The following is a 144,179-nucleotide window of genomic DNA, read 5'->3' on the forward strand; positions in this document are numbered from 1 at the left end:
TTGGTTCAGTTGCTAAGTCGTGTCTGACTCTTGCAACCCCATGGACTGTGTCCCACCAGGCTCCTCTGTCCCTGAGATTTCCCAGGCAAGAATACTGGAGTGGGTTGTCATTTCCTTCTCCAGGGCATCTTCCCAACCCAGGGATCGAACCCACAAGCTCCTGCTTGGCAGGTGAATTCCTTACCACTGAGCCACCTGGGAAGCCCCGTGTATTAAATACACACGTACACATCATGTTGAGACACACGTAGCAGACCTACATGACATCCTCCTAAATGAGTACACGTGATCGGATGAAAAGGTCACTGTTTCACACAGCCCATTTCCTTTGCCTGTTTCCATCAGTGAGACACAGACGTCAGCTTCAGATTCCTACAGCAGAGAAAGGCTTGGGCTCTCCAAAGTCCATAGAAAGAGAAACCTGGAGAACGAGTCTTCCCTTCAGCTCATCGCTCCCCCAAAGATCCACAGGTTAGGGAGTCAGCCAAAGAAAGAGAACTGGAGAGGAGGGTAGGGGAGGTTAGCTAAACTCTAGAGTGATCTGAGAGGAGGTAACCAGGGGTTGCCCTCTCCTCCAGATGGGGGCCTTGGGCAAAAGGTGATGAAAAGGGTGAAAGAAACCCAGATGAGATCATAGGCTCTGAGGATGGTGAGCACCTATGCTCTCTTGCCCCTCCAATCCACTGGAAAACTGGGGAGGCAGCCAGAACCAGGGTCTCCCAGAACGCCTTGTGTGTGCTGGAGTGCTGGGCTCATGGCCCCAGGCGGCCACGCAGAGCTGTGCCCTGACCTCTGACACAGCCAAACCCTGGGGGCCTTGCAGTCTCCCTGTGTGAAAAATGGAAAATCAGACAGGAATGAGGACATTTCATCCACTGGATGGATGTCCATCCCTGGATGGACAATAACCCTGACCAGATGTACCCTCCCACCCCATGCCAGGGCCCACAGCAACTTAGACGGGAGGGAGAGAGAAACTTCCCTCAATGAGATTATTTCCACAGAAGACATACCAAGTTTGGTTTTAAAGAGATTAAACAAAGTTATATATTTTATGCCAGTAAGTTTGTGGCCAGCAATACATTTCCATTATAGAGAGATGTTGAATGTAATATTTTATATATTTAAATCATATGCATTCTCTGTTTTGGGTTTCTAAGTTTGGAAATTTGCTAAGGAAACAATTAAGAGAGTGGAGTTTTCTGTTTATGATGGAGACTTGAGAGACTTAGCAGAAAATTATCATAGTGGTCACAATTAGGAAAATAAAAAAGGGGTGTGTGTGTGTGTGTTGTAGATAAATAAACAAACAGACAGAAATACTGAGCTACCACCTCTCTGCCTAGAGCAGTTATTTTAATGGTGAGGAAAAGCCAGATCACTGCTAAACCTTTCGTATGAACCTGGACAACATGTCTCCTGGGTTTTCCAATCCACTTTGCCAGCCTCAGCTCTGCACTTAATCTTGTGGCCTGTTGTGCTTTCCCAGAAGACAGGCAGAATTCCGGCTGTAACTCCAGTGTTGAATCACACTTTCTGAAACAATCAGATAGTGGGAAATGCATGGGCTTAGTCTGGCCCAGCAAGGCTTTTCATCTATTAACAACAAAGCACAAATAAATCAAAAAACAGCTTTTGTGAAAGTTTTGAGACAAAACACACATCTTAGGCTTCTGTTTTCAGGAAGAAGGAAATGATTACATTTATTTATTGAAGAATGAGAGAAAAAAGAATGTTTCTTGTTTCTCTTCATCAATCATTTCAACCAAAAAAGACAGATTGGTGAATATCGACTCAGCAGAGATTTTAAATATGAGGGGGCAAAATGGCAGAGTGGCTGCAAGCAAGGACCCTGGAGTCAGATGCCATGGACTCAAATCTTAGTCTGGCTTCTGTACCCATGTCCCTCCTTGTAAAGTGGGGTTCATAAGGGTACTTCCCTCATGGGGTTGTTGTGAGGATTAAATGAGCCCTCTGTCTAGAACCTAGATTAGTAAACAATATGTGTGTTGCTTGTTATTATTTATTTTTAAAAGTTGACATGCCAGGTTCACCAGCTTATTCTTCATCATGTAGGCAGGAATGGAGGGAACAATCTGGAAATCAATATAAGGGGTTCAGGTTAGGCATAAGAAAGAACATGGAAAGCTTTTGTTGTCTTAAAAAGTTCTGGAGTAGTACACCATAGAAGTTACAAGGGTTTGAAAAACAGACGCCTTTTAAGCAGGTAGTCGATCACTCACCTGATCAGGATAAATCTGGTATAAATCTGTTATCCTAGAGGCCCCTCAGATGAGCAGCAACCATCTTGACCTTAGCAGCTTAGAATTTCATTTAATTGTCTCTTCTGACTTTATGTATTTATTTTTGGCTGTACAGTACAGCTTGAGGAATCTTAGTCCCCTGGCCAGGGATTCAACCCCAGCAGTGAAATTGCCGAGTCCTAACCAGTGGATGCCAGGGAATTCCCTTTATTTAAATTAGCAATGTTACTGGTAATAAAGGTGAATGGTTTGCCATTTCCTAAAGGTACATTTGCCCTGGTAGTGGACTAACTGCATATTAAGTCCCTAGAGAAGAGACTGCTACTAGAACACTGTTAAAGTCTTCCTTATTCCAGATGATGAAGAGTTACAAAGAGCATGGCAACACTCATGTGACCATTCAGGATGATTTTCCATGTGAGGTAATGCTATTGAACAAAACAGAACGTGTCTTAGAATTTTCCTAAGCCCAGTTGTGTGTCTTCATACATGCTCCCCAGTTGTTTGAAAAAATGTCAAGAAGACACAGCACAGAACAAGTCAAATAAAAACAATTAAAAACTAGCTTCCTGGGACTGTCTGTGAGCTGCTAGTAGTGTGCCAAAAACAAAACCAGGAACCGAAAACAATCTGTGGACAGTTAATCTTTTGGCCACAGCTAACTCAAAGGATGCTTTGAGATCTGGGGATAAAGCATTCTGCACCTTGGGGCCTGGCTGGTTTTGTGGTGACTCTTTCCTCAAGGTCAACGTACTGACAAACAAACGGAACCAGGCAGTGTGCAAGAGTTACAATGGATCCCAGTGTTGTCATCATAGAAAAAGTAACACAACATTCGATCTATACTGTATGCAGATCGCAGAGTTGAAAGGACAGTATCAAGGTCCACCCCTTAACCCCATTTTATAGACGGCAAAACTGAGACGCTGAGAGTTCCAGCGCATATACAAGACGTAACTGCTTGCTGGGGGCAGAGCTGAGACAGAAAATCAGAAGCCCTGCCTAGTCCTCCAACTTCATTTCACACCACTCTCCTCCTCCCTCCTCACGCTCTAGGAAAATTCGTCTCCATCCTCTTCTGCCAGGTCAGGGTTGATCCCACTTCTGGCCTGGTACTTGCCCCCTCCTCTGTCTTTTTCCCGACACATTCCTGTGGCTTCTCTTTCTGCTAGGTGTCACCTCAATTACAATTCCCTAATTTTCCCCTGGTAACCCACCAGTCACTGTCTGTTTTTTGTGACCCTGTTTAATATCTGGAATTATCTTCTTTATCCACTATTTCTTTTTCTGTCATTCAGGAGAATGCCCTCCTGCCACTCTCGGGTAACCCCCAGGAGATGGGACTTTACCTGTCTTATTCCTCGCTGCACTTCCTGCTTCTAGAATGGTGTCTGGTATAGTGTTGGTGCCCAGGGAACACAGTGTTTCTGCCACGAAGGAAGAGAAAACTTTTTCAGAGTCACTCTGGGACTTCCCTGGTGGGTTCAGTGAATAAGAATCCACTTGTCAATGCAGGGGACATGGGTTCACTCCCTGGTCTGGGAAGATTCCATATGCCATGGGGCGACTAAATCCACGCGCTAGAACTGCTGAGCTTGAGCTCCGAGAGCCCTGGTCCACAGTGAGAGAAGCCCCCACAGTGAGAGAAGCCCCCACAATGAGAGAAGCCCCCACAGTGAGAGAAGCCCCCACAGTGAGAGAAGCCCCCACAATGAGAAAGAGTAGCCCCCAATCGCCACGACTAGAGAAACCGGAGCTCAGCAGTGAAGACCCAGCACAGCCAAAGATAAATAAATAGAGGTGAATTTTTTTTAAAAAGTTAGTTTATGTGAATCTTTTGATTACATTACACTGCAACTTCTATTCCTGTAGCATTAATAATAGCTATTCTTTACTAAGGTTAGATGGCATCACCAACTCAATGGACATGAATTTGAGCCAACTCCAGGAGATAGTGATGGGCAGGAAAGCCTGGCGTGCTGCAGTCTGTGGGGTCATAAAGAGTTGAACACGACTTAGTGGTTGGACATTTACGAATGATGTGGTATGTTTTCAAATGTTCTGGCAGGCCTTTTTCAAATCTTATTTCATTCAATCTTTGCAGCAACCCTAGGTAGTAATGGTTTAACTATCCTGCTTTACTGATGCAAAAGCTGAGAATTTAAGGGGCTCAAACAAGTGGCAAAGTAGCATTCAAATCCACGCTTGTCTGACCAAAAAGTAATCAAGCCTAGAGTAAGCATACCTGTAACATGCTTTACTTATCATATCTGTTTCCAAGTGTTCAATATCAGAACCATATCACTAAATACGATTACAGAACACTTAGCAGATTGTGAAAGCTGAGAACAGGTTTTAACTCCACATTAACAATGAGTCAGTCAGCTGAAAGTACAGAGATGTTTTTAACTGCTTGATCTTTGAAAGCTCAGGTGAGCTTTGCCTTTCTCGTCTGTTTAGGTTCCGGTGTGTTTGTTGTGTCTGCCAGGACTCGTGAGAGGAAAGAAGTCACTGCTGTGGGGAGAGCTGCTGACTCAGGGCTGATGGACCAGGAGGGGCTGATGCCAAGTTCGGGTTCAGCCCGGCAATCGTGCAGGCGGCCTCGACTTGTGGGAAATGGACTTGAGACCGATTCAATCGGGCTATGAATCAGAATCTCAAGAAGAACTGAAAACAGGAGCTATAACCTTAGTCTTGTTCTGTGTTCTACCTGCTAACCACGGCCTGCCCTCAGCTCCCCAAGCTGTGACTATGGAGAGCTGTGTAAATGGTGACTGAGGGATAATCAGGTTGAGGGATAATCTGGTGTCATTTTGGGTTGGCAGACTTTGGGGGACTCTTTTCAAGGCCAGTAGAGCTTTCCTGCCTTGATTTATACCCTGGCCATCCTTGGAGAAGGGAGATGGGACTCGGAGGAGGGTCAGTTGTTCATTCGAAGATCAGGGCCGTTGACTGGCAGCACCGGCTGTCAGCTGCCTCTGATCCTGGCCGTGGTCATGGGCATCAGGCACATTCACGAGCACCCTCAGTGGGCAGGGGCATCCCCCACAGGCTCTCTGCCTCATGCCCACTCTTTCTCCTCTCCCTTCACAGTGGTTCCACCTTCCCCTTCTGCCAGTTTGTCTCCTGAAGTACACTGAGCTAAGTGTCTCTGTCCTAGCCTACTGTTCTATTGCTAGAGCCACTTCCAGGACTGGAGCTTCAAAGAGGGTAGTTTTGTTCTTTTTTTTAATTGTTTATTCTTATAGAGTTTTAAAGGTAACTTTCCATTGATAGTGTTTTCAAAATGCTGGCTATGTCCCCCATGTTGCACTATCCATCCTTGACTCTTTCTTATACCCAGGAGTTTCCACCTCCCACTCTCTCACCCTTACATTCCCCCTACCACCACCACTGGTTCCCGCTAGCTTGTTCTCTGTATCTGTGAGTCCACTTCTTTTGTACTGTATTCACTAGCTGGTTGTATTTTTTAGATGCCACATACAAGTGCTATCATACAGTCTTTATCTTTCTCTGACTTATCTCACATTGCATAATGTCCTCCAAGTCTATCCACGTTGCTGCAAATGGCAAAATTTCGTTCTCTGTTATATTTGAGTAGTATCCCAGTGTATGTACATCTTTTTTTTATCATTCATCTGTTGATGGACATGTAGATTGTTTCTATGTCTTGGCAATTGCAAACGGTGCTGCTATGAACACTGGGGTGCATGTATCACTTGAACTAATGGTTTTGGGTTTTTTTCCCAGTCAAGTTGTAGTTCTATTTTCGTTTCTTTGAGAAACTTCCACACTGTTTTACACAATAGCTGCATCAATTTACATTTTTATCAACAGTGTACAAGGATTCCCTTATCTCCTTAAAAAAAAAAAAACAACCAAGAGGCTGCTTGCAATATTTTGTCTCTTTTCCCATATTTTATTCACTTATGTATTTATTTATTTTTGGCCTCACCATGCAGTTTGTGGGATCTTAGCTCCCAGACCAGGGACTGAACTCACACTTTTAGCTATGAAAGCACAGAGTCCTAACCACTGGACAACCAGAGAATTACTCTCCTTTTCTCACTATATTTGTTTTTATCCAAATATTCCTTTCAGAAAATCCCTGCACTGCTGCTCACCTATGCTAACTCCCTTCTCCAGAGGATCTTCCCAACCCAGGGATCAAACACAGGTCTCTCACATTGCTGGTGAATTCTTTACCAGCTGAGCCACAAGGGAGGCCCTATAGTCCATGGAATTCTCCAGGCCAGAATACTGGAGTGGGGAGCCATTTCCTTCTCCAGGGGAATCTTCCCAACCCAAGGATCAAACCCAGGTCTCCTGCATTGCAGGTGGATTCTTTACCAGCTGAGCCACAAGGGAGGCCCTATACTAACACAGGTGTGTACAAAACATATCCAAGGACTCAATGCAAAGGAAGAAAAATTAATTTTTATGCTCTTCTGAAGTCTCGAACATCTTTTGTGCGGAGCAGAACTGTGGAGCAGATCACAAGCCAGCCTTATACTCCATGGTGCTGGGCACCCCAGAGCAATGAGATGCAGTGAAAAGCATAAAACTGGATTTTTAAATATGTTAATGATAGGAGGAAAGAATGCTACTTGTACATTAAACATTAAAACGGAAGGGTGAAATATTTTTCTTTAGCAGTTTTAGGATGAGAACATGGGAGAAGAGAGTAGTGTGTGAAATTTTGATGAAATGTGGCTTTTAGGAGGAAGAACAGATGAAGACAGCTGGGAGAAAAGCAGGATGTTCTGAATGAGGATGGAGGTTTGTCTAAAAGGAGCGGTTTCAGGAGGCCGATTTAGGGAATTTCACCCACCAGAATCCTGGGGTATCGCTAGGCCTGGGGAGGCTGCCTGTGCTTCAAAGTCAAGGAGTGGACGTGGGGCTCCAGTAGGAAAGGACTCATCTGTGCTGACAGGACCTTCCGGGGACAGAGCCGGGGAGGACAGGCGGATTTGCAGGCAGATACACGGCGCACCTGCACCTTGGGTGGCGGATCAGTCACGCGACTCACGGAAGCAGCACAAACACCGGAGTTGTCCTCAAGGTTCAGGTGAGCTGTTTCCCGAGGATCAGAGGAAGGCTCGGCTGCGGGCTTGTCAGGCTGAGCTCTGGTGTGGCTTGGCGTGAAGTCTGGGTGAGGTTGCACCACACGGGATGGGCAGTGGGCCCCAAGGGGACACGCAGAGGTTCACAAATCCAGACGCCTGCAAAGAGGGAAGGGAGCTCCCATGAGCCTCTGAGAAATGTGAACAGGAAAACAGGTCTCTGCCCTGCTTTCAGGGGCTTATTCTCATCCTCTCCTGGTTAGAGCTCATATCTGCACGGGCTGCCTCAGTTCAGTCAGTTCAGTCGCTCAGTCGTGTCCGACTCTTTGCGACCCGTGGACTGCAGGACGCCAGGCCTCCCTGTCCATCACCAACTCTCCAAGTTTACTCAAACTCATGTCTACTGAGTCAGTGATGACATCCAACCATCTCATCCTCTCATCCCTTCTCCTCCTGCCCTCAGTCTTTCCCAGCATCAGGGTCTTTTCCAATGAGTCAGCTCTTCGCATCAGGTGGCCAAAGTATTGGAGTTTCAGCTTCAACATCAGTCCTTCCAATGAATATTCAGGACTGATTTCCTTTAGGATGGACTGGTTGGATCTCCTGTAGTCCAAGGGACTCTCAAGCGTCTTCTCCTAACACCACAGTGCAAAAGCATCAATTCCTCAGCACTCAGCTTTCTTTATCGTCCAACTCTTACATCCATACATGACTACGGGAAAAACCGTGGCTGAGAAATGAAAACAGCTGACTTGCTGGAGAAGCCCTCAGTAGAAGAGCAAATGTCATGCTTGTCACCAGTGTTTCTTTTCATCAAGGGGCTGGAGTTGGAAGCGAGGCAGCTAACTGGAAGGGACCCAAAAGGGGATGGTCTGGAACAGACTGGGATGGTGTATGTTTATGTTAAGCTATTAGAGTAACTGAGGATGTGGGCCCATCCCTCACCTTACCACCCCCTCTCACCATACTGCAGATGGATGCATCTGAAGTTAGGTTATAGGGGAAAGCTCTTTAGAAGTAATAGGAGGGAGCTAGGCAGATGGGCACCTCAAAATTAAGCTTCAGTCCAATGGGGCAGGCAACTGCAGAACTAGTCTGGGATCAGTGACCCACGTTGTGTTCAGAAGAGGTATTTAGAAGCCTGGAGTGTCTCCCAGGAGGGGCTCCACCTAGAAGGTCATAGCAAAGCAAAGGATAAGAGTTTAGAACTTTGGTCAGAATAACACTTATGACTATGTTTGTCATATTTAGCAAGCAGACGGTCTCACTCTGGGGAAAGAACTGGGTCTACCTATGGTTTGGGTGGCATTATTTCTGGGGCACAGAGCTCAATCTGAGACAGTACAAAGTAAGATGCTTGCCAGGGCTTCTCAGAAAGAAACACTGTCTTTCCTATTTGTAAGATATTTTATTCCTGGGCAGTGGAGTGTGAATCTGAGTCCTACGGTTGCTGGGGCCTTGGGATGAAGGGTATAGGACCAGCTGGGCTGCAGCTCACGTCATGTGCAGCCCATGCTGTGACAGGGCAGAAGTTGACTTTAGTGGCATGGTCTGAGCTGCTGGATCAAACCTGACCTGAAACAGCATTACTGCTGAACAAATAATTTATATTATTATTACTTTAGATAATTTGAATGGGGTTTTCTGTTTTTATTTTTCTTTTTTTTTATTTTTTTAATTTTTTTTTTGTTTTTATTTTTCAACATAGTTTTAATTCATGCATTGCATGCTTGCGTAAGTCACTTCAGTTGTGTCCAACTCTTTGCAACCCTCGGGACTGTAGCCCTCCAGGCTGCTCTGTCCATGGGATTCTCCAGGAATACTGGAATGGGTTGCCATTTCCTCCTCCAATCTTACCAACCCAGGGATTGAACCTGCGTCTCTTACGCCTCCTGCATTGGCAGGTGGGTTCTTTACCAGTAGCACCACCTGGGAATTCATGCCTTAGGGAGGGGCAAAAGGAACAAACCTGACAGGAGGAGTTCTGATCAGCTACAAAGGCCTCTCATTTCAGGAATCAGGTCTTTTAGAAAAGAAATCCTAATGGTTTCTCTAAGGATGGTGAAAAAGGGAAAGTGTTAGTTGCTCCGTGGTGTCCAACTCTTTGTGACCCCATGGGCTGCAGCCCACCAGGCTCCTCTGTCCATGGGATTCTCGAGGCAAGAGTACTGGAGACGGCTGCCATGCCCTCCTCCAAGGGATCTTCCTGACCCAGGGATCAGACCCAGGACTCCTGCATTGCAGGCAGATTCTTAACCATCTGAGCCACCAGGGTTTTGAATATGACTTGAGAGCAGTCTCCAGGGGCGAGGACTTCTCTTTGGAAGCAGCCGCTCATCCTAAAAGCGGAACACAAACTGCGCGAGGCCAGAAACGCCGTCCAGAAGGTGAATGGCGGCAGTGCCATCGCCGTGAGCTTGATTTGTCTTTGAGCTTTCCCAAAAGGCTGGGAGCTGGGTCAGAATTTCTTGCACTCTGCTGAACATTGTGTTGAACTCATCTGTGCAGAAAACTCACAAAACTGGCCCTTCCAGATTGTTCCCTAACTTCTGAGAAAGTAAGACAGCCCCCAAATACCACAGGCTGGCAGTGTGTGGGCGGTGCCAGAGGGAGGTGCAGCAGTGTTCCCGAGAGAAGGTCCCCAGTGCGATCTTTCCAGAAGAAACGTGCTCCTGGGATGAGGAGCCAACCTGCAGCCTAGCCTCCAAGTCCTGGGGGAGGGGGAGGCCGGGACCACACCCCGAGGCTGTTCTTCCAAAGCACACTTTGGTTGGGGGTTCAAAAAAAAGCACTCACTCATCCCAGGGAAAAGCCACCGGCAGAGGAAGGCAGCACAGATAGGCAGTCTCCTCCAGTGGTCGCAAGTCACCAGGAGAGGGGAGCTCCCCAGCACCACTAATGCTCTTCCATTGCCTGTATTTCCCCCCATGGTAAATGGCTCATGCTGCCCAGGTAAAGGTATTTACCTGGGAAAAGAACGTCTCTGTGACCTGCCCTGATGTGAAGCCCCACCCCCTTGTAGGACTGACCTGGGCAAGAGCCTACGACAGTTCATTCTGGGACAGAATCAAATGATGGTCATTATTTCTGACGCAGAAATGGCTCTGTGGAAATGGAAGTCATCTGGGGGCAGCTGCAAAATGCTGAAGAGTGTTCAGTACCTCCTAATCCTGGGGCCCCTTTACAAAAGGCCTTCATTACAATTGCTCACCACCGCATCAATGAATGGAAAGAGCTATTTTCATTTTTCCAGGAATGGGAAGCAGGGGTCACATCATAAAAGCCTGGAGATGTCACGCTAAGGGAGTCAGATTGGATACTGCAGAGAACTGTTCCAGAAGGGGAGTGACTGGCTCACATATACATTAAGAGTCCCTTCAGGCATCAGGATGAATGGGAGGAAGGTGGGAGGCTCTGACAATAGAGAGCGCTTAGGGGGACTGGGTGTTGGGCTGTGACTGCAGGGGATGGAGAAGAGATGGTGGGTTCAAAAGAGAGGAGTAAAGGCTAACTCGTGCTGCTACTTAAATTGAAATGAACATATTGAAAACCAAGGAAGTTGATTTGAGACTAAAACGCTAAAACCCAACAAGATTTTGCCTGGGAGGGGTGGGAAAAGATTGCAAATCAGGATGAAATGAAGGCTTAAGCTAAGCAGGAGGGCTGGGGGTGGGGGGTGGGGATCCTAGTTAGGACTAAAGTCCCCACTCTCTTTGATGTGGAGAACTGAGGTCTGCTCAACACTGAAAAGAGCCAAGCAGATGCAGTTTCCAGCCTTCTCCTCCATCCCCAAACTCACTGGCACCCTGGGCCGAAATAGTGCAGCTGCCTTAGCACTGAACATTCTGTAAACTGCTGCATAGTTTTTGCAAGCATTGTACTCTTCAAAATGAAGATTAGTGACCCTGGCTTCTTGCTTACCTATGCATTAAATATGTATACTCTACTTTGTAATCATGTCCACGAACATGGAGTAATATTAATAGCTAGACAGGTCACTTCTTGAAGCCAAGAACAGAAAAGTGTCTTTTACAAGGTAGGGTATCAACCACAAAAGAACACCGTCATAAAGGAGCGCTCATAGCTAAGTTGTGACAGACTGTTTCCAAAAATAGCAGCTGAGACAACCATCATAACTATGGAAATCACCGTGAGAAGGCAAATGTCTCTTCTGCCCTCTCAAAGCCTGCCAGGACAGAGAGGCGGGGTCATAGATCAGTGCCACCCAGGGCCCAGGGGCCGAGGGCTAATTGCTGAGACTTCACTCACTGTTTCCCAGGCATGTCAGTCCCTGGCAGGGCTTGGCAGGCGCCACTCTCTGCCGTCTCTGAACCCTCTCTGGTCTCACTCCGGCGGGTTGATTAGCTGCCAGCGGGCTGCAGTCCTGTGTCCCTGCTCAGCCACCTGACACTGCTCTGGGCTTTGTTCCCGCCTTACTGGAACTCCGGGACAAAATCAGATCTGCGTCAGCATTATCACGGGCGCTGCAGAAGCAGCCTGTGCTCAGCTTTTAAATGTCCCTCCGCGTTTGGCTTTTCTCTGTTCTCATCCTAGCGATCTCCCCGACCTGCTCTCTCTCTAGGGCTCTGACTTCTAACCTGTCCACTGGAGGCCTCCCATAAACCGGACTCTCTGGGGGGGCTTTACGAGGCTCAGGGCCTGGTCCCCTGGCCTCAGGGACGAGGCAAATCGAATGGAGAGAGCAAGGTGCACTTACAGCCCCCTCTTAGGCCCACAATTCTCTGTCCTCTGGTCTCAGAGAAGCCTTCTCTCTGTGCCTGGATGATGTAAGTGCCAATTCAAGAGTATGATTCAGGAAAAGAAAATATTGCTTCGTGGGGGTCACAGAGAGCCTTCAGTTAAGAGTTTTTGGGAAAAGTGTAGACCAGTGTGGGTAATGTACACATGGCCTGGGTGTATAGTGTATAGAAAAGGGACAGAATACCTTTCATGATGGTTGGTCAGATTCATTTTTATGTCATATATGTGCTAGCTGTGTGTTTCTTTTTAATTTTCTTATTTCGGGGTAGCTACAGCCTAGCATTATAAACGGAACCTCCGGGAAACTAGGTAAATGTAGGTGAGGGATGGAACAGATGTCTAATTTCAATGTAAAGCTCAACAATATGTTGCCAACAAATCCTATTGATTTTTAGTTTCTCGTACCTTCCCTGCAACACAGGACAGAGATCAGCAGAAAAGATGAGGAGAACTCCCAAGGGAGCTTCTAGTTTTTTTCTTTTTCTTCATCCACTCAGCTGAACACCTTGAAGAAATTATATTTAAGACCCTGGTGAAAGTCGGCCACGAAGGATTCCACCCAGACCTTTTGTCCTGTGAGAGAGAAGGAAAAAACCCCGCCGTTCCAACGAGTTGATCCTATTTTGTTGGAGCCTTCTGAGTTCTGTCTGCCTAAAGAACATTCTGCTAATTAATCAGACAGCCGGTGAGCTAGGTCTGCTTAGTTTTTAAGGAATAAGCAGCGTACAAAGTGTAAGCATCTCTGACAGTTGGGATTTCTGCTTTCAGTTTGCTGATGCAAATGTTCCTCTTTGGTGTGATCAAAAAGTTCCAGCCCTTCTGTGGTTCTGAGAAGCACCAAGGATTTGAACACAGGCCTGTTGGGGGGGATGGAAGAGGAAACTTGCTAAGAGAGACAGATCTGGGCCAAACCATAGGCCTGAGTAGTGAAATATAGACACCGCACAGTGAGTCAGAATTTCTTGGCTCATTCACTCCCATCATTTGGGCTACACTGGCCCTTGGTCACCTTTAACTTTTCCCCTCTGTTCTCATGTGACCTCTCATATACCAGGAAATCACAGCATAGGGCTTTAAAATCAAATAGATGTGAGTTCCAAACCCGAGTCTCACTGCGTACTTTGGGTGAGATTTCTAATCTTTTATAAGCCTCAGTTTCTTCATTTGTAAAATGGGGGTAATAATAGCATACAGGGTTACTGTGAGAATTACCAAAATAAAATATAATGAGGCCTATTGCCTCATCCACTGTCGGTGCTCAAGAGGTTATTTCCCACCCTGGTCCAGGCTTTGCCACTTAATAGCTGGGAGACTTTTAGCAAGTAATTTAAATGTTTCTGGCCTCAGTCTTCCTTATCTTTAAATTGTGCAGAAGGCAAACACAACAATCACCACTGTGAGACCTGACCAGTGGCTCAGGGGACGACTTCACAGCCATTGCCCTTGTGGGATGGAAGAGGGTCTGGCTTCTGTTTGAGAGGCCAGGGCGTGTGTCTCCTCGGGGTGAAAGCAGCCTGCAGCAGAGTCCTTGTAGAGGGACCTCCTAAACGCAAACACTACGCTGCTTTTCCTTTGGGAAGTGTGAAGGCCAACTGTTACGTGCCAACTTGCCTGGGCCACAGGATGCCCAGGTTACTCTAAGGTGTCTGTGAGCGTGTTCTGGATGAGATTAAACATTTGAATGGGTAGACTGATAAAACAGATCACCCTGCCCAGCTGTGAGGGGCTGCATCCCTTCAGTGAAAGGTCTGAACAGAACTAAAACACCAGCCCTCATGGGAGTGAGTGGAAATTCCTCTGCCCAACTGTCTCTGAGCTGGGACACTGCTCTGTTCCTGCCTTTGACCCTGAGCTGAGACATCGGCTCTGCCTGCGTCCTGATTCCTATGGCCTTCAGACTGGGACTCACTCCATCTGCTCTCCTGGGTCTCCAGCTTGCCAATCTTGGGACTTCTCAGCCTCCATATGAGCCAATGCTTTACAATAAATCTATCACCTACCTATCTATCCATCCACCCATCTATCCACCCCCCTACCCTCTACTGGTTATGTTCTGGAGAATGCTGACCAACACAGAAAGTCTCTCATTTGTCACTCTTTCCTCTCTCGTTACTTTCTGTCTTAATCCAGAGGCTTTTCATCCCAGAATGTGAACAGCAGCAAAATCCATCACTTTGCTTTCAGCCCTCAGATGAGTCTTTCTAAAATTCCAATTACTTCTCATCTTTTTGCTGCTCAGAAACTTAACGGTGTCATCACCTGGATAATCTGAAGACCCCCGCAGTCTGACATACAAGACCCTCCTATCTGACCACTTTATCTTACTTCCCACCATTCCCCTCACCAACTCTCCACGCATTCACTAACTTTGTAACACTATTTTCCAAAGATCATGTGCATATCTCACTCAGCCTCGGTCCACGCCCTTCCTCCTGCCCAACACGCCTTCCCCTCTGTTTGTGTTGTTCAGTCGCTGAATTACGTCTGACTCTTGCCACCCCATTGACTCCAGCCTGCCAGGCTTCTCTGTCCACGAGATTTCCCAGACAACCATACTGCAGTGAGTTTGCCTCTCCAGGGGACCTTCCTGACTCAGGGACCAGACCCGTGTCTCCTGGGCTTCCCGCAGCGGCAGGCCGATTCCTTCCCACTGAGCCGCCTGGGAAGCACAAGCTTCCCCTTTAGCCCCTAAACCTGCCCTTCTCCGCTGGTGGCTCCGCTGGTGCCTCCGATGGCAGAGAATCCATAGACAACAGTCCGTGAGGGTCACAAGGGGTCAAACGTGACTGATGGACTAGCTAACACTTATTGCCATGAGTCTGCTGTAGCCATTGCGTCCCACTGGTTTGGGGAGCAAGCAACTAAATTTCTGAGCTCAAGAATAGTTACAATACTTCCCTAGCGATCCAGTGGCTAAGACTCAGCGGTCCCAGGACAGAGGGCCCAGGTTTGATCCCTGGTCAGGGAACTAGATCACACATGCCACAACTAAGACCCGGTGCATCCAAGTAAATAAATAAATAAGTTAAAAAAAAAAAAAAGAATGGTTACAATCAATGAAGCAGGGAGGGGAAGCAGGTTCAATGGAGAAATGGTTTGCTAAACCTTGGAGATGTCAAATCCGTGGAAGTAGCTTTTTTTTTTTTTTTTTTGCAAGGGGGGGTTCTCCTTTCAAAAATCACACTGGATTTCAATGAGAGAAGTATTGTTTCGGGAGAATGTTTCTTAAAACTTTTTGTCTGATGCACATCTGATTATCTTCTTGTACTCTAATTTTAAAAGTAGAAATAGTAGATTTTTTTTCTAGTTAGAAAAGAGCGAAGAATAAAATAATTAAGTTTAAAAGCCCAGAGTCTGTCATCCAGGGTGAAGTAAGTCAGAAAGAGAAAAATAAGTACATATTAACACATATATGTGGAATCTAGAAAAATGGTACTGATGAACCTCTCTGCAGGGCAGGAGCAGAGACATAGACGCAGAGGATGGCCGTGGACGGGGTTTGGTGGGGACGGAGCAGGTGAGACGCCGTCAGAGAGTGACAGTGACCTGTGTATACCACCACAGGACAGCCAGCGGGAAGCCCTGTGGACACAGCGCGTCAGCTCAGCGCTCTGGGGTGACCTGGAGCGGCGGGATGCTGGAGGGGACAGGGGGTCAGAGGGAAGGGGTATGTGTGTACAGACGGCTGATTCGTGTTGTCGTGCAGCAGAAACTAATGCAGCATTGTAAGGCAGTTATACACTCGTAAAGAAGATATAGAGAGGAAATAATTATCTGCATTTCTAATACTCCAACTACTGCTGATATTTTAATGTATATTCCTACTCGCCTTTAAAAGAGCATTTTGAATTTTTTTGAAAAAGGAAATTATGTCACACTTACTCCTTTCATACATTTTTATACATTATTTTAAACAATGTATTGTGAATATCTGCCACATCAATAAATATAGATCTCAGTAATAATTTTTAGTGATCATTTGAGGATAGACTAAAATATAATATTTAATCAATCCTGTATTGATGAATAGTTAGCTTATTTCAATTTTTCAGTCTCGTAAACAATCTCATCATGTATTTTCTATTCTCTTAAAAGAATTCCTCAATGTGTGATATTATAATTTGTATAGCTGGGTTTGAAAAATTGTATTGATTTTTAGAGACAAAATTTGCAGGTGTTCATTGTGAGAACAGAAGGAAATAGAGAGGCAAGCAAAACAAAGATAAATAACTTATAATTCCATCCCCTAGAGATAAGCTATAGCTAGCACTCCATCCTGGAGTTGACAGAACACTTATAGAAGTGTTCTGATCATTTCTTTCTATTTTCCTGTTTGCCCGAGCGGTTGAAATTTTATCTGGATACTCACTGATGACTTTACATTTTACATGTTGTTACTGCTTCTCTTTTGAGCTTATATATTAGGCGTCTCAGCAAAATCAAGATTAACTCTGACACGATACAAAAGCTTCAAGAGGGAAAGTCATACCTTTACTGCTTTATGTCTTATCAACGGAATATTTAATTTTTTTTTTTTTTAGCTTCAGGCTCCTGCCTTGGAAATTGGATCTGGTGCCACAATGCTGTGTCACTTTCCTGCAGACACGCAGAGCTCAGCATGCTGGGGTCACGTGCTAGGAACTTCCCACTCACCCACTCAGCACCTTTTTGAGGAAACAGTACTTCTCTCTGATTATTCCATCTCTTTACTCTTTTTCTTCCATGCTTCTCCATTTCCCCCCTTAGTTCAAAGAGCCTCTCTCCCTCTTCTTTAGATTTCAATCTGCATAGCACTGTATCTGTCTTATAATAGCTGCTTAAGCGAGTTTTGAAACACATTTTCCACCTAGAATAATAAGAGTAGGATGATGAGATAAATAGGGACAGATGATTTTCCTGGCCATTAGGCATTTTTGCCTTCCTGGGACCTTCTTCCCTCCACCTAAAAAAAAAAAAGATTTAAAACCCTATTTTGCAATTGCAGGTGACAAACAGGTAGGGCCCAGATCCTTGCAGGAGGGCTGGGGTCCCTGCCCAGGAATTTGCATTTAACCTAAAGGCTATGGGGAGAGTTGTTGGCAGGGATATGAGAATGATTGCAAAGCTGACATAGTAATGGAGACAAGAAATCAGGAAAGTGGTGGAGATGGAGACAAGTGGGCAGGTTGGAGAGATGAGGAACTCGGGCGTGGTGTCCCAGTAGATGCTGGGGTGAAGGAAAAAGAGAATGCAGTCATCATTCCCTGGCTTCTGGAACACTTCAATTTCACTTTGGTCCATGTCTTTGCACTGGTTGCTTGTTGCTTCTGACTGGACCTTTCTCCCCTCTTCATCCCAATTGTTCTACTTCCCATTGCCACTCAACTCACACATCACCTCTCCCTCCAAACCTGCCACAACTGTCAGCATCCAGTAGGAAGGAGACAGCATGTTATCACTGAGCAATTATGAAGAATTTAGGCTAATACAGTTTTGCCAAGAGAACTCACTGGCCATAGCAAACACCCTCTTTCAACAACACAAGAGAAGACTCTACACATGGACATCACCAGATGGTCAACACCAAAATCAGACTGATTATATTCTTTGTAGCCAAAGATGGAGAAGGCCTATACAGTCAGCAAAAACAAGACCGGGAGCTGACTGTGGCTCAGATCATAAACTTCTTATTGGCAAATTCAGACTTAAACTGAAGAAAGTAGGGAAAACCACTACACCATTTAGGTATGACCTAAATCAAATCCCTTATGACTATACAGTGGAAGTGAGAAATAGATTTAAGGGACTAGATCTGACAGAGAGCCTGATGAACTATGGACAGAGGTTCGTGACACTGTAGAGGAGACACGGATCAAGACCATCCCCATGGAAAAGAAATGCAAAAAGGCAAAATGGTTGTCTGAGGAGGCCTTACAAATAGCTGTGAAAAGATGAGAAGTGAAAAGCAAAGGAGAAAAAGAAAGATATTCCCATCTGAATGCAGAGTTCCAAAGAATAGCAAGGAGAGATAAGCCTTCCTCAGTGATCAATGCAAAGAAATAGAGGAAAACAACAGAATGGGAAAGACTAGAGATCTCTTCAAGAAAATTAGAGATACCAAGAGAACATTTCATGCAAAGATGGGCTTGATAAAGGACAGAAATGGTATGGACCTAACAGAAGCAGAAGATATTAAGAAGAGGTGGCAAGAATACACAGAAGAACTTACAAAAAAGATCTTCACGAACCAGATAGTCACGATGGTGTGGTCACTCACCTAGAGCCAGACATCCTGGAATGTGAAGTCAGGTGGGCCTTAGAAAGCATCACTATGAACAAAGCTAGTAGAAGTGATGGAATTCCAGTTGAGCTATTTCAAATCCTCAAAGATGATGCCGTGAAAGTGCTACACGCAATATGCCAGCAAATTTGAAAAACTCAGCAGTGGCCACAGGACTGGAGAACGTCAGTTTTCATTCCAATCCCAAAGAATGCTCAAACTACCACACAATTGCACTCATCTCACACGCTAGTAAAGTAATGCTCAAAATTCTCCAAGCCAGGCTTCAGCAATACGCGAACTGTGAACTTCTAGATGTTACACGAACTGTGAACTTCTAGACGTTCAAGTTGGTTTTGGAAAAGGCAGAGGAACCAGAGATCAAATTGCCAACATCCGCTGGATCATCGAAACAGCAAGAGAGTTCCAGAAAAACATCTGTTTCTGCTTTATTGACTATGCCAAAACCTTTGACTGTGTGGATCACAATACACTGTGGAAAATTCTGGAGGAGATGGTAATAGCAGACCACCTGACCTGCCTCTTGAGAAACCTGTATGCAGGTCAGGAAGCAACAGTTAGAACTGGACATGGAACAACAGACTGGTTCCAAATAGGAAAAGGAGTATGTCAAGGCTGTATAGTGTCACCCTGCTTATTTAACTTATATGCAGAGTACATCATGAGAAACGCTGGGCTGGAGGAAGCACAAGCTGGAATCAAGATTGCCAGGAGAAATATCAATAACCTCAGATATGCAGATGACACGACCCTTATGGCAGAAACTGAAGAAGAACTAAAGAGCCTCTTGATGAAAGTGAAAGAGGAGAGTGAAAAAGTTGGCTTAAAGCTCAACATTCAGAAAACTAAGATCATGGCATCCGGTCCCATCACTTCATGGGAAATAGATGGAGAAACAGTGGAAACAGGGTCAGACTTTATTTTTTTGGGCTCCAAAATCATTGCAGATGGTGATTGCAGCCATGAAATTAAGACGCTTACTCCTTGGAAGGAAAGTTATGACCAACCTAGACAGCATATTAAAAAGCAGAGACATTACTTTGTCAACAAAGGTCCATCTAGTCAAGGCTACGGTTTTTCCAGTGGTCATGTATGCATGTGAGAGCTGGACTGTGAAGAAAGCTGAGCGCCAAAAATTGATGCTTTTGAACTGTGGTGTTGGAGAAGACTCTTGAGAGTCCCTTGGACTGCAAGGAGATCCAACCAGTCCATCCTAAAGAAGATCAGTCCTGGGTGTTCACTGGAAGGGCTGATGCTGAAGCTGAAACTCCAGTACTTTGGCCACCTGATGTGAAGAGCTGACTCATTGGAAAAGACCCTGATGCTGGGAGGGATTGGGGGCGGGAGGAGAAGGGGACGACAGAGGATGAGATGGCTGGATGGCATCACCGACTCGATGGACATGAGTTTGAGTAAACTCCGGGAGTTGGTGATGGACAGGGAGGCCTGGCGTGCTGCGGTTCATGGGGTTGCAAAGAGTCGGACACGACTGAGCGACTGAACTGAACTGAACTGAGTAAAGGGACTAGTTATAAAGGTGTGATCAGGGTGTAAGGAAACCAAAAGGCGATGGAACAGTACCCCGTGACTAGTAGTATGTCACCATCCCAGAAGCTAGAAAGGGCCAGAGAAGGAAAGGTTTCTAGAACCCCAAGGGAAGAGTGTGTGGCAAGGGCTACCTGTCAGGAGTAGATACAGACTCAGCCTGCACTGATCCTAAGAGGAGAAATCCTGGAGAGAACTAGCACCCCAGACTCACTCTCCCCCTTTCTGCTCATCTTTTGCTTTGGGTCCTCATTGACCAAATCTAATGAACACAGCAGGCTTGGGGGGCCTCTTGATGCCGTCCCTACCAGCCAGCAGCAGGGCACAGAGCAGCGTGGACAGTGGACCTGGAAGACACCCTGACCACCCTCAGCCCGTTTTGGTCAGCAGCCTCTCCCATCAGATCTACAACACCCTGTGTCCTCACCACTGCAGCAGTGCTCAGGTGCCCACATCCTGCACCCCTCTGGCCCCCCACCCCGGCTAGACTGTAAGCTCCTCGGCAGGGGTATCTGCTATGTCTTAACCATCTTGGTATACTGCCCACGCCCAGAACAGAGTCTAGCACATGGTAAGGGCTCCATAATATTGAATAAATAAGGATCCACCAGATCAAATGCTAATTTCATAATAGCAAGTAAATTTCTTAATCTATTATCAGCTGATGCCTCAGTATGACTTAGGGCAAGAAAGAACAAGTTCCAGCATTGTAAGTTTGAAGTCACTGTCCCCAGAGGACATGAACTCCCTTGTTTTGTTCTTTTTTTTTTCCAGTGGATCAGTGTGTTATCAGTCAACAAGCCTGCAGCAGCTTCCCCATGGGGGAGGCAGAATTCCTACCTGAAATTAACATGCATCTGTGATTCTTTTTTTGTTGTTTGTTTTTTTGTAACAAAGTTAAGGCAAAACAACTGAAAGCAATGGCAACATTATTTCATGCAAACAACAGGATGGGTCAAACAAAGATGCCTGGGGAACTGGATGTACCAGGTAGAGGCACCCTCGGGAGGCTCACAGCTGTTGGCCACTTCGCTGTGTTTACGGAAGGGCACAGACGCAGGCGTGAGGGGGTGAGGGCGTCGCAGACCCTGGCGGTCTGTCCTGCTGCCCCTGCGTCTCTATTTGCAGAGCCATCCCAGGTCGCCTCCTCTTTCGATCTGTCCTACGCTGCGGAAATGGGGAAATCTACCTTGGCAGCAATTTTCAACCCATCATTAGCTTAGTGTTCAAACCCTTTTGACAAGCATCTCCCACTCCACCCTTAATGATGGAACGTGTCTCTTGTAACTAGTTCTCCATCGTGTACCTACAGTTCCTTTGGCTGCATGCTATGTTAAAGGTAAACGCTGTCTTCACTTTGTTGTGAATTCTTGCCACATTCCAACTAGTAGGCACTCGAGGGGGATTTCTGATTAAAAACCCACTTAGAGATACCTGCTCCCTACGTGTCACAATAGCAGCTCTTCACCTTGCTAAAGGCTGATGGCAGCAGTGTGCAATGACTCGGCTTCATCCCCATTCAGCCGCTAATCCGGTAGATGGATGATTCTGTTCCTCCCCCCACCGTGCCCAGAGAGCTCTACACTCCATGAAAATTCAGGAACGCTGCCAGCTTGCTACCTGACTCCTCTCTGCCTCCCAACACAATGCAAAACAAGCTCCCGTTTCTCCATGCTGCACATAAATAGAGATTGTTCTTCAACTTCAGAAATGTCCTTGGCACAGAACGTAGGAGCCTACCAGTCACAGGAATTCTCTCCATCTTACAGAGCCACGGCCAAGATGTTGGTCATAGTATTCAGGAAGCCCATGGTGCAGTGACTCTTTCCCTGTGACGGAGGGGGTAAATGTTCCCTCATCAGTCCCCAGAACCTGGAGCCAAACCCGTGGGGGAATCATGGACTCATTCCGTGTCTCCTTCTCAGAGATCCTGCTGCCAGGCAGGGTTGCCATGTTGCTCAACTCTAAGTAGGTGGCACTCACTGGGCCCTGGTGAACGTGAAATGTGGCAGGCCCTGGTGCCAAGCGCCGTCTTGAACAGAGCGAGGCCCCTGACTGTGTTACAGTTACTGTACTCCACCTCTTTGCTTCTTCAGAGGCCCTCTCTCATCTTCCCCGCCCTGCTCTGTGACCCTGGAAACAGACCTTGTGCGTGGCATCAACACCCTTGCCCTCCAGCTCCCTACTGGCAGGAGGCTGGAAGGAGGGGAATGCCGCGCTGCCCTGGGGCTCCACCCTCACCACTCCGCTACCTTCTCAGAGTTCTGGCGCGCACCCTGCCTGTCCTGCCGTCAGGAGCCCGAGAAGACTGCCCTCCCCCTCATCGCCTTCGTCTTTCTAAATGGTTCCTTTAAGAAACTGTTTTCACGCGTCGCAGTGGGCCACCACTGATGTCTCGCTGGGATTCTGACGGAGAGAGCGGTAAAAAGTCAGACGTGACTCAGCGACTGAACATCACCAGGCAGAGCTGACAGCAGCACGGAGAAAAGACCAGAAGCAAACAGGCGTGCAGGCATAATTTATGCAATTTCAGAGAGTGAAAAAGCTGAGAAAAGTAAAACAGGGTCATGGGATGGGGTCACCAGCTGATGCTGCTCACTGCCACTTAACAGCCTAATTCAGCCGGGCACCTCCTTCCTTCTGCCTTTTTTTTTTTTTTTTTTTTAAATCATGTAGTCATATTGTTACGTGCATGTCAATTCCCTGACTTAAATTGAATAAATTATTTTCTTCAGAAAAAAAAAGGAGGACCATCTGATTGACACCTAGGGAGAAGGGCTGTGTCCTAGAGTGGCCTGGAAAGGGCTTTCTGAAGAGCGAATGTATGATGAACACCATAATGATGAGAATGAGGCAACTGCTCCAGCACAGGGAGAAAGAACATTCCAGAACAGCAGATGCATAGGGCCCCAAATGACAAAGAGTTCGCACAGCACGGTCCTAGCAGACTAGAAGAGAATGACAGGAGATGGGGTCAGGGAGGGAGGGCACAAAAGAGCTTGGGTTTTATCCTAAAGGCACGGAGAAGTCATCACAGAATTTGGGGCAAGAGAGCTGGAACGGCCAAGGTCCTAAGAGAAATCAAATTAAACCATGAAATTGTTTAGCCGGAGAGAATGTGATAAAAGGATTATTCACACAGGTGTAGGCAGGGCTAGGAACCAATAAAGGGGTGAAGTGTATGGGAACCAGCAACAGAGGGAAGGAAGCTGTTAGCAGCCCTCCATTTGGACGGGACAAGGAGGGAAAGTCGTCCCTGGCCGCTGGGAGGAGGAGTTGGGAAAGAAGGGCCATGCATGGGAGCTGCGTCAGCTGGTGACTTCCCCAGGGTGTTAGGAAGGTCTGGAGAGTGGAGATGGAGGCAGATCAGGGCACATCCTGAGCCACGGGGGATGAGCCCCAGGGAGGGCGGATGACACAGGAGGATGATCGGACACCCAATCAGCTGCACATGTGACGGGAAGTAGAGAGATGGGGAGGAAGGAATTTCATCATCCGACGGTTACCCTTAGTCCCAATTTGTTGTTCAGTCACTCAATCGTGTCTGCTTCTTTGTGACCTCATGGACTGCAGCACGCCAGGCTTCCCTGTCCTTCACCATCTCCTGGAGCTTGCTCAAACTCACATCCATCAAGTTGGTGATGCCATCCAACCATCTCATTCTCTGTCGTCCCCTTCTCCTCCTGCCCTCAATCTTTCCCAGCATCAGGGTCTTTTCAATGGTTCTTCACCTCAGGGGTCAAAGTATTAGGACTTCAGCATCAGTCCTTCCAGTGGATATTCAGGGTTGATTTCGTTTAGTCCCAATGTGACTCAGCAAATCCTAATGGTTTTCATGAACAGAGACACCTTCAGGACTGGGGCCCAAAACTGGGAGGTTGGAGGGAAGGCAAGAACAAGCTGTGGGGACTGCAGCAAAGGGGGCTGCCAGCCCACGGAAGGGCCTGCACGCTGAGTGTGACGCAGGTGAGCGCAGGAGAGCCGTCTGGTCCCTGGAGCCAAGCCACAGCTTCAAGGATGGTTTATGCGGCCAGCTTCACAGGCATGCCAAACTTTTCAGAGTCCTTTTATTGCTAAGCTCCCACGGCTATGTGGGCCAGGAAAGCCCATCGGGTGCGGGTTTGAGCTGAACAAAGGCCTCGCTGCCTTGCACCTGCTCACACCAAGGGGCCCTTGTCAACTGGCCGGTACAGGCTGGCAAAGATAGATGGCTTCCAGCCCTCTGCTCCTAAGTGTGGAGGAGAACAGAGCTCTTAGTGAGACTCAGATCCAGGGAGAGAAAACACTCTGGGGGTTTTCTCAGAGAAGGTACACATATATAGCCTTCTTTTCCCCCTTCTGGTTTCTGCCTTGTAGTAAGATACAGGAGAAAAATCCAACAGAGCATTGCTCTCTTAAGAAGCCTCAGCTGCCCCCAGCTGACATTATCCAGGCTTTCCAAATGTTTTGAGCAGCATGAATCTTTTTACAAACAAGTTTGCCACAGAATCTTCATGTGTAACACAGGTGATGTCCCAGTGGCCATTCCCTAGACTTTCCCACAGCCTTGATTCCAGGCAGCTGAGCGGCATCCTCCTGAATGTGTGTACGCGTGAGGTCCATTGAGGTGTGGTTTACGTACAGTAAAATTCACCCTCTTTAGACATACAGTTAGATGAGCTTTGACATGGTCTTGTAATAATACCACAATCCAGACACAGAACGGCTCCATCATCCCCCAAACTCCCTCCTGCCCCTTGCCCCCACCTCCACTCCCCACAACCACTGGTCTGATTTCTGGCCCCGAATTTTTGGTGATTCCAGAACATCATATAAGTGGAGTCAAGCAGTATGTAACCTTTTGTGTCTGGCTTCTCCCATTCCAGCCTAATGCTTTTGAGAATCATCCACGGGCTTGTACATTATCAGTAATTTGTTCCTTTTTACTGCTGAGTAGAAGTCTGTTGTTCTTGTGTGGTTTCCAAAGTTGTCCTTCAGATTCTGATTCTTTTCTACGTAGGACAGGAAGCTCCCATTCAAATAATTTTCTTTCTGCCTGAGAACACTGAGATGGAAACCGTGGACGCCACTGCCGGAGCACAGGTGGGCTGAGGCTGTTGGCCCCAGCAGGGTCGCTGGCGTGCCTGCACTCACCAGGGTCCCCTCGCCTCCAAGGCACCTCCGACTTGCCCCAGGACTAGGGTTCCTTGGAATCTTTAAATCAAAGCAAGGGAATATTGCTTGCTATTTCTTTCAAATTGTAATTAGCAGACCAATTCTTGAGCTGGGGAAAGAATAAAAGGGAACGTACGTGATGGAAAAGAAACCCTGGCCACTAAAGGTCTTCAAAGGACAGAGCTGTGTGACCCAAACACAAATCTGGGCAACTAACTGTAACCAAAACCTTCAGCCTTGGCTGCGGCTCATCTGACTGTACAGTGACGAGGAGCTTTTGGATTCTCAGTCCTGCTGCCTGACCAAGAGCTTTCGTTTCTCTCTCAAAAGCCATGCTGCTTGACGACCAGCTCACTGAGAGGGGACCTGTGTGCGGAAAACGAGGCGGGGGAGGCAGGCCAGCAGGGTGCGCCCACAGAGCCGGGTCTCAGGGCCTTGGGTGCCCTGCTCCGGAGTCTGGAACTTACACTACAGGCAATGGGAAGGAGCTGAGGGCTTTAGGTAGGGGCGGGTCAGTGTGCATGCTGGAGACCCCTCCACTGTCCAGGGTAGGGAAACCTGTTGGGGGACCCTGCCATGGTTCAGGAGAAAGATGATGCATCAGCAAGATGATGGAGAAGAAGGAAACCATCTCAGAGACACATGGGATGCAGAGTTAGCAGAGTCTGAAAGAAGGTGAGAGAAAGGAAAGTGCAAACAACAGCTCTTAGCTACCCCAAATAACACTGCGAGGTAGGTGTCCTGTCCATTTCACAGATGACAAAACTGGGCTTAGGGAGGCTGCATTAATGTGCCTGAGTTTACGAGCTAATGGGGCGGAAATCATACCACGTAACTGAGGCACCGCACCCGGGATCACTCAGCTGTGGGACAGTGAGAAGCACACTTAAGGGAGTGTTGGAAATTACCTTTAAAAAGCCAAAAGCTTGCTTTGGGAAGAGAGTATCCTTGAGTCCTCACAGAGTAGCGTTTGGGCAGTTACCATCAGTGAGCTAAGTGGAACGAGCAGAGTGTAAGAGGGCTCGCCCGGTTCTCATCTTCCTCACTTATCCTCTTTCGTCCTTCCTCTCGCATCTGGGGAAGAGAGATTTGTGTAATAACGAGTTAGTGTTTGAGAGCATTTTCAGCAAAGCCTGCTGCCAGCTGCCTCTTCTGACCCAGACACCTCCCCCAACATCATTTTATTCCTTTCGGGTAAGTGGCCTCCTCCCCACTTCCCAACTGCTCTGGAGATGAAAGAAGGCAGTGAGGGATTTATCCTTTTTCCCATAATATTGTGGCTGTAATTTAAAGCTGCCATAACTCATGTGTAGAACTGTGACCATAAAACCATGGAAAAAGCCATCATTCAAACCCCAGAGGAAGAAATGTGGAGTTCTGTTTCTTCCAGCTGTGAACTGCCTCAAAACCAACAGACAGCTAAGGGCACAACCAGACAATGGAAACTAAGGTTTGAAAAGTTACCCGTGATGAATTGGTTTTTTTTCTTTTCTCCATTTTCCCCCATTTCACTAGAATCAAAAATAATTTTCTGTATTAGAAGGTGACCAGGACCAGATGATTGATCTGTATTCAGGAGTAAATGACTCTCTAAATTTGGGGGATGCCCTAAAAGACTCTTAGAACTGTATTAAATTTGCAGATAATAGAACCTGGTCAAGTTGAGTTGGATCAGTTAGACTAGTTCTGTGAGGATACCAGCCATGAGTCCTCCGGGCACCATGGTGCCTGTTTTTCCTTTGTTTCTGGGATGGTCTGTTCCAGACCTGTAATTTCTCTCGCTCTATTCTTGTCCATGCTTCCCAGCTGTGGGTGAATATAATGGCCTGTGCTATGGTTAAAACTCACTGCCCTAATTACTCTCCAGTGAGCTCATGCAGGAGATCCTGAATCCCTAAAATCTGCTCCCTGTATGTCCTGCCACACTCAGCTCTGTCCAGGATGCATACTGAGACACAGGCATGAACACCTTCCACGCATCAAGAACATTCTCCATACTTTGTGCTCACTATATGTCTCTCACCACAACTCTGCAAGTTACAGATTATCATTCCCAACTTACAGCTGAGGAAATGAAGTTACCAAGTGTCTCTATGAGTAAGGAGAAGAAAAATTCTAACCCCGGTCAATGGAACGCAACAACTCAGTGCTCCTGCCTCTCCTGGTTCACCATTCTCTCAGGAGGTGAGATGTATATGCCCTCTTAGAAGGAGGAGGACAGAACTCTCAGAAGTGTTACTGAATGTGTCAGCGTCTTTAAACTTCTCTCTGTTTGGCTGTGCTGGCCCACTGCTGCGCGGGCGTCTCTATGCAGGAGCGTGAGGCCCCTCACGAGCTGCGGCGCTCGGGCTGCTCGCTGCAGGCGCTCCTCCTGCTGCCGCGCTCGGGCTCCCGTGCGCGCAGGGCTCAGCGGCTGGCATGCAAGGCCTCAGCAGTTGGGCTCCCGATTCTAGAACGCAGGCCCAGCACTTGTGGTTCATGGGCTTAGCTGCTCCACGGTGTGTGAGATCTTCCCAGACCTGGGATTGAACCCATCTCTCTTGAATTAACAGGTGGATTCTTTACCCCTGAGCCACCAGGGAAGCCCCGAACTTCTAAAGCAAATATTACCTAAATGTTTCTGAGATATTATTTACTTTTGAAGTTAGTAAGTCTCGAGTCTTGTGGTTGTGCCTTCAGGTTACGAGTTCAGATTCTAGGGTTAGATGGCTTAAATTCAACTCCAATCCTGTCAGTTCTTACCAGTTTTGGCTTTGGGTAATAGTCAGTAACCTCTCTGTGTCTTGGTTTTTTCCTCTTAGAATGAAGAGTCTAAGTAGTACACACTTTACAGTACTGTAAATTTTAAAAGGATACATTGACGTAAAATGTCCAACACAGGTGTGGCAAGTGGGTTTGTGTGGTTGACTTACACTGGGGGCCTCAAATGAACCATGCCTTCCAATACTAGCCCTTGAGTAATGTCCTCCCTCCAAGTCCTCTGGACTTGGCTGGATAACTTGCATTGGCCAATGGGATACTAGCAAGTGGTATGGAAGCAGAGTCTTAATAAATCCCTGCATATAGGGGTTTGTCTTGGGACATTTGCTCTCGAAGCCCTGAGCTACCATGTAAAGAAGTTAGGTGATCCTGTTGGAGAAACTCCCTGGAGAGAAAGAGAAATACCAACTCAAACCCTAGCTGTTCTGTTCCAGGCATCTCATCCAGCAAGATATCCATCTTGGACATTCCAGCCCTAGAAGACACCATGTGGAGCAGAAGCACCACCCAGCTGAGCCCAGTCAACCCGCAGACTCCTGCCCGCTCAGTCGCGTCAGTCATGTCTGACTCTTCGCAACCCTATGGAGTGTAGCCCTACATGCTCTGCTGTTCATGGGATTCTCCAGGTAAGAGCACTGGAGTGAGTTGCCATTTCCTCCTCCAGGGGATTTTCCAGACCTGGGAACTGAACCCGTGTCTCTTACATTTCCTGCATTGGCAGGCAGGTTCTTTACCACTAGTTCCACCTGGAATACTAAGAAATAATAAAATATTCTTTTAAGCTACTACATGTTGTAGTGATTTGTTACACAGCAGCAGGTAACTGAGATTAAAAAGTCCTTTCAATAAATGTCAGCTATTTTTTTAATTGTCATCATTATCCATTGACTTTATTTTCTCCAAAATAATAAACATTAAGACATAAAAAACTGTGTTCCTCAATATCTCCTTCATGCAACAAAAATGTGGTGTGTTTCTACTACGGGCTGATCAACAAGGATTTGTCTCCCATTTTTTAAAAAACATGGTGCTTCCCCCCAAAGGACTCTTGCATAGGAATTCTGAACTCTTAGATTTGCAAAATAGACAAATTTAAATTTCTCATCTTGTTGGAATACTATTTATTGAGTGACTACAATGTTTATCCATTTTAAAAACCTTTTAAAAATGCATGAAGCAACGAGTGCAGAACCCGACCTTATTTTTCATATCTCCCTGACTCTTGATAGGAAGTTGAAAAATACTCAACATTACATCAAAACCAGGCGCTCAAGGATAAAAGGGCCTTTGAAAGGTCAGCCAGTCTGCTCCAGTCTAGGTAGGCTTTCATCTCAGCTTCCCAGAGAGCAGCCAAGGCTCCTGTTTTTAAAGATCTGCAAGTAACATTCCTACAGAAGCAACCGCAAAGCCCTTCATGCACTGATGTTTCCAGAGGAAACCAGGGAGTGGGGCTCACTCAGCCTTCCCTCTCTGTCTCCTACGCACAGGCGCTAAGTCACGTCAGCTGCAATCCCATGGACAGGAGCCCACCAGCCTCCTCCGTCCGTGGGATTCACAAGGCGGGAATACTGAAGTGGGCTGCCACGCCCTCCACTTCCTCCTAATTCATGGACTGCTGTAATTTAGGGTCATGTTTGTGGCCCTAAAGTGCCATTTGGTTGAAAATCACCCACAGACATGATGAGTTAAAACCATCGGGTGGTAGCGAGAGCGTGAGTGTGAGCAAACTCTGGGGGACGGTGACGGGCGGGGAAGCCTGGCACGCTGCAGTCTCCCTGGGGTCACCAACAGTCGGACACGACTTAGTGGCTGAAAAGACAGAGTTTGTCTCCTTCCACAGCTCTCCTGTGGCCAGGACCTGCGGTCCTTCATCTCCTCAAAGACTGCCTGACTTCAGTTGTTTATAGGACACAGGAGTTTTAGCCGTGCATCAGTCCTCCCTATCTCATACCCTGTTAATCCCATTTTAAAATCCGAGAGCTAGGAGACGGGGTCTAATCCAGCTCCCAAACTTATGTGCTGTCATCATTTTAAGATATGAATGAGAGTGGGAGTGGGAGGTCAGAGAGGGACCAGGAAAAGCACTTGGCCTGGAGACAAACATTCACAAAGCATCTCAAACTTGAATCGTGGACGTTATTTCCTAAAAAGGCATTGTATATAGATGCTTCTTGTTCAACTCTAAACTGTGTCCTGTGACGGACCCACACCTCATCTCAGGTACTGCAAATGAATTAAAGGAAAACAAACATGCAATCACCCGAGAACAGCACACTTACACGGGCCCCCCGGTGGCTCACCAGTAAAGCATCAGCCTACAGTGGGGGCGCTGCGGGAGACGGGGGCTCAACCCCTGGGTCAGGATGGTTCCCTGGAGGAGGCGCACTGGTAACCCACTCAGTATTCTCGCCTGGAGAATTCCATGGACAGAGGGGTCTGGTGAGCTACAGTCTATAGGGCTGCAAAGAGTTAGACATGTCTGAAGCGACTTAGCATGGGACGGCATAGCAGTTACATACTACTGTGTTTTCTGAGTTAAAATTATAACTTGTTAAGGTAAACTTTAAAATATGCCACAGTTTTGTGATCTTGTTTTGATAAACCTTTAAAACAATAATAGTGAAGCATTTGTGAATCCTTATATGCTAGGAGGGCTTCCCTGGTAGCTCAGCTGGTAAATAATACCTGCAATGCATGAGACCCTGGGTTGGGAGGATACACTGGAGGAGGAAGTGGCTACCCACTCCAGTATTCTTGTCTGGAGAATCTCCATGGACAGCGGAGCCCGGCAGGCTACAGTCCATGGGGACACAAAGAGTCAGACACGACTGGGCGACTTTCACTTTCAGTATATGCTAGGAATTTAGCAGTTGACATCACAAGGTGGTGAAATGGGAACTATTTCCAGCCCATTTACAACTGAGGAAACTGAGGCACAGACATGATAAGAAGTAGGCCCAGGGCCCAGGTAACCGAGCAGAATCTTATGAATCCTTCCCAGGATAGGCCCCCACCCATGCCTTCTGCCTGCCTTTTGTCTGTAGAAAAACTTTAGTCAAAGAATAAGTTTAATCACAGAAGTGAGAAAATGCAGAAAGAAAGGAAAAAAAAGACGAAATAATAATACTTTAGCCATTAAACAAAGTCAGGTCTATGGATTCTACCTCAAGGTCTATAGATTGATATTGTCACGTCCTGTGAGCTGTTTTGCAGATACTGAAACCCCCACCAGGTGGGAGAAGTCAACTGTGTGCTGCCCACAAGCATGGAGACCTCAGACTGGACGGAACCAGAACGTTGAAGATGTTGACTCCCGATTACCCCGCCGCCAACCAATCAGAAGAATGTCCATGAGCTGATAACACCTGCTCCCGGAACACTACAACTCTCCTCACTACACCTCATGGTTGGGACAGATGGAGGGCATTGGCCTGCTGTGGCCCCCTGTGCCTGACACACCCATAGGAGCTACTCTTTTCTATGTCACCCAAATCGCTGTCTCCATGTTCCTATTTGGCATCAGTGAACAGAGGCTGAGTTTTAGCCACACCCCCAGGTGACGGAGCACAGAGCTCAGATGTAAGCCGTGGTAACCTGGCTCTAGGGGTCATGTGTTCAACCCCTAAATCTGCTGTGACCTTGATGTCTGAGGCTCCACACACAGGGAGGATCCCTTCTATCTCTAAGAAGTGCTGGAAAAAGAAGGTGGGGAGGAGGGGCATGAGAACTGTGCAGGGAAGGGTGCGCCCAGGTGAGCTGTGTGGTTGTTGAAACACAAACTGCAGGGCCTGCTGGAGCCAAGGAGGTGAGGCTGCCTTAGAGGAACCCACCAGGAGCAGGCCTGTCCTCCCAGCAGCTGCCAGACCTTGGCCGGTACCATGCTTCTGTACCCCTACCCCGCCACACACACCTTCTCCCTTTCCTCCAGGCTTCGTATCCATCTCTTTGCCTCAAGATTCCTGCATGTGAGGGTCCTGAGTCCCTTCTTCCAGCTGTTCCTCTCTCTGCCCAGTCTGTGCCCCACCCTCAGGGGCTTCTGAGTGGAAGCCATGCTCTCACCCTAGATCGGCCATGGAGAACCCAGGATCCAGAATTTCTACTGCCTCAGGCTCCGGGTTGACCTTTCTGGGCCCAAGGTCCTGGGAGCAGAGGAGTGTGAGTCAGAGGAAGGCGGACGGCCCGGGAAGCCCATTGCAACAGGGGAGGGTGGGGAGACGCACGTTTGCGTCGTGAGCAGTGTCCTGGAAGCCTGCTGACACTGCGATTCATCCTTCAGGGTACACGTGTAGTCACATGCAGGTGACGTCACTCACCACGGTGCCAGCGAGCCTGGCCCCTCAGCCACGGTTGCTGGAATCACGAAGAGTCATGGGCACAGAGGATGTGAGTTTTGTAATGTCCCACAAAATGTTTGGGGCCTGAAAAATAAAAATGGATTACTGTAACAGAAAAATAAACCATAAAATAAAAGTCTAATGAAATGCTTAACAAACCGTAACAGTGTACCACCTAGTCAGTAACAAGTCAGTTCACATGTAACTAACATGTAATGAGGACGGTGGGTGGATTTCATCTGATTTAATACATTTGCAATGATCTTCGACTGGCACTGAGGTAAAAGGCTTGCTCCCTCTGAGGCAGGGCGCAGTGAGGACAGGATTATAAGTGCTGGGGGATTTGCATAGAGAGGAGGGTTCGTGGGTGGGCATGACAGACCCGTAAAAGAGGGTGGAGTGAGACAAACGGGGCCCTGTCAAAGATGCTCACAGGTTCCCCAAAGTAAGCCCTTCCCTCTCGCTCCTCAAACTTAAGTAAACTTCCAAAAATTATAGTTTTGCCTCTGTCTCAGCATCTCTAAAAGTGAACCTACCGCTGTCTGCAGTTGACAGCAGCCGGGTTTGGGACATCCACCCTCTATGCGGTAGAAAATTCACATATAATTTAAAGTCAGTCATTGGCATGGGGGCTCTTGCAATTGTCTGGGGGACAGATAGTGGCCCTGGAACTACAAGGTGTTGGGCACCCAGGGAGAAATACAGGATGAGGTTCTTCCACATCCGTGATTCTGCATCCACGTATTTAACTAACGGCAGATCGTGTAGTAGGGTAGTATCTCCTACTGAAAATAATCCATGTGTATAAGTGGACTCACACAGTTCAAACCCATGCCGTTCAGGGATCCACTGTATTTCTCCCTGGATGCCCAATACCTGTAGTTCCAGGGCCACTATCTGACCCCAGACAATTGCAAGAGCCCCCCACAATGGGTCTCCTACTTTTCTGCAATCTTCCTTCCACAAAATAGAAACTGCGGTCTTTGAAAACCATAAGGCAGAAGCCTTCAGACCCCAAATAAGAATGAACTCCCATCTCCCCTGGCCTTTCACAAAGCCTTTTGTGACCTGGCCCACCTTGGCCACTCATCTTCTTTTCCAGCCCCCTCTCCTAAGTGCATCTAACCCCTGCCATTCATTCTCCCCATCCAGCCTAACCTCAAAGCCTTGATCCTGATGGTTGTCTTTGCCTGCAGTTCCTCCCCCAGACCTGCAGGCCATCAGGCTGGTCATTCAGGTCCCAATCAGAGGTAACCTTTCAGGGAAAACTTCCCTGAGCCCACAGGGGAAATTCACCCCCCACCCCACATCTCCTTGTCTCCTTTTCTTCATCAAACTTTTCACTCCCTGGAACTAGCTTTTAACGTACATAATTCTTTTGCTCTTGTCTGCTTCTTTGCCTGCCTCTCACCTACTAGGATGGAAGATCCTCCAGGACAGGGACTTGCCATCAATGCAATGGTGCCTGGGATGTAGAGGTGGTCAATAAATGCTTGTTGAAAGAACGAGAAGAAAAATGAATTAGTGGGTTTGAATCGACATGGCCCACAGGAGTGTGGAAATCATGGGAATTCTTTGAGTTCCTCTGATCAGGGGTAAACTAATTTTAACTAACCCTCCAAGGGGTCTTCAAGTAACATCTGGTTTATGTATGTATTTAATTACACCTTTACCTCATTGCAAAAGAATTCGTGGGCATTTTCAAAGATTACATAGAGTGCAGTAAAAATTGTTTTAAAGGAAATAGTAAATATGGAGAGGAAATAAGCACTGAAAAAATAAGATAAAATGATGGCAAGATTAGTAATTAGAATACCTATCACAGAGTTCTTTCTTCCTTGACAGAAGAGGACTGTAAATTTGACTTTGAACTTCTTATTAGCTAGTGACAGCTTATCTACATTAACGTCCTTAAAAATGAGGAAAAGGGTAAAACTTTACTTATTCAATTTTCACCTGTTAGCCATGAGTCATAACAACTAAGGTAACATTCAACGTGTTTCCAATTAATTTTACTAACCTTAGTTATAGCACTATGATTTGTTATCAATCAATATTTATTAAACATCTGCACCCAAAGGGCTCATGCATTCCAACAAATCCATGCTTTCCTCCTGTGCTGCCCTAATAACATGGCAGGATTCTGACTATTCGAAACATTTACGGGGAGCAGAGCCTGCAGGAAGGCTCCTTGACAAGCCCTCTAGGGGACATAGGTCTGACACAGCTTACTCCTACCCAGGAGAAAAAATTCTTATTTGAGTTTAATGTACAGGCTCCTTAATAGTACTGAGGTTCAATTTCTTCCTCTGCCTTCTCACCCCACTCTTCCAGAATAAAGTCCCTCCACTGGTTTAATTTTTTCCTAAAGTGCACAGATTTTCCAAAATTCTGCTCATCTCTGTTTCTCTGGAAGCTTCCCCTGTTCTCCCTCTCCCTCTCTCTGCTACGCACACATTTCTGGAAGGCAGGATGGCATAGTGTTGAGAGCATGGGCCATGGACTATTGGCCAGACTGCTTAATATCTGTGTGTCTCAGTTGCCTGCTTGCAAAACTGTGGATGATAAATCGTACACGTAAAGTGCTTAGAACAGAGCCTGGCACAAGGCAAGCAGTATGTGAACTCAACTGTCTTTATGGTTACATGCTACTCCCCTTTAAAGTGCCCCTCCTTCCCTGTGTCCCTCAGCAGAAACTGTCTTTATTCCTGTTGTCGTCTGTCTCCATGTCTCTGAGCATTCCTGGTATTTCTTTCCCCTCTTCCTTGCTTGGAAAACTCCTACTCATCCTCCAAAACCGATCTGAGATACTTCCTCCTGCAGAAAATCTTCCTCAGTTGACACACCCAGCCTCCCCAGGGCTCCCCTTGGCAGCCTGTGTGCGCCTCTCTGTCACAGCCTTAGGATACTGTGAGGTGCTGTTTGCCTGTCTGCCTCCGAAAAGGACTTCTGAGCCAAAGGCCGAAACTTGACCCTTGGTGCCCGTGGTGTCTGGCAGATTGCTTGCTACGCAGCGGCTGCCCAGGTCTGGGCTGGTTGAAGTAAAATGGGCACAGGACTGATCCCATGGACAGAAAATCAGCCAAGAGAATGACCGCACCCCATTTCTCCTGCGTTCCATACTCAAGCATTGCAGTGTCAGGCTTGCTTTTCTGAGGGTAAAAGGCTTATTGCTCCGTCGTCTTGGACTCTCTGCGACCCCAAGGATTGTACCCCGCCAGGCTCCTCTGTCCCTGGAACTCTCCAGGGAAGAATACTGGAGGGGCTGGCCATTTCCTTTTCCAGGGGATCTTCGCAATTCAGGGACTGGACCCAAGTCTCTTAGACTGCAGGCAGATTCGTTACTGTCTGAGCACCAGGGATGCCTGCTTTTCCGCCTGGGACTAAAACAAACTGTATTTGTATTCTTTATCATTTAAATAAACATTTAATTCATCATTAAATTATTAATAGGAATAATTCATCATTAAATAGGAAACAAAGTCCTACTTCCCTTCCAAAACACATTTCAGGAAAGTGGCATAAATGTTGGACCCTTCACCGGGCCCTGGATTCAAACCCCAATTCTGCCTCTCCTAGTGGTGAAGTCTGGGGCAGAGCAGTTCACTTCCTTGGATTTCGATGTCTGCACCTGTAAAACGGGCGTTGTGATGCTTGTGATGGTAGATGCGAATGTGCTTTTAGAACAGCATAGCATTCCTCTGTGGATGTAAGAGAGTGTTACTTGAGGAGACATCTTGCTGTCTAGACTTACACACTTGTCTAATTAAGGGGCAGGGAAACTATTTCAGTTCAAAGGTTAACCGGAGATAATATTCCCTTTCAATCAAGATTCAGCTCTGCAGCGTTTTGCAAATTTATATCTTCAGTTACATTGTTTCATTAGATGTTAAAAGATGTTTCAGTGTAGCTTACATAAACGGCACTGCTGAGGAAGGCTGTCCCAAACCCTCAGCTCTGCAGGGCATGCTGAGTGATCCAGGGCAGAGGACGACTCTATAATTTTACCAAAGGAAGGTGGGGGCTGGGCCGACAATCAGGGCAAAGTCCAGTTTGCATACCCCAAACACAGGGCTGTGTGAATTATGACTATTTTTACATGGCGGCTGAACCATGAAAACTTACACGTAATGATTTGTCAGCTAGAATATGTCTACATGCCAGTCCTTTAATTTTTCTTTGCTGCTTTCTAATTTTACTGTGATGATAACAAACAAAACCACAGCACTTCCATCAGAAACCAGAGCATGTCCATGAATAACTAACAGACTGCATACAGTTTTCCCAGTGAATTTTCAAAGCCAAGCGTGGGTTGGCTTTTGTACATAAATTGCCAATGCGCCTTTTCCATTCTGGTGGGAGCTCTCTGAAGGGAACATTACAGCTGTGATGAATAACAGTCCCTCTAAAGAAGCTGGCGTGAGGCTCGCATTTCATCCCACTGACTGGAACACTGTGCCCATCGCCAAATGTGCTGGGTCTCCCACCATTAAATAAATATATACATATGTCACTTGGCTTTGTTTCCAAGTCCTGGTTCTATAGAAACCAAGCACTTTATTACTATTAATACTACAGTTATAATAGATTCAAAACCAAGGAATGGTGCTTTGTCCTTAAATGGTGACTTTGATTACATTTCCCATTGTTCATTACTTAATTATTACTTACAGCATCTTAACTCTTCCCTTACCACTGCAATAAATGGCGGTATTCTTTCTAATATAAACTAGCTCTAAGCAGCCAATATTCTAATCAATGAATCTATAAACATAACATTGACCTCACAGCATAGTAAGTTAACATTTATTATGTGACAGGTATTTTCCTAATTATCACTATTCCCATTTTACAGATAAGGAAACTGAGGTTAAAAGGTTAGGTTAAGGTTAAATGACTTCTCTAACATGGCTTATCTTGAATTTGAACCTAGACCACTACGTTCTAATGCTTCTCTATGTAAGTAAAGCATAAACGCACTGTTTGATTTTTTTCCCCAAGCAGTGGCAGAATTATAACCATCCCCGTGGTGTACAAAGAGCCTTTTTGAGAGATAATACTCATCAGTGATCTTGCAATAATTATTGCCATGATGCTTTTTTTGGAAATGCTGTTTAACAAAATAACTCGGGGTCTTAGTTATAATCAATGAAGAAAATTTGGAGGCAAATAATGCTTTCTGTTTCTTTTAAAAATTGTAATAGATGTAATTTTTATTTTACAATAACATCACTTAGCTTTTGGGTGTTTCCTATAAGCTTTAATCTGTCTTCTGACTTGTGTCTCTCCACCCCACCACTACCCTGAAGAAGCTTATGGCAACTGCAATTCAGTGGCCCAGCCCCCAGGCTCACATGCACCCCCAACTACAGTGTGTATCTATTGCTTATGGAACTAAATCCAAAATCCTACTGTCAAAGCCCTCATCAGCATGGCTTCATCTTACTTGTCCATTCTCACTCCCCACAACTGCTCAGCATGTATCCTTACTCTCAGGGTAATCTCAGTCCCAGCGACTGCTCTGTCTTTGAGACACACACTGCTTTATTCCTGATTCCACACCTTCGATTATACAGCTCCTGCATTATGGAATGCTCACTCTCAAAGGGTGATGAAACTTGAGACTCACTTCTTCCTTGACGCCAACCATTCTAACCCACGTTGCTTTCCCCTGGTCTTCTTCCTTTTTCCTCAAGTTTGATTCATTTTTTTAAAATGGGTACAGTAATTCCTTGTGTCTCCCGGATGACGTGAATTCTAATTGTTTCAGCATTTTCTTCTGCTCTCTTCATCTCCTCTCATCAATCTGCATTCCTTTAGCCTGTATATTTGTTTTAGGGTCACCTTCCTTCATATTGGAGGATTTTACAGTATTGGTGATCCTTGGTCTCTGTTTATATTTCATAGGGCAGAATTACGGTATGTGAAAGCTCTGGACGTATGAGCAGTGTGAACTTCTCCATAAAAGGAAGATGGCAAATTTTAATAAAAACAATACCCTGAAAAGATATCCAAGGGAAAGCAACCCATTCTAAAGATTCATGAACAATGGAAATTTTGCTCATGAAAACAATAACTGTGTAGATGCAGAAGGAACTTATTTAATTCTAGAGCCTAGTTCAACTGTACACTGAAGAGACAAAGTTGAAATGATAGATCTTCAGTAAAGCAGCTCCACAGTTTATAACAAAGCATAATAGCTCTTTTAATTCTGAATAGATAAACAAAATTGTTTTTAAAGCAACTGTTTAGAAAATTAATCTGACAGAATATCTAAAAGTACATTGATGCCCAATGGAAATTTTTGAAAAACATAATTTAGAGAAGTGTAGAATAGTGTACACTTCCTCACAGTTTCCTTGTTTTAACCATCTTACAAAAATATTCATTTAAAATCACTTTGACTCTTTAAGAATTCTGTGGGTTACTGGGTTTTTTTTTTTTATCCTTTTCACCTCATGATTTCCTTTCCTCAGTAATTAAAACTGCAGTTTTAATTGGGGAAAATGGGGAAATGGGGAAAATACTCCTCAAGACTGTTTTTCCTGTCTTGTTAGCAGAACGTCTTCAAAATAAAATACTCTTAAAAGTTTTTCAGGAGATACTGAATTCACTGTGATTCTCAAGTGAAATGAAACTTGTAAATGCTATCAAAACCTCCTTAATTCACTTTCACATATTAAATCATTTTGTCATAATAACCTCATTGATTCATCATTCCTGTTTTTTCCCTCTTTACCTATTCTTTTCTCATTACCTGTTGGTGACCCTGAGGTAACCGTACCTTTGTTGTTCGCTAGTTCTGCCTGATTTATGTGGGTGAAGGAAACAGAGTGTCACAAATGGCAACTGCCTGGCTTTACACAGGTGCCCGGAGGATGGCTCACTGATTAATGAGTCTCAATTTGAAGGAATCACTCGTATGGTTTTTTACAGCTTGACTCTCTGCCCAATGAGATAATGGCAAAAGTTTCCACTGGCTTAAAGATGATTCCTTGTGTATTATATCAAAAAGGAGCTGAGGGTTGCAATTTAACTTGTAAGATATCATTTGAAATATTAAAGTGGAGAAAGTGCAGCCAGCAGACAAACTGAAGTGACAGGGGAATTAAGTACAGCTGACGACAAAGTGATCCTGGTTCACAGCGTGCTCGGAGCTGCACCTTAAACTCATGTGGCGGAGCTTTTAAATAAACATCCCTAACCGGGCTCCGTTCTAGATCTAGTGAAACAGGCCTGAGAACCTGCACATTTTAAGTTCCCCAGGTAATTCTAGTGCAGTGTGAGGACTGAGGACTGCTGAAACAACAGGACAAGATGGATTACACATGGATAAGAGTCATGAGGCTGCCCGTGTCTTCCAGGGCTCCCCAAGTAGCACCAGTGGTGAAGAACCCACCCAGCAATGTAGGAGACAGAAGACGTGGGTTTGATCCCGGGGTCTAAGAAGATCCCCTGGAGGAGGGCACGGCAACCCACCCCAGTATTCTTGCCTGGAGAATCCCATGGACAGAGGAGCCTGGCGGGCTACAGTCCCTGGGGTCGCAATGACCCTGACATGACTGAAGTGACTTAGCATACACGTCTTTCCAGTTCTGGGTCAGGCACACTATGGGAGAGGGTGCAAAGACACAGAAGGCGTGGCTCTCCCTGGCGAGTTTTCCATCCTACCTGAGAGACAAGCCCAAGCGAAGATAACTGAATGCAGCATGAAGCAAAGTGCAGGCAGGTGGATGCCACGCCTGCAGGGGTTCTGGGAAGGAAGACCCCCATGGTGTGAAGGGTAAGGGGGCTTCGCAGGGGAAGCATTGAGTTGGGGATTTGTGGGGAGCAAGGGGACGTTGTTCCCTGCAGGTGAGACAGAGAGCAAGGGAAGGAGTGTGCGTGGGGCATAAAAGTAGTATGCAGGCTGCCCTGGGGCTGCTCTGCCCCCATCACCACTTCCCACTGACACTTTACATCAGCCCTTACTGAAACTCCTTAATGAAGTATCTTGATGGGTGAAGAACTGTGCCTTAGAGATTTGAGGGAGCTGCTCATCCCCTCTCCTAGCAGAGCATTCAGGCAAGGCAACCAAGGGACCTGGTCCTCGGGGACCGAGGAGGAAGGAGGGAACCTCTGTCACCTGCAGCTGTGACACCAGACAGGAAGAGTTTGCAGCATCAAGGTGGAGACACAGGAGCAAACTGGCCTTGGATGCAAGAGCACCTGAGGCCCTTGACAGAAATCCACATCGCAGTGAAGAGGCTCCCGAGCCAAGCTCACCAGAATCAGGGCAGAAGGTCAAGAGTGGCCCAACGCAGCATTGGAGACAGGCAGCCCTACCTAGGGCCAGGCACCTCCACGCTCCTGGAGGCAGGCGTGTGTGAAGCAGGAAGTTCTGGATGCCACAAATATTTGTAACAAATTAACTAGCATTCAAGTATTTTAACATTGTTATACAAAACACTATATAATGTTATTTTTAAGCAACATGCACCTCATCCTACCTCATTCCATACCTGACCCCCAGAGCACGAGGAGACATTCTGGCACCTGTGACAAACAGCAGGAGATGTTCTCCTCCAAATCAATTTTATAATTCATGACATGGCTCACAGATGGGCATTATTAACGTGCACACCATCTGGCGACTTCCCACTTTAAACCATCACTCTTGCTAAATAGATGTTAAGCTTTCAAAATCATTACTTACAATTTTTGTGTCCTCTAAATCTCAGTGCCTTAGGTTCAAGCCTTCTCTTATGCCTGACCCCTGGACCACCCCTCCTCCAGCTAGTAGACGTGTGACTCAGACCGGGGGTGAGGGTATGTTGTGTTCATATACTGGAATTCATGGAAGAATGTAAATGCTATGGCATCTAAGAGGCCATGTCCAAACAGTACAGATCCTTCATGTGATGGAATGAGTCCCCTTTGGGGACCCAGGAGGGACAAGAGACTCATGGAATCAAAGCAAGCTAAAGGTAAAGGAGAAAAGGAAAGATATACCCATCTGAATGCAGCATTCCAAAGAATAGCAAGGAGAGATAAGAAAGCCTTCCTCAGTGATCAATGGAAAAAAATAGAGGAAAACAACAGAATGGGAAAGACTAGAGATCTCTTCAAGAAAATTAGAGATGCCAAGGGATCATTTCATGCAAAGAGGGACACAATAAAGGACAGAAATGGTAGGGACCTAACAGAAGCAGAAGTTAAGAAGAGGTGGCAAGAATACACAGAAGAACTGTACAAAAAAGATCTTCATGACCCAGATAATCACGATGGTGTGATCACTCACCTAGAGCCAGACATCCTGGAATGTGAAGTCAAGTGGGCCTTAGGAAGCATCACTACAAAGCTAGTGGAGGTGATGGAATTCCAGTTGAGCTATTTCAAATCCTGAAAGATGATGCTGTGAAAGTGCTGCACTCAACATGCCAGCAAATTTGGAAAACTCAGCAGTGGCCACAGGACTGGAGAAGGTCAGTTTTCATTCCAATCCCAAAGAAAGGCAATGCCAAAGAACGCTCAAACTACTGCACAATTGCACTCATCTCACACGCTAGCAAAGTAACGCTCAAAATTCTCCAAGCCTGGCTTCAACAGTACGTGAACCGTGAACTTCCAGATATTCAAGCTGGTTTTAGAAAAGGCAGAGTAACCAGAGATTGAATTGCCAACATCCACTGGATCATAGAGAAAGCAAGAGAGTTCCAGAAAAATCTCTATTTCTGCTTTATTGACTATGCCAAAGCCTCTGACTGTGTGGATCACAACAAACTGGAAAATTCTGAAAGAGATGGGAATACCAGACCACCTTACCTGCCTCCTGAGAAAACTGTATGCAGCTCAAGAAGCAACAGTTAGAACTGGACATGGAACAGCGGACTTGTTTGAATTGGGAAAGGAGCACGTCAAGGCTGTATATTGTCACTCTGCTTATTTGACTTATCTGCAGAGTACATCACGAGAAATGCTGGGCTGGATGAAGCACAAGCTGGAATCAAGATTGCCAGGAGAAATATCAGTAACCTCAGATATGCAGATGACATCACCCTTATGGCAAAAAGCAAAGAGGAACTAAAGGGCCTCTTGATGAAAGTGAAAGAGGAGAGTGAAAAAGCTGGCTTAAAACTCAACATTCAAAAAACTAAGATCATGGCATCCGGTCCCATCACTTCATGGCAAATAGATGGGGAAACAGTGGAAACAGTGACAGACTTTATTTTCTTGGACTCCAAAATCATTGCAGATGTTGACTGCAGCCATGAAATTAAAAGATGCTTACTCCTTGGACAAAAAGCTATGGCCAACCTAGACAGCATATTAAAAAGCAGAGACATTACTTTACTGACCAAGGCCTATCTAGTCAAAGTTATAGTTTTTCCAGTAGTCTTGTATGGATGTGAGAGTTGGACTATAAAGAAAGCTGAGCACTGAAGAATTGATGCTTTTGAACTGTGGTGTTGGAGAAGACTCTTGAGAGTCCCTTGGACTGCAAGGAGATCCAACCAGTCCATCCTAAAGGAAATCAGTCCTGAATATTCATTGGAAGGACTGATTCCAATATTCATTGGAATACTTTGTCCACCTGATGCGAAGAACTGACTCACTGGAAAAGACCTTGATGCTGGGAAAGATTGAAGGCAGGAGGAGAAGGGGATGACAAGAGGATGAGATGTTTGGATGGCATCACTGACTCGATGGACAGGAATTGAGCAAGCTCTGGGAGTTGGTGATGGACAGGGAGGCCTGGTGTGCTGTGGTCCACGGGGTCGCAAAGAGATGCACATGACTGAACTGAAGTGGAGAGATGCGAGCTGAATTTAGCCCAAGTGATTCCCAAGCTTCTTTCCACCATATTATACCCTGGTACCTGGATGCTGTGTGCACTCTGCAAAGAGACACCAGTGATAACCCTCGTTCAGGAACATTCACCTTAGCTGTACTGACAAGGCTGGAATGTACAAGAGTATATATCATGATTCCTCTCTGGCATCTGATGAAAGCCAAACAAAATGAGAGTATATTAGGTGCTGAAGTAGACTAATTCTCCAGTGAGCCTCTTCAGAATTTACTGATCTAGGTTATTTAAGATTGGATTTTCATTTTGATGATTTATCTTTTAATATTTGCATTCTTTGAATATCCATGATAGACACATTGCAAAACAGAAAAAGATAAACACTAACTAGTAAGTTCCCCATCATTTTCAGTTAGAAAACAAAATTCACGTTCAGAAAGTTCAAATTCAGAGATGTTAATAAAGGGACCATTCGCAGCTGGGTGGGTAGGGTTAAGGGGATTAAAAAGGGGGATGTGGAAGCCCCAGAGACTAGCAACAGCTGAAGAAGGAAAGGATCTTACTGGAGCCCAGTGAGAGCTGGGGCTAAGTGTGTTCTAGACACTGCACCAAAGTGGGGAGACCTTATAGAAGAAATCTCTCCATCTTTCTCTCTTACCACCCTCAGATCCCTGCTGGTGCCTCTCATTGGCCAAATCCAAGAGGAAGTCAACCATCAAGGGGAACCAGATGATGGAGGCTGCGGAGGACAGACTCTGAAAGGAACATGGTAGAGAAAGGAAAATGAGCTCAAGTTTGTTTGGGCTGGAGTCAGACCCAGAAAACAATCAACACAGCACCACCCGAGACCCCTAAGCAACCCTCTCCCCAATAACTACCATTCATGGTTTTTCATAACCATCTAGAAATAGTCTATGTACATACAAGCTGCAAATGCAATATATGTCAACTCATACATAAATAGTAGTGAACCCTTCCTTTGCGTCCCCTTGCTTTTTAGTCTTAGATTGGGACTGTTCTAGCATCCATGGGACTGCCTTGTTCTTGGAGACCAGAAGTCTTAAAAGTGTGGTCCTGAGACAGGCAGCAACAGCATCACTTGGGAACTTGTCAGAAATGCAAGTAAGTCAGAAACTCTGGGAATGAGACTCAGCAATGTGTCTTAACAAGCCCTGTGGAGCATTCTGATGCACCTTATAGTTCAAGAACCAGAGTTCTAGACTTTCTGAACGAGGCCAGCCTCATCTGATCAAGGCTTCCGGCTGCTCCCAGGTCATGTACCGGAGTAATTGGAGGACAGAGAACCACATTCTCAGGCTCTCAGGGCCATGTCTTCCCACTCTATCTGAGAGTAAGAAAGGCAAAAGCACCAAGTGTTGGTTCAGTGTCTGAGACCAGCTCTCTGTACAAACCCTAACCCCAAACAGCATGGAAAGGAGGGCCTCACTGCCTTCCTCCCGACACAGCCGCCTCGCTCTCCTTTTGTATATCTGGTTCCTTGGATGCAGGCACTGGGTTTTAACATGTTTGGTGGAATATGTGATGCAATACAAGCTAAATATAATCATGGAGCAGCACAATCACATGCTTAGGGTTGGCATTTGCTTGGAATCCACAACAGTGAGACTCACGATTCATCCCAGTCCCTCAGGGCCCTGACTCCCTCAGGAGGGTCTTGCCAGGTGTTTATCAGCTGTTGGTTAATGTGGCTCAAACACAGCATGTAAGGCAATGAACGGTGCACACAGGAGGAGGACACCTTGTCCTTTGGAAGCCTGCAAACCAGCCTGAGGTGTGGAGGCTCTGTTTAGCATTGTGAATCCAAGACCCTCAGGGTGCCCTGGTTCCCCCGTCTATAGAATGGCAGTGATAGAAATGGCAGCCACTATGGAGAACAGTATGGAGGTTCCTTAAAAAACTAAAAACGGAGCTACCATAGATCCAGCAGTCCCATTCCTAGGCAAAGGATGCAGGCACTCCAATGTTCATTGCGGCTCTATTTACTACAGCCAGGACATGGAAGCAACCTAATGTTCATCAACAGAGGCGTGGATAAAAAAGATGTGGTACGTATATACAATAGGATATTACCCAGCCATAAAAAAGAATGAAATGACAGACCTAGAGATTATCATACTATGTGAAATAAGTCAGCAGAGACAGATATTGTACAATACTGCTAATATGTGGAATCCAGAAAAATGATACAGATGAACTTATCTGCAAAGCAGAAATAGAGTCACAGATGTAGAGAACAAACTTACAGTTACCAAGAAGGGAAGGAAGAGGACGGATTGGGAGATTGGGATTGACATATATACACTACTATGTATAAAATAAATAACTCTTATGTATAAAATAAAGAGCCTACTATAGCACAGGGACCTCTGCTCAATGGTCTGCGGTGACCTAAACGGGAAGGAACTCTTAAAAGTGTGGATAAATATATACATGTAACTGAATTCACTTTGCTATAAAGCAGAAGCTAACAGCATTATAAAGCAACTACACTCCAATAAAAATTAATTTTTTAAAAAAGGAAAGAAATGGCAGGGCCACTGGCTTGCGCAATTCCATGGAGCATCGTTCAGGCACAGTATGATGTGAGTAGTGCTCCCTGGAGGGTGAGAGTTGAATGAATGAATAAACAAGAGCCTCTTCTGGTGCCTGCTTCTGGGCTGAGCAATTCCACTGTGTGGCAAAAAGCTATGACGGAAAGCGTACTTTGAGTCAGGCAGTCTGGAATTGAGTCCAGCCTCTCTCTCTCTCTTAAATGAGGCAAACTCATTCAACTAGAGGTATTCCTTTGATGTATCACCTAGAGGCATGCATGCAATAAATATTTGTTGAAAAACTCAATATACCTTTATGACTACTAGTTTCTCACTCAGTATAATGGGGTCAATAATATCATTTCTCTCATCAGATTAGTTGAGATTTAAATATCTGAACAATGTTTTGAAAGGCCTGGCGCAATGGAAGGAATTCAGTGTGTGCCGTTATAGTGACCATGTGCCAGGGAGTGATTTAAACACATTGCAACGATTCCGAACTTGGGATAGCATGTCCTGAGTCAGTCTCCAGAAATAGAGCTATTCTAGATTATTCACGATTAAATTTTCATTTCTATAAGGAACTGGAGAATCAGAGAGAAACATTTATAACAGTGGGAGCATGATCCTGGCTGTATATTAGATTCACATGTGCTCATGCTAAGCTGCTTCTGTCGTGTCCGACTCTGCGACCCCATGGACTGTAGCCCACCAGACTCCTCTGTCCATGGGATTCTCCAGGCAAGAACACTGGAGTGGGTGTTACTTCCCTCTCCAGGGGATCTTCCAGACCCAGGGACCAAACCCATATCTCTTACATCGCCTGCACTGGCAACTGAGTTCTTTACCACTAGCACCACCTGGGAAGCCCAGATTCACACAGGGAGCTTCTAAAAATTGACAATTAAGTCAAATCCTGGGTCATGGGTCTTGAGTATGGCTATTTTTAAAAACTGCCCCCTGTGAATCTAGGCGTAACCACAAGGGAGAACTCTGACTTATGGACACCTATTACGTGCCAAGTGTGTTAGATGTTAGACAAATAGCATCTCCTTCAGCCCTCACAACAACTTTCCATACTAGGCATTGTATGCCTATTTCACAGATGAGGAAATCAAGGACCAGAGGCTCAAGAAAAATCACCAGGGTCATAACCAGTGTGACAGATCCCAGCATGGAAACCTAACTAACCTGGAACCATCTGACTCTGAGGCCAGTGCTCTGAATTTCACTGCTTTGCACGCCATCTGGAAGGATCCTGTAAGAAGGGCATCACAAGAGGGCACTGGGCCAAGAAAAAGGAGACAAGGGAAGGATCCAGCGACCAACTGAAGTTTGGTTGCTAGGACAAGTCAGAGCAGTATCACCAGAACAGAAAGGTGAAGTCCAGATGCCCCACGTTATTTCTGACCAGTCCCCCTTTGGGCTGAGGCTGGGCTTGTGGCGGGCTCCCCAGCCTCTGTTGTATAGTCAGAGCCCAACATACAGGACGGTATATGCCTGTGCTCTCCCACGTGGCAAAAAGGTCACTTACAGCAGAAAATATGGGAGTTGTTTTCCTTTCCAAATAAGTGATGTTTCTTGGTAAAATGCCAAGGAAATTCCTAAAAGTGTCAGAAATGGAGTTTCTAAGTGTATTTTTAGCAAAGAATGATTGGTTTTGTGGCAGTAATTGACAGCTTCCTATGTGAACCAAATCCAAAATGTTACAAAATATCAGAGTTTGCATCCAAGACAAACTAGCTCTCTTGTACATTTGTAATTGTGACATGGGCTCAATTCTCTTTGGGTCTAGATGTTGAGTTTTTACTGTGAATACCAACATCCTGTAACTGACTATAAGATGTGAAACTCTGAGCTTGAATGGAGACAAACAAAATGTTTCTGTTCTTCTATGAAAGAAATATATTTCACTTCCATAAAACTATCTTCCAAAGCAATTGGGTGGGACAGGGGAAGGGAAATAGCATATTTTTTGGTTATGAATTCAGTTTGTTTGGTTCTCTTGGGCACAAGCCAACAATTGGATGGTCAAATAAGAGACCTCAGGGAATAAAATCTCGGATGGCCAAATAAGAGATCTCAGGGAATGAAATCTCTGCAAGCTAACTGCATAATCTTATTAGCAGTTTGGACTATCCATAGTTCTTACAAGTTACCATTAAATTATTGGGACGTGATCTAAACTTTCTGAGTTGCCTCATTTGTAAATTAAGGGGGATGAGGTTGGACTTGATATTCAGAGAACTTTCGAGGCCAGAAATTCCATGCTTCTCTGTAATTCTACTGACTGAACTGACTCTTTAGGTCAGAATTTAAAATTCCATGCTTCTCTGAAACCCACCACAAGCCCAGCCTCAGCCCAAAGGGGAACTAGTCAAAATAATGTTTCCCTTTTTTTTGAGAAAATAAGTTATTTTTATTTATCAAAAGACTAGTTCAATAGAACCATTTCCCCCAATTTTTTTTAACTCTTTACATGACAGTGATTTTATAATGTAACTTTCTATATGGGGAACATAAAGGTAATGAAGCCTCCACTCTACCAAGGGTGATGGAGATGGAAATGGCAACTCCAATATCCTTGCCTGAGAAACCCCACAGGCAGAAGGAGACTGGTGGGCTAGCCTATGGGATCACAGAGAGTTGGACATGACTGACTGACACACACAGACACGCCACCATGGGTGATAGAAATTATTTTTTTTAAAGAAACAAATAGAAGCAAAATTTTTAAAATTATACCAAGAGCAGTAAATGATCAAGAGGAAGGCATACATTTCAGATAAAAGTAAGAAATGGATTCTTGGACAGCTTCAGTTCAGTTCAGTTACTCAGTCATGTCCACCTCTTTGTGACCCCATGGACTGCAGCATGCCAGGCCTCCACGTCCATCACCAACTCCCAGAGCTTGCTCAATTCATGTCTATTGAGTCAGTGATGCCATCCAAACATCTCATCCTCTGTCATCCCCTTCTCCTGCCTTCAATCTTTCTCAGCATCAGGGTCTTTTCCAATGAGTCAGCTCTTCACATCAGGTGGCCAAAGTACTGGAGTTTCAGCTTCAACATCAGTCCTTCCAATGAATATTCAGGGCTGATCTCCTTTAGGATGGACTGGTTGGATCTCCTTGCAGTCCAAGGGACTCTCAAGAGTCTTCTCCAACATCACAGTTCAAAAACATCAATTCTTTGGCACTCAGCTTTCTTGATGGTCCAACTCTCACACCCATACGAGACTACTGGAAAAGCTATAGCTTTGACTAGACGGACCTTTGTTGGTAAAGTAATGTCTCTGCTTTTCAATATGCTGTCTAGGTTGGCCATAGCTTTTTGTCCAAGAAGCAAGTGTCTTAATTTCATGGCTGCAATCACCATCTGCAGTGATTTTAGAGTCCAAGAAAATAAAGTCTGTCACTGTTTTCATTGTTTCCCCATCTATTTCCCATGAAGTGATGGGACCAGATGCCATGATCTTAGTTTTCTGAATGTTGAGCTTTAAGCCAACTTGTTCACTCTCCTCTTTCACTTTCATCAAGAGGCTCTTCAGTTCTTCTTTGGTTTTCGCCATAATGGTGATGACATCTGCATATCTGAAGTTATTGATATTTCTCCCGGCAACCTTGATTCCAGCTTGTGCTTCATCCAGCCCAGCATTTCTCATGATGTACTCTGCATATAAATTAAGTAAGTAGGGCAACAGTATACAGCCTTGACATACTCCTTTTCCTACTTGGAACCAGTCTGTTGTTCCATGTCCAGTTCTAACTGTTGCTTCTTGACCTGCATACAGATTTCTCAGGAGGCAGGAAAGGTGGTCTGGTAAGCTTAAACATAAAAAGCTTAAAAACAGCTTAAGCATGAAATTAATGAAAAGTAAAACGCCTGACCACATTGAAAAAGATTTAAACTCCTTGCAAATTTGACACAAAGCACTGACATCAACTAAGATGAAAAACCTAAACATATACCATTATAACCTGGGCATCAGCAATAAACTAGTCAGTAGGGGGTCATTAATTGAAAGAGTATTTAAAACTAGTCATGACCCAAGAAAACTTGGGGCTTCCCAAATGGCTTAGTGTAAAAGAATCCCGCCTGCCAACGCAGGAGACTGAGGTTAGATCCCTGGGTCTGGAAGATCCTCCAGAGAAGAAAATGGCAACCCATTCCAGTATTCTTGCCTTAGAAATCCCATGTACAGAAAAACCTGGTGGGCTACAGTCCATGGGGTTACAAAAGAGTTGTACACAAAATTAACGGCTAAACAACAAGCAAGCTTGAAATGTTCTGAAATTTTATAGCTTATGTATGAAAGAAATTTGGGAGAGAAATTCCAAAATTTGATAATGATCCTAAAAATGTACTTGACATTATCACACAGTCCAGTTCAGTTCAGTCTCTCAGTCGTGTCCGACTCTCTGCGACCCCATGAACTGCAGCACGCCAGGCCTCCCTGTCCATCACCAACTCCCGGAGTTTACTCAGACTCGTGTCCATCGAGTCGGTGATGCCATCCAGCCATCTCATCCTCTGTCGTCCTCTTCTCCTCCTGCCCTCAATCTTTCCCAGCATCAGGGTCTTTTCCAATGAGTCAGGTCTTTGCATCAGGCGGCCAAAGTACTGGAGTTTCAGCTTCAGCATCAGCCCTTCCAATGAACGCCCAGGACTTCTCTCCTTCAGGATGGACTGGTTGGATCTCCTTGCAGTCCAAGGGACTCTCAAGAGTCTTCTCCAACACCACAGTTCAAAAGCATCAATTTTTTGGTGCTCAGCTTTCCTCACAGTCCAACTCTCACATCCATACATGACCACTGGAAAAACCATAGCCTTGACCAGACGGACCTTTGTTGGCAAAGCAATGTCTCTGCTTTTTAATATGCTATCTAGGTTGGTCATAACTTTCCTTCCAAGAAGTGTCTTTTAATTTCATGGCTGCAGTCACCATCTGCAATGATTTTGGAGCCCAAAGAAATAGTCTGACACGGTTTCCACTGTCTCCCCATCTATTTCCCATAAAGTGATGGGACCAGATGCCATGATCTTAGTTTTCTGAATGTTGGGCTTTAAGCCAACTTTTCCACTCTCCTCTTTCACTTTCATCAAGAGGCTTTTTAGTTCCTCTTCACTTTCTGCCATAAGGGTGGTGTCATCTGCATGTAGTGCATGGCAGGTGTCCTTACTGTTACTATGATCAATGATGAGCTGACTTCCTCATTGACCTCGATTTTTTCCCTCTGCTGTACTACATAGATTTTGAAGATGAGCAATTATGTTGAGGAAGTGAGGCTAGAATTAGGATGTAACAGAGGTTTCTTAAATAGGTGGTGGCTTGGGAAAGTGATAACTGGGAAAATGTTGAGGAAGATTGAAGATAAAAAAGTAATTTAGAATAACACATCTATGTTGAATGCTTCTTGCTGATGTTTCAGGGGCTAATAACACCCCTTCCTCCCTCTTCCGAATTTGGAACCAAGAGGTAGACACAAAGTTACACAGATGGAGATCAAAGTGAGACTTCACTATTCATAAATAAAGCTGGCTTGGAGAAGAGTTTAAGCATGTGACACATGGATCCTAACACCTCACCTAATTTAAGACTGCACAGCTTCCTTGGAAGGGCTGTACCACCTTGGGTCATCCCACAGGACTACTTTTCTAAGCTTACCTGTTGAATTTGGCAGAGTCAGCCTCCCTCTATAGTTGGGAGCACAGGGCTGAAGTTCCTCTCCAAAATGATAAAATTTGGGAAGTCTGTTCAGGTAAGTCTGTTAGCCCAGGGAGGAAAGAATGAGGGACAAAAAGAAGCTCCTAGAAGGGAAATTCTCAAACTTTTTCCCTTTCCCTCCTCCTGGAAAATGGAACGGTTAATCTCTTCCTTCTATGGAAACCTACGGAGGTGTGAGGAGGGCATGGTCCCCCCCAACTAACATTTTTTTTTTTTTAATGAGTTAAGTTTTATTTAGGGCAATATAAGGACCGCAGCCCGGGAGACAGCACCTCAGACGGCTCTGAGAAACTGCCCCAAAGATGTCGGAGGAAGAACAGTATATATGTGATTTTGGTCAAGGGGAAGTACGTGCCGTCAAGCACGTTTATTTTTTTAGAAAGTTTCTGCTGGTCTTGTGAAGCTTCTGCTAGTCACAAAAAACAGTCGTCACCATGAAGGATTTTAGTGTTTTTCTAGTTATGAGGAGGTACTAGAATTGCGCTCATAAAATCAGCTCCCGAGAACATCTCTCTGAAGACCTGTCCTGCCAGCTTTCTGGAGCACAGAGTGCCTCGCTTCTGCTCTCCACCCTGGACTTCTTCAGGGGGTGTTGGAGGCCAGCCGCTGCAGCAGCACGTGATTTAATCCTTGTAGAGGTAGATGGGCAAGCACCCATGGCAAGTGCCAATATGTGGTTGACAGTGATTCAGTCGCTAAGTCATGTCCGACTCTTGTGATCCCATGGACTGCAGCCCACCAGGTTCCTCTGTCCGTGGGATTTCCCAGCAAGAATACTGGAGTGGGTTGCCATTTCCTCCTCCACCAACTAACATTCTTATCTTGGATCTGCTTGCTTTATGCTTGACTGGAACTGTTGGAATGCTTTATCAGATGAGAGTGAAAGAGAATTTTATTCCCTGCTTTTTATTCCTTTCTGTTGATCTTGGGTATGAGAATTGTATTGGGAAAGATTACAAACACAGAAAGATACAATGACTGATAGATATAGAGACTTAACTACTACAGTGGATATACTGGTTATCTATTGTTGTATAACAAATTACTCCAAACACAGTGACTTAAAACAACAATACATATTATCTCACATAGTTTCTGTGCAGGTCAAGAGTTCAAGAGTGGCTTAAGTGGATGGTTCTAGCTCAGGATCTGTCAGGAGATCATAGTTAAAATGTTGCCTGGGGCTGCGGTCTCTTGAAGCTTAACTGGAGCTGGAAATCCACTTCTGAGATGATGCCCTCACGTGGCTGTTGGGAGGAGCCTTAGTTCTTTGCCACATGGATCTCCCTTAGGGTTACTTGAGTGCCCTCATGGCGTGGCAGCTGGCTTCCCCCAGAAGAAGTGATCTAGCAGAAAGCAAAGCAGAAGCTGCAAGGCCTTTTATGACCTACCGTTGGAAGTTGCACCTTATCATCTCTGCAATGTCTTATTATTATACAGTCAGCCCTTTCCAAGTGTGAGGGGTCATACAGGTGCATGAAGGCTGGTTGTTGTTGTTGTTTAGTTGCTAAGTCATGTCCGACTCTTTGTGACCCCGTGGACTATAGCCCACCAGGCTCCTCTGTCCATGGAATTTCCCAGGCAAGGATACTGCAGTGGGTTGCCATTTCCTTCTCCAGGAGATCTTCCCAACCCAGGGATCAAACCCAGGTCTCTTGCATTGCAAACAGATTCTTTACCATCTGAGCCACCAGGAAAGCCCATACCTAGCACAACTAGTTGACAAATAACAGGGGAAACGTCTCTGTAGAGGGGAGCTGAAACCCACTATGCGCAGTACCCTCTAGAAACACCTTGTAACTGTGAGATCAGCAGGTGGGCTTATCCCATTCATGTGGGAAAAGGATGAGGGCTGATTTGAGGGACTCCACTGTGAAGCAGGAGTCCCCAACTGTACCCTTTCTGAGGCCTCTTCCTTTTTCTGGGGCCGCCTGCCCCTACTGAGCCATTACCTGGAGGTCCCTGAAGGCCATCTGCTTTGGGGAGTGAGACTGGGACTAGGCAGGAAGCTGTTTCCCAGCTTCATCGCACTGGGCTTCCTCAAGCTGGGAAGGGAGCTGGGTGACGAGGTCTGTGTGTGGTGTGGGTGTGCAGTGGGCGTGTGGGCACCGAAGGGATGCCTGCAGCTGGACTGGGGAGCTCTGCTTCACCCCCCTTAGCTTATCCCCTACAACTGTGGCAAGAAGACCAAGCCTCTAAGAATGTGCAGTATTTCCCAGAGAGACAAGATAATGAGTATTTTTCTTAGCTTATCCAGGAAGTTAACACAGAATACATTCTTAATTGCCTTTAGAAGTATTTATCCAATTGAGTGTAACTAGTAATTTCAGAAAGTGCCCAGCAATATGAATGTTACAGCACACTCAGAGGGCTTCGCTCCAAATTCTCCAAGCATTTCCTCAGTTAGGCTTTGAGGATGATGCTGGCATTTGGCTCTGGAAGCGAATCTGAATTCCTGCGGACTCTGTGTCCAGCCTTCATTGCCCTTCAGTTTTCTAAGGCGAGGACCCGGCGGTTTACTGTCTTTCATCTTTAGGTCGTTTCAGTCACCCTTCAATGTGATTTCTAAAAGCCCTGGTAGGATGCTGAGAGTCACACAGGAGTGACTTTCACGGCAAACCTCTCTCCCCTCCACCCTCACAAAGCCCAGAGCCAAGGAGATGCCTGTTTGGCTTTAAGTCTGGTCAGAGAAACACTGTCTGAGCTTTGCTACTTTATCCGCAATATAACCTGGGGGAAATGATGTAAATTTCTCCTTTAGATTGCTCATCTGTAACATGAAGGAGTGATAGTACCAATCTGCAGGGGTTATGAGAATAAAGTGAAAGACTGCATTTAGCTCAGGCCTGATCCATGGCACAAGTTCAGTACTTGTCAGTAGTGATTATTCAGTGACTTGAGGCTCCCAGTTTTCAAAAAATTACCTACAGACTTATGGTTACCAATGGGGAAAGCAGTGGGGAAGGATAAATTAGGAGTTTGGGATTAACATACTGTGTGTGTGCGTGTGTGCTAGTCACTCAGTTGTGTCTGACTCTTTGAGACCCCATGGACTGTAGCCCACCAGGCTCCTCTGTGCACGGAACTCTCCAGGCAAGAATACTGGAGTGGGTAGCCATTCCCTTCTCCAGCGAGTGTATACATGCTACTCTATGTAAAATAGGTAACCAACAGGGACCAACAAGGACCTACTGTATAGCACAGGGAACTAAACTCAATATTTTGTAATAACCTATAAGGGAAAGGATCTGAAAAAGAATAGAAATATGTATACATTCATATACATATAACTAGTTGCTGTACTATACACCTGAAACTAACACATTATAAATCAACTATACCACAATTAAAAAAAGAAAAAAAGTAGTAATGCAAAATAATTCTTGTTTATAGACATGTAAATTAAATCCAATAGAGGTTTAACTGGTTTCTGTTACCCACTGTGGAAAACATCAGTTTTGCCTTCCTTTGCATATTCATTTTGTTATTCCTGATCTATAAATGTGTTCTTCCTTTGAGCTGTGGTAACATCTTACCAATTCTCCCTTTAATAGCAAGGTATATACAATCTTTAAACTGTGTTCACTTAAAAAAAAAGATCAAATCTTTGGAAATAAAGAAGGACTGTATGCCTTTCAATGTCATATTGGATAAGTGTCCAATCAGCTTGACTAAGGCTCATGTGACATTATAGAGAGGAAACTTAGGACCACTGTGGACAACTGATTAGGGCCCTGTTTCCCAAAAGTCTGATGTTAAAATTAAGTTACGTGTAATTTTTGTCTAAGAGAAAAATCTTTTTTGTCCAGTGGAATGGGTATCTACAGAAGCTATAGTTGTATTGCTTTGGGTTTTGTTTTGTATCTATCTAATTTAGCAATTTGATTTCAGCATCCTGTTTCTTACTGACCATGTATAAATCCATCTCAATGTATCCTCCATTTAACCAGCTTTTGGTTCTCTTAATCCTGTTGGTTCTCTTATTACTTAGATAGATAGATGACACACACACACATACTATATCATAGAGTAGGAGAGTCATATGTTTCATCTTTTTGAAAATTATATTTTGACATCAATTAATTCATCTTTTTGCTTCAGTTGCCAGAGATGGGTTATTTTGACTGCAACCACAATAATATTAACTAAAAGATCTATATTTGCATTATCACAGTCTTTTATTCCAACATCCCTATCAGTCTCTTGGTGCCTAGGTGCCTCAACCTACCCTGAGGTATTCTCAAGGAAAACAATTCCCAAATGTACTTGAATATTAAATTCTTACCTTCCTTTTAAGGCAGTTGGTTTTTTATTAATATTTTCACTCTAATACAGGAAATCATTACTAAAGAAAATACTGACTGAAATTACTTCTAAGATGTGAGACTTCGGGCAATTTTCTTTTTCTGTTTCTTACTTTACTATTGTCCATATTTTCTGAACCAATGATGTGCTGTGCTCATAATGGAAAGGAAAAAAATCTTAACTTTAAAAAAAATATGTATCTACCAAACTCATGGTGGTGAGCAGAACTCAGCAAGGAACAGAGTGTTCAGCAGTTCATTGCTCCTGCATTTGACCCTAGAAAGGTATAAATGCAGCTATGAAGTAGGACAGAAAACAAGCGCAGATGGAGAAAGAACACGTTAAGCTGACAGGGAAAGGCTGGGGAGGGGGTGGTCCAGAGAGAACCATGTTGGAGAACCTGCATTTGATAATCCCATTAATAGCTGATAGTATTTAATGTGCATTTGTTACATGAAGAGCATCCTCCTGAAACCTTCACATGCATCTCATTTAACTCTCAATTTTTTTTTTTATTGTGTTAAAAGGTAAGATTTACCATCTTAACCATTTTCAGGCGTACAGTTCAGGCAGTGTTAAGTATATTTTTCATTGTTTGAAACAGATATCCAGAACTTTTTCATCTTGCAAATCTGAAACTATACCCAATTAAATAACAACTTGTCTTTTTCCACTTCCCCCAGGCAGTAATAACTACCATTTTACTTTGTTTCCATAAATTTCACTATTTTAAGATACCTCATATAAGTGGAATTATTCAGTATTTGTATTTTTGTGACTGGCTTGTTTCACTTAGCATAGTGTTCTCAAAGTTCATCCATTCTGTAGCATGTGACATGATTTCCTTCCTTTTTAAAGTTGAATGATATGCCATTATAGGTATATAGCATATATATATATCTGTTGAGGGACCTTTCGTTTGCTTCCACCTCTTGGCTATTGTGAAGAGTGCTTCTATGAACGTGAGTGTGAAAATCTCTCGTCAAGACTCCATTTTTAGTTCTTTTTGATGTATACCCAGAAGCAGGAGTGCTAGATCACATGGAAGTATTATCTTTAACTTTTTGAAGCCTCCACACTGTTTTCCATAGTTGCTGCACCATTTTGCAATCCCACCAACAGTGTACAAGTGTTCTAGTGTGTCCACACAAGGATCAACACTTCCTTTATCTTTTTTTTTCTCCCTTCCTTCCTCCCTCCCTCCTTTCTTTCAGTACCTGTCCTAACAGGTGTGAGGTGACATCTCACTATGGCTTTGATTTGCATTTCTCTGATGATTATTAATACTGAGCATCTTTCCATATGCTTGCTGACCATTTACATCCCATCTTTGGAGAAACAACTATTCAAGTTCTTTACATGTTTTACAAACAGGCTATCTGATGTTTTGTTGCTGAGCTGTAAGAGGTCTCTATATAATCTGGATATTAACGCCTTATCAGGAGTTAATGTGACCTGCAAATACTTTCACTTTCACTACGTTGATCATGTCCTCTGACACATAAAAGCTTTGAGATTTGAGGCAGTCCCATTTGTCTATTTTTCCTTTTGTTTCCTGTGCTTTTTGTGTCATAGTAAAGAAATCACTGCCAATCCAATGTCATGAAAACTTCCTCCCGCGATTTTTCCTCAGTTTTATAGCTTTAGGTCTTATATTTTGAGTTAGTTTTTCGGTATCATGTAAGATAAGGATCCAATTTCACTATTTGCATGTGCATATCCAGTTTTTCCAACAATATTTGCTGAAGAGACTGTCCTTTCCCCATTGTGAAGAGGACACTTCTTGGCACTATTGACAAAACTCATTTGACCATATATGCAAAGGTTTATTTCCTAGCTGCCTGCTCTATTCTATTAGTCTATTTATCTGTCTTTATGCCAGTACCAAACTGTTTGATTACTGTAGCTTCATAATATATTTCAAAATCAGGAAACGTGAGTCCTTCAACTTGGTTCTTCTTTCTCAAAATTGTTTTGACTATTTGGGATCCCTTGAGATCACATATGAATTTTAGGATGAATTTATTTCTACAAAATATGTAGCTGAAATTTTGACAGGGATTGTGTTGAATCTATAATTTCTTTGGGTGGTGTGGTCATCTTAAAATATTGTTTTCAATCAATGAACATAGGATGTCTTTCCATTTGTTTGTGTCTTTATTTTTTCAGAAATATTCTTTAATTTTCAATGTACAAGTATTTCGCCTCCTTGGTTAGGTTTATTCCTAAGTATTTTATTCTTTCTGATGCTATTATAAACAGAATTGTGTCTTTAGTAATTGTTAGTGTACAGACACACAACTGATTTTTGTGTCTTGATTTCGTATCCTTTAACTGATAAATTTGTTCATTAGTTCTAACAGTTTGTGTGTGTGTATGTGTGTGTGTATAATGTTTAGCGCTTTGTACATGTTAGATCATGTCATCTGTAAAGAGATTATTTTATTTCCTCCTTTTTAATTTAGATGCCTTTTATTTCTTTTTCCTTGACTTAGTGCTCTGACTTTAATGCTCTTCGTTTTGAAAGCAAAAGTCAGAGTCTCTAAGTTGTGTCCGACTCTTTGTGACCCCATAGACTATACAGTCCATGGAATTCTCCAGGTCAGAATACAGGAGTGGGTAGCCGTTCCCTTCTCCAAGGATCTTCCCAACCCAGGGATTGAATCCAGGTCTCCCGCATTGCAGGCGGATTCCTTACCAGCTGAGTCACTAGGGAAGCCCTCATTTTGGAGACTAAAAAATTAAGGAGTTAGGCAATGTCTTACTACTGAAAACATTTAAGATCTTCATTTCCCAAGATTCTTGTTTTTCATGTTTTATGCACACACTTAATCCCAATGGGATGAGCAAGAAAGCTGTCTTTTACATAGTGTCAGAATCCTCTCTGGTCCTAAGTCCTCTTTGGTGGAGGACTTAGGTCAAGAAGATAGTAAAGTTCTACAGAGAACCAAGTTCGCTCATGCTGAAAAACAAATTATTTCTACCATTTTCCGAGGTCTTATCTTATGTCCTTATCTCCTCTTTGGAGGAGTTGTTCTTTTAAAATAAGTAATCTTTAAAAGTATACTTTCTCATATTTCTACACATATCTCCCCTCACCAATTATTTTTAAAAACTGTCTTAAATGATATAATGCCCAGCCAATGCTAATAATTTTTTTATGGATTCCAGTAGTCATTTCAACCACATATACTATATATGAAGTTATAAAGCACTGTATGCTATCATTTTACAGATGAGGCAATTGTGGCCCAGGATATTTTTGTATCTCACTCTAAAGTCACTGAGCTTGCGAGCGATGGTGCCGGATTTTGAACCCTGCAGCCCAGGTCCTGAATGCCTGCTTGCAGCAAATGGCCCCATTTCTAGCCTAAGCCTTGCTCTTAATTTTAGGCAACCCAAAACATGAATTTTCAGAGAACATATCATCAGGATGTAGATGTTTAAGTTGTTGGAATTTCCTTCTATTTGGGGTGGTTCTTCAGAGAGGCATATTCAGATGTCTAGAAGTCAACTGGTTTTGAAACAAGAACAAACCCCTTGATATCCATATGGAGATTTGCATCCTGCCTACACTTTAAATTAACCTTATTGATGGATTTCCTGCCAAGCTTAGTTTCATTTATTATGCATGTTCCTTTTAGTAGGTGGAAGAAAAAAACATGTGCAAATTATCCTCTAAATAAAGCAATATATAAACCAGGCTTATAAATTTTCTAAAGTTTATTTTTATTTGCCTAGCTCTTCTGTACTTTTTGGGAGATAAATGTTTATTTAATAAAAGGAAAAGTGATATCTTGAAATAAGGATATCTTAGTAGTAAACAACCAGGAGTGGATTTTTTTTTTTTCATTCATCATTGTCAGCTGAAGACATTCTCAGTTAGCAGCTAGGGGTGAAATTTATGGTGTCAAGATGGGTGAGCCATTTCACTGTTTCTTTCTAAGCTTAAAGAAATTTAAGCCTGAAATTCCACCCTTTCTGGACTTTAAAATGTGACAACAGATACATGTATTGGAGTTGGACCTAAGACTTACTGCAGGACTGCAAGTCAGAATCAGGATTCCCTAGAGGGAATGATATGGGGAATGAGTACTCATGGGGTGTTTATCTTGGGATGAAAAAATATGATTCAAGGAAGGGAGAATAAGGGAAAGTGCCTTCTTTTATGTTTTCTTGATATTACCCAAGAGAGTCAGACAATGCAGTCTGTCTGGAATACTCTTGGCTTTTGATGATCTGGGGGAAAGTATTGAAAAAAGAAACTTGGGTCAGTGGTACCCATAAAAGACTACTTTATACTTGTCCTATTTAACTAAGCTGGAGCTGGGGGTAAGGAGACTGGTTCCCAAAGCAATTCATAGCTTAGTGACTGCTGTAAGTAGCTTGGAGCTCTAGAACTTTCTGTCTGACAAAAAATAATGACTCAGTTAATCAGTAACATATGTGGGCTTGTTCAGAGAATTTCTGACGGAATCTATGACTGCAACCCTTTCAGACCTCATGCTCCCTTTTATAACAAGTATTTGAATGCCCTTTTTGTTATCTTGAAGTGAAATTTATGTATTACACATTAAAAAAAATAAAACACCTTGTTATAAAAAGAGAACCAAAGGGAAGGGAATCTGCAGTACGACTTGTCTCTCAATTTGCAAATACTCAAGACAAAACAACTGATGAAAGATAATTTAAAAAACAAACAAGTAAAATCATGACCCTCACTGAGATATAAAATGTATTTATGGCAATTACCTCATAACAAGGAACCAGGCAAATGTTATAACCCATTCAAGAGAGAAGCCAAAAAATGGATACATTTATAAATTAGGAATATTGAAATGATATATAAATGAAGGCAAAGCTAGTTTCTTCAGCAGTGGAAAAGAGAGGATAATTGAACCTCTACCAGAAAGGAGAGAACTCAGATGTCTATAGACAAATATTATCTCACATTGTTATCACGTATCTACAATTTACAGAGTTGTAGAATCATTCCCGCAGAATCAGATAACCCAGAGGGGTGTGCTGTACACTCTTCCCTGAAGTACAGATTTTTCTCTGCCTGCCTGCTACGCTACTTCAGTTGTGTCTGACTCTGTTTGTGAACCTATGCACTGCGGCCCGCCAGGCTCCTCTGCCCACAGGACTCTCCAGGCAAGACTCCTGGAGTGAGCTGCCGTGCCTTCTCCCAGGGGACCTTCCAGACCCAGAAACTGAACCCATGTCTCGTCTGTCTCCCACACTAGCAGGTGGGTTCTTTACCACTAGCACCACCTAAGGAAACCCCAAATTTTCTCTACAGTATCCTTAATTAAGTAATCAGATATTCACTAATACAGGTAAAAACACCCTGAATAAAGTATCTATACCAGCAGCCTGACTCAGTTGGTTGAGCTGTCACCCTAAATACACTGAACAGTGATGCTTTCAGGGAGTCTCTGAAATGGAGGTCAGTACTTGGTAAACCTCTGGGCAAAGAAAGCACACTCTTCCCTCAATTTACACAGTACCTGAGCTCCTAGAAAAGCAGGTGCTCATTAAAACTGCTGCAGGACCCTGGGTGTGTACAGTGGAATTGGGTTCTAGTTAAGACAGTCACATTTTCTGCCTGTGTGAATATCTGGCAGAATACATGAAAGTTACGGGGGATATGGCAAACCCTTTATTGTGGGTCATTTTCCTCTGCACTACAGGGCTTCTTCTTCTTTTTTTTTTACAGGGCATCTTCTATCCTGGCCCTACCCACTGAAGGCAAGTGGTACCCTGCAATCACGTGACAACCAAAACAAAAAGTCTCACAAATCAGCAACACACTCCCTAAGGATGGAGACGCACTGTCACGGCTGAAATATGCCTTCAAATCCTCTGTTTTATCCCCACCTCCAGCAACACCATCTGCCCAGTTTGGCAACTCTGGAGAAAGGCAGAGGGCTTTCTTGAATAATTGGGTTAGGCCGGAACTAGTTTTTAATTGAAAGAACTGACTCATCTCCTCTGGAATCCCTCTCTTCTAAGTTTAATTAACCAAGTTGAGAGACCAAGGAGGTCTGTCATTAGTGGGCTTTGATTGATGCAAATCAGCTTTTATTACTGTAAGGTTTGGCTTCCCCTAATTATTCACATGTTTAACATCACTCATTGTTTGGGTTAAACTGGACTCACTTGAAGCAATTTGCTTTTGTTAAATACATAATGAGCAGCATCATACTGTAATTTGACTTGAGCCATAAAACACACTTTAATATTAGCTTGTATTATATTTATCTAGCTTGTTTTGGGGAAAAAGAAAACTGACTAAAACCTAAGTCAGTCTAGATTAAGCCAGTTAAGATGTAATTTGTATTTTAGTGTTGGGATTGTGTTGGGAGACTAAAGTTGGGAAAATGTATCATGTTCTGTTAAGGGAAAGATTAGTACTTTAAAAACGTAAACTTTGGTTGCTGTGTCCGCATCACAGTATACAAGCATCATTTATAGTTTGACTTTGAGAATTGTTCTGGTGTTAAGTTTATAGAAAAATGTATAAAAGAAACTGAAGTTTTGGTTATATTTCTAAAATTGTAAAGTTAAAGTTTGATTAAAATGGTCACTGCTCTTTTTTTACTCTATTTTATTGTCTTTTCAATAAAAACATTAAAACAAACAAACAAACGAAAGTAAAGACACATCCCCAGTCTATTCAAACTGGACTTTGCCTCTGCCTTTCTGAAGAGGTCTTGCCACCAGACCTGCAGTGGAAGGTGGAGTGGCGGTGGGGCTGCAGATGGAACATGATACAGTCAAACGGCCAAAGAGCCGGCCACAGAGGACGGGACGTGGTCCAGGAAGCGAGGCTGCGAGTACTTGCCATAGCCCAGGAAGCCACTGCTACCTACCCTGGTGTTGCCAAATGTTATGATTTTACTTTCAAAAAGACAGGAAATATTTCATTTTTGTATGCAATTTTTCAGTTCTTATATGTTGGCTCACGTATATGTATATGTGTATAGCTAGATGGATGGACATGTATTAATATTTAACACACGTGTGCACATACAGACACAGACAACTCTACTCATACATAACAGCGCCTTAGAGTTAGACTCATAAATAATGACTTAGGTACCGACTAGGACCCTCCTTTGAATCAGAATGAGAACTAGGAGCCAGGTATTTTACCCCACTGCAGCTAGGAGAGGAAGTGGGTTTTGGGAAGTTAAGTGATTTGTCTAGAGTCACACAACAGTAGCTGGACTGTTCTGCTCCTGATACCAGGCTGATGCCCAGTTTATCAAGAAAACACAAGATGGTGAATATCATTCCGACAAAAACAAGCCACAGGAATAATTTCTGCTGAAAACAGCATTTAGGCACCTATTTAAGTAAAGATCAACATTTCTTAAAGCTTCTTGACCTATGTCCCCATCAGAAGCATGAGGAGCTTTCCAGAGAAGGTAGAGGATCTGAATTTGCTGGTATCCGCAAGCGAGCTGGGTAAGCCGTTTGCTGCATTAGCCTGCCATCCTTCAAAGCTACTGATAAGAATGACTGAATCCCTAGGGGCTGCTTGTGAAAAAACGTTAAAAGCTTTAATTGAAAGGATCTTCACATAGGCCACATGTAACTTTCTCATTGTGAATTCCTGTCTTGCCCCCAGACACCCTGGGGCACCAGCAAACATCAGGGCCAGGTCATTCTGATGTACTTAAGACGGGAGCCTCTGGCAGGGCCTTTGATGATGCTCAGCTTGGAGTCCTGTGCCGACCCCAAGGGTGAGGGATGATGCACTTGGAGCAGTGTCATCTGTCAGGGTCTAACCTCTCTTCTGTGAATGTCTGCAATTAAACCAGCCTTATGGAAAATGGGGACATTTCATATTTTAAAATGTCTTGATTGGAATGTGCATATGATGAAAAAGATAAGCTTGGCTACCTCAAAAAGCATTTCTGTAAGAAAGCAGCAGGGATTCCATCAGAAGCTTTCCATGAGCTCCAGGAAAATCCTGTGCCAGTTTTCTTTCCCTTGTTTGTGATTCAATCATTCACTGTCCTGACTCAGCTAAGGGTGTGACCCCAGGCTTCCCTTGTGGCTCAGCTGGTAAAGAATCCACCTGCAATGTGGGAGACCTGGGTTCGATCCCTGGGTTGGGAAGATCCCCAGGTGAAGGGAAAGGCTACCCACTCCAGTATTCTGGCCTGGAGAATTCCATGGACGGTACAGTCCATGGGGTTGCGTAGAGTCAGACATGACTGAGCGACTTTCACTTCATTTTCACTTTTTTCCAGGCTTACATTCTATTAAAATCAGTAAACATTTCCTCTTCCAGTTCTAACTCTGTGAAGGTATCCTTTTCCCACACGGCCAAAGGGCAGCAAGAAGCAAAAGTTATTAAGAATTCCTGAGTAAAATGTCCCAATGGGAAGCTTTTCAAACAACAAATTAAAAACTCTGCCCCTTTAAAGAGGTTTTGTATTAGATCCTTTATGCATGCTCATCAAAGACAAAGTAATGCGAGAAAAGATAAACAAAAAGTATTGGTGATTCCACTTAAAGATGTGTGCGTTATTCGGAGTAAGTTATAGGAGAAGACATCAGAACTAATACAATGATCTCTTAATCTAAGAAAAGTTAGGTGAGAACTGGCCTTCATATTCACTGCATTCTTTTATTCTTACAGAGCCTGATACAAGAAAACCATTCAGTTGCATAAACTCCCTATGGATAAAATTTTTTTTTGATAGATAAGACTGTTAAAATAGTTATCATTGGTATTTAGAATAATATATGATAGTTTAACAATTACCCACCAATATGTATACTCTGAGGTGAAAATCCAAAGCAATTAGGACCGTTCTCTAAATGTATATTGCAAATCATGTCCCATTATGTGGAGCCCTTATGCTTATGAAGGGAGGCAAAGAATACAAATGTGGGAATGAGATGCAGGGAAGCACAAATTGTGTAAATGAAATCTAGACTGTTTCTGGGAACATAATTTCATGAATAAAGATGATCTAGCATCTCTGAACTATGTATTTTAAGATTAATATTTCTCAATAGTTCTTGTCAATGTGAGTGGCAGTAGAATCCATAATAAGTATTTTATTGAATTATATTTAGTTTAAATATAAATGTAAAAAGGCACCATGAATTCTCATGTCAAATTATGTCACCCGAAAGTTAATTAGTTGTACCATGACTCAAAAAAAAAAAAAAGAATTCTTTTAATTTGGTAAAATATATGCTTGTGTCTCTAAGAGATCAATGATTTTTAATTAATAAAATTTATTTTTAGAGCAGTTTTAGGTTCACAGCAAAATTGAGCAGACAGTACAGAGTTTCCACACACTCCCTAGCCCCACACATGCACAACCTCCCCATCAGCCACATCCCAAACCACAGTGTTACATTCGCTGCCATCAGTGAACCTGCACTGAAACATCACTTCACCTTAAATCCATAGTCTGCATGAGGGTTCACTTGTGATGGTACATTCTATGGGCTTTGACACATTTTTAATGACATGTATCTAATTCCACCACTGTAATATCATACAGAATAGTTTTATGCCCCTAAAAATCCTCTGTGCTCTTCCTATCATCGCTCCCTTCCTCACAACCCCTGAAAACCACTCACTTTTTTCTTATATTGTCTCGATAGTTTTACCTTTCCCTGAAAATCAGCTCATTGAAATCATACAGTATAAAGCCTTTTCAGATCAGCTTCTTTCATGGAGCAGTATTTGTTTGTTTCCTCTCTGTTGTTTCGTAACTTGATAGCTCATTTCATTTTAGCATTGAATAATATTCCATAATCTGAAGGTACCACAGTTTTGTATCCATTCACCTACTGAAAGACATCTTGGCTGCTTCCAAGTTTGGGCAGTTATGAATAAAGCTGCCATACACATCTGTGCACCTAAGTTTTTAATTCATTTGAGTAAACACCAAGTCCCTTACATACCAGATTAGAAATTGAAAGGCATTATTTTTTTTTCTTTTTTTTTTTTTTCCTGTGCTTTATTTTTTTTTTTTTTAATTTTTTTATTAGTTGGAGGCTAATTACTTCACAACATTTCAGTGGGTTTTGTCATACATTGACATGAATCAGCCATAGATTTACACTTATTCCCCATCCCGATCCCTCCCCCCACCTCCCTCTCCACCCGATTCCTCTGGGTCTTCCCAGTGTACCAGGCCCGAGCACTTGTCTCATGCATCCCACCTGGGCTGGTGATCTGTTTCACCATAGATAGTATACATGCTGTTCTTTTGAAACATCCCACCCTCACCTTCTCCCACAGAGTTCAAAAGTCTGTTCTGTATTTCTGTGTCTCTTTTTCTGTTTTGCATATAGGGTTATCGTTACCATCTTTCTAAATTCCATATATATGTGTTAGTATGCTGTAATGTTCTTTATCTTTCTGGCTTACTTCACTCTGTATAAGGGGCTCCAGTTTCATCCATCTCATTAGGACTGGTTCAAATGAATTCTTTTTGACGGCTGAGTAATATTCCATGGTGTATATGTACCACAGCTTCCTCATCCATTCATCTGCTGATGGGCATCTAGGTTGCTTCCATGTCCTGGCTATTATAAACAGTGCTGCGATGAACATTGGGGTGCACGTGTCTCTTTCAGATCTGGTTTCCTCAGTGTGTATGCCCAGAAGTGGTATTGCTGGGTCATATGGCAGTTCTATTTCCAGTTTTTTAAGGAATCTCCACACTGTTTTCCATAGTGGCTGTACTAGTTTGCATTCCCACCAACAGTGTAAGAGGGTTCCCTTTTCTCCACAGCCTCTCCAGCATTTATTGCTTGTAGACTTTTGGATAGCAGGAAAGGCATTATTTTTTGAAGTTCTAGAAAACTGAAGTGCTATGGTCAAAAGTTCTGTTGGTTATATTGTTTAGCCTCCTCATCTCAAACTGAAATTGAAACAGACACGCCCACTTTGGGGGACACTTTTTTCTTTCCTTTTCTGAGCTTTTCAGCATTCAGTATTATTTATCAGGCAAGGGAAGAAAATACCCTTTTTCCTTTGGTTTCTTGAATCAAGAATCTACTTAACTATTTTAACAGATCAGTTTTCAAGTAAAAACCAGAAAGGAATCAGGAAGTTGTATTTCTACATTCCCATTTATCATGTCCTTTTATGTCTGTTTCAAATCCAAGTCCATCAAACCAGAATGTGAAATCACATTGAAAAAACTACATTAACGTTAATCTCTGTTCCTACTCTCTATCTGAAAAATAAACTTGGAAGACAAAAACCTAACCTGCTGAGACTCAAGTGATAGATTTTGTACCAATGGGTGATGCCAGTGAGACAGAGTGCCAATGAGTGGTAAGTACACTGATGATGTCGGTCAACATACTCATCAACCTCACTAACTATTTGTTTGTTGCCTGTCATTTCTGTGAGACTGTCAGCTCCCCCAAGAGCAGGGACAAGGCCTGACTGATTACTCTGGCACATAGTCAGTATTTCACTATGTATTAGTTGAATGCATCACTGGTTCATTAGATATGTTTTATGTTAATTAACTTCCTTTATTTAACAGTAAGTAAGTACCTCCTAGGTACAAGGCTGCGTGTTGGGTATTTTGGGTGTATAAAGATGAGTGCAATTCATACCCTGCCTTCCAAAAGCTTACACAACTGTCAATCATTGTAGCAGGCTGTCCTTGCCAAGACCATATCCCCTCGGCCTCCCCCTTCTTCCACTCTGGATAGTTCCACCAGGAGTCATGGCATCTCCCCACATAAAGGCATTCTTTAACCTTGGAGTAGCCCAGCACCTGGAGGCAGACTGGAATTGTCAGAGAAATAACACCTCTAGGACAGTTTTCATCCGGTGGGGGTGGCAGTTCCTTGCCCTTCAGTAGGAAACTTTTTGAGCCCACGTCACTCAGTCTCTCAGGAGGTCCCCAACAGAACTAAGCCCAGATGCTCACAGCAGTAACCTGCTCATTAAAACACCTTTTATTAGCTTTTCTCCTTTCTTGGTCCCACTTCCTACTCTTCTCACAGTGCTTCCTAAGATCTCTTCCCAAATAAATTATTCTCCCTAAATCCATTACTCTAGGTCTGATTTTAAAAGAAGTATGGACACTGGAGTGTGCTAAGTACTAGAGGCATGAACAGAGAGCAGTGGGAATGCAGAGGAGGAAGGGATTTAAGCCTAGCTGGGAGAAGACTTGGCATCATTTGAATGGGGTCTGGGTCGGGGTAGTGAGTGCACCTGTGGGAAGAGATGCTTCAGGTGGAGCAAACAAGGGCATATGGTGCTGCTGAAGAACACAGACTCTCACCGGATTGTAGGCAATTGAGTCCAGAGGGAATGTGGGCAGAAAAGTATCTCAGGCTTTCCCAGAAAGTACTCTGGAGCCCCTCACATTCCAAAAAGGAGGCAGTTCTCTCTTGCCCCTTTCATTCTAAACTTCAGCTCCAGTTCCTTACTGTTTTCACCCTGGTACTTTGAAAAGTCCAAACATTCTCCTTTTCGTAGGAATCTGAATATAGAAACAAACACAGCTACCCATTGTCTATAAAAGCAGCCATAAGGTCACCACTCTTTAAGCATGGCACTTTCTTTCTGCCTGTAGATTTGAATTCATGTTTTCTGAGTTCCCATGACAAGTTGAGCATTAATGTTTGTTCTTTCTGAGAGCTTACAGTCTAAACACAGTGTCCGTGCCTCAACCCAGACAGGGAACTTTCCTGCCTCTGTTAGAGGGTAACCTTAAATTTCAAAACAGACAAAAAAAGGAAGAGTATGCCACAGAGTCAAGGAATATAACCCGAACTAACTACGTCTTGAAATCCCCTCTATTACTTCCCAAGCAAGTATAATGCAGATGGATGGTCCTGCTCATTCTTTCTCTGGGTCCTAGAAGTGGTTTCTCGCAAATGAAATGTTCTGACAAGTCATTCCATCTCCAGTGCTGACTCAATTATAGCTTCTTACCATGATCAACAACTGCTAAATTGGTTATAAACCCAATTTAAACCCAGAATAGGAGCTGAAAACCAAAAAACAGAGGTGTGGCAAGAGGACAGGAGCAGAATCATTTTTCCAGCAGAGGAAAGCTAGCTTAGGAAAGACAAAATGAGTACTTCCGGAACAGGTATACAATATTGGAAAATAACAGAGAGATTCAAGAAGTTATTAAAGCTCGAAAGAGAGTTTGGGGAGAGAACACTACTCATTTCAGCTCAGCAGGAGCCAGTTTGCATTATTATGTTTCGTTCTATACTTAGCTTTGAAGAAAGCCACAAATTACAATGGTTAAATAGAGCTTTAGAAAATGGAAAATAGCAACATTGCAAGTACAGAAAGTATTGGGGTAGTAGAACATCCTCCAGTTCAGGAATGGATCTAGAGAACTGAAATTCCTCTTTTCCTCTCCCACCCTCAAGAAGTTTAGCCATGTGTCTTTTATGAATCACCATTACTATAATATTGCTTGTGTATTAATAATAAATATAGCTTTGTTTTTAAAACAAAAGGATCAACCAGAGGTTGGGAGAGAAAGAAACCTGCTAGAGTACTTCAAACAGGTTAAGTACTTGGGGGAAGATACCAATTTAATACCTACCTACATTGAGAAGTGAATGATGAAAAACACATTTTTGACCTTTGCACATTTAAGGCACTCCTCTACAGCCATACTGAAAGTGTTAGTTGTGACTAACTAACCCACTCTGTGACCCCCATGGACTGTAGCCCGCCAAGCTCCTCTGTCAATGGAATTTTCCAGGCAAGAATGCTGGAGCGAGTTGCCATTCCCTTCTCCAGGGTATCTTCTCAACCCATGGACTGAACCTGCATCTCCTGCTTTGCAGGCAGATTCTTTACCATCTGAGTCACTAGGGAAGCCTCATTACATGTGTTATATGTAATATGCATTTAAATGTGTTAACCAATTGATGCTCATAACGGCCTTATGAAACAGATACTGTTCCTAATCCATTTTATAGACGAGGAAACTGGAGCACAGAAAGGCTAACTTGCCTAGGTTCGTACGGCAGGTAAGCGGCAGAACCAGGGTTTAGTCTGACCTCAAAGTTTGTGTTCTTGATGACGACATTCAGAAGCCATGCTAGGAAGTGAATGTTTGGGTCCCTCCAAAATTTATATGCGGAAGTCCTAACTCCCCATGTGACGGTACTTGAAGATGGGACCTTTAGGAGGTTTAGCTGAGGTCACGAGGGTGGAGCGCCTGTGCTGGAATCACTGCCCTCATCAGAAGAGGAAGAGGCACTAGAGCTCCGACTCTTTACCAGGTGACGACACAGAGAGGGGTGGCCATCCACGAGCCAGGGAGAAAGCCCTTACAGGAAACGGAATCTGCTGGCTCCTTGGTCTGAAAGCTGCAGAGCTCTGAGAAAATAAATCTCTGCTAAGCCAGCCAGTCTTTGGTATTTTGTTACAGCAGCCCAAGAAGAGTAAGACCACAAAGCTGTTATGACCAAGCTGTTACCCAGAGAGACAAGGAACTGTAGGCAGAAGAGTTTCAGCTCAGATCCAGGGATTGCTTCAGGGGCTTCTCTGTGAAGACCGTGTTTCCTGCAGGACAGGTCACAAGGAATTTCCGGGCCCGAGGGTGATGTACAGTGAATCCAAGAGCAGGGGTCAGAGCTCTAGGGGAAGCTGCACAAACTGAGACTCAGTACCTTCCCTGGTCTCAGTGGCCACTTCCTGAGTGAAGCTCAGAGCAAATGTGAGCAAAATACTCAGTGATTTGGGTCTGGACAGGGCTGTTGAAGAAGGAGGAGGAGCGAGTCAGTCAGGGAAAAAAAACAAAACCCTCCTCCTCTCATTTCCCCGGAAGATGCTATGAATCAGATTTTTGTGAAATATGACAGGTTACTATTTGAGGTGTCCTAGCACATCTCTCAGCCTTTCATAGAATCCCAGTCCCAATTGGTTTAGCTCTAACTCACTTTGTTACAAAATTTTTGCCACTAAGAATATCCAGAATTTTTGCTCCTATAATATCTCTATGAGTATATTCTCTGTGTATGGGTAATTTTATTTCTATGGAATAGATTCTGAGAAGTGGGGTTTGTAAGAGGAAGAATGTTTTTAATTTGAAAGATATTTTCAGATTTACTTTTAAATAGGTTCTAACAAATCACATTTCATTGGTACTGTAGTGAGTATTTGTCTTTCTTAAACATCCTTCCTCAGTTTAGGGCATTCTCCCCAGGGAGAAGCCAGATACATGCTTTCCCAAAATCCCTTGCAGTATGAGTGCAGACATATGACCTACGCCCTGCCAGTCACATACCACAAAGGCTCCACATTAATGAGACAAAGATACAGTTCCTCATAGAATCCAATCAATACTTCCGGATTCTAGACAGCAGTGACAGTCATGCCTCATTCTGCGAACTTTGGTGCTCTGGACAGGAATATCTCATCAAGCCCTCAGTAGCAGGAATTGGTTGATCTTTTCTTAAATACATTCACATCTGTCAATCCTGTTGCCTCTACCCCAGCTGAGGCCACCATGATCTGTTCTGGGACAGCAGCAGCAAGCTCCACCTGGTCTCCTAGTCCCTAGCATAATTAGAATCCATTTTCCTCCTGCAATCTGAATGATCTTCCTAAAACTCAAGTCTAACTATGTCACCCCCTTGCTTTTAAAACCTTTCATTTTTGCCCTCTCTGCCCCAGACTGAAATTTCTATTCCTTACCCCGGCCCATGAAATCTTCCAAGAACTGGGCAGGAATTCCCTCGCCAGGCACGCCTCTTTCTTCCCTTTGAACGCTATACTCAGTCATACTGGACATTTCTCAGGTGTTTTATTACCCCATGTATTTTCTCACTTCTGGGCTTTTGCAAACACAACTCTCTACTTTCTTCCCTTACCTTTTGCCTGCCTACCTTCTTGTTCTCTAGTTATTGGTTTACGTCTCACTTCTCTCACTGCCTAGGATTAGATTATGTATCCCATCTCTAGGTTACCAGATTATCTCATAGTTCTTATCTCTGTTTCCCACTAAGTTGTGTGAAGGTAGGGACGGTGCCCATTTTATTCCCTGATGCACGCTTGCATGCTCAGCCATTTCAGTTTTGTGCAACTCTTTGCAACCCCATGGACTCTAGCCCGCCAGACTCCTCTGTCCATGAGATTACTCCAGGCAAGAATACTGGGATATTCCTGCCATGCCCTCCTTCAGGGGAGCTTTCCAACCCAGAGATCAAACCCACATCTCCTGCGTTGCAGGCAGATTCTTTACCGCTGAGCCACCAGGGCAGCCCTCCCTGCTACATAGTCAGTGTCTAACACGGTGTCTGAGACACGCTGCCACTGCTGCTGCTGAGCCGCTTCAGTTGTGTCCGACTCTGTGCAACCCCACAGACGGCAGCCCACCAGGCTCTCCTGTCCCTGGGATTCTCCAGGCAAGAACACTGGAGTGGGTTGCTATTTCCTTCTCCAATGCATGAAAATGAAAAGTGAAAGTGAAGTCGCTCAGCCGTGCCCGACTCTTAGGGACCCCATGGACTGCAGCCCACCACGCTCCTCTGTCCATGGGATCTTCCAGGCAAGAGACATAGTGGGTAATAAATAAAAATCTGATGGATTAATAGATAAATTGATGAGACAGCTACTATTATCACCATTTACTCACAGGGTAACTGAGGTTTAGAGAGTCTATTTTCACAAAGTTATGAGGCTACTTAACAGAGGACCTGGGACCAGAACACAGATATTCTGACTCTTAATGTATTGATACTTTCAACTATCCCTCTTTGCTCCCTTCAAATGCAATTTATCACTCTTTTAAGCTTGTGTGTTCAGCTGCTTAGTCGTGTCTGACTCTTTGCGACCTCACTGACTGTAGCCTGCCAGGCTCCTCTGTCCATGGAATTTCCCAGGCAAGAAAACTGGAGTGGGTTGTCATTTCTTTCTTCCTTTCAAGCTTAATAAACACATTATGATGCACAAAAACCTGGATGGCAGGTATATTTGGGGCCAGATAATTCGGGCTCCAAAATCACTGCAGATGGTGACTGCAGTCATGAAATTAAAAGACACGTGCTCCTTGGAAGAAAAGTTATGACCAACCTAGATAGCATATTAAAAAGCAGAGACATTACTTTGCCAAGGTAATGCAAAGGTCTATCTAGTCAAAGCTATGGTTTTTCCAGTAGTCATGTATGGATGTGAGAGTTAGACTATAAAGAAAGCTGAGCGCTGAAGAATTGATGCTTTTGAACTGTGGTGTTGGAGAAGACTCTTGAGAGTCCCTTGGACTGCAAGAAGATCTAACCAGTCCATCCTAAAGGAAATCAGTTCTGAATATTCAATGGAAGGACTGAAGCTGAAGCTGAAACTCCAATACTTTGGCCACTTGATGTGAAGAACTGACCCATTTGAAAAGACCCTGATGCTGGGAAAGACTGAAGGTGGCAGGTGAAGGGGATGCCAGAGGATGAGATGGTTGGATGGCATCACTGAGTCAATGGACATGAATTCTGAGTAAACTCCGAGAGTTGGTGATGGATGGGGAGGCCTGGCGTGCTGCAGTCCATGGGGTCGCAAAGAGTCAGACACATCTGAGCGACTGAACTCAACTGAATTCTTTGTGGTCGGGCTGTCCTACATATTGAAAGATGTTTAGCAGTATTCATGGCCTCCACCCACTAGATTCTAGTAGTATTCCCCTCCCTGTTTGTCTCTAGACATTGCTAAATGTCCTGTGGGGGACAAAATAGCCTTCAGATAAAAATGAGTGTTCTAAGATTACCACAGGCAATTTGTTAAATCTCTGCAACTTTGGGTTCAGAATATAAGTCTCAGCACAGACATACCTCCAGTGGAAAGATGGAGGTCAAGAACAGATTCATGTCCAAATATTGACCTTGTACCTTTTAAGCCACAAGTCTTAATCTCACTGAGCCTCAGTTTTCTCCTCTGCAAAACAGAGATCATAATGCTCAAAATTACAGGAAGGATTAGAGAGAAGGTACACAAAGTACTCAATAAGCTACATCAATTTAACTAAACTATTGCTTTCTTTGGACCAATAGCTAGTGGGTCAATTTGCCAAAACATATGCATGAAGAAAACATGACCAAAGAGAGGAGCTGGCAATTCAGGGTGAAATGGAACGCATTTGATGGCAGGAGGTGTTTGCATTCCAGGAGGTCAAGAAAAGCCCCAAGTTTCAGGAATGAAAACAAGTATGACATTTGAACTGACAAGCTTATTGGCATGCTGCCTTTTATTTATTCTCTTATAATTTCATGGTTTTATGGAGAAAATAAAGAAAAAGTCATACTTAAGGATCTCTTACCATTTTTACTATGATTACACACCCCAAATTGGATTGAGGGTGGGATGGGGGAAACTGTAAGTTTCAAGATCCACCAAAAAGGGAATCAGGTGATTAGCAATTGCTCACATTCTCCCTCTCCCTTATGAATTTTAATGCATTTTATTTGGTATTTGACATACTGTGTTTACAGGATTCCTTCAGTTTTGAATAGCAAGTCTAGACAAAACATTTTCCTTCTAAGCATCTATCATTTTTTGCTGACTTCCTGCTTTGACACAACAATGCTGCTTCAGAAAATGCTTTTTAGGGAATTCCACATGATGTTACTGCCTCAGGGTTCAAAGGATTAAACTAAAGGGATGTGGAATTCTGGCTGGGAACAGCAGAACTCAGCAGCACTCAGTCCTCTAGCTCCACAGAACCTCCACCCTCTTCCTCCCTCCTTCTCTCCCTTCTCCTACCTGGGACTTCAAACGGCTTACTCCCCTCCATCCACAGTGAGATGCTCCAAAACACTTCTGCAACAGAGCTAGATCCTCTAACTTAGGCCTAAGGATGTCTACCTGCTGAACCATTAAAATATTCACTATTAATACTAGCCCAGGCCTGGAAACATCCCAAGTGTCCATCATAGTGGAATGGATAGACTGTGGTGAATGCACACAACAGAAAATCACAGAGCAATGAGAACGAACGGATGCAACTACACGCAAAAACACGAGTGAGCCTACCGTTAAACTCAAGAGGCGGAGTGCAAATCGTACCTGTGGTGCTCCTCAGTGACGTTAAAAAGCCTCGAGACTCATCTCTGCTCCTAGAAGTGAGCCTAGTCAAAGTCAGGAGGGTGGAGCCCTGTGTCATGGGAGGGACAGGGAGGATCTCTGGGGAGCTGATTATAAGAGTGTGTTGACTTCGTGAAGAATAGCAATGGAGGTTCTTTAAGAAACTAAAAATATAATATAATCCAGCAATCCCACTCTTTGGCATATATCTGGAAAGGATGAAAACTCTAATTTGAAAAGATACATGCATCCCTATATTTACAGCGGCACTGTTTATAATCACAAAGACATGGAAGCAACCTAAATGTCCATAGGGAGATGATTAGATACAGAAGGTCTGATACATATATACAATGGAGTACTGCCCAGCCATAAAAAAGAATGCAGCCATGCCACGTGCAGCAACATAGAAGGAGCGAGAGATCATCATACTCCAGGAGGTACATCAGACACACACAGACAAGGATCCCATGATACCACTTATATATGCAACCTAAAAAAAATGATGCAAAGGAACTGATTTACAAAGTAGAAACCGATTTCAAAAAAACCCTTATGGTTACTAAAGGGGAAAGATGGAGATGAGGGATAAATTAGGAGTTTAAGGTTAACATACACACGCTACTATAAATAAAACAGATGCGCAACAAGGACCTCCTGTACAGCACCGGGAACTCTACGCACTATCGTGTAACAACCTATAATGGATAAGATCTGAAAAAGATTGTATGTATGTGCTGTGCGTAATCGCTCTGTCATGTCCGACTCTTTGTGACCTTTGCACTGTAGCCTGCCAAGCTCCTCTGTTCATGAGGATTCTCCAGGTAAGAATACTGGAGTGGGTTGCCACGCCCTTCTCTAGGGGATCTTCCCAACCCAGGAAGAGAACCCATGTCTCCCCCATTGCAGGCAGATTCTTTAAGATCGGGAAGCCCATGAATACTGGAGTGGGTAGCCTATCCCTTCTCCAGGGGATCTTCCCAACCCAGGAATCGAACCAGGGTTTTCTGCATTGCAGGCAGATTCTTTACCAGCTGAGCTACCAGGGAATCGGATTATTATATAAGATTATAATCTTAAAGATTATATATATGATATATAATATATACGTGTGTGTACGTGTGTGTGTGTGTGTGTGTATAAGCTTTCCTGGTGACTCAGTGGTAAAAGAATCTCTCCTGCCAATGCAGGAGACACAGGTGTCCGATCTCTCAGCGGTTGGGAAGATCTCCTGAAGTAGTAAATGGCAACCCCCTCCAGGATTCTTGTCTGGGAAATGCCATGGACAGTGAAGCCAGGCAGGCCACAGTTCATGGGGTCACAAAAGAGTCTGACATGACTTAGTGACTAAACAACAACAACAAATATATATGTATAACTGAATTAATTTGCCATATACTTGAAACTAACATTGCAAATTAACTTCTTTTTTTTGAGCTTTGAGCTCAGCTGCTTCAGTCATGTCAGAGTCTGTTCAATCCTATGGAATACTGGAGTGGGTTGCCATGCCCTCCTCCAGGGGATCTTCCCATCTCAGAGATCAAACCCATGTCACCTGTGTCTCCTGCATTGGCAAGTGGATTCTTTACCACTGAGCCATACTTCAACTTAAAAAGTATGTGTACTTTGTGAAAATTCAGAGCTCTTCACTTATGAAGATATAGATTAAACATCTACATTTTTTCCCAGATGTATTATAGATTATACTTCAATCAAACATATACTGAGAATCAGACAAAATAAAAACATTATTAAAAAATCCCAAATTTTCTAACATTTTCATTTCTTTGAAAGTCCTCTTCTTTCACTTTAGGCCTCTCTCTCAGGGAGGATACAGTCTCACAGAATTACTTCAAGCTTTAATAACACTTCTCAGAAACTAGAAGAAGAGCTAAAAGATTTGAGTTCTACTTTCCACTTAACTTTCCTACTGATTTCTGTGAACTGTGCATTAAGCACAGAATGTGACTGCTGTGAGATGCTGCAGGGAGAACCAGTGAGTCTCCTCCAATAGCAGGGAAACCAAGGTTTAGAAAAATGAAGTGACTTACTCAGGGACATGTGTTCTTTAGTAATAAAATGGAAAAGGAAATAGAAAGGAAAAAATTTTCAAAATAAAAGTGGCAATGACAGTCTGTGGTCCAAAAGCTTCCATGATTTCTCCTTCTATTTAAGAATGAAACTATTTCTGAGAGGGAGAAGCAACTGGCTCATTATATAAATGCAGAACTTTAATTAATTTGCTCCATTTAGATAAGAGCTAATGATCTCATTTGGTTATTGTGACCCTGAATTTTGTGACTCTGAAACAAAATTCCCTTTCAATTGGCACTTACAAGCTAGTTTCTCCTTGAGACTTAAAAAAAAAGAGATGAAATAGGAGAGCATAGGTTATGCTCCCATGACAAGCAGCCCCCAAATCTTAGTAGTTTAAAGCAGCCTGGGTTTATAATGATGCCACGTGTCTATCAAAGGTCAGCAGGAGCTTGGTTCTACTCTTCATGTCCTCTGAGGCTCAGGGTGAAAGGAAAGCCAGTTCTGGATCGAGACTGGTTATGATGCCAGTGCAGCAAGAGATGTGTAACGGGATAGGCTAGCTCTTAAACCTTCTGTCTAGAAGTGACACACACAACTTCCACACCCATCTCTGCATCACAGCAAGTCTCCTGACCACTCCCATCTCCCGTAACAGGGAAGTGCAATCCTACGGTGAGTTGGGAAGAAGGGGGAGCTGAACTATTTGGAAATGGCTCTAATGACCTCCTAAAAAAGCAACCAAAATTGTCCCATGGGAGTCCCACATTGCCTCATGAGTTCTACTATCATCACAGTGACCTATGCTTTATTTAAATATATAATGGAGTGAAGATAAACTCTGCAGAAAGTAAAACATAGACATAAAAGGCAGCATTGACAGGTGTAAATAAAACTCTTTCATCTATCATTGAAAGGATTTTTATGAAAAACATGAAGTGGTTTCATCTGCCTTTCTGCAAATAGTTTAGTGGCTGAATGATCAATATCCCTCTAAAGTGCCCAGGAACCATTCTGACCAAAAGCAACCAAGTAAATGAATTGCCTCCAGGGCTATAACAGTGCACTTAAATGAAGGCAGCTCACATGGATGCAAACAAAGGTATCCCCTGTGGTCATTTTAAGCATTAAACATCAACGAGGCAATAGTGCTTTTAAGTAGAAAGGGAAAAAATCATTTCTTGGGGCTCTAATCTCTAATGTTAATTTTTTTAAGAAAAGAAAAAGATAACTTGACAGATAATAGTTTGGTTTATGGAGAAGGCAGTGGTGACCCACTCCAGTACTCTTGCCTGGAAAACCCCATGGACGGAGGAGCCTGGTAGGATGCAGTCCATGGGGTCACTAAGAGTGGGACACGACTGAGCAACTTCACTTTCACTTTTCACTTTATGCACTGGAGAAGGAAACGGCAACACACTCCAGTGTTTTTGCCTGGAGAATCCCAGGGACAGGGGAGCCCGGTGGGCTGCCGTCTATGGGGTCTCACAGAGTTGGACATGACTGAAGCGACTTAGCAGCAGCAGCAGTTTGGTTTACCTGACCTTCTCCTTGTTTTTCTCTGTCCACAAACCTTGCCATAAAGTCATCAATACTGATTGAACACACACACACAGACTGATAAGTTAAAGGCAGAATGTATCAGACCTCACTCAGCCTCTCTAAACTGTCATTTTCTGTGCTAGGTTTCAAAGGATATTGTCTTTGGTGAGTAGCAAATAAACATTTTGTTAAAAAATATATATAGTTAAGATATGCATTTAAATGCCTATCTGTCAAAAAGCAAAACTGGAATATAAGTCTATTAAACACACATACACAAACACAAGCATCACGACCTGGCTCGTTAGCAGGTGCCAACGCATGATTCTTCTCTGGAATCAAGTGTCCTGTGTATATGCCATCACACTTCAAATGATGCAGAGTTCAAGTACTTTCTTTACAACTTGAAAAGATGGTAACATATAATACATCTTACTGGTACCTCTGTAGTAGGAATATTCTTAATACTTTACAGTCATATTATTTGCTAGTTTCAATGTCCCTGTGTTTTTAATGTATCATGGTATAAGACATGATTGCATCAAGAATACAGTTGATCTAGGTTATAAATTATCTTATTTTTAATTCTTAAAGAAAAAATTTTAGGTGAAATTTTTTTTTTCAATGTGGAATAAAAGAGTGAAAAAGTGATCTTCCAGCTATGATTCTGGATTATTAAATAACATTTCCATGCCAATGGCTTCTAACACAGATATAAATTTTGAGGACCACACCAAGGTTATGGGCTCCTGGAATTGAGGTCCAGATAGTGCAGAGACCCAGGTTTCCCTGGTGGCTCAGACAGTAAAGAATCTGCCTGCAATACAGGAGACCTGGGTTCGAGCCCTGGGTCGGGAAGATCCCCTGGAAGAGGAAATGGCAACCCACTCCAGTATTCTTGCCGGGACAATTCCATGGACAGAGGAGACTGGTGGGCTACAGTTCGTGGGGTCGCAGAGTCGGACGTGACTGAGTGACTAGCACACGCACACACACAGGTGCAGATGGTAGTTTAGTGGAGCTAAGCCAAAGTGGGCCAGGGGATGGTGTGAGGAGCAGTGGTGATCAGGAGGGCAAGCAAAGGAAACAAAACCTGAGCCGGGGTCTTGCCTCCTGGGTCAGAGGCAGTCCAGACACAGTAGAGCATGCCAGGAGAAGAATTTCTCTGACACCCACTGAAGCACTTCTACCTTCCCAGCCTAAAGTCTCTTTGCTTGTTACTATCCCCAGTAGAATTTTAGTCCTTCCGGAGCTGTATGTCAGCCTCATTGTTCTAAGAACTCTCCAGCCAGGGGCACAGGTCTTGCCTTCTAACCTGACTTGGGCCTCCGAGGGCGGTCTCCATGTCCATGTCTGTTACTTCAGTGCCCGGATGTGGCACACGTGTGTTGTTGCTGTTCCGTTGCTAAGTTGTGTCTGACTCTCTGCAACCCCGTGGACTCCAGCTCACCAGGCCTCCTTGTTCTTCCCTGTCTCCCAGAGTTTGCGCAAACTCATGTCCACATATAGGTGCTTAAATATTTGTTGAATAAATGAATTTCAAATAAAGAAATACGACCAGGGTGGGAAGTGGAGCTAACAGCGGTGGGCACATTCTCTTCATCTGGTGTCCCTCTTTAATAAATCATTTGTTCCTGGTCTAGAACCACTGCCCTTATGGGAATCCCCCTAACAAACAAGGCGCCTTTAAGAGTTTCAGAAAGTTCATTCAATCCTTTGCCTGGGTTTCTTCTTTTGTTGCCATTTCACCTTTAGTTGTGTTGAAGTAACTTTCTAGGTCCATTATGGAGACACTCCTGGATGGTGAGCCACATCAGCAAATGGAAACTCAGATAACTTTTGTGTCCCTATAAATGCTCCAGTCGACCAGAAATGCAATATATCCAGCCAGCCAATTCCCACTCTGGGCCTTTTCATCTGAAGCTGGGTAGAATAGGTGGTACCTGCCAATCAGAGAGTTTCTACTTTTCTCTGTCTTGCTTTTTAGTCTTTATTCTATAAAGGTTCCTATCTTCCACCCTATTTTGCAGTTCTGTCTGCAAAAGTAGACTCTTGCTTTGTGAAGTGTTAAGTAGTTTGTTTCTATCACCTAAATTGTCTTCTTTAATCATTTTTAAACAGCTCTTACATACGAACTCAAAGCCCCTTCATTAACATTCATTTATGCTACAAGTAGTTTAGATTAAAAATGTCAACACTTTCATGATACAGAAGGAAGACCAAAGGTACAAGTATAATTTCATGGGGAGGAATTATGGAAGATTCAGTCAGTCAGTCAGTTCAGTCATTCAGTCGTGTCCGACTCTTTGTGACCCCATGAACCGCAGCACACCAGGCCTCGCTGTCCATCACCAACTCCCAGAGTTTACTCAAACTCTTGTCCATCGAGTCAGTGATGCCATCCAGCCATCTCATCCTCTGTCGTCCCCTTCTCCTCCTGTCCCCAATCCCTCCCAGAATCAGGGTCTTTTCCAATGAGTCAACTCTTCCCATCAGGTGGCCAAAGTATTGGAGCTTCAGCTTCAGCATCAGCCCTTCCAATGAACACCCAGGACTGATCTCCTTTAGCAACCTCCTAAACTACACTGATCTTACCGTTGACTAGTGAAGAGTGAGGTACCTTATTTTGTAAATGCCAAAAGCAGCAGAAAGGCACCAAAATATAAATATATGACTTTTCAAATGAATTTGACAAAGACTGCATTTTGAAAATGTAGTAACTCTGCTCTCTCGGGGACTACACTCATCTTCAAACACTAGCTAAAATCTTGAGCAGATGAACACCTGAAGTTTGAAGCTAAACACCCTTAGGTGTTCAGTTTCAAAATATTAAGTTAATATTTTATATCACCAAGAAAATAATAACAAGAGGGGCACTGGCTTTTGAAAAAAGGTTTTCAAACACTCCAAGCTTTAATGTACACTTTTTTTAAAAGCACACATTAAAGACATCACAAGTTAACATTAATATCTTCTTGCATTTATAACTATCCTTGTAAATTTATTGTGAGAACACTAATTAGGAAGCAGTATTTTCAAAATGTGTTTTATCATCTATAATAAAGCTTTTGTCCTTTTTCCTCTGTGACCAACCTTGCATATCTTTATGTTCATTTTGACTGGATTAACAGTGAATATAAACGACATTTCTGGGATGGAGACAGCAGATCAAACCAAACAAGACCCATGTTGCCCCTAAATGTCCAGTTTCAAAAGGATTCTCCAAAGTTCCCAGCAGCTGTTCTTACTCTGGCTTACTTTAAAATAGTCTTTGTGTGTGTGTGCTCAGTCATGTCCGACTCTTTGCAATCCCATGGACTGTGGCCCACAAGGCTCCTCTGTCCAGGGAATTTTCCAGGCAATACTGGAGTGGGTTGCCATTTCCTTCTCTAAGGAATGTTCCCAACCCAGGGATCAAATCCTTGTTTTCTGTCTTTCCTGCACTGGCAGGCAGATTCTTTACCACTAGCGCCACCTGGGAAACCTATTAAAATAGTCTTTGAAGATTTTTTTTTTTCCTTAAAAAGAGTACAGCTACTCAGACCCCAATGGAGACCATTTCTAATCTTTGGAGGGTGGAGCCCAGAAACTCGCTTTGTCAAAACTCGTATGTGGTTCTAATCCGGTCTAAATATTTATATCTCCCCCAAATACATACATTCAAATCCTAGTGCCCCATGTGATAGTATTAGCAAGTGGGGCCTTTGGGGGGTGAGTAGGTCATGAATGCTGAGTTCTCATGGTTGAAATTAATGCCCTTATAACTGAGGCCCAAGAGAGCTACCCTGCCCCTCCCACTAAGTAAAGATACAAAGAGAAGTCTGCAACTTGGAAGACAGTTCTCACACCACCTTTCTAGCACCTTCGTCTTACACTTCCAGACCCCAGAACTATGAGAAATAAATATCTGCTGCTTGTAAGTCACCTGGTCTGTGATTTTTTTGTTGTGTTAGGGGACCGTTAACTCAAACAGCACACCTTGACCAGCACAATAATAACCACTTACACAAGTCTTGTCACAAAAGAAGGTTCTAATAAGGAACAGGGTGCTGCCATGGAAAACTAACTAGGGAGGGGCCAAAACAAAGGAGGAGACGCCAGTCCATATTACATCCCGCCAACCCCTCAGAAACCCTCACACTGGAATCCATCCTGGCTGAGAGCTGCCAGCACCTCTAGGAAGGACCCAAGTCAGACTGAATATGGACCCAAACGAGGTGATAGGCCAGAGACAACCCCGAGGACCAGCCCCATTACCATAAACGCTGGGACTGCAAGTCCTGGCTGAGCAGTTCTCCTGGTTTCCTTACCCAGCTGCTCTCTGCGCCAGCACCTCCTTCCAGTCAAGTCTCTGGCTTTGTTAGCACATGTGTCTCCTCAGACAACTCATTTCCAAGTGTTACACAAGTGCCCACTCCCAGGCTTGTATTCTGAATGAAGACTGCAGCTGCTGCCGCTCCTATTGCTACTGTTAGGCCAACAGGCCAGGCCACAGTACCAACTAGGCCCAATTTTGGGCTCTGAGATTGCCTAGGCCCCAGCAAACCTAAAAGAAGCAATGGGCTTAGAAGAGCCCACAACAGGGTTCACGATGGGGCTTTGGTACCTCAGGATCCACCGCTGTGACAGCCTCGACGACTCCCCAGTGTTCATGTTCACCAGCGCACCACATACACCAGCGCGAGGAGCCTCCCAGAGCCCGCAGGACAGGCTCTCGCGAGAAACTGCCCCTGGTTCCCGTGTGGAACGGCCCAAACATCGCGAGAAACATCGCGAGATCTGGGCATGGCCCCAGTGACTGTGGCCCAGTCTCAAGTAGTGACTGCTCTTCAGGTATTCCCATTCCCCAACTCGGGGTGGTGCTTTTGACTCCTCCCTCTAGATAGGAGTCTACATCTCCTAAATTTTGTTTTAAAACCGAATGACAATTAAAAAAAAAAAATCTTATTACAACTGTAAATAGAAAAGCAGCACTGTTTGCCATCAAGAGAAAGCAATGACGGGGGGGTGGGGGTGGGGTTAAGAAAAGCAAAAACAAATACCCGCATGGTATTCAAAGCAAGCCAGACACTTGTTTGCCTAAGGCATCCCGAGGTCTGCAGTCTTTTTGTTAACAAAGGAATGGAGAGAGTCTTGCTTTACCCTCTTAGCACACTGGCCCCTTGCACAGACCGAGGCCTGAGGCTCAGGGCTAATCTTCAATTGTTCGGAAAAGGCCACGTGAACTAATTTGTGCTGATGACACAGAAGGAGAAAATTCCCTGGAGGCTTTGGGGGAGGAAAAAAAAAAAAGATTTTCTCTCTTTTGAGAGGCCCTGAAAGAGAATGCATCTCTTCCTCTGGATGTTGACTGGGGCCACTGTTGAGTGCAAACACCGGGCCTGGAGCAGTCTTAGCCAGGGGAAGAGATGCTGCCAGCCCAACAGTGAGGCCTGCATACTGGAGGCCCCAGAGCCAGATGAGCAGACCAGCCAGGATGCCTCCCTGTCTCCTGCCCTCTAGGCTGTTTCAGTCACTGAGGACACCCTGAGTTCGGTCTTCTGTTTGTAATTCAGGGTCATCTAATGTCATGCATATGCATCAGATAAAGTCATCTTAGTGGCTGGCACACAAACCCTAATTTGGGAAGTATTTGTCCTAGGTTGGGAGAGGTGATGGCAATAACAAAAACAAAGCTCTGGTAGGCTATAATCAGCTTCTATTTACCTCTTGATAACTTTTCTCAGTAAGAAAGTCCAAAGTGCACATTGCCAGCTGCACTGGAACTCCCACAGGAATCTTTGAAAGTGTGGACTGGTGATGGGGTGGGGGTGGGGACAAATAACATCAAAATAGTGTCTGTGTCTCTGTCATTAAGCATGGAGCACTCTGAGCATTTTCTAAGTCATATCCTTTCATCATTTTATTTGGGAAAATCTAATCTTCAAAGTAGAAAAAACTATGCAGATATATTTTTTGTTTCTATATTATTTATAAAAGGAAGCAACCTAAATGCCAAGCAGTAGAAGATTAGGTACATTACAGTACATCCACCCGGTGGCATATTAGACTACTAATTACAATGATGTTTCCGCTAACATGAAATGGCATATAATTACTTTTCTATTAAATTGGTCCATGGAACAAGCATAAAGAAATATTGTATTTTTAAAACCTTTTGACCATGACCCAGAGTAACCAGCTGTTGACTGAAAAAAAAAAAAAATGCTCAATCTAAAAGTTGCTAGTTATGTTTTGTTCAGGGATATTACTGAAGACTGTAGCTCAGGAGGCAACTTTTCAGATAGCTCTGAGAAACTGTGCCAAAGACGTAAGGGAGGAGCCAGGATATGTAGGAAGTTTTGTTGAAAAACAAAAACATGTAGTGGAACATCAGAAGATTACTGCTACTCACAAAACACAGGCACCTCAAGTTAATGATTTTTGTGTTTTTCTACCTATGGGAAGATGAAAGAATCGGGCTCATTGAAACTATTCCTTTGATATGCTTCTTATTAATAATTATCTAGGGTCATTATTCTGTGTTTCTCCATCCTAAGTCCTGAGTTCCCCTCAGGGCGCACTGTGGTTGAGAGTGGTGTGTGGTGGTGTGGTGTTTTGGCTGATGGCTTGATGGTAGCCAACACTTGTTCACTGGAATGGCAGGCAACCTTCTTTGTCCACACAGTTCATTTTGCACCTTGACCCAGGACACCTTATACATATTTTATTGCTAACACAACATTTGCAGAAAACAATGCTTGCCAGCGCTGGGTGCAATGCACTTTGGCATTTTCTATGTGCTTCCATTGGATCTTTTCCAATGCTAGTTCCAATGCAACCCACCATACGGGTTTCATCACCAGTGAAGGATTATGACCCTTCACTAATTGAGCATGATACGAAAGATGGAAAAAGAGCAAATGACAAAAACATATGTTTAGAGAACTTGCCTGGAGGGAATGTGCCAAAATATCAACAGGCCTGGAACTCTGGGGGATTTATTTATATTTTGCAATTTGTCACTAATAAATTTTACTACTTTTCATAATAGAAATAATATTGCCATACTAATTTTAAGTTGTTCTGAAGGCTTCTCTCCAGGCTAAGTAATTCAGTTCCTCACAGTCTGGTAAATTCACTTTATACCTCCTGATGAGCTTCTGAGAGCAAAGACAGGGTGGTAGCCAGACAAAGCCACAGCCTGTGAACCTGAGCCCCACCCTGAACAGCTCTGGGCTTTAGCACTTCCTGACTCATGGCCCCCACGTGGCCATTGCTAAATAATGTACATCTTAATGAGGAGATTGATGTCACAGTTATAGGCGTCCTAGACTTCTCCTTTCCTTCCTTTCTTCCAACACAATTTTCCTGAGTGCCTGTTACCTCCCAAATACTGTTCAAAAAGCTGTATAAAAATATCCTTTTATATTTTTAAATTTTTCTATAATGATCATGGATTTCTTCCATAGTCAGAAAAAAAAAAATCCACATTGCTTTAAAGGAAGACCTTAAGATGTAGATCTTGCCTGCAAGTTGCCCACAAGCCTAGGAAAGAAGCAGACAGGTAAACGAATATGTTACTGTGGGCTTTGTCCCTTACCCACTTCCTATTTCAGCCAGAAAGCTCCTCTGAGTAGCTTTTAATTATTAGGGGCCCCAGGGTTTGTCTCTTTCCTTTCCTAGGACACCATGATGTTTGCCTGACTCCCATCTCTGCCCCTCCACTCTTTTGTTTTGTTTTGTTTTTGATGTGGACCATTTTTTCAAGTCTCTATTGAACATTGCTACAATATTACTTCTGTTCTCTGTTGGCTCGGGGGCCCCAAGGCATGAGGGATCTTGGCTTCCTGACTAAGGCTTGAACCTGCACCCCCTGCAATGGAAGGTGAAGTCTTAACCGCTGGACCACCAGGGAAGTCCCTGCCCACACTGCCTAATCTCCATTTCCTTCTGTTGGCTGAGGGAGCATGTTAGCAGGGAGAGAAGAAAGAGAGAGAGGAGGGTGGGAGAGGCATCTAGTCCCGCTGAGGCGAGGTTCTTGGATCTGAGGTGGATCGCCTGTGTGTGTGTGTGAGAGGGTGTGTGTGTGTGTGTGTGTGTGTGTGACTGTGTGTATGTGCACACACGCTCAATTGCTTAGTTGTGTCCAACTCTTTGCGATCCCATGGACTATAACCCTCCAGGCTCCTCTGCCCGTGGGATCCTCTAGGCAAGGATACTGGAGTGGGTTGCCAAGCCCTCCTCCAGGGAGTCTCCCCCACCCAAGTCAGGCTGATTCCTTACTGCTGAACCACCAGGATAGCCTCAAGGTGGATCGTACCTTGGCTGTAAACATCTGACTGAGATTAGTGATAGGGAATTCTGTGGTGCTTGGAAGACCTCATCACTCGGCTTGAACAGTGTAACAAAGGCTAGGTGGTCCATCAGAATTTATTTCCCTGATTTCCCAAGCATGCCATGGATGGCCTGATCAGTGACCTCTGGAGGAAAGAGACAGCGGCTCCATACTGGTCTGGCTTCAATGACTGCAGCCAGATCTTTCTGGTTATTTTCAGGTTTTCTCGGTTAATGAGTAATGTTCTGATGGTAGCTTCTCCTCAGGACATTAACTTCTGATTCTGGTATTTCCCCCAAAGAAGTTCAAACAAGTTGGCAGACAGCAAACTGGATAAGTCACTAGAGAAAACTGCATAATGGTCCTAAATCTATGCTCCAGTGGCCACTGTTCCTGGAGAAGAATTGATTTGTCACCATCTTGTTGAAACAACATCTATTTGTTTTCCAACATGGGCGGCCTGTCAAAATGTAATATAATGCCAGGGGCAACTCCAGTCAGTCAGGGATATTTTATCAGCAGTTCCTTAACCTCTCGGACTCTTGGTGTGATCAGAAAAATTTCCCTTCAGCATATTCTTTTAATAATCCCTTGGACACAGTTATGGTGGATTCAGACCCTTCTAACCATTCTGGTCTGCCCAGCCCAAGCTTTCACACAGCGTGTATCTGCCTTCCGGGGTCCCCTGTTCTGCTGAATTGTGTTCTTCTGATATTTGAGGGGTTGCTCAGGGAAACAAGAGATGTCCAGGAGGCCTGGGAGGAAAGGTTCTGGAAAACCTGGTGAAAAACATTTCTCTCCAGTGCCTCTTCTGTTTGCACCTCATGATAAATGCTCCTTCGGCAGTTTTATAAACAGACTGCTAAAATGTCACCTTTTTAGAAGTGTGAGAGGCTTGTTGGAGAGGACTACTGGGACTCAGGCAGACCAGGAGTGGGAGATGCCTTGGCCTGAGCTGGCAATTTGACAATAAGCAAGTCGTTTGTCTGAGCAGTTGACCAGGACTGGAAAATGTCAAGCTGCCATCTTTCATGCAGACAAAAAATACTTTTGCTGATCCTCTGAAAGTTAAACAGGGTGTGCACTTCCATCTTAATGAATGCCTCTCAGTCCTGTGTGTGAGAAACATGGAGGATGGAGCAACAAAGGATGCTTCTTAGAATCTGAAACAAGAGGGGCCAGATGGTCTAGAAAGGGGATAACCCCACCCTCCTGTCCCAGCCATGTCTGTTTTAGGAGTAACAAGCAAATAGCTTATGGAATGAAGCAGGTTCAGATAAAATGCCATATTTACCAATCCAAACAACTGGTCTGTAGAATGAGAATAAGTTAGGTCATCTTGATAATACGTTTGGGATCCCAAGAATCTTAGTATATTTTGAGGCAAAGTAGCATGTTATTTGAATTCATTGTTCAATTAATATAGAAATTAGTTATAATCGGGTTCAGGCCCATCCACCCCAGAAAGAAGATGGAGTCTGTTCTGCTTTCTTTATCAGTACAGCATTAATGAAATTCCATCTGAATTCCAGAAATCCTCAAGAGGCTCCTAAAATACATCTTAGTTACCACAAAAGTTTATTTCCCATTGGAAATTAGGAAAATAAAAGACTTAATTTGTAAAGGGGGGTGGTGGTGGAAATACTGGATGCCTCATGAAAGGAAAATGCCCAGGATTTCTTGAGCTGGTCCTTCAGACAGAAAGTCTGTTCCCATTCAATGGCTCCCAAGGCCTCATGTCCAACAGGCCCACAGGTTTCTCAGCTCAAAGGTGCAAGGCTTATGGACAACCACACCTGCTGTACATTTGAATGGTTCAATATACCAGTTTTTCACCAGAAACTTATAGTCGGTTGTGATAGCTTATCGTCATAGCCCATTGCCTCCCACTGGTAATGAATGGTTTAAGAGCTCTGCTGTTCAGTACAGTAACCAATGCCCACATTAAGCGCTTGAAATGTGATTAAGTCCCAACTGACATGTGCTGGAAGAATGCAACACATACCAGGTTTGAAAGACTCAGAACAAACGTGAAAATGTCATATAACTCAGTGACATTTTATGCCGATTAAATGTCAAAGTGATAGTTTTGGAAACAGTGAATTAGATAAGCTATATTATTAAAATTAGTTTCACCTATTTCTTTTAATCCTTCTTAATGAGGCTCATAAAAAATTTAGTCATTTATGTGCATTATAATGACTAACACAGCGTTAGGTATTTCATCTCAACTGTGAAAAGAGTCATCAGCTCTTTTTTCCACACCCCTTCTAAAATCTTCTTCTTTTGGTCTAATTCTGAGGTTCTTTGGGTGAGACACCAAGGTTTTTCTTTGTTGTTGTCATAATTGGGGACAACTTTCAAAATCCAGTGATTTTAAAAATGGACAATGACTACTCAGTAGCTTTGCTCTAGGAAACCAGGAAAGAAACATTGGTCAAAGAGACAGTCCCACAAAGATGTTTTCAGCCAAACATTTACGTTTCTTCACCAGCCTCTTCCCATTTCTCCCATCACCCCAACAATGAACAAAATGGTGGCTTGTCTAAGCCCTCCTGCACAGGTCGGACACAAATAAATCTTTGTTTAAGAGTTAGGTTTGGGCTTCTCTGGTGGCTCAGTGGTAAAGAACCCCCCTGACAGTGTAGGAGATGTGAGTTCGATCCCTGGACTGGGAAGACCCCCCGGAAAAGGAAATGACAACCTACTCCAATACTCTTACTTGGGAAATCCCAGGGATAGAGGAGCCCGCAGTCTACAGTCCATGGGGTCACAAAAGAGTCAGATGCCACTCCGTGGACATGAACTTAGTGACTGAGCAGCAGCATCATAGACTCGTTGTTGTTCAGCTGCTCAGTCGTGTCCGACTCTGCGACCCCGTGGGCTGCAGCACGCCAGGCCTCCCTGTCCTTCACCATATCCTGGAACTGGCTCACACTCATATCCATCAAATCAGTGATGCCATCCAACCATCTCATCCTCTGCCATCCCTTACTCCTCCTGCCTTCAATCTTTCCCAGCATCAGGGTCTTTTCTAATGAGTCAGTTTTTCCTATCAGGTGGCCAAAGTATTGGAGTTTCAGCTTCAGCAATAGTCCTTCCAATAAATATTCAGGGTTGATTTCCTTTTAGGTCTACCCAAATTTTACATACCAATAGGGCTGTGTTCCTGTCCAGTATAAAATACTAAAGGCAAAAGGAACACGGGGATCAGGAAGGAGACGCTAGACATGGAGTCAGAGGAAGGACAGGAAATCCTGCCTGTATCCAGCCACTCACAGCTATTTCTCTCTGGGGAGATGGTGTCAGCTCCTAAGAAAGGTCAGATTCCACAATTTCTGCCTAGATAAATTCATTTTAACGCTCCCTACATATCAGCACTCTGTAAAGCCCAGAGAGACAGGAGAGAGCGCCCATGCAGAAACTGACCTAGAGGGATACTGTAGTCAGGAACCCAGATGCAGAGATGGGGAGAGTGAGGGATTGAGTGGACGTCTGCTCACTGAAAAGTGAGACCGAAACAGAACAAGACCCCTGTGGCTCTTGCCCCGCACGTCCTCAGCCGGTCTCCTGTCTGTGGAAGGAACTTTAGCCAAAGAATACATTTAATCAGAGAAGTCAGAAGATGTAGAAACAAAGGAAAACGGTCAAAGGAGACCAAACAATAATAATGTAGTCATTAATCAAAGTCTAGGACTTTTAGTTCCCTCTCAGAGGCTATATTCTGAGCCATATCCTGTGAGCTGCCTTGTGGTACTGAGACCTCCATCAGGTGGGAGACATTAACTACACGATGGCCAGACTGTGGCCGTGACATCAGTTCAGTTCAGTTCAGTTCAGTCACTCAGTCGTGTCTGACTCTTTGTGACCCCACGAACCGCAGCACGCCGGGCCTCCTTATGTATCACCAACTCCCAGAGTTTACTCAAACCCATGTCCATTGAGTCGGTGATGCCATCCAGCCATCTCATCCTCTGTTGCCCCCTTCTCCTCCTGCCCCCAATTCCTCCCAGCATCAGGGTCTTTTCCAGTGAGTCAGCTCTTCGCATCAGGTGGCCAAAGTACTGGAGTTTCAGCTTCAGCGTCAGTCCATCCAGTGAACACCCAGGAGTGATCTCTTTTAGGATGGACGGGTTGGATCTCCTTGCAGTCCAAGGGAATCTCAAGAGTCTTCTCCAGCACCACAGTTCAAAAGCATCAATCCTTCAGTGCTCAGCTTTCTTCACAGTCCAACTCTCACATCCATACATGACCACTGGAAAAACCATGGCCTTGACATAAGCTGCCACAATTCCAAGAATGGCCGATGACTGATTTCAAGATGACTGTCAGAAGATGACAGATTTCAAGATGACCATGCTCTTTCTGCATATTGCCCCCTCACTCTGTCTATAAAAGCTCTTGCCCACTGATTGTCAGAGGATGGGAGGGTAGGCCTTTGGACAAGCAGCTGCTTTTCTCTTTGGTTGCCAGCATCCGAACTACAGGACATTTTCCTCTCCACCAAACTAGCCTCTCTATTGGCTTTTGAGCAGTGAGCAGCCAGATCCCACGTTTGGTTATAAGACCTCAAAAATTCCCCATCCACCTGCTCCGGGAAGTCAAGGGAAGCTTATACACACCACCAAGCAGGAGACCACAGGGTCTTCTCTGGAGAAACTGAACTACCACAGAATAAAGATGTGCAGAAATTGACATTTGAAGGTTCCTATGAAAACGCCAGATGGCCATATAATTGACCCACAGTAAAGCCTACCAAATTAACAAACTCATTCAAGCACACAGTATAGCTTAAGCTGAATCACAATATCCAAGGATGACAACCTTTTAGGGAAAGCTGGTGTGAAAGGCAGAAATCAAAATTAAATATGAAGACAAAAGTTAGAGAAAAAGAGATGATACGAGAAAAAAAAAAAAGAGTAAAACTTTAAATCCAGAAAGGGAGAATGGAAAAAATAATACTAGAAAGGAAATTATATATTGAAAATTAATAATAATATAAGAAAAGTTATCAGAACGGAAGAACTTGAGTTTTCAGACTGTAAAAGTCTAAAGAATGAATGATAAAAAATATATGTATCAGGATTCATTACAAAATTTAAGATCTCCAGTACTAAACAGAGAAGCTCAAAATCTTCCATAGATAGAATGTCACATGAAAGAACTGGAAATCAAATAGCATCAAACTTCTCAACCACAGCATTTTTTATACAACAAAAACAATGAAATATGTTCAAAATTTGATGGAAAGTTATTTTCAACCTGGAATTCTATTCTCAGCCAAATTAGTGTCTTAATATGAAGATAAGGTGAAGACATTTCAGACATGTTGCCTCAAACATTTACTTGATGCTTCTCAGTTCAGTTCAGTTGCTCCATCGTGTCTGACTCTTTGAGACCCCGTGGACTGCAGCATGCCAGGCCTCCCTGTCCATCACCAACTCCCGGAGTTTACTCAAACTCATGTCCACTGAGTCAGTGATGCCATCCAACCATCTCATCCTCTGTCGTCCCCTTCTCCTCCCACCTTCAGTCTTTCCCATGATGCTTCTCAGAAGCTACTAAAGGAAATCCTTGATTAAAATGAGAGAAAGGAAGGAAGAAGACATGGGGTCCAGGAAACAAGGGGACACTGAGAGAAGAGAAAAAGAGGAGAGGATTCTTAAAAAATATATATCCCTGGGAGGAAAATGGATTGGCTGGACTATGTATCAATTTTGACAAAGTCAAACAGTGTACTAAGACGTGTTTAATAGAGCTATTTGAGGTATGGGAAGATATCATTAGCAAACAAATGAAATGAACAAACCAAAAAAGAGGCAATTAATAACTCCAGATGAAGCAACTTTGTAAAGGAAAGTTATGTATGTGTACTAGGGATTTATCTACATCTAGTAAATAGAGAAAAAAAAAAAAGAATGAGGGAGGACTTTGCTGATTGTCCAGTGGTTAAGAACCCACCTTCCAAAGCAGGAGATGCAAGTTCAATCCCTGGCTGGGGGACTAAGACCCCATAGGCCATGCAGCAAGTAAGCCCATGTGCCACAACCAGAGAGCCCTCACACTGCAACAAAAGATCCTAATGCAGCCAAATAAATAAAAATTAAAAACAGAATGAAGGGCCTGATAGACTGAATCTCATTTATTATAATCGTGTCTAAAATCATTATCCTCAGTTCTGGGAAGGAGACTTAAGAGAGAAGAAAGCATGAATAATTAGGCAGAAGGTGGTGTCGCTTGTTGAGACCGAGAACAGTGGAAAATAAGCAAATATGGGGAATGGAGGAGCACTAGTGTGTCTACTTAATTCTGGACACGTTGAGTTTGAGGGGCACACAGGACATGCTCCAATACTTTGGCCACCTGATGTGAAGAGCTGACTCACTGGAAAAGACTGTGATTCTGGGAAGGATTGAAGGCAGGAGGAGAAGGGAGTTGACAGAGGATGAGATGGTTAGATAGCATCACTGACTCAACGGACGTGAATCTGAGCAGACTCCAGGAGATTGTGAAGGACGTGGAAGCCTGGCGTGCTGCAGTCCATGGGGTCGTGAAGAGTCAGACATGACTTAGCGACTGACCAGCAAAGAACAAGACATGTAGGCAGAGACGCTGAGCAGGCAGGGGTACACTGGGCCTGCTGGCCTGGAGCTCAGAAGAGAGGCCCAGGCTGAGGTCTTCCAGCTAAAGGTGGTACGGGTACGTAGATGGAAAATGACACAGCTAATGTTCCCGGGGGAGGGGTTGTAAGGTGTGAAGAAAATAGGGCCCAGGAACAGTTCCTGAGGAAAGGCACAACACTAGGGTGAGAGAAGAATGCATCTGGTGAAGGAGGCTGGGAAGGAGAGGTTGGAGAGCTGGAAAGAAAAGCTGGAGAGTGTGGGAGTGTCCAAACCAGAAGCCTTCACAAACACGGCGCCTCTCCCTAATATGAGGATAGACGCCCCCCCCCCCCCCATCATATGTTCTTTTCTAGTTGCACTTCCCTTCATGTACTATAATGAGATGAAAATTCATGCAATCGATTCACTCGTTCGCTGAGTAAATATTTAACGAGCACTCACTATGTGCCAGGACTGTTCTAGGATATAGATGCAGCAGGTACAAAACAGATGATCCGTGTGTTTTCATCAAGTGTATCTTCTAGGGGGGATTAATGAGTGAACATAAAAAGGAAAGAGGGGACTTCCTTGGTATTCCAGTGCTTAAGACTTCGCCTTCCAGTGAAGAGGGTGCAGGTTCAATCTCTGGTCAGAGAACTAAGATCTCATTTGCCTTATGGCCAAAAAAAAAGCAATAGTGCAACAAATTCAATAAAGACTTTAAAAATGGTCCACATCGAAAAAAATTTAAAATGTACATAAGGAAAGAGGAGAGGAAGGGAATGGTCAGGGGTGTCAGATGCTTCAGAGGAGTCAAGGACAATGAGGGCTGAAGAGCAGTCACTGGGTTTAACCACATGGAGCTGACTTCATTGGAAAAAGTAGTGCAGGGGGTCAGAAACCAGACCAGAAGGGCTGAGGATCAAATGATGAACCCGTAAAGAGAGGAAATTCAAACAACCCTTGTGGGAAGAACGAGCAAGAAAGGTGGGAAAGAACAGCACCTGCATGCATCTTCACACAGGGAAAAATTCAGTCAGGATGATTAGTTCATGTTTAACGTGTTAGTTGCTCAGTGGCGTCCGACTCTTTGTGACCCCATGGACTGTAGCCCACCAGGCTCCTCTGTCCATGGAATTCTCCAGCCAGGAATACTGGAATGGGTTGCCATGTCCTCCTCCAGGGCATCTTCCCAACCTAGGGATTGAACCCAGGTCTCCTGCATTGCCGGTAGACTCTTTACCATCTGAGCCACCAGGGAAGCCATCATATTTAGCAGATGATGAGAAAGATCCAGTTTCAAGGTATGATTGAAAAAGTAGACACAAATAAGGGCAGATACTGAGTGTTGTGAAAGTTTTTAGAAAAGGGGTGGAGGGAGGGACCAGAACACATAGGTTTATTAGCCTTTGAAAAGCAGAAGGGACTTCCTCCATCACATTAGAGCAGCAGAGATTTGAGGCAATAGTGACCTTCAAATAGTGGTGACAGGATGGGTGTTTGGAGGGGTGAACAAGGTGCCTTTTCAAATTCCCTGCCCTGGAGTGAGGGGCATTCATTTTCTCAGGAGGAACAAAAAAGGAGGAGAATGAGGGTCAAGAGATGAGAAGGGCAGGTGAGGTGAACCAGGAGTATCCAAGCAAAGGCGCTGGAAGGGGAGGAGGCTGAGGGCCGGAGGTGGGATGCGTGAATTAGTGGATGTAAGACTTGTCGGGGGGAATGGGTGAGCTCGAGCCTAGGGAAAGGTCCTTGGAAATGAGAAAGGTCAGGAAGTTTGTGGCGGAGTAACTGGATGGTTCTCCAGGGTGATGCTGGTGTTGCTGGGAGGATGGGAGGAGGCAAAGTGGAGAGGAAGGCGGGGCTGAGGTCCTCAATGCCAGAGCCTTTAGGTGACTGGCCTGGTTTCTGAAGGCTGAGACTGCTCAAGGACTGAAAGGGGAAAAGGTGAATCCCTGAGCAAATATCTTGGCAGCTGGAAGAAGGTGTAATGTATCCTGCGAGGAAACCCCCAAATGTTGGCCATGGGTTGTTGACTGTGGTCCCCAGTAGATGCTCTATGTCAGACCAGCCTGCCTCATGGGACCAGCTCTGGACTTGGGGCCCGGGACTTCTGTTGGTTCGTGTGTCTACCTTAAAGCCCCACAGTTTACGCTCACAGGATACTTCACAAAATTTACCTAAAGCCAGAGGCCTGGGTGTTGTGTCAATAGCGGCTTCTGGTTTTAGACAAAAGTCACAGGTCTCAAGCTGTGTTTGGGGCAGGTCAGGCTGTGTTCCCTTAAGCTGCAGGTGGAAGGATGCAGCCCTTCTATTTAGAACAGTGTTTATGAGTAGCTGCTGCAGCTTAAAGCAGAATCACCTGGAGGCGTGTGGCAACAGGATTGCTAGGTCCCGCCCCCAGAATTTCTGTTTCAAGAGAGGCTGGGGTGGGGTTGGAGAATTTGCGCACGTCACAAGTCCCCAGATGCTGCTGTTGCTTATTTTGAGAACCACTGGTTTTGAGCACTGTTTCTAAATTCTGCCGGCACTTTGGAATCACCTGGGGAAATTAAAAAACCCTGTGGTCTGGAGTGAGGCTTGAAAATCAGGAATTTTCAAAGCTTCCCAGATGATTGCAAGGTACAGTGAGGGCTGAGAGCCCTGATTTAGTGTATGGACCCCACTTGAGGAAAGCACAGTTGATTTCTTCACTCTTCAAGCAGCAGAAAATACTTGAGAGTGAAAGTGTTAAGTCGCTCAGTTGTGTCTGACTCTGCAACACCATGGACTGCAGCCCGCCAGGCTCTCTGTCCATGGAATTCTGCAGGCAAGAATATTGGAGTGGGTTGCCATTCCCTTCTTCAGGGGATCCTCCCGACCCAGGGATCGAACCTAGGTCTTCTGTATTACAGACAGATTCTTTGCCATCTGAGCCCCCAGGGAAGCCCTGCAGAAGATACTTAACCTATTTTGACGTTCAGTATCCAAGAGACAGTTCATTGTATGTGTTAGACCTACCATGTCTGGATCAGGAAGATACCCTGGAAAAGGGAATGGCTACCTACTCAAGCCTTCTTGTCTGGAGAATTCCTTGGAGAGAGGAGCCTGGAGGGATTGCAGAGTCAGACACAACTGAGCGACTCACACATTCAAGTATATTCTGCTGCTTGAAGAGTGAAGAAATCAGTTCTGACTTATTCCCCTTATTTTCCTTCATGATTTTTTTTTTCCAGATCATCATATGCTTCTGTATGCATCCAGTACGCTTCTATAGTTTGGAGGGAATTTTTGCAGTTGTTTATCTGGAAAGAACCATTTAGACAAATCTGTAATTTAAAGAGACTTTGGGAAGTGTGGTATATTTCATTTCCTTAATGGAAGTGACATGGGTCATTAAGTCCCACAAGTCTAAGTTTCCACTTGAAAAGTTGTGTGACTTCCTGGTCAGACTTGGGGGGCGGTGTTCTTTGCGTCCTTGAAACCTTGAAAAACACGTTTCACTCTGTAAGAGTTTATAATTTGGAACCTACAAAACTAGCTTCTAGGTTGTCTGCATTAAGAAGCTAACCAACCTGGACAAAAGTGATATGCAGTGATTTTTACACTCAGGACGCCATCATTTTTTTTTTTTTTTTTTCCTATTTCTCAGTTGATTTATATGCGGCTAATTACCGCTCTGCTGTTGATCAGTTATAGCTCCTTCTCTAGGGTCCATGATTCTGGGAATTAAGAGTTGGGGCCAAATTATAATGAGGTCCTTCCAGTTTTGCAATGACCAAATTATTCATACATTAAGCAAGCTTCAAGGGCTAACTCCAGATTTCTCAGCACTTTCTTTCTTCTTCTTCTTCTTTTTAGAGCCTCCAGTGTAACATAGTAAAACCTGTTTGTGGTGCTATTTAAGAGTATGGATTTAGGAGTCTGAATAGCAGTATTCAGTTCCCAGCTAAAGCACCTTACTTTTAGGACAAATTACATAACTGCCCTGAGTTTTCATTTCCTTGTCTGTAAAATGGGGATATTAAATAACTTGGCTTAAAAACTTCACAAGTTACTGTATCAATAATATACCATGTGTTGGAATGGTTTCTGTAAAATGTGAAAATACAAATGTTATTTGGTAGGTTTCTACCACAGGGCTCACAGAATGTAAAATTCTGGAAAGTGGTTTTTTAGGGACAGTTGAAGCTTCAGTGCAAATATTTATGGGGCTTCCCAGATGGCGCAGTGGTGAAGAGTCAGCCTGCCAATGTAGGAGATGCAACAGACTCGGGTTTGGTCCCTGGGTTGGGATGATCCCCTGGAGAAGGAAGTGGCAAGGAATGGCAAATCCCCTGGAGGAAATGGCACTCCAGCCTTCTGGCCTGGAAAATTCCATGGACAGAGGAGCATGATAGGCTACAGTCCATGCGGTTGCAAAGAGTCGGACACGACCGAGCGACTGAGCAGAATGGAAACAAACATATTTTCCTCTTGTGTTCAATAATCCTGGGACCAGACTAAATAATTTCCCTGCTTTCCCCAGGAAGTATGCATTTGCTCCTGGGGAATAAGAATTGAAAGCCAATCAAGATGACTTACTTACGAAGAGTAACTGGCCCATCTATCGAGACTCTTGAAGACCCTGACCTCCCTGTGCCCAATAACCCAAAACTATTGTGTTGTAAACTCTGCCCAGTCCATTTCCTAACTTCCAAGGCCTTTATCCCAATGTCATTTTGCCCCCTTTAAAATCCTCTAAATATCGTCCCTTGACTTTTCCTCTTTTGAGACACAATCTTGTCTGTCAAGCTGATGTTCTGTCTTATCACAGGAAGTCTAAGAATCTTGGTTTTTCCTAAATAACAGTTTTTTCTGGTGATCTGGGAAGTTGACACGATCTTGTTGAATGTGTACACACACACACACACACACACACACACACACACAGTATTTCAACTTTCTTTCATAGCAGGGATGACTTAGTCTGAAGACCATATTGCTGTTGTTCAGTAGCTAAGTTGTGTCCAACTCTTTGTGATCCCACGGACTGCAGCACTCCAGGCTCCCCTGTCCTCTGCTATCTCCCAGAGTTGGCTCAGATGCATGTCCACTGAGTCAGTGACTATCTAACCATCTCATCTTCCACTGCCCCCTTCTGCTGCCCCCTTCTCCTTTTGCCTTCAGTCATTCTTGGTGAAATGAGAGAGGAGTGGAGAAGACTTCAAAGCTGGCTGACTCAGAATCTCTGGGACTGGAGCCCAGAAATAGGGTAATTCAGGTTCCATAGTGCTTCTGATGCTCAACCAAGGCTGAGATACTTTGGTTTAATGTATTATTAATTATGCAGAGTTGAGGTTCTCAAACTCCAATGTACACAGAAATCTTCTCAGGAGGTTATTAAAAATTCAGATTTCAGAGCCCCATCCCCAGAGATTCTAACTCAAAGGAAGATGGTGGCGTCCCAGAGTCCATATAATGATCAAGCATCTATAGTCTTCTACAGCTTCACAGTTTGAGAAGTGCTGATTCATATAGGAGAAGTAATATTCTCAGAGCTGCAGGAAACTGGTTATGATTAAAGTCTTTAGATAATATCAAATAATGAGATACCATTTCCTGAAATAATACTTCTTTATTCTGGGCTTTAGTTTCCTCATTTTAAAAATGAGATCGATAAGATTGATTAAGCATAAGAGGTACCCATTTTTTCTGTGTCAGGATCCTGACTAAAATCTGCATAATGAAAGGACAATTGACACATTTATTAATTAAGATCCTGTCTTGGATTATATTATGTTAACATTGCTAATCTTCTTTCAATTCAACGTGTTGTCTTGAAAAGAATACCCATTATCTAGGAATAAGTCAGGGTTTCCCAGGTGGCTCAGTGGTAAAGAATCTGCCTGCCAATGCAGGAGACCTGGGTTTGATCCCTGGGTTGGGAAGATCCCCTGGAGAAGGAAATGGTAACCCTCTCCGGTATTCTTGCCTGGGAAATCCCATGGAGAGAGGAGCCTGATGGGCAACAGTCCATGGGGTCACAAAAGAGTCGGATGCAGGAAAAATCAAAGTGTGTATAGGTTTCTCATATGTATTGGATTTTTGTTCATCTTGGAATCTGAACTTAACCAGTGTTTTCATACATTCACAAATATAGTCAGCAAGCAAAGTCAACAAACAACTGAGCTTCTTAAAATGCCAGGGACTGAGGACATGAGCAGAGGAGAGGTGACAGGTGGGTAATAACTATAAAACAAGGCCAACCTTAACAAAAAACAAAAAGGTTATGGATCCAAAGGATAGGGGACAAATATACAAGAAGATGGTGGGGCTTCTCCAATGGCTCAGCAGTATAAGAATCCACCTTTGACGCAGGAGACACAGGAGACGCGTGTTCGGTCCCTGGGTTGAGAAGATCCCCTGGAAGAGAAAATGGCAACCCACCTCAGTATTCTTGCCTGAAAAGTCCCATGGTCAGAGGAGCCTGGTGGGCTACAGTCCACAGAGTCACAAAGAGTCGGATGCAGCTGAATGACTGGGCACAGCTCGTATGAAAAGATGGCCCTTTTCAAAGGTGAAAACGATGGTATGTGAACTATATCTCAATACATCTTATTAAAATGCATACTCAGACCCCAGTCCCACTTCTGAGTATAGATCCAAAGAAGTTGAAATCAGCATCTCACAGAGGTCACTACACTGCTGTGTTCCCTGCAGCACTATTCACAACAGCCAAGATGTGGAAATAAGACAACTGTCCATCAACAAATCAGTGAATAAAGAAAATATGGTATACTCATGCAGTGGAATATTATTCAAGCTTAAGAAAAAGAAGGAAATCTTATCATATGGGACAACATAGTTGAACTTGAAGGATAGTATACTAAGTGATAAAAGCCAGAAGGACAAATATGACATGATTATACATGTAAGAGGCATCTAAAGTAATCAAATTCTACAAGCAGAGAATAGAATGGTGGTTGTGAGAGTCTGAGGGTAGGGGAAAATTGAGAGTTGTTCAATCAATATAAAGTTTCAATTATGCAAGTTGAAAAAGTTGTAGACATCTACTGAACGACATTGTGCCTATAGTTAAGAGTACTTAACTATAAGTATTGTGCACTTAAAAAAGTCTTGAGGATGGATCTCATGTTGTGTTCTTACTACAAAAACAACAAGAACAATAACAGCAACAAAAATGCACCAGGAAACTTTTGGAGATGATAACACGTCTATCACTTTGACTGCAGTGTTTCACAAGTACATGCAAACGTTCAAACTCATTAAATGGCATACATTAAGTATGTGCAGTTTTTGTATATGAATTATACCAAAGTAAAACTGTTGAAAATGCATGTTTGGGAAAGTGTAATAAAATAAAACAACGAAGACAGAAGTTTGTTGGTTTCCTACATAAAACGAGTCCCAAGATAGTCAAGTCAGGACAGACGCAGTGCTCCGTGGGACCAGGGAGGGCTCTGTCATCCTCAGTGTGTGGCTCCTTCTGTGGCTCAGAATGACTGCTTGAGCTTCAGCCACCACATCTGTATCCCAGCCAGCATGAAGGGTGAAGGAGGGGGCAAAATGTATGGGTCTTTTCCCTAAGGTACTTCCCAGAGCTTGCACATGTCATGTCTTACATCTCATTGGCAGAGTTAAGTCACATGGCTCCCTAACTAAAAGGGAAGCTTAGAAATGTAGTCCTTATTCAGCACAGCCATATGTCTGGCTAACATTAGGAAAAGAGTGTCTCTTATTAAGGAGGAGGGAGAGAACAACTGGCAGTCTTGGCTACCTGGACATTCTGCAGAGAGCCCTGAATACCATGTTGGAATAGTTGGCACACTTAATTCAAGCAAATTGGAGACTGTAGATTATTTTGAAGCAAAAGGTGACACTATTTTAGGAATATAATTAATATCTGGCAGTGATGTGTAGGATGGACTGAAATGAGGGAAAACTAAGAAGCAGGGATGCCAAGTAGATGATCACATTATACGAAGCAAGATGTAATGTAATGTCGACAGATTAGGATAGCAGCAGGAGAACTAGTGTAGAGACTTCAATGAAAAGAATAGAATCAAAGAATTTGGCAACTGAATTTATCATGCAAATGGACAAGGAGGTAAAAGAGACTGCCAAGGTTTGATCACAACTGCTCAGAATGAGGGTTCACAAACTCAAATGTCTACAAGGATTCCAGGGGTCCTATAGACAAGCAGTTTGATTAAATGGGCTCCTACCTCCCCAACAAGCAGGCAAGGAAGAAGGGCGGGCGACTTCTGAGTGCCAAGCATCAAGAAAGCAGCTCAGACCTGTGAGACAGCTAGTTCAGACTCTGAACACCACTGCGCAGGCTGAGGGGGAAATATCGCTCTTTCTTTTGAATCTCCTCTAGCAGGAGATATAAATCATTCATCAATATCTCCCATTTTTAAAATCCCAACCAGCCTGTTAAGTACCCTATTATGGAAGTATAAAATACCTAATTTTGCATATATAATCATTTCCACCATCAACCCCTAAGATGAGTATTAATTACATAATAAAGCCATCATTTTTGTTTTTCTTTCGGCTGCATCACAGATTCATCCAAACGTGGGACTGAACCTGTGCCCCTACAACGGAAGTGCAGAGTCTTAACCACTGTACCCAAGGGAAGTCTTCAAAGTCAGCATTTCTCAATGCCCTAAAGATGCTAGGGCTAAAGAACCTGCCTGCCAATGCAGGAGACATAAAGAGACCTGTGTTCGATCCCTGGGTTGGAAAGATGCCCTGGAGAAGGACATGGCAACCTACTCCAGTATTCTTGCCTGGGGTATTCCATGGACAGAAGAGCCTGGCGGGCTACAGTCCATAGGATCACAAAGAGTCAGACATGACTAAAGCTACTTAGCATGCATGCATGCATAACAATAGGTAAGAGCTAACATTTATGTACTATACTATTTTGTGGTTTTTAAAGTACTTTTAACAAATCCATTTAATTATTCCCTTAAATGCAATTCTCATTTCACATGTGAGAAGACTGGGAAGTAGTTGTGTTGGATAACATTCAACTTGATGGGAAGGACTGAGGTCGAGCTCCTAATCAAGGTCTTCCCTAATCCCAAGGTCTCTCATCTCTGCTACGTGAATGAACAGGAAAATGGACTTTTCTAGATCGTGTGTGTATATATGAAGCTCCAATACTTTGGCCACCTGATGCAAAGAGTTGATTCATTCAAAAATACCCTGATGCTGGGAAAGACTGAAGGCAGGAGGAGAAGGGGATGACAGAGGATGAGATGGTTGAATGGCATCACCAATTCAGTGGACATAAGTTTGAGCAAACTCTGGCAGATAGTGAAGGACAGGGAAGCCTGGTGTGCAGTCCATGGGATCGCAAAGAGTCAGACACGACTGAGTGACTGAACAACAAATGTGTGTGTGTGCACACGTGCATGTGTGTGTGTGCACGCGTGTGTGCGTGTGCATGTATGTATATATGTGCTGTGTGCTGTGCATTGTAGTTGTTGCAAAGAACTGAGAATGCTCCCAAGTGATCTGGGAATCATGATTAACTTGTCTTGTTTCAAAAAACTGCTCCAGATGAGCAGCCAGTGTTCACTATGATATAAGAGCTGTCTCTCCAGCCAGGACCCTGAGCCTGATGATGTTTCCAGCCTTCCTAAATTGCTGTGCATATTCTCTTGGTTGATGTGGCAACTCTTTCCTCTTGTCACTGCTGATTTACGCAGGCCTTTCACGGTGTTCACTGAACTGACTGAGACCTCTGGGTTGGCTCATGGCCCATCTATGTTTTCTCAAACTCTTCCTATCTAAACTCACAAAGATACTAATCATGCTTTGACTTCCTTCAGAAAATTAAAACTCTGCTAACCTAAAGTAAAATATACATGTTAAGTATAGAAAAGATGAAGTATAATGCAGTTATTGATAACATGAAAAATCTGGGAACTGCCCAAATATATCATAATAGGGCTTTATGTGCCCTATTTATTTATCATCGTGAGTGAATAATGGTAGATCTATTCAATAAAGGGTTATTTATTCAGTTAAAAATGGTAGTTATAAAGACTACATAACAATACATTATATAATGAGGGGGGAATGAAGCAGTGAAGGAATTGAATGTGCTCTGCAGCTTATATCATGTGAAGAGGATCAGGATACGCCACCTCAAAATATGCCACTTTGGCATGAGAATTTTTAGTGAATTGAAGGCAATAAAATGCAGCAAACACAGAAAGAGCTCTTTGCCCTCCCATTATTTTCCCAAAAGCTGGACATAAATTTTCCTCTGTGAAGATGTTCTCATTCCTTGCTCCTGGACCAGGAGGAGAACAACCACTACCACTGGGAACAGACAGTCAGCCCCGAGACAGGTCTGCACAGATCTTACTGAAATAACTTATCTTCCATTACTTTCCACATATATTTACCTTCTCACAACTTACCACTGCCAGGAGCCCAACTCCCTTTTCCTTTGTCTTGCACTTCTCTACAAATTTATCACCCTTTGTTAAAATGGTATATAAGCCCCAAATTCTAACCACCCCTTGGAGTTACTCATTCCTGAGTTCTCTAGTGTGGGTGAGTATTGTATACATAAACAAACTGCTGTATACTCCTGTTTATCTGTCTTTTGTCAGTTTAATTTACAGAACTCCAGACACTAAACGTAAGAGGGTAGAGGAGAAGATTTTCCCTCCTCCACACATGTTAAATAAAAAGGAAAATGGCAGAAAGGAAATATACCAGTATGTAAATACTGTTTATGCAGCATGCAACATATTCAAACAGAAAAAAAGTCTTGCCAAAGCAACATTCCGTAAGGATTGCAAATTAACTGAATACCAGCATCTCTATTGTTACAAATAGATTTGGTTTAGGTGTTGATCATAATAATACCTGGAGGGAAACTTTCATTTAGGACTTGATAAAGAGAATAGAACCTGACGAGAATGGCGGAACCCAAGCTATGAAGCAAGAAATATACACAGTTTTATAAGAGAGTTAACAAGAGCGTGATGAAGAGTCCGGTTCTAAAGTCAGATTATTTACTATTTACAGGTTACTTAACCTTTTTGTGCCTAAATTTCCTCTTCTTTAAAAAGGGGATAACAATAACTACCTAATGTTGTTGAGGATTAAGTAATATCGCCTGTATATGGTAAGTACTCAATATAAGTTACTGGAAGCATTCTGATAATGATGCTCTTTCTTTCTTGCTAAGAAAATGTTGCTAATCTTCAGCCACGTGAAGCAACAGAATGGCTGTATCATGTACTTGGCAACTTGATTGGCCCCTCCTTCTGTTTGGATACCTGGGTGGTATAACCCTGGAAGTTTCTCTCTCTGGTCTGGAAGATCTGTGGTCTCTCCTCTGGGTGGAAAATTAACTTTATATATGGGTTCCAAAATGGAATTGATTTCCACAAGGGGGCAGAAGAATAGATGACATGGTATTTCCTGTGAGACCCTGTCACATGCGTTTCCCCCTCTGTAGCACCCAGGCGTGTTAAGTCTCTGACGTGCGCCCTGCATCGTGTTAAGTATGAGTAGTGGGCAGGAAGGGAGGGTATGGGTGCGTCAGCTGGAGGAGGCAGAAGGCATAAGGGGGACAGCATAGAGCATGGACAAGCCATCATGCCTTCTGACCTTGGGCAAATGGATTCACGCTGACACTTAGCTCCTCCCCAGGGAAAATGAGGGGGCCTGGCTGGGTAGATGCCTTCCAGCACTAACATTCCGTGAGTCTCTGCACCCTCCCAGCAGCTACTTCTGAAAAGACAGAGGAAACATCATGGGTCCTGGTAGCCCTCCACTGACTCACATCATCCCAGGCAGATTAAATGTCCGCCAAACCCCTTCTGCACCAGTTAGACTGGGTAATACTCAAGCCTGAGTTTAGGCTGAAGTTGGGAGCAGAGGATCTGCGATTCCACGTGTGCACGTTGGGGCCTCTGCATTCACTGGCTGATGCGCTGGCTGAGCTCACTTCCCCTGCCTCAGCTTTGAGAGACTTTCAAGCCGTGAAACTCTTGCATCTCTCTCCCAGCACCCTGCTGAATTGTGCAGGTGGATTTCTCCATTTGCCTTTCAGAAGTTCAGTTTACTTTTGACTTTAACTCTGAGTTTCAGTGATGAAAGAAAGTAGAGCTTATTTCTTTTACTCAGAGCTGTATTCTCAGGGCACAGCTGCCCAGACCCATGAGAAATAAAGTAAGAGAAGGGAGCTATGAGATCACGGGTAAATCCCACCCAGCTTCCTCTTGGTGGGAGAAGAACCCAGTGAGAATTAAGTCTCTGGAAGGCTGAGCCCAGAGGGGTCTGTGGGGTGGGTACTATGTGCTGGTGTCTTATCAGTGATGGGTTGAAGGGACAGCCCTTTTCTGGGTGTTGGGTGGGGCTGCCTCCAACTCTTGCTCTCCTCCCAAGTTCTCATGACCGCCTGAGGTCTGGAAAAGGCTTCACTCTTTGACGGTTGGGATGTTAGAATGAGAGGACCCCTGAGGTCTGCCGGGCAGGGCGACACTGAAGCCCTGTTTGATGGCACCTTGGAAAGCTGTAACACCCATGTCTGGAGCAGAAAATGCTGTGGGAGGCCTTCTGGTGGAGTAGGGGCCTTGTCGCTTCATATTCCTATTGTATGATCAAGACACATGTATACAGACTCATGTGCAAAGAAGGTGACTGGGGAATGGATGGTCTGCTTGCCAAGGCATTTGAAATATTCCCACTGGGACAGCAAATATCAGTAAGTACTAGATTATGACCTGGAAATAATAGCTATGTGTATACAGTATTTATTGAGCTCCTATGGCATGCCAGGCACTTAATAAGAGTTACATCACTTAATTCTCACTATAATCTCATCAGGATGGGGCCATGTTTATCCATATTTTATGGGTGAGAAAACAGAGGCTTAGAAAATTTAAATAGCCTTTCCAAGCTCACAAAGCTACTAAGTGGCAAAAGCGGAATTTTAATAGAAGCAATTAGTCTATGGAGCCCATGCATTTATCAAGAAAACTGAATTTCTTCCTTGCATGTGGTTTCTGTCCCAGTGACCTGTTAGCATCATTTATTCTATAACAAATTTCATTCATTATAGGTGAAGAAGCAGGACTTTGCAACCTCACTGTCTGGGTTCAAATTCCATTCTGCCATCTATTGACTATTATAATATGGGATGAGTTTCTTAATCTCTGTGCCTGAGTTTCCTTGTCTATGAAATGAAGATAAGAATACCAAGTTGATAGGTTGTTGGGAAGATTAAGTGAGATAACACAGGTAAAGCGCTTGGAGCATAATAAGTGGTAGCCTTTCTTATCATATGTTAGCTGTTTATTTTATGACAAACTGACTTAATGGATCTATTTATAGATTGCCTACTGTATCCCAGGTACTTCTCTCTCTTGCTATTCACCCAGTCATATCTGATTCTTTGCGAGTGCACGGACTGTAGCCAGCCAGGCTCCCCTGTCCATGGGATTTTCCAGGCAAGAATACTGGAATGGGTTGCCATTTCCTCCTCCAAGGAATCTTCCTGACCCAGGAATCAAACCTTGGTCTCCACATTGGAGGCAGATTCTTTATCATCTGAGCCACCAGGGAACTAGGTTCTTAGATAGAGGCAGAGGAGTGGGCAGGATTTTGTGGTTATGGGAAGGGAGAGACAGACATTTAAACCAGTTAGGACATAAAGTGTTATAATCCATAGCAGTTCAGTAAGAAAGGAGTGATAGGCAGGGGGGAAAAAAAAAAAAGCTACAGGGGAAGATCTGAGGACAGATTCAGCAGGACAAGGAAATCATCTGTGCTAAGGGGTTGGAACTTTCCTATATGGGCAGACAGGTTGCTGGGGCATTTAAACACTTTGAAGAGCTTTTTAAGAGACTTACTAAACCTTCTCTGAGCCCCATTGAGCCGGAGATGAGCATAAGAAAAGACCCACCATAAGAAGAGTGGTTCTTATAAAACTTCTCTGCCAGATATTTAAACATTCTATTTGGAAGCTGATCAGTAGATTTTATATAAGAAGATTCATTGTACAAAAAAAGGACTCTAAATCATTTTATATCCTGATCCCATATGCATTGTGCAAGTGACTCTCATTGACTTAATACATTTGGCACTCATCAGCATGGATAAAGCATGCTGTATAAATAGTCACAGAGACCAGGCTGCCAGGGGCTCCTCTTGCCAGGCGAGGATGACAGTGTGTTCTCTTAAGAATGAGTTAATGTATGAGGCAGTTCCCTCACTTGGTATACCAGAGGATGTTTGAACTGGGGACATAATCTCCAGGGAACAGGAATAATTTTGAGTCAAAACTAGGGTTGGTTGGTTTTTATAGCAGTATACCCAACCTGTTTTACCGGTTCCAATCTACATGGCTGATTAAGTGACTAGAATGACCAGCCAGGTTTTCTCTGCTATATATGCCCAGTTTCAACACTGGGAGCTGAAGGAAGTGGAAAAATCCAGGCTAACAGCGAAACAGCCAAGGATGTGCACAAGGATTCAGCATAAGTATCTATCACAGGGTTGATTATAGTAGCAGGAAAGCCCAACGATTAGTCAAGTGTTTAAAAAATATTATAGAACAACCCTAATACTCACTGCTATGGTTATTGAAAATGATGACAAGGAGCAGCAGCTAATGACAACCCAGGCAGGTTATACTATAACATTATGTCAAAAAAAAAAAAAAGTTCTTAATTGATGGACACAATAAAATCTTATTTTCATAAAAGAAAATAAAAGGGTCATGTAATAATAGCTATTATCTCTAGGTAATGAGATTATATGCTTCTCCTTTTTGCTTATGCGAGCTATATGTTTTCTGAGCTTCCCAGGTAGTGCAGTGATAAAGAATCCGACTGCAATGCAGGAGACTCAGGAGACGCAGGAAATTCAGATTCCGTCCCTGAGTCAGCAAGATCCCCTGGAGGAGGAAATGGCAACCTGCTGCAGTATTCTTGCTTGGGAAATTCCATGGACAGAGGAACCTCGTAGGCTATAGTCCATGGGGTCTCAAAAGAGTAGGACATGACTGAGTGACTAAGCATACTATATGTTTTCTATATTGAACATTGATTAATTTTGCATCCAAAGCTATTTTTTAAAAAACAAGCAAAAAAATCTCCTTCTTCTGTCTTCCTGGGTCCCACCTACAGAGGTGGCAGCCATCTCCTATTTGCCTGTCTGGTGGCAGAAACTTAATCTCAGTCAATTCAAGGTTCCCCCTTCTCTCTGAGATTGAGTCTGAGTTTCAGGAGGCCTATGTTATGTCACTGCAGATGGTGACTGCAGCCATGAAATTAAAAGACACTTGCTCCTTGGAAGAAAAGCTATGACAAACCTAGACAGCAGATTAAAAAGCAGAGACATTATTTTGCTGATAAAGGTCCATCTAGTCAAAGCTATGGTTTTTCCAGTAGTCATGTGTGGATGTGAGAGTTGGACCATAAAGAAAGCTGAGCACCAAAGAACTGATGCTTTTGAACTGTGATATTAGAGAAGATTCTTGAGAGTCCCCTGGACTGTAAGGAGATCCAACCAGTCCATCCTAAAGGAAATCAGTCCTGAATACTGAATGGAAGGACTGATGCTGAAGCTGAAGCTCCAATACTTTGACTACCTGATGCGAAGAGCTGACTCACTGGAAAAGACCCTGGTGCTGGGACAGATTGAAGGCGGGAGGTGAAGGGGACAATAGAGGATGAGATGGTTGGATGGCATCACCGACTCAGTGGACATGATTGAGCAAGCTCAGGAAGATGGTGAAGGACAGGGAAGCCTGGCGTGCTGCAATCCACGGGGTCGCAAATAGTCAGACATGACTGAGCGAATGAACAACAAGTGTTAACGTCACAGCTTTGGGAGGGGCCATCTGTCTCTTGATAAACATCCACGAGGCTGGCACCTGCTTGGATGCACAGTTTCCCAATCCTTGGGCCTCGTGTGCTGTTACCTTATCCCCATTGCAGACCTCTGGGCTTCTCCAAGTAGGGCTCTTTTTGACTCCCACAGCCCACTCTAGGGTCTGCTTTTTGATACATCTCCCTCTTCTGCTTGGGAGCATGAGGGAATTCTAGAAGGCTGCTAAGGGGCCCATCAACCCAGACACCCCACATAACCGTTTCCTGTCCTTGCTCCTGCTTCCTGCTCAGTGCAGGATAGGTTGGGATGGCTTACCACCCTCAGGTTTCAACGGGAAAGTAAGAAGAGACAGCTTCTTCGTTTGAATCCCTCAGATCTTTCTGAGGTTGCGGTCATTCCCCTGACCTCCACTCCAAGGATGCAGTCCAGGGACAGCAAGGCCCAGGGCACCTCTTTACAGCCCTAGTTTTTTCTACTTTCCCTCCAGTCCTCGCCTACCATCAACACGGGGAATATTTTCAAGCTAGTTCTGAGGGTGGGAAAAGCTCTCTGAGTCCCTACATAGCTCTGAAATCCTTTGTGCATGCCCTGTGTTCTTTCTGGTGCCCGCTGTGGGCTGGGCTTTTGGAACTCCAAGGCTTCTTTCCCTCTCTGCTGGGTCACTCCTACCCCGAGGCAAAGTACATTGAGCTTGAGTGGGTGGAAGGGCTATGGGAAACTCCTGGGTCCAGGGTGGGGACCCAGTGGTTAATATCTTAAAATATTATTCCACCACAGGGGTCTGATATGTTATGTTTGCTGAGGGCATTTTTTAAAAAGAGGCTTTTATGAGTTTCTAAGAATATAAAGTCCCTCTTCAGTCTCCCTCATTAGATCGTGATTGGTTTATAAGGCACTGAGTTTAGATGCTCGGTACAATTAATTCCTTCGATCACGTCCATTTGTTGAAAGAGCTGAGGTGATTTTAGCTTTATGTACTCTACAAGAGCAACTTTTGTGTACATTTGAGATCAGTTGCTGTTAGCTGAACTACACCACTTTCCTCTGGAATCTCACATAAATGAAATCATATTGTGTATGCTACCATTGTGTCTGGATTCTTTTGCTCTGTTTAATATGGTGAGATTCACTCATGTTGCTTTGTGTATTTATAAAAATTACTAACAGTATTCCATTGTATAAGACGCTAGAATTTAGTGACCTATTCTCTCATTGATGGATGTTTGAGTTGTTCTCAGTTTTTGGTAATAATGACGAAAGCTGCTGTTAGCATTCTCATCCATGTCTTCTAGTAGATAGGCTTTGTTTCTCTAGGGTATATGCCTGGAGTGGGGTTGCTAGGCCTTAGGATAGTTATATACTTAGCTTTAGTTCATAATGCCAAGTAGCTTTCTAGGAGTGGTATGAATTTATACTCTCACCACTAGTGTGTGCAAATTCTAGATGCTTGACATCTTAATCGATAATAATTAGTATCATCAAACTCTGAAGTTAGCCATTCTGATGGAGTTATATCTTTGTGATTTTAATGTACATTTCCTCGAGGAGTAATGAAGTTGAGCACCTTTTCATATGCTTAAATAGGTATTTGAATATCCTCCTTTGTTGGGTGTCTCTTCAAGTCTTTTGCCCGTTTTCTTATCTACTTGTTTATTTTTTTCTTATTGACTTTTAAGAGTTCTTTATACATTTGTATACAATTCTTTTGTTGGATCTGAGCATTGCAGATACTTTCTTCTGAATTTGCCTTTTTACTCCTTTATGGGTATCTTGCTTTGGATGAGCAGAACCTGTTAATTTTAATTATGCCCAATTTGTTAATTTCTTATGATTAGTAATTTTTGTGTCCCATTCAGTAAATCTTTCCTTAATCCAAATTTGTGAAAGTATTCGCTTACATTTCTTCTAGAAGCCTTTATGCATAGCTCTAGCAAGCTTTGGAGAAGGCAATGGCGCCCCACTCCAGTACTCTTGCCTGGAAAATCCCATGGACGGAGGAGCCTGGTGGGCTGCAGTCCGTGGGGTCGCAAAGAGTCAGACACGACTGAGCGACTTCACTTTCACTTTTCACTTTCATGCATTGGAGAAGGAAATGGCAACCCACTCCAGTGTTCTTGCCTGGAGAATCCCAGGGACGGGGGAGCCCGGTGGGCTGCCGTCTACGGGGTCGCACAGAGTCGGACACGACTGAAGTGACTTAGCAGCAGCAGCAGCAGCAGCTAGCAATCTCAAATTAATAATTTGTGTTTGACGTGAGGTAAGAGGCAGTGTTCATTTTTCCCACAGGCATATATAATTGCTATAATAACACTACTAAAAATGATTATGCTACTATGCTGTTATTGCACAGTAAATAGCTGTTTATATGTGGGCATATTCCTGAACTCTATGTTTTGTTGACTTATTTGCCTATTTCACAGGTCAAGTTACGCTGTCTGAATTCCTGTAGCTTTATAGTAAACCTTGAAATTTGGGAGCAGAAAGTCTTCAACTCTGTGCTTTTCCTTTAAGTTTCCTTGGCTGTACTAGGCCATTTGCATTTTCATATAAATATGATATACTAATAAATTTATATGAAATTATATGACTATATAATATTTACATATGAAAGCAAAGAAGAACTAAAGAGCCTCTTGATGAAAGTGAAAGAGGAGAGCGAAAGAGTTGGCTTAAAACTCAACATTCAGAAAACTAAGATCATGGCATCTAGTCCCATCCATTCATGGCAAATAGATGGGGAAACAATGGAAACAGTGACAGACTTTATTTTCTTGGGCTCCAAAATCACTGCAGATGGTGACTGCAGCCATGATATTAAAGATGCTTGCTCCTTGGAAGAAAAGGTACGACCAACCTAGACAGCATATTAAAAAGCAGACAGTACTTTGTCAACAAAGGTCTATGTAGTCAAAGCTATGGTTTTTCCAGTGGTCATGTATGGATGTGAGAGTTGGACTATAAAGAAAGCTGAACACCAAAGAATTGATGCTTTTGAACTGTGGTGTTGGAGAAGACTCTTGAGAGTTCCTTGGACTGCAAGGGACAGTACATCCTAAAGGAAATCAGTCCTGAATTTTCATTGGAAAGACTGATGCTGAAGTTGAAACTAATACTCTGGTCACCTGATGCGAAGAGCTGACTCATTGGAAAAGACCCTGATGCTGGGAAAGATTAAAGACGGTAGGTGAAGGGGATGCCAGAGGATGAGATGGTTGGATGGCATCACCGACTCAATGGACATGAGTTTGAGTAAATGCCAGGAGTTGGTGATGGATAGGGAAGCCTGGCATGCTGCAGTCCATGGGGTCGCAAATAGTCAGACACAACTGAGTGACTGAACTGAACTGAACTGAACATATTTATATGAAAATAAATCAACCCCCCAAAGAACAACTGAAGTTTCAATAGGGATTGCATTGAACCTGTACATCTGTTTGGGAAAACTTGAAGTCTTAACAATACTGAATGATCTAATCCAATTTCTAAGATTGTTAATAATTTTATGTATATGTAATCATATCCTCTGTGAATAAAAAGTGTCATATCTTTGTTTCTAACCTTTATATATTTTAATTTTTTCTTGCTTAATGCACTAGCTAGATTCACCTATATAATGTTTAATAGAAGGGGTGATGATAGGCATTGTTGTCTTATTTCTGGCTTCAGGAGTTAGGAGTTCAGAACTTAACGATTTATTTAATATTAGCTGAAGGTGTTTTATTGTTACTCCATAGGATTAAGAAAGTTCCCATCTAGCTCTGGTTTGCTAACAGATTTTATCATTAATGACTGTTGAATTTTGTCAATAGCTCTCACTGCATGTATTGAGGTGATCCTACGATGCTTCTTTATATTGTTAATTTGGTGAATTACATTTATCTGAGTACTAAATCAATTTTGCAATTTTGTAAAACTTAGCTTAGTCATAAAGTATATAGTCTTTCTTATTTATCACTGCATTCAATTCACTAAGCTGTTTTAGGGTTTTAGTATCTGATACTCAAGTTAGGGATAATGGCCTGTAACACTTCTTTCTTATAATATCCCTTTGGCATCAGGGTTATGCTGGCCTTATAAAACTAGTTTAGAATGATTTCTTCTTTCTTATCTAAAAGTATACACACTCTCCTTTGAATGTTTAGAAAAAATTTACCAGTAAATCCATCTGGGATTGCAGGGTTTTCTGAGACAGTTGGAGAAGAAGGAAGGATTTAATTTTAGATTCAACTTCTTTAATCAATTCAGGACTAATTATTTTTCCTATTTCCTTTGTTTCAGTTTAAGTAATTTGTATTTCTCAAGAAAATTTTTCTTTTCAACAATGTTGTCAAATTTTTGGCATAAAGTTGTTAGATTACCATCTTAATTTTTTTAATATTTAAAATCTGTAGTTATCTCCCTTTTTTATTCCTAGTGTTAGTAATTTGCATTTTTTCTACTTGATCTATGCTTGAGGTTTATCAATTTCATTGATCTTTTCAAAAAGTCAATTTTTGACTTTATTTCTACCTCTATTTTTACTTCTTCAATTTTTGTTCCTATGTTTATTTCCTGTCTTAATTAAAATTTGCTTTCTTTTTCTAGTTTCTTGGAATGGCAGCTTAGCTCATAAATTGTCAAATTAAAGCTAAAAATTTCCCTCTAGGCACTGATTTAGCTGTATCTCACAAATTTTGATGTGTAATATTGCTATTTGTTTGATTATTAAGCAACAGCATTTTTTGAATAAGTAATACAAGCACACAGAAACATGTATAAAAGTATATGCAGTGAAAACTTTCCAACTTTATTACTTGAAATCTGGCAAGAAACCAGTTCAGTTCAGTTCAGTCACTCAGTCGTGTCTGACTATTTGCTACCCCATGGATTGCAGCACACCAGGCCTCCCTGTCCATCACTAACTCCCAGAGCTTACTCAACTCATGTCCATCGAGTCGGTGATGCCATCCAACCACTGTCATCCCCTTCACCTCCTGCCTTCAATCTTTCCCAGCATCGGGGTCTTTTCCAGTGAGTCAGTTCTTTGCATCAGGTGGCCAAAGTATTGGAGTTTCAGCCTCAGCATCAGTCCTTCCAATGAACACCCAGGACTGATCTCCTTTAGGATGGACTGGTTGGATCTCCTGGCAGTCCAAGGGACTCTCAACAGTCTTCTCCAATACCACAGTTCAAAAGCATCAATTCTTTGGTGTTCAGCTTTCTTTATAGTCCAACTCTCACATCCATACATGACTACTGGAAAAACCATAGCTTTGACTAGATGGACCTTTGTTGACAAAGTAATGTCTCTGATTTTTAATATGCTGTCTAGGTTTGTCATAGCTTTTCTTCCAAGGAGCAAGTGTCTTTTAATTTCATGGCTGCAGTCACCATCTACAGTGATTTTGGAGCCCAAAAAAATAAAGTCTGTCACTGTTTCCACTGTTTCCCCATCTATTTGCCATGAATGGGTGGGACCTGATGATCTTAGTTTTCTGAATGTTGGGTTTTAAGCCAACTTTTTCACCCTCTTTCACTTTCATCAAGAGGCTTTTTAGTTCTTCACTTTCTGCCATAAGGGTGGTGTCATCTGCATATCTGAGGTTATTGATATTTCTCTCAACTATCTTGATCCAGCTTGTGCCTCATCCAGCCCAACGTTTCTCACGATGTACTCATCGATGTATTTAACTCATATAAGTTTAACGATGTATTTAATGATGTATTTAACTCATATAAGTTAAATAAGTAGGGTAACAGTATACAGCCTTGATGTACTTCTTTTCCTACTTGGAACCAGTCTGTTTTCCCATGTCCAGTTCTAACTGTTGCTTCTTGACCTTACAGATGTCTCAGGAGGCAGGTAAGGTGGTCTGGTATTTCCATCTCACTAAGAATTTTCCACGGTTTGTTGTGATCCACACAGACAAAGGCTTTGGTGTAGTCAGTAAGGCAGAAGCAGATTTTTTTCTGGAACTCTTGCTTTTTGATGATCCAGCAGAAGTTGGCAATTTCATCTCTGGTTCCTCTGCCTTGTCTAAATCCAGCTTGAACATCTGGAAGTTCATGGTTCACATACTGTTGAAGCCTAGCTTGAAGGATTTTGAGCATTACTTTTGTAGCTTGTGAGATGAGTGCAATTGTGTGGTGGTTTGAACATTCTTTGGCATTGCCCTTCTTTGGGATTGGAATGAAAACTGACCTTTTCCAGTCCTGTGGCCCCTGCTGAGTTTTCCAAATTTTCTAGCATACTGAGTGCAGCACTTTCACTGCATCATCTTTTAGGATTTGAAATAGCTCAGCTGGAATTCCATCACCTCCACTAGCTTTGTTCATAGTGATGCTTCCTAAGGCCCACTTAACTTTGCATTCCAGGATGTCTGGCTCTAGGTAAGTGATCACAGCATTGTGGTTATCTGGGTCATGAAGATCTTTTTTGTATAGTTCTGTGTATTCTTGCCACCTCTTCTTAATATCTTCTGCTTCTGTTAGGTTCATATGGTTTCTGTCCTTTATTGTGCCCATCTTTGCATGAAATCTTCCTTTGGTATCTCTTATTTTCTTGAAGAGATCTCGTCTTTCCCATTCTATTTTCCCCAAAAGATGTCTTATATGAAGGTGTTTTAATAAGAAATTATTACAAAAGTGTCAATAGGACTGAGGGACCAAACAAGGGAAGTCAAATCATTGTTGAGTCATCATCAGCAGGATATCATTATCACCTTTAGACCCAAAACAGCAAAGAAAGGACAGAGTGTTCACAGAAGCTGGTCAAAGCTGGAACCCTGGAGGTGGGGGTGAGGGTGTTGCCAGAACTATTTCATCAGGCCAACAGGGACTGGGAGGAGAAATCTGGCCATTCTCCTTCTGCGCTTCCATCTTCTGCTATTGCTTCAGTTCAGCCGGATCTGAGTCGGTCTGTAGATGATGATCTCCAGGACAGAGAATGGGTCAAAGGAGGGTGGAGAGTGAGGGGCAGGAGGAGACGATCAGAGAACAGCCAGCACTTGAGATGTTCAAGGGGTAAAGGATGGAGGTGAAGCTATGACATAACTCTGCCCTCAATTGCTAGAGTTGTTGCATAATGGACGTCTGTCAGGAAAGGCACTTCTGGTAATTGGAGATGTCAGGGATCAGCTGATCCTTGACTCCATTCCAAAGAAAACTATGACTTGGAGGATCACAGAGGATACTGCCAAGAGAGTGTGCTATACACTGTTAAGCACTGTCCTCAGTACGGGATGTGTACAATGGCAGTGCACAAGAGTTCAAAGACTCATTATTATAGGGTGTTGAATCACATGCTGAGAAATGATCTCTCTTTTTAAATTACCCCTCAATCCTGATTAAATCAAGAAGGAAGTTTCCACTTGAGTGCTTTAACAACTTTCCAATAAGAATAGACTCCTCCCACTGTCCCATCCCTATGTTGCCCCCTCCCACTATTAAATAAGATAGACTTAAGGATGGATTGTACAGCAGAGGGAATATAGCCAACGTAATAACTGTAAATGGAAGTGAAACTGTTCATCACTCAGTCATGTCTGACTCTTTGTGACCCCATGGACTGTAACACACCAGGCTCCTCTGTCCATGGGATTCTCCAGGCAAGAATACTAGTGTGGGTACTCATTCCCTTCTCCAGGGGATCTTCCTGACCCAGGGATTGAACCCAGGTCTCCAGCATTGCAGGCAGATTCTTTACAGATTGAGCACCAGGGAAGACCTGTATATGGAAAGTAACCTTTAAAAATTGTATAGAAATAAAAAGTTTAAACAAAAAAAAAAGAACATTGTTTGGTTTTCATGGCTTTTATTTTTGAAGCAGCTATTGGCTTATGGCAAATATATTGGTTTTCTATGTAGGGAAATGAGATAAGTCTTCTAGCCATTCTCTTTTCCAGGGGATCTTCCTGATCCAGGGATCAAACCAGGTCTCCCCCATTGTGGGAAGATTCTTTAGCATCTGAGCCACCAAGGAAGCCCCCTCGAAAATATATATGTTCAGGTAAAAAGCAACCCAGTTTAAAGAAAACTATATAAGCAGAGGAGATAATCAGCCATGGCAGCCATGGTGAGAGGCTACTTAAAAGACCAAGTTTGGGAAACACAGCTCAAAGTTTCTTCTCCAGGTTATAGTGTTCTGGAACCTTCTCCTTCTTTGATAAGCAAAGCATTGTCAGCGAGACAACCCTTTACTTTGTGTTTGGCCACGCCTCTGGCTTGCAGGGTCTTAGCTCCCTGACCAGGGATCAGACCTCTGGTCCCTGACCTCCCTCCAGTGGGAACTCAGAGCCCTAACCACTGGACGACCAGGGAATTCCTGCTGGGTTTAACACAGTCTTTTTCCTTGTGCAATAGGTGCAGAGTATGCTGTTTAAACCAATTTACAGGGCTGTTTAAATAGTTCGTGTGTAGTTTTTTGCTTTATTTCAGAACTTTTAATAATAGACAAGTCCTTCTCTTTTCCTTTAGTTTTTTTTTTTTAAATAATCCCCCCTCTCTGTTCTCATCAATGATGCTTAAAACAAAAGCAAAATCCTTCTGTTTCCTTCGTGTTTTTGCATAAATATAAAAAACTTCATGGTTTACCTAAGGTGATGAGGACCATTAAGATATTACTGGCTTTACCAAATCTATCTTTCCTGTATCTTAGTTTTTTGGAAAAGGATAAAGGGATTTGGCCGTTAAGGCTCTTAGACGTTAACAACCTCAAGTGGGATGCCAAAAAAAAAAAAGCTTTATTTGATTCCTCCTCTGTACATGTTGGTTGCCAGACAAATTATTTTAATAAGTGGCATGCAAAGCTAAGCTGATTTTAAAGATAACTCTGAATCAATGAAGAAACGTGGGATAAAGCAAATAAAGTACAATGTTATTTATAGAATTTAGGTGGTGTGTATACGTGGGCTCGCTGTAAATTTCTTTCAACTTTTACATACGATTGAAAATTTTCTTAACAAGATATCAGGGAAAAAAATTTTAAAGGGGGCTTCCCACATGGCTCAGTGGTAAAAACTCTGCCTGCCAAAGCAGAAGACCAGGACGGTCCCACAAGCTGTGAAGCAGCTAAGCCCACAGGCCGCAACTACTGAGCCTGTGCCCCAGAGCCCCGGAGCTGCAGCTACTGAAGCCTGTGTGTCCTAGAGCCTGTGCTCCACGAGGAAGAGTAGCCCCCACCGGCCACAACTAGAGAAAGCCCGTGTGCGACAGCAAAGCCCCAGCACAGCCAAATAAAGAAGGAAAATTATAGTTTTAAAAAAGTCTTAAAATTTAAAAAATTTAAAAAAAGAAACCATTTAGTATTTTCCATAGGAAGTATGTAGGAAATAGTATCTTCAAGGTCTGTGTGCCATTCCGTGATCTGTTGGGGTCCCTCAACACTGTCCAGCAGGTCAAGGGGGTGCATTAAGTGCTGTCTGGGCTACACGCTTGCAAAGCCCAGTTTAGAGGTAACAAAAACTCCCCCCTTCACAACTGCCTTCACCCCAACACTGAGCTGGAGGCTGGCTGGGCGGATGGCGTTACCCCTGTCAGTCTCTTTATAAATGAGGAAACTAAGGCTTAGAACTAAGTAACTGCTGATCCCAGGAGCTCACCCAGACCTTCTGACAGCCAGTTCTTTGCTCTTTATTCTGTGTTTCCTTATTCCCAGTCAGAATCCCCACCCCCCCACCTCTTTTTTTTTTTCCCCTGGATGCTCCTCTGTGTTATCAAGGAGACAAAAGGGACCTAATAAATTCAGGGGATCTAATTGAATCTAAGCAAGGTGTTGGTGATTCTAAAATGCTAAACATGCTTCTCCCGAGCATATTTGTATTTTAAAGAAAAACCTGTAGAGCCATAACTTAACCTTTAAGTGCATAACTCAGTCACAACTGATGGAGACTGAACAACAACAATTTAAGATGTTAGATTTGTGACAAAAAGTTCATCTTTTCAAGGATATTGATAGCCATCTAGACCTGACACAGATTTCCACACTGTATTTAGCAGCAAATAGTCAGTCAGCTCTTTGTCAACAGGTACAGAGAGATCGGTGCCCATTTTTATTAAATAAAAGCCAGGGGGACTTCCCTGGAAATCCAGTGGTTAAGACTTCACTTTCCAGTGCAGGGGGTGTGGGCTTGATGGTTGGCTGGGGGCTAAGATCTTACATGCCTCTCCGCCAAAAAACCAAAACATAAAACAGAAACAGTAATGTAACACATTCAATGAAGACTTTAAAAACGGTTCACGTCAAAAATATATATTAAAAAGAAAGAAAGTCATCATTTCTCTAAAAGCAAACTTTGTGTGATCCTTTGGCTGGTTTGGCGTCCCAGAGGTCTGTGGACTCTAAGTTAGAATTGAGTTGTTCAGAAGCAGAACAGGAAATGTCAGCTCACCTGAACTCCCATAACTTCTTTAACCCAAATCCAGCAGGCTGTCGTCACACTACTGACCCCACACGGTGCGGGCTCTCACAGTCTCAGATGGAAAGTTCATTTAATCAGATTTGGTCTGGAAAGTTTTTTTAAAGGTTTCACAGCCTACGGAAAAAAAAGAAAAACCAAAATATCAGCACACTCAAAAACCTGTGGTGAGGCAGCACTCTCCCTCTGCAATGGTCCACACTCTGTGTGTGGAGTGTGTTTCTCCCTGAATCTGAATAAATTCACTTCTTACCTATCACTTTGTCTCTCACTGAATTCTCTCTGTGATGAGACATCAAGAACCAGAGCTTCAGCTGTGGTACATATACACCATGGAATATTACTCAGCCATTAAAAAGAATTCATTTGAATCAGTTCTAATGAGATGGATGAAACTGGAGCCCATTATACAGAGTGAAGTAAGCCAGAAAGATAAAGATCAATACAGTATACTAACACATATATATGGAGTTTTAAAAGATGGTAACGATAACCCTATGTGCAAAACAGAAAAAGAGACACAGGTGTACAGAACAGCCTTTTAGACTCTGTGGGAAAAGGCGAGGGTGGGATGTTCTGAGAGAACAGCATTGAAACAAGTATACTATCAAGGGCGAAACAGATCACCAGCCCAGGTTGGATGCATGAGACAAGTGCTCGGGCCTGGTGCACTGGGAAGACCCAGAGGGATGGGATGGGAAGGGAGCCGGGAGGGGGGATCGGGATGGGGAACACATGTAAATCCATGGCTGATTCATGTCAATGTATGGCAAAAACCACTACAATATTGTAAAGTAATTAACCTCCAACTAATAAAAATAAATGGAAAAAAAACAAAAAAACAAACCTGCAAAAAAAAAAAAAAAAAAAAGAACCTGAGCTTCATTAGGTACTGAAACCAGGACAGACCTCTAAAGACTCATGATGCCTGGGGAAGGAGCCCGGAAAAGAGTGAAGAAGAAAGAAAAGGAGTCAGAAACGACTCTTTCTTAGAGTGATATCATGTTGAGAACTTCTCTGGTGGTACAGTGGATGAGAATGTGCCTGCCCGTGCAGGGAACGCAGGTTCAATCCCCGGTCCAGGAAGAGTCCACATGCCTCAGAGCCACTGAGTCTGTGCTGCACACCTACTGACGGCCGTGTGCCTGCAGCCTGTGCCCTGCAACAAGAGAGGCCGCCGCAGTGAGACGCCCAGGCTCCTCGACGCAGGGAAGCCCCTGCTCGCCGCAATAGAGAAAGCCCACCTGCAGCAACACAGACCCGGTGCCGTGAAAATGAAGAAATAAATAAGCTTTAAAAAAATAATGTTGACAAACTTCAGTACAACTGATTCATTTTCACGGTCCCAATGATGCTGAAATACATATGAATAAAAATAATAATGAGAAAATCATCCAGAAATTTAAAAAAAAATCTGCAGTGAGATTGTTATAAATATAGGCATATTACCAAGACCTGAGAAGGCACAAAATGAAGGGTGAATTTTCCAACAAAGAGAAGAGGAAGCACAGCCCCCTTGTGGGAGTGGAGTATTACCCCCTGGATGAGGAAGTGGATGGAGGGCTTTCTCCGGACACGCTCCCCACCTCTTCACCCCTATGAGGTCAAACCAGCCTCTTGTGTCTCCTTCTTTGGCAGGCGGGTTCCTAACCAGTAGCACTGCCTGGAAAGCTATCAACTTTATTGAGATATAATTCATATATGACAAAATTCACCCATTTATAGTGTCCAAATCAGTGGTTTTTAGTAAATTCACAGAGTTGTACAACTATCACCAGAATCTAATTTTAGAACATTTTCATCATCCTCAAGAGAACTCCCGTACCAGTAGCAGTCACTTCCCATTCTCCTTCTCCCCAGCTCCCGGCAACCTGTTAATCTGTTTTCTGTCTCTATGGATTTGCCTGTTTGGAGTATGTTATATACATGGAATCAAACAATATGTGGCCTTTTGTGACTGGCTTCCTTTAAGTAGTATAATGTTTTCAAGGTTCATCCATGTTATGACCTGTATCAGCTTTCTGTTCCTTTTTGTTGCCAAATTATATTCCTGCTATGGACCGAATGTTTATGTCCCCCTCCCAAATTTATATGTTGAAATCCTAACCCTCAATCTGATGGTACTAAGAGGTGGAGCCTTTGGGAAATAATTAGTTCAGGAGGATGAAGCCCTTCCAAATGGAATTCGTGCCCTTATGAAAGAGATCTCAGAGAACTTTCTTGTCCCTTCTGCCAGGTAAGGACACAGCAAAATAATAGCCATCTGTGAACCAGAAAGTGGGGTCTCACTAGACACTGAATTTGCCATGGTTTTTGACTTGGACTTAGCTGCCAGAACTATGGGAAGCAAACGTTTGTTATTAAAGCCACCTAGTCTATGGTATGTTGTTACAGCGGCTGAAATGGACTGAAACAATTCACTTGTGTGACTATTCCACATTTTTTATCCATTCATTGGTTTGTGGACATTTGGATTGTTCCTATTTTGTGATTACTGTGAATAATACAGCTATGGGCATTTGTACACAGGTTTATTCGTGGGCGTATGTTTTCATTTCTCTTCGATGTATGTCTAGGATTAGAATTGTAACACAATGCTGAACATTCTGTCAGACTGTTTTTCAGAGGGGCTGTGTGATTTTACCCGATGCGATGTACGAAAGTTTCTCTACATCCTTTGCCAACACTTGATATTCTCTTTTTTATCATAGCCATCATGTGGTTGTATTGTTGTATGCATGTACTCAGTTGGGTCCAACTCTTTGCAACCCCATGGACTGTAGCCTGCCAGGCTCCTCTGCCCATGAAATTTTCCAGGCAAGAATATTGGAAGTGGTTGCCATTTTCTGTTCCAGGGGATCTTCCCAAGCCAGAGATTAAAACCACATCTCTTGTGTTTCCTGCCTTGATGGGTGAATTCTTTACCCACTGAGCCACCTGGGAAACCCATTGTCATCCTAGTGGATACGAAGGAGTGTCTTACTGAGAGAGTCAATTCCTAGGCAGGTTGATAAGAAGTCCAGGATCCCTGAGGAGGAGAAAGTGGTCTGGGACTCTCAAAGCAGAGATAGGGGTCTGGGGTTCTCAAGAAGGAGGAAACAACAAACTTTTTTTTCTCTACATTCCTTAATCTCAGTCACAAAGAACAATTTTTTTCTTTAAGCCCAGAACTGATCATTACACAACAAACAACTCAGTTTAAACTCTGTAAACTCTGTGCTAGGGATTATACAACAACAATGTACCCTGCTTGAGGACAGTTTATCCTTCCTGAAAACCTTCTGACTAATCCTGATATTTTAGAATGTAAATTACGGGAGTGGGTCTGGTAGGATCTTTCTATTGTTAAATTCTAATACTGTTATCCTAAAATGTAACTTGTGGGAGTGGGTCTGGTAAAATTTTCACAAATTTGAGACATTCTTTTGATTTATTGTAATAATTAATTAAAAAGTATATAATTCCCTTGCTAATACTAAGGATAGGGACACTCTCCGTCCCCCTTCTGATGTCTGTGTCAGAAGCTTTCTCTGTCCCTTTTTATACTTTAATAAAACGGTGCTATACAAAAGCTCTTGAGAGATCTAGCCTGGTCCCTGGTCCCAAAGCTAAATCGTCTTCTTTGGAGATCACGAGTCCAACATCGTCCACCGTAAGCCATCATTACTATGGTTTTGATTCATATTTCCCTAAAAACAAATAGTGTTGAATAGTTTTTAATTTTATCGTTGAGTTATAAGTGTTCTTTATATATATATATATATATATATATATTTTTTTTTCTTCTTTTGGATTTTGGCAGATAATATGATACTAGACTTTGATCATGCTTAAGCAATGGAAAGCCTGTGAGACCTTTTGCAAAGACGGGTACATTTATCATGTATGGTATTAGCACAGGTTATTGTTAGTAGATTAAGCTTTGTAACATACAGGAAAACTAAAGGGCCAACTTCACAGATTAATATGCAGCATTAGCTGGAAGAGTGAAGTCATATCAATTTCCTTTACCCAGAATAGAGTAAGTGATTTGTGGACAATTCAGGGTTAAATCTAGATAGGTTTGATTCATTTTAAGTCCAAGAAAAGGTTACTATTGTAATCAATCACAAAATACTCCCAAAAGAGAAAAAATAAAAAAGAAAATATTACCGAATATTGGAAGCTTTCAGCACAAGCTAGGACAGAAATTTTGATGCTTAAGAGAGCTAAGTTTCCCTAAAAACAAATAGTGTTGAATAGTTTTTAATTCTATCGTTGAGTTATAAGTGTTCTAAATATATTTTGAATACAAGTCTTTCCCCTCCCTTACCTCCAGAGGATAGCCCTTCCCCACTAACTTCACAATTACAGGAAAGAGCAAGAAGATGTTAATGCTAGCCCACTGAAGGAGTTTCTTGCTTTGTAAGGCCGGGAGGTGACCTATCTATGTGGGAATCTGCTGAGACAAGGCTGTTCTCAAGAAGCATTTTCAGTGAAAATGCTTGGAAGGGAACTGAATTTATGCCTCAGATATCTACACCAGCAAGAAATAACATTTATCAGGAAGATTCTGAGTCCAGAAATCTCCAGTTGTTAACTCCTGCATAAAGCCCTATAGATCTTTGCTATACAAAGTGCAGACCTTGAGCCAAAAGCATCTACATCACCCAGGAGCTTGCTAAAAATACAAACTCTCATGCCCCACTTCAACCTACTAAATCATTTTAAGAAGAATTTCAGTGATCTGTATGCACTTATGCTGTTGCATAGAGACTTTTCTTGTCCTGTCTTCAAACTTCCAGGTAAGAGCAGAGATCCACACACACAAGCCGTCAGTGAGTCGTGTCCTCTAATGTGAACACCTTGGATCAACATCTCACGTGGAGCCTGGGACTGGGAACCACACTAGCACACCCATGAGCTGTTGAAAAAGGCCTGAAAGATTCATGCTGTAGACAGATGGCCACGTGGATCGGGCCAGTTGTAGTTAATTCTTTTTCTTCCCTTTCACTCTCGTCCTACTATAGAAAAATTTCAGGAGTCTTATCTTTGACCCAGACAATGGTGCCAAAGAATATCCCCTAACAGGAAAAACTGCCTTTGCTTTCCGGGCTCAGATGCTCTTGGGAGTGACATTGGGAGAGACAGGGACCTTGGAGCTCATCTGGGTTATTCTCCAATCGTCCCCAAGCCAGAAAGCCTGGAAACTGGCAGCTTCCATGGGAGAGGCACTGGATTCTTTGCCAATGGAAGAGTGCTGATGTCAGCCTGAAACTAGCAGTTAGCTGCCAAGTGGTTATGATAAAAGCGGACAGGCTAGTTGAAAGCGTGTGAGAAGGGAGAAAGCAGGGCCAGTGTGATTTATACGCAAGTGTAATAGGAAGAGTGCTAGCCTGGTCTTGGCTGTGTGACTTTGGGCATGTTTTTAATCTTCCTGGATTTTCTTTACCTGTAATAGTAATCAAAGCAGTTATACTACTAGATTCTTAGTTTACATGAACTATTCCTCTCGAATTTTCACATCAATCTATAAGACAGATGCTGCCATTTCCTCCACTTTATGGATGAGGAAGCTGAAGCAAAAAGAGGGTTATTTGCTCAAGGCCACTCATCTGAACCCAGGCAGTCTGACTCCAGAGTCTAAGCTCTGTCAACAGAGAGGGTTGAATCAGATGAATGTTAAAAGACTCTTCCCATCTCTGCTATTAATTTTCTCTTGTTTAACTGGGATAATAATAGAGTTATGAAGACTATGAGATTACACAAATTAAGTGCTTAGCACAGCGCCTGGATCGTAAGTGCTCAGTAAATGTCAGCTATTACCACCGTTCATACTTTCACTAGAACCATTGCCATTCTATGAACAAATCACTTCTGTCATCTCCTCAACAGCTGCTGGAGTGCGCAGTTAGCCCAAGTGAACCTATTAACAAATTCAAACAATGGGTCAATTCAGTAATAAAATCAAGCAAGCCTGCCTTGATACCGAATTGAATTGCCTAACTAAATAGTCTTTAAGCAGTACTATCAAACAGAATGTTCTGTGATGAGGGAAATGCCCTATATCTTTGCTGTCCAATATGGCGGCCACTAGTGGCATGTACTCATTGAGGGCTGGAAAAGTGATTAATGTGACTGAGGGACTATTTCACTGTATTTAATTTTACTTACTTTAAGTTTCATGGCAACCCACTCCAGTACTCTTTCCTGGGAAATCCCATGGACGGAGGAGCCTGGTGGGCTGCAGTCCATGGGGTCGCTAAGAGTCAGACATGACTGAGCGACTTCACTTTCACTTTCCACTTTCATGCATTGGAGAAGGAAATGGCAACCCATTCTGGTGTTCTTGCCCGGAGAATCCCAGGGACGGCGGAGCCTGGTGGGCTGCCGTCTATGGGGTCTCACAGAGTCGGACACGACTGAGGCGACTCAGCAGCAGCAGCAGCAACTTTAAGTTTCTAACTTAATAGACACGAGTGGCTAGTGGCTACCATATTGGACAATTTAGGCTAAGGCCCATTTGGTAGCCAGGAACCCTTGGTGAAAGGACTCAAAAGTGTCAGGCGCAAGAAAGGAAGTAAGACGCTTCCCTGGCCACAACTCTGCTTTGTCACAGGTGCCTTAAATAAGCCTGGATGTCAGAATGCTCAGGTTTTAAAGGATTTCCTTTGGGCTGGTGGCTCAGATGGTAAAGAATCCACCTGCAATGTGGGAGACCTGGGTTTGATCCCTGGGTTAGAAAGATCCCCTGGAGAAGGAAATGGCTACCTGATCCAGTATTCTTGCCTGGAGAAGTCCATAAACTGAGGAGCCTGGTGGGCTACAGTCCATGGGGTTGCAAAGAGTTGGATAGACTGAGCGACTAACACTTTCACTTTCACTTCCATCCTTTAAGTGAGGATGTGGACTTTTTTTAAGGGTGAGGTGCAAGGTGGTGGCAAGAAAGAAGGCAATTCCACTTTCTTCACTGGGATTCCTCCAATTGATTCTGGATAGAACCAGATTTCTTATTGCTGTTAAAAATTATTTTGGTGGGGGAAAGGTAGTTTATACTTTTGCTACATGAAGCACCAAGATATGACTTTCCATCTTTCAAAGTCTCTGTTTTACTACACACAGAAACAAAAGGTGATTTCAAGTCATGGCTTGAATGATTGATTAAGAAGAAGATGATCAAAGGATCACAGTCTTGGAGGTGGCTGTCTCGTAAGCATATCCATTACAAACTGGCATCTTCGGGAGGTCATGGGGTACAAGTATGAGACTGTACCTTGCTTTTTGGGCTGACTGGCTTTGGATCAGGAGGGGAAGAGCAGTCAGCCAGTGGATGATAGCGCTGCCCTCAGCTCTCATCATCATCTCCTGAGGATCCTGCCCATTGTTTTAAATAAAAGGCTTTCCTGAAGCCATAAGGATATCAGTGAGCTCATTCCGATTGAAGTATGTAAACATGTGACTGCTTTCCTGGTACAAATTATTACACCTTGTATCATGTTCTGGTTCTAAATATTTTGAGCAGGAGAAGCCCCCACCCCTGCCCATCCCCCCCCACCACCAGTATTAGTTGGGTTAATAATTCAATGGCTGCCAAAATTTGCAGAAAGCAAAACTGAATCTTAATGAGGCTTGCTTGTGTTAAACCAAATTTTAAATGATAGTAATTAAGAGAGTTTTCATATAGGAAAGTCTTTGTTTGGATTGAAATGTTAAAAGCTACCACCAGAAACACAAGGGATTTGTGCATAAAGGCTTCTCTTTCTGCTGCCCAGCAGTCGCTCCGGCCAGGGTCTGAGCAGTGAATGCTAACACAGTGGTCTGCCCTGGCGTCTGCCCCACTCCACCACTGTCCTGCGGCGTCTACCTCGGAGCGTGCCTTGTACCAGGGCTGCGGTCTCTCAGGCTGTCTGCAAACAGACACCAGGCCATCTGTCCTCTCGCCTTCCACCCAAACACAGCTGCTGGGCTGCATCCCAGCTCCAACCATCTGGAGGAGGAACAAAGGCCCCTCTCCTCACCCTCTCCCTGGCTGCCGAGGGGAGACTGGGGAGTCTTGGCACCCTCTTGGCCTCGGGGAAGAAAGGAAAATGGAAGAAGCAGCCAGACCTCCTTCTAGGGGCAGGCAACTCCTCCCCCTGGTTCTCAGGGGTGAATAAAACACTTCGTTCAAGCTCCAGACATGTGCTGGGCTCTTGCAAGTGTCAAGCCCTGGACCAGGCACTGGGGACCTGAGAATAAGACCCAGCTCTCGGCCTCTAGGAGCTTACATTCTGGTGAAGTTGATGGATGTGTCCACAGCCAAGTCCTCTGTACACGGAAGTGAAGGGGTGGAGGATCCAGCAGGTTGGTCCAGGCGAAGGGGAATCAGAGAAGTCTTCCCAAGCGGAACTTTGGACCTGATACCTAAAAATGAGTTCACAGGGGGCACCAGCAAATCAGAATGGGGAAAGGCTGGCCCAAGTGAGAGTTGCATGGAGCCCTGCATGGTGAGAAGAGGAAGATGATGAAGGGAGAGGATCGACAGGCGAAGCCAGATTCTAGTGGTCTTTGATGCTTATCAGAGGATGAGGGGTAGGCAGTGAAGGGCAGTGAGCAGAAGGTGTCACGGTCAGATTTGTGATCTGAGGAGATTCTTTAGATGGTAGGGAAAACGAGAGAGTCAAGGAAGTGAGCCTCATGAAGAGCGGTCATAGTAATCCAGAGGAGAAATCGTGGTCGCTGAACGAAATCATGGAAGGGATGAAGAAATGAATTTGAGAGAGAAGTCATCTTTAAATACACCAGCTCAAAACCCTCCAAAACAGTTCCCAAATAATTCTGAAGTTCCTAATAAGCTCTGCAAAGGGGGAACTCAGAACGACTTCCCAGTGTGTTTGGATCTGTTCTCAGGTAGGGAAGGGCTTGACTGGACTGGGAGAGCTATTGTCTAAATGGGCCCAGGAACTGCCTGGCAGCCGCAGATGATAGTAGCCTGGCATGTCAGGCTACTCACTTAAAGGATATTTACCAAGAGGTATCAGACTTGCTGAAATGACTCCAATTCCAACTCAAGCACTTCCCTATGATCCTCTTGCCAGTTGGGTCCTCAAAGCCAGCCACCAGGAAAGGCCTCCTTTCTGGAGGCAGGCTGTTAGGAGATTGCAGTCAGCTCTAGAGTGCTTTGGGCCTGACTGGGGGGAATCTCAGGGCAGCGAAGGGCCGTGTTTCAGAAAAGCCTGTGTCAGCCACTGACACTACCCCCCTGCAGCCTACTGCATAGGTAAGCAAGCTGCCCACAAGATTCTGCAGTCAGAAGTCCATAGGCAGTTCAGTTTCCTTTTTAAAAAAAAAATTAAAGGAAAAAAAGGTGAAGGCCCTTTCTGTTATGATGCCCTTCATTCCTGGCCTCCTTAAAGCACATAGGGTCATATTATTTCAAAATAATTTTTCATAATAATTTCAAAAGCACACACGAAGAATCAGGAGCCAAAAAATAGAGATTGAAATTGGTTCCTCTTAGAAAGTCAGGGACCGAATGTTAGTGATAATCCTTTTCTTTTGTTGTTAATATTTGTTTGGCTGGCTCTTGTTTGCAGCACGTGGAATCTTTCATTGCAACATGCAAACTCTTAGTTGCAGCATGTGGGATCTAGTTCCACGACCAGGGATAGAACCTGGGTCCCCTGCATTGGGAACATGAAGTCTTAACCACTGGACCACCCAGAAAGTCCCCAAATGTTAGTGATGACTTGATGACCCAAGATAGAAGAAGAAACAAAAGATGCTGTAACTCTACCCCTCAGATCTATGCAACGTACTCAATACCAGCTCCAAGAGAAAGACCCTGAGGCCTGGCTCACCGCTCAGAACCTGTTTCTCATCATAAAAGAAATACTTCCAAAGCACTTCATGATGTGCACATTTTGCTATTTTTTTAAACATGAGGCATGGAGAACCTTAGTAGGTCACGGATCTGACAGCCAGATTAAAACACTCTTTAAGACATTGAAAACTCATACCATTATTTTTCCTTCTCAGTGATGAATCTTAATTTCCATTCTAAGGAAATCTTTTTTTACTTTTAACACATAAAATTTTAAAATTACAACTGCTAAAAATAACTATTGGTAGATTTTTTTTATTCCTTTTCTTCTGTGCAGGGCTTTGTACCACAACTGTTTTCCTATAAGGAGGATTGTTGGGGTTTAGGGGCCAAGTTTTAAAAGAATATATTTTCTGTTGCTTTCATTGTTGCATTTGGAGCATCTTCTATTATTAATGTTACCCTAAATTAGACATTGTGGAAACAGTAGATGAGTTTGTTCATTCAGCTGATTCATAATTTCTTACCTAAAAAAAGCATATCAGCAGTTTTAGAAGACTTGATAATACTGTAACCTTTAAAACAGATTGCTGAAGAATCCAAGGATTACCACTTAGTGCCTTCATTGGGAAAGATTTTTTTTTTTCCTTTTTGGCATTCCATATTTTAAGAGAGTAAAATAATATTTTGCCATCAATCTTGTTTCTAAAATTCATGCTGTTTTTAATCCTCAGTGCATTGATTTCAAGATCTTTCTTTGTAAAATCCCTTCATTTTCCTGGGCCTCAGTGTTTGTATCCTAAGAGGAAGCAGGTGAAGTAAAAGATGTATAAGGTATCAAAGGTTTTAGTGTTCTAATCAGCTATATGCCAACACAAAATTAAAAGTTTTTTTAAAAGTTTCAATGTTCTATAGTTTCACCATTTAAATGTTCCTTCTTCATTTTGTCTGATAGAACCTATACTCTGCCTCCTGTCCCAGCCTGAATGCCTTCACTCCCCACGTCCGCCTTGCCCCTGCTGAAGGCTCTGTTAATTATGGGCCTTGAATCACATTATTTCAGCCAGAGAACCCTCCACAGAGCTTGCTCTCCAAGAACCTGCATACTTTTGTGGGACCAGAAGGGCAAGCCACGTGACTTCCCTTGCTTGTCTGGAAATTGCTCCTTCAAAAGATTTCTCAGCATTTCTTTCACTTCATTTATTCCAGATCCTTCAAATCCCACTTTGTTCCCATGCTCGGAACTTCAGCAGATGGTCTTCTGAAAGGAAAAATATGTTGTGGTGTTCAGTTCCCCTCTCTTACATCCTGCACTTACCTACCCTTGAAGTTTTTTTTTTTCATATCTTACTCTCTTCTAAGTATACATGTATAGATATTTTTCTTTTGAAGTGATGACCCCCTCAACCACAATTTTTCATTCATTCTTCCTTGAAATATAAACTGGTCACTCCCAAGACAAACTCTGCAGGCAACACAGTTCTACACTTTCAGATGAATGCTGAGGCTTTCAATATAATTGTCTTATTTGCTTTCTGTTTTGTTTTTTTTTTTTTAAAAGATGGTTTAAGAATTTAAGAAAACAGCTTTCTAGGAACAAGATATAGAAGCACAAAGCCAGAGTATTTTAGAGGAAACAGAGTCCTTTGAGATGATGCCATGGGATGCCCCACTTTACAGAGGAGAAACCAACAGCCTAAAACTGGGAGGCTCAAGGTCCTGTTACCAGCTGTGGCAGAGTTAAAACCGGAGGGAAAGACAGCTGCATTCCAGACCAGAGTCATCTCTACCTTGGTTTCTTTAACTGTAAAGCTTTACACAATCATAAAGCGAAGTACCCAGCTCAGATGAGGATTGAGAAAGATAAGTGAGTTAATACATAAGAACTCAGGACAGTGCCTGGCACAAAGTCACACTCCACAAATGTTAGTTATTGTTAGCAGAAGTTCTGAAGACCTGTAATTTAGGGAAAGGATGCCCTGTATGTCATCGTGTGAATTTTGTTGAAACTTTCACATTTCTTTACTCTATGGAGCTTCTATTAGAAATCTGAAGGATAGGATTTAATCGAAAATGATCATGTTAATAAGTTCACCCACATAAAAATATAATAATGATACTTTAAAAATAAAAAGGTGTTACAGCATTATAATGAGTCATAAGGTAGATGGCATTACTAAGGGCATGGAGAAATCCTTGATAAAATATGTTTTTGTTTTGCTTTGCCATGTCTATCAACTTTCAGTTTAATGCTGATTTTCTCAAAAAACATACACTGTATTTTTGGATATAATATCTTTCTTACTTTTTTCCCTCATATTTTTCCTCCTTTTTCTCTTCCATCTTGATTATTCCTCACTGAAAACAAATTTAGGGTCTTCTAGAGTTATAAAATGGCTGAGTATTTTACAACAGCAGTGGTCTGTCCTTTCTATAACCCAACAATGCAATCTGTTCATCAAACATGCACCTAACTCTGTTTTTAGTTATATTATTTGCTCCCTTATCCCTCTGATACTTTCATTCTTAAGAAGGAGTAGACAGGGGGTGGTGGTGAGAAATCTTCAAAGAGGAACAGCTTAAAATGAAAAGGCTTTAAAATATCAGTATGTCAATACTCTTACAAAGTAATGTTCATGGGATATAAATAGAAGGATCAGGAAAGGCCTGAAAAAAACGAAGTTATTTGCAAGGTGGTTAAAATGTGGTATACATTTGGAATTCCCTTTCAAATGTCAAGTTTGTGAGAATATTTTTCAAATGCATGGTTTTACATATGCATAATAATTGATAAAGATATCCTTAGGAACAGCAGATTAATTCTGGGGTGTAAGTTGGAGCCTGACTGAAGTACAGCACTGTGAGTGTGTGCGGGCTAAGTTGCCTCGGTCAAGTCTGACTCTTTGTGACCCTGTGGACTGTAGCCCTCCAGGCTCTTCTGTCCATGGGATTCTCCAGGCAAGAGTGCTAGAGTGGGTTGCCATCTCCTTCTCCAGGGGATCTTCCTGACCCAGGGATTGAACCCACATCTCTTATGCCTCCTGCATTGGCAGATGAGTTCTTTGCCACTAGCACCACCAGGAAGACCCTGCAAGCACTGCACATGTGCCTTTATTTTCTTGTTGATCATATCACCTCATCGTTTCTTAAAAATGGAGGAAGAGTTTTGAATGAACCCCCCCTTTGCTGAGAAGTGTATGGACAGGGATGGAGCCGTGGTTGAAGCAGAAGCGGTTGAAGAATGACCATAGGACTGTCCTGGGAGACTGACTGACCGTCAGGAAGAGCTCCTGGGATTGGACATGCACTGTGGCTAAAGCCCTCCCAGCACGACCCCATTCGGCCCTCAGAGCACCCTGTGAGATGGGAACCATGGCCCCATTTGCACGTGAGGACACTGAGAGTTATCTAAGATCATTCAGTTGACAGATGATATCCCATGAGATGGGAAAGACATGAGAAAAAGGAAAAAAGATTGTTCAGGGCGGGTGGAGGGTGGGGAGTGCAATACCCCTTGACTCATGGTCAAGCCTGTTGAAGGCAAGGCAGGTAAGGGGTAAGGAGGGGACAGCTAAGAAGCCAGGACAGAGGCTGGAAGCTGAGATGTCACGGCTGATTTCCTAGCACTGCCTCAGCCAGTGGAGTGTCCAATTGTGTCTAGAAATGTATATTTAAAACCGTGAAGGGGAGTGGCTGGGGAAGATAGACAGAGATACAGCATGTCTTCTGACTTGTGATAGATTGCTCTGACTTTAACGAGGGTGACTAGAGGCTAGTTTTCTGGGCTCTCTGGCAGTAGGTGAGGTGAAGGACTGCAAGGGTCCTACTGGTTCTCTTCCCGTGATCTTTGCTTCTCACTCACTGGCTGCTAGGATGTGAGGTCAGTCTGAAACAGTCCTGAACACACCAACTAAGCCATGCTAATGCCGGCTGCATTATTCATTTGGACCAGATAATCACCCTCCCTCTGGAGAGGCAAAAGCCTGACAGTGCGTGATGAAAAACTCAGATGTTTTCTCAGCTGCCCAATGGGAAAGTTCCTAGAAATGGTGGGGCATGGGATGCACACAGATGTACATTCATACATGTATATATGCATGCTTACACCACGAACAGATAGACAGACATACAGACAGACACATACACATCCCATTTACTTTCAAAATGGACATTTTAGCAGGAAACAGATTTTATTTTAGACACAACTTTTATTTTAGGTTTTATTCAAGGTTGGGTTCTCTTGGAAGCTGTCTTTGAGATGAAGGTCAGTGTGCAGGGTGTTTATTCAGTAGAGGTTTTAGGATCAACTATTTGTGAAAAGGGGAAAAGACTGTGTTGGGGGAAACTAGTCTCGCTGACTGACAGCCTCACCCAACCTCACCGGGAGTTCTGGAGCTAAAATGGCCCTTCAGGCTGCCCCACGTTAGGTCAAAAGGCTGGACTTTTCTGTTTCCGCCTCAGTCAGTCACTGGATACAAGCTTCCCCTGTAAGGGTCTGTCCCTGGGAGAGATTGCTCTTGGCAGCCGAGGTCAATCCTAAAGACGCTGACAGCTAACGGCTGCCTGCCAACAGCCCTCCAAGCAGCAGAGGCAACAAATCCTTCCTTTAAGAGAGACCCAGTGGGACCCATCAACTAAGGTCACCATGGATCTGGTTCTAACTGACTGTGTACACTTGGGCAGCTTGCCTTGTCTCTCTGGGTTTCAACTTTATCTCCTACCGAAAGTCTGGTTGGGTTTCCTTTAGCTCTAAAATTCTAAGTTTTTAAAATCAATTTTCATAACTGGCCTTCTACCTTGTCTTTAGCAAGTGGAGAAAATAACCTTGTGTTATAAATTACGCATGTAATGAAAAGATGCACACAAGCCTGTTAAGTCACTTCAGTCATGTCTGACTCTTTGCGACCCTATGGACTGTAGCCCGCCAGGCTCCTCTGCTCATGAGATTCTCCACAAGAATATTAGAGTGGGTTGCCATGCCCTCCTCCAGGGGATCTTTCCAGCCCAGGGGCTGAACCCGTGTCTCTTATGTTTCCTGCATTGACAGGCAGGTTCTTTATCACTAGTGGCATCTGGGATTCCCAATGAAAAGATACACATATGCATATATATGGGAGGAACTTCTTCCTGTTTCTTTTGTCATGAGAGGGATTTTGCCAGAAAATATAAGCAAGAGAAAAAGTGGGAATTGATTAGATAAGAATTCCATCCTTGGCAGTATGAAGAGCTACCAAGGTGGACACATAATGTGTCTCTAGAATACAGAACACAAAATTCAGGCTGTTTCTTGAGGCTTCAGATGCTCCAGATTCCCCACCTAATGCGATTACAGTTTTCTCTCTCTCTCATATTATGGTGATGAGGCTTAACTGTAGGAACATTAAGGGGGGGAGGCGGGGGGAAAGAACCCTTCTTGATTCTTCCTTTATCAACCAGCCCACAGGATCTTCCACCTCCTCCCCAGCTAGATTTTTCAAGGCTCGTGTGGGCATCTGCAGAGTGGAAACCAGATGGCAGTTTTCTTGAAGCTGCCTGTTCTACTTTAACGGCCTCTTTATGAAAAGCTCCCCCAAAGAGCATGCTTGCAGGTAGGATCAGCACGAGAAACCAGTGGATTCAGGTCATCTGAGAACATAGGATACCCAAATACCAAGTAGATGTGAGAAGAGTTTAAAGGCAAAACTCAAAACTGTAGAAATTTTCAAGGTTCTATTGCTGGATAAATAGGCAACATGGTAAAACACACCCAGGAAATGGTCTCTGGTGTTGTTTTTTTTCTTGGGGGTGGGGCTATAGATTATAGAGGTGGCCATCTATTTATAGGCAGGAGCTGATTGCTAGAGGAAAGTTTTGATGTCTAGTAGAGCTTACCATTTTCTAGACTTTGAAGCATATCTTTGTCTCATGGTGAGACTTTCAGGATGAACCAACGTGGTTGTTGGCATTTGTTTGCTAAGAGAAAATGGTTTAGGACAGCATGGACAGGGGAGGGAAGGGGAGATTTTATAGGATTCTGGGGTGAAGAAAGATAGAACATTCCATGAATTTTCAAATGCCAGTCTTCAGGCTGGGATCAAGCTGGCTGCTTCAGAGTCACTTGGGGAACTTGCTAAAAAAAGAACCTACCTGCCAACACAGGAGATATAAGAGACATGGGTTCGATCCCTGGGTCGGGAAGATCCCCTGGAGGAGGACATGGCAACCCACTCCAGTATTCTTGCCTGGAGAATCTCATGGACAGAGGAGCTGGCAGGCTACAATCCATGGGGTTGCAAAGAGTTGGACATGACTGAATTGACAGTGGGATAGGTTCTTTAAAAAACAAAACAAAACAGAGATTTCTAAAACCCATCCTCAGAAATGTTGATAGACTAAAAATTCCTCTTGTTTGACTCTGACATGCAGTTGGGCTTGGGAACTACAGGATTGGTTAGAATGTAACACTTAAAACACTGGAATTAATCCATTACTCAAATACAAGGCTATTAGGCATCTTCTATGAAAAATGTTGCACATTTAAGTTCCATGGAATTTATTTATTTATTTATTTTTCTGCTTTACATTCCTTTTTTTTTTTTTTTTAATTTTTTTATTAGTTGGAGGCTAATTACTTCACAACATTTCAGTGGGTTTTGTCATACATTGATATGAATCAGCCATAGATTTACACGTATTCCCCATCCCGATCCCCCCTCCCACCTCCCTCTCCACCCGATTCCTCTGGGTCTTCCCAGTGCACCAGGCCCGAGCACTTGTCTCATGCATCCCACCTGGGCTGGTGATCTGTTTCACCATAAATAGTATACATGCTGTTCTTTTGAAATATCCCACCCTCACATTCTCCCACAGAGTTCAAAAGTCTGTTCTGTATTTCTGTGTCTCTTTTTCTGTTTTGCATATAGGGTTATCGTTACCATCTTTATAAATTTATAAATATGTGTAAGACACAGGCTGCCTCAGATTCTTGTGAGCGTGAGCAGAGGACAGGTCAGCAGGTAGGTAACAGGGATGTTCTTGGCCATGAGTTTACAGTCCAGCGGGATGGGGAGAATAGAAAGGGGCTGTGATGTTGGGAGAAAAGGAGCAGATGCTTTAAAACAAGTTAGGGAAGAAGAGGGAGACAGCGTGGCAGATGTCCCAGGAACAGTCCCTAGTTCAGATGCCCAAGATGTCTTGGAGAAGACAAATATGAATCTCATCCTCGTAAGTCTGTAGAAAAAATTCAATGAAAGCAGATAAAATAGTCCTTAGCAGAGTATCATCATTATCAAATGGTGGATCTTAATAACTGTAGGAGATTTAAAGGACTGTGGGCAAGTTCCTTTTTCACAAACATCTCTTCCCTCTCTGCCTGTAACAATGACTATAATTCCTTTATTAAATTTTGAAGTCTTATTGGAAAAGACTTTTCTTGAAGAGACTATTTTGAAAGGCACATGCCTTAAGCCTTTAATAGTCTGGGAAGAAAGAGAAGGAAAATAGGGAACAGTGACCGCATGGAAGGACAGAAGTCAGGAAGGGGCTGAGGTGGAGTCAGAGGCCAGTTTTCATGCATCTGACATCATCACTGTAGAAGCTGCCCTCCTGAAAGTGGACAGGCAGTATGGTCTATGTACATGATCTCTCAGGGCCCAGGTCCCTCTCTGCAACCACACATCTTTCTCTCAGCACCTGGCAGATGGTGAGAGAGACTAGGGGGAAGGCTCCTCTGTTTCTTAATCACCTGGGTCTTTACAGAACTCTCATGCTCACATTTCTTTAGTGAGAATCAGTCATTCAGCCCATTTAGACATAAGTGGGTAGGTAGAGAAGGCTGAGAAATATAACCCCAGGCTTGGCAAGAGGACTCTAGACTCTTTGAGTCTTTAGGGCTTCTGAAAATGTGACAACACATTTTCATGAAGAGGAAACAGAGAGACGTGGGCTCAGCTGGCAAAAGAAGGGCTGAAGTCAAGAAGCAATGCATAGATGCCTCAAATAAATGAGCTTTCTCAGGGAGAAGAAAGGTGTTAAGGCTAGGGTACCAGTCTGGGAAAAGAGGGGAGAGGAAGCAGTTGGGGATCTTATAAGGGGCTGAGAGTAGAAACCCTGCCTGAAAAGATGAGGAATTCAGCTAGAAGACGGTAAGGAAGCCAAGTACATGTGATTAATCCCCAGGTGGAAACTGGATCTTCCATCTGGTGTGACAAGCACGGCTAGTTGACCACCAAAGATTCATGCTTCTCCTGACCAGCCAGAGGCTACATTTTGTAGCCTCCTCACTGCTTACGTGGAGATGGGCTATGGGCTTGGCGCTCACTAATTGAATGTGAGCAAAAGACTTTTGTAAAACGTCAAGTGAGCCAAAGGACCAAGAGGCATATGAACCTCCATCTAGTCTGTTTCTCTATTTGCCAGTCAAACCTAGACAGCATATTAAAAAGCAGAGATATTACTTTGCTGACAGAAGTCTGTACAGTCAAAGATATGGTTTTTTTCAGTAGTGATGTATGGGTGTGAGAGTTGGACCATAAAGAGAAGGCTGAGAGCCAAAGAATTGATGCTTTTGAGCTGTGGTGTTGGAGAAGGCTCTTGAGAGTCCCTTGGACTGCAAGGAGATCAAACCAGTCCATCCTAAGGTAAGTCAATCCTGAATATTCATTGGAAGGACTGAGGTGGAAGCTGAAGCTCCGATAATTTGGCCACCTGATGAGAAGAGCTGACTCATTAGAAAAGACCCTGATGCTGGGAAAGATTGAAGGCAGGAGAAGGGGACGGCAGAGGATAAGATGGTTGGCTGGCATCACCGACTCAATGGATGTGAGTTTGAGCAGGCTCCGGGAGATGGTGAAGGACAGGAAATTCTGGCGTGCTGCAGTCCATGGGGTCGCAAAGAGTCGGACACGACTGAGCGACTGAACAGCAAAGGCAAAGGAGATGCAGAGGAAGGAGAAGCCGTGAGGTTAGGGCCTCTGAATGATTACCTGGAAGCCATCCAACCTGCATTGGACTGCAATGGAAATGGGAAAGAAACTCTGTTGTTTGAAGTCTCTGCGATTTCAGAATTGATCTATTTCAGGAGCTAGTGTTACTTTACTCATATAAAAGGTCAGAAGAAGGCTATGGGGAGCAGAGGCAATTCAAGAATCAAGGTGATAACTTCTTTGGACTCATCTCCTCTGTAAGTAAAAGACCAAAGGCTGACAAATAACGACAGCCCCTCATGTCTCTTTAGGCAATCACAAAGATCATGTGAAGGGAAGATCCCTTCTCCTCCCCACTACTATCCTAGGCTTCAGGACTTAGAGGATTTGTTTATCTTCTTACAGGCTCCATCTTTTTCTCTCTTTCGCTTTTGTTTTTCTGGCCCTCCCCTCCCATGGCTTGTAGGAGTTCAGTTCCCCAGCCAGGGTTTGAAGCCTTGTCTCTGCAGTGAAAGTGGGAGTCAAAACCGTGGGACCATCAGAAAATCCCCTCCACCTGTCATCTTTTAAACCACTTTTATTCTAGACAAAAATGTTGGAGGAGAGGAAGGATACTGGCTGTTTTAGCCTAACTTTTTGTTGAAAAAGAGAAGGTAAAGGAACAGAAATGGATAAACAGGTAACATCTTAGTTGTAAAGAAAAGGGCAGTGCTACCAGGAGAAAGGGCTTCCCAGGTGGCGTTAAAGAACTCACCTGCCAATGCAGGAGACACAAGGGGTGTGGGTTCGATCCCTGGGTTGGGAAGATCCCTGGAGGAGGGCAAGGCAACCCACTGCAGTATTCTTGCCTGCAGAATCCCATGGACAGAAGGGCCTGGCGGGCTACAGTCCCTGGGGTCACAAGGAGTTGGACACGACTGAAGTGATTGAGTACCATACGGGCACCCTAAGAAAACACTGTCGCATCTTGGACCTTTGGGTTTGCTAAGGGAGGTGATTCTTTAGTTTGGTTAGTATGTTGATGGGTCTTAGGTGGGCAAAGCTGGGTTTAGAGTTCAGTTTGTGGTAAGTTGCTAGGGAAGAGCCGTGTTGAGTTACTCTGCGTGAAAGTGTGAGAAAGAGAACTGAAAAAAGTAAGAGAGGTGAGAAAGAGAGGAGAGACAGCAAAATCCTGAGATGTCAGAAATGTTTGTGAGGTGGGAGTGTTGGGGATATTTTATTACGGAAGGGAGGTGAAAAGGTTATAGCCGTGAAACATTGCTATTCAGTGTTCAATGACCTGGTCACTCCTATGTAAGCCCCTCTCTCTTCCCATATTTTTAGTGAAGACTTTCACACCAAAGACCCCTTCCATGGGAGGTTTTTTGGGGGCACTCAGGGAAGGGCCCAAATAAGCTGGCAAACTGTGAGACAGCGACTATATTGTGCAAGGTGGAAGATGACCTGTAGATAAAACTGACTCAGTTGAGTTTGGAATCCTAGATGGCCATCCACCCTACACTGACTGACCTCTTAATACCTGCTGGGCACGGTTCTAGGACAGGAAGACAACACCTTGAACAGACCAGACAAGGTCTCTGAGAACTCACGGTCTGGTGGAACAACAGACCATACGTAACTGACCAAATAAATCAGAAAACAAAGCAGGGGGTGTGATGATGAACGGGGGCACCACTTGAGAATAGACCATCAGTTTGCAGAGGAGATGCTGAAACAGACTGTTCCCACTAGGACTTAAAAACATCCGAAGAGGCAGAGATCTGGGTTTCCCAGGGCCAGAGTGACCCTAGGTCATGTGGGTTAAAGCCCAACCTAGACAGCATATTAAAAAGCAGAGACATTACTTTGTCAACAAAGGTCCGTCTGGTCAGGGCTATGGTTTTTCCAGTGGTCATGTATGGGTGTGAGAGTTGGACTATAAAGGAAGCTGAGTGCCGAAGAATAGATGCTTTTGAACTGTGGTGTTGGGGAAGACTCTTTAGAGTCCCTTGGACTGCAAGGAGATCCAGCCAGTCCATCTTAAAGGAGATCAATCCTGGGTGTTCATTGGAAGGACTGATGTTCAAGCTGAAACTCCAGTACTTTGGCCACCTCATGCGAAGAGCTGACTCATTGGAAAACACCCTGATGCTGGGAAAGATTGAGGGCAGGAGGGGAAGGGGACGACAGAGGGTGAGATGGTTGGAAGGCATCACCGACTCAATGGACATGGGTTTGGTGGAATCCAGGAGTTGGTGATGGACAGGGAGGCCTGCTGTGCTGCGGTTCATGGGGTCACATAGAATCGGACATGACTGAGCGACTGAACTGAAAGTCCAATCCCTTATTCATTTCTGGAGCTTAATTCACTCCCTCTTCTCAAGCAGGTAATGTTCTTTTTCAGCGGACAATCAACATGATTTGAGCCCGTCTTTGTATGCCATGGGGAGGTAGTTGCTTCTCAGAGGATGAAATCAGGGTTGTCGCTAAAGGGGCTTCCATGGATGCTGCTTCCCTCGGTCCCTCAGCAAAAGGTGGTGAATTGCGGGTTTGAAATGATTTGATCCCACACTTGTCTATAGACAGAAGAATAAAGCTAACTGGATAGACCTCTCAAGCTCCTTAGCTGTTTGGAGGGAAGGGCGCGTTCCCCTCTCCCCCAGGTGCAGACTTCCTGTTTGGAGAAGGAGGCAGAGCAAGGGTTCCAGCTCTGGTTCTGAGAAACTGCTGAGCCCATGGCCGAACAGCCTGCCAGAGTCAAGGGCAACGAAAAGAAGGAGCTCCACCTAGTGTTGTTACAAAACAAGACTAGCGGCATTCTGATCGGTTTATCGGGTGAACAGACATACCCTGTCTTCTGGTGAGAAAATGGTACCCAAAAAAGCCAGAGCTGCTGGTGTGTGTGTGTGTGTGTGTGTGAGCACACGCACGTTCAGTTGTGTCTGACACTTTTGGGTTGTGGGAGTTTATCACAAACAAGAAGCCGGACTTCACTATTGGCTGGGAATGGACCCAGGAACAGAATGAAGACAAAATTGTCTTAAGTGTTTTGTCGCTCAGTCGTGTCCAACTCTTTGCAGTCCTTTGGACGATAGCCTGCCATCTGTCCATGTAATTTTTCAGGCAAGAATACTGGAGTGTGCTGCCATTTCCTTCTTGGGGTTATCTTTCCTCCCCAGGGGTTGAACCGGCGTCTCCTGTGTCTCCTGCATGTCAGGGAGATTCTTTACCTGCTGAGGCATTGGGGAAGTCAGATTGTCTTAGGTTCTTGTTTATTGGTGTTTCCTCCTTGAAGGGCAGACTCGCTGCTACATGCAAACTCATCTGTTATAAAAATCAGGATCTGGGGGTTGATAACATCCAGAGGCATCTGGGGCAACACATACACTGGATCCTGTATGTATAGGACTCTGGGACGCATTACTGGGATTTGTAATTCATGGGTCATAGCGTTTGCATATGTTCAACCTTAGTAAATAATGACAAACTGTATCTAAACTGGAATATAACAATGTTTGCTCTCAATGTAGGATTCTCTTTGCTCCCTACAGTCTCCAAAATGCCAGTCATTCTCCTTTTTGTCATTCTGATAGGTATGATCCTGATACCTCAGGGTGTTTGAATTGGCATTTTTCTAATTAGTAGTGAAGTTAAGCGCTTTCCACACACACATATATATGTGTATGTATATATATTCCATACATATGTATATATATTTCATATATGTATATATTTTTTCCTATTTGGATATCCTTTGTGAATTACCTGTTCAGGTCTATTGGCCATTTTTCGTGGTCTTTTTAAAAAATTATTTTTACTTGTCTTTTGGCTATTCTGATTAAGAAATTTTTAATAGTTATATATGCTGATATGTATTCCCCTCTCATGGTTTGTTTTTTCATTCTCTTGGTGCCTCTGGATAAACAGAGGTTCTTAATTTTAATGGAATGTAATTTATAAATCTTTTCTTTTATGTTTTCTGTGTCCTCTTTTTAAAATATTCTCCTACCCTGATGGCAAGAAGACACCGTCTTATGTTGTCTTTCAAAACCTTTATTGTTTTGTCTTTTGCATTTAGGCTTGCAATTTCCTGAAATGGACGTTTTGTGAGTAGGCAGTAGTACTCCTGTCTTTTCTTTGAGGAAGGTATCCAATTGTCTCAGGCCTGTTTATTGGAAAGGCCATGCTCATCCCACTCTTCTACAGTAGCACCTCTGTCGAATGTTCATTTCTGTTTATGTTTTAGAATGATCTATTCTGTTCCATTTTCTGCCTTGCCCCAATATCAAACTATTCTAATTACTGGAAATTCTATGTCTTCGTAATTCTGAAGAGCTAGCTAGTTCTCTCATCAAATCTTCAAGTGTCTTAGCCATTATTAAAACTTCATATTTACACATAAAATTTTGAATCACAGGATTGCATTAAGTCTGTAGGCTACTGGAGAATTGACATTTTTGTAATATTAAATATACCATCAATAAATAAGAATATACATATAGGTCTTTTAAATTTTCTCTCAATAACACTTTTTAATTTTCCACAGAGAAGGCTTGGACATTTTTTGTTAGATTTATTTTTTAGGTATTTTATTTTTTTTATCCTTCTGTCCATGTTCCTTTAAAAAAAAAAATAGATGTTATTTATTAGCGCTTTTGTTTAGCTTCACAACAAAACTAAGCAGAAAGGTACAGAGCGTTCCCATATGCCAGCCTCCCAGCCTCCCAGCCTCCCAGCCTCCCACTCCCAGTTCCCCTTCAATTAACATCTTGCATTAGTGCGGTGTATTTGCTACAATTTACAACCCAGTATTGATACGCAGTTATTACCTAAAGGCTGCAGCTTCCCTTAGGGCTCCCTCTTCGTATGGTGCAGGTCTGGGGGTTTTGACAGACCCACAGTCCACACCCACCGTTACAGGGTGACGCAGTGGTTTCACTGCCCCGACACCCTCTGTGCCCACCGACTCAGCCCTCCCCCCACCCTGACATCCGACAGCGACTGACGCTTTCACTGCCTCCGTAGGTCTGTCTTCTCCAGTATATCATATAGTTGGAATCATAGCGGAGATAGCCTTTTCAGATCGGTTTATTTTCACTCACTAATATGCATTTGAAGTTCCTGTAGATCTTTTCATGGCTTGATAGCTCATTTTCCTTTTAGCTCTGAATAATATCTTATTGTCCGGATATACCACACATTATTTATCTACTGACTTACTGAGAAACATTCTGGTTGCTTCCAAGTTTTGGAATTTTGAATAAAGCTGCCATAAACATTTGTGTGCAGGTTTTTGCGTAGGCATACGTTTTCAACTCCTTTGGGCAAATAACGGAGCGTGATTGCTGAATCCGGTGGTAAGACTATCTTTAGTTTTATAAGAAACTGCCAGGTTGTCTTCCAAAGCAGCAGTCCCATTTTTCATTCACACCAGCAGTGAATGAGTGTTCCTGTTGCTCGACATCTTTGACAGCATTTGGTGGTGTCAATGTTCCAGGTTCTGACCATTCTAATAGGTGTGTAGTGATATCTCATTGTTACTTCAGTTTGCAGTTCCTTAATGCGATATGGCACTGAGCATCTTTTCATATGCTTGTTTACTGTCTGTACTTCTTTTGCCCATTTTACAGTCAGACTGTTCATTTTCTTATCAGTGAGCTTTAAGAGTTCTTTGTATATTTTAAATAATAGCCCTTTTTCAGATGCGCTTTTGCAGATAGGCATATTTTTGGATTTTTTTCTCCTAGTTTGTGACATCGTCTCATTCTCTTGACAGTCTCATTCTCTTCTCATTAGCAAGCAAAATATTTTAATTTTAACGAAGCCAGGTTGTCAATTGTTTCTTTCATGGGTTATGCCTTTGGTGTTCTAAGAAGTCATCAAACATCCTAAGGTCATCTAGATTTCCTTCTATGTTATCTTCTAGGAGTTTTATAGTTTTGTGTTTTATATTCAGATCTATGGTCCATTTTGAGTTAATTTTTGTGAGGGACATAGTGTGTGTGCTTAGATTTTCTTCTTTTAAAAGTGGTAATAGTAATTTTTTTTTTTTTATTGATTGTTATTGAGAAGACAGTAAGCATTGTCCAAGGCATCGTGTGGTAGAGGAGTGACCACTATTGTATTTTTTTTTTATTGTATTTTTTAAATTGGTTTCTGTTGGAGTACAGCTGCGTTACAATGC

The 144,179-nt window shown here is 43.5% G+C and overlaps 2 long non-coding RNA genes across 5 annotated transcripts; one reads left to right on the forward strand and one right to left on the reverse strand.

The window, feature by feature from the left end:
* Positions 1–1,157: 1,157 nt before the first annotated feature.
* On the reverse strand, positions 1,158–82,863 carry LOC122676129. Of its 4 annotated transcripts, XR_006335436.1 has the most exons (7): positions 82,771–82,807; positions 33,573–33,653; positions 32,141–32,245; positions 25,976–26,141; positions 7,096–7,486; positions 3,614–3,691; positions 1,158–1,536 (listed from the first exon to the last, which is right to left on the reverse strand). It is a non-coding gene; the product is annotated as an uncharacterized LOC122676129 (long non-coding RNA). The 4 variants fall into 4 exon arrangements; XR_006335435.1 differs by lacking the exons at positions 1,158–1,536; positions 3,614–3,691 and adding an exon at positions 1,693–2,096; XR_006335434.1 differs by lacking the exons at positions 1,158–1,536; positions 3,614–3,691 and having other exon boundaries at positions 6,514–7,486.
* On the forward strand, positions 27,032–32,034 carry LOC122676130. Its single transcript, XR_006335438.1, has 3 exons — positions 27,032–27,251; positions 28,262–28,453; positions 31,030–32,034. It is a non-coding gene; the product is annotated as an uncharacterized LOC122676130 (long non-coding RNA).
* Positions 82,864–144,179: the final 61,316 nt, after the last annotated feature.

Source organism: Cervus elaphus, chromosome 19, assembly GCF_910594005.1.
Source record: "Cervus elaphus chromosome 19, mCerEla1.1, whole genome shotgun sequence".
NCBI lineage: Eukaryota > Metazoa > Chordata > Mammalia > Artiodactyla > Cervidae > Cervus > Cervus elaphus.